The sequence below is a fragment of the Bubalus kerabau genome, chromosome 21 (assembly GCF_029407905.1).
Source record: "Bubalus kerabau isolate K-KA32 ecotype Philippines breed swamp buffalo chromosome 21, PCC_UOA_SB_1v2, whole genome shotgun sequence".
Classification (NCBI taxonomy): Eukaryota; Metazoa; Chordata; class Mammalia; order Artiodactyla; family Bovidae; genus Bubalus; species Bubalus kerabau.
Window position 1 is genome coordinate 48,470,673 of NC_073644.1, and position 144,179 is coordinate 48,614,851.

The 144,179-nt window shown below is 44.6% G+C and overlaps 2 protein-coding genes across 3 annotated transcripts; both read left to right on the top strand.

The window, feature by feature from the left end:
* The first annotated feature begins 8,509 nt into the window (after window positions 1–8,509).
* SLC14A2 (solute carrier family 14 member 2) lies at window positions 8,510–78,744 on the top strand. Of its 2 annotated transcripts, XM_055559029.1 has the most exons (21): window positions 8,510–8,689; window positions 23,189–23,369; window positions 24,331–24,520; window positions 30,664–30,792; window positions 35,463–35,655; window positions 39,654–39,801; window positions 41,060–41,194; window positions 42,941–42,990; window positions 43,511–43,674; window positions 52,518–52,521; window positions 60,657–60,704; window positions 60,983–61,067; window positions 63,084–63,166; window positions 64,218–64,377; window positions 65,047–65,236; window positions 65,551–65,679; window positions 66,540–66,732; window positions 69,529–69,676; window positions 70,303–70,437; window positions 71,478–71,527; window positions 78,425–78,744. In XM_055559029.1, the coding sequence occupies exons 1-21, from the start codon at window positions 8,510–8,512 to the stop codon at window positions 78,623–78,625; spliced, it is 2,796 nt and encodes a 931-aa protein (XP_055415004.1). In that variant the 3' UTR covers window positions 78,626–78,744. The 2 variants fall into 2 exon arrangements, with proteins under 2 accessions (XP_055415004.1, XP_055415005.1); XM_055559030.1 differs by lacking the exons at window positions 52,518–52,521; window positions 60,657–60,704 and having other exon boundaries at window positions 8,531–8,689; window positions 43,511–43,685; window positions 60,945–61,067.
* Window positions 78,745–120,978: 42,234 nt separating this feature from the next.
* SLC14A1 (solute carrier family 14 member 1 (Kidd blood group)) lies at window positions 120,979–141,528 on the top strand. The gene is made up of 9 exons (XM_055559301.1): window positions 120,979–121,125; window positions 124,280–124,433; window positions 125,015–125,204; window positions 126,392–126,520; window positions 129,762–129,954; window positions 131,932–132,079; window positions 132,284–132,418; window positions 139,322–139,371; window positions 141,003–141,528. Exons 1-9 carry the CDS (start codon window positions 120,979–120,981, stop codon window positions 141,174–141,176), a joined length of 1,320 nt encoding a protein of 439 aa, XP_055415276.1. The 3' UTR covers window positions 141,177–141,528.
* Window positions 141,529–144,179: the final 2,651 nt, after the last annotated feature.

Below are 144,179 nucleotides of genomic sequence, written 5' to 3' on the forward strand. Positions count from 1 at the left end.
TGAACCGCAGCACACCAGGCTTCCCTGTCCATCACCAACTCCCGGAGCCCACCCAAACCCTTGTCCATCGAGTCAGTGATGCCATCCAACCATCTCATCCTCTGTCGTCCCCTTCTCCTCCTGCCCCCAATCCCTCCCAGCATCAGAGTCTTTTCCAATGAGTCAACTCTTCGCATGAGGTGGACAAAGTACTGGAGTTGCAGCTTTAGCATCTTCCAAAGAACACCCAGGACTGATCTCCTTCAGAATGGACTGGTTGGATCTCCTTGCAGTCCAAGGGACTCTCAAGAGTCTTCTCCAACACCACAGCTCAAAAGCATCAATTCTTCGGTACTCAGCTTTCCTTATAGTCCAAATCTCACATCCATACATGACCACTGGAAAAACCATAGCCTTGATTAGACGGATATTTGTTGGCAAAGTAATGTCTCTGCTTTTGAATATTCTATCTAGTTTGGTCATAACTTTCCTTCCAAGGAGTAAATGTCTTTTAATTTCATGGCTGCAATCATCATCTGCAGTGATTTTGGAGCCCAGAAAAATAAAATCAGCCACTGTCTCCACTGTTTCGCCATCTATTTGCCATGAAGTGATGGGACCAGATGCCATGATCTTAGTTTTCTGAATGTTGAGCTTTAAGCCAACTTTTTCACTCTCCTTTTTCACTTTCATCAAGAGGCTCTTTAGTTCTTCTTCACTTTCTGCCATAAGGGTGGTGTCATCTGCATATCTGAGGTTATTGATATTTCTCCCGGCAATTTTGACTCCAGCTTGTGGTTCTTCCAGCCCAGCGTTTCTCATGATGTACTCTGCTGCTGCTGCTTAGTCGCTTCAGTCGTGTCCGACTCTGTGCGACCCCATAGACGGCAGCCCACGAGGCTCCCCCGACCCTGGGATTCTCCAGGCAAGAACACTGGAGTGGGTTGCCATTTCCTTCTCCAATGCATGAAAGTTAAATAAGCATAGGATATGCCTTTTGTTCCTAAGGTTCTAGAAATTATGGAAACTCTCCTTTTCCATAATTATATCAATTGCAAAGTTTTAGGAAAAATTAATCAAGTCAATAAATAAAGCCTACTAATCACTTTTCCTTCTCCAGAACTCTGCAACCTCAGTAACTCAGTTGGGTGAAAGATGATGTAAGATCATTTGATGTTCATCCCCCACGACAAGGTCACCAGCAGATTTAAACCCAACATGTCTCAGGCTCTTCGACTGTGCACTGATTCACACCAAAAACTCAAGAAGCCCCCACAGCCACAGGCTCTTCTAACTGCAGGAATGTGCCAGGGAGGGTGCAGCCTCTTCTCACTGGGCAGGGGCGTGTTCTTGCATTGCTACCAGAAACTGTCTTTTAGAGAAAAGAGCCAGAAGAATTTCAAACTCAGTACAAGAGAGTGGGCGCCATGTTTTCTATGTTGGGAAGGGAACTTGGGTCCAAATATATGGACTGAGGACTCTTCAGAGTCTAGCTTCTAACACCCAGCTTCGCCTTTCCTTGCGGGCTGCCCCCTGCTCCAGCAGGGCCCACAATTGGGATTTCCTGGCACAAATCAGGTGTGTATTTTTTTCAGGCATTTCCTTGGCTGGAGTGTTCACCTCCCTCTTGCCGGTTCAACCAAGTCCTGACATGAAGGCCTGAGCTGGTCTCCGCCAGCTGTGGGAGGTTGGGGGACTGCCCTGCATTCCGAAAGCAGCCCCTCTGCCCACACCACCCCCGACCCTGCCACTTGGCCCCCACAAGGACAGTCTGCTCCCTCTCTCCCTGTCTCTGCAGCTCCATGCTCTCTCTGGAAAGCCCAAGGGCACACAGTAGGTATTCAACAGGGAGCATCTTCACAAAGAGGAGTGACGGCCCAGTCTATCGGGGGAGCCCCCTTGCGGGAACATTTGGAGAGTCTGGCTCTGGGGAGAAATAGGAGGCCAAAGCAAACAACCCTTTGTGTCCACATTTCTGAGGGAGAGGAGGAGGTACAGGCAGCCAAGGAGAGCGTTCTCACGCCAAGCAGATAATTATGTGTTCTTGGAAGCAGGTTTAATGGACTGGCTCAGAGCAGAGCTGGGAATGGGCTCTGAGGCCTGCCGCCTTCAGACGGGACGTGGCTCGGGCAGCCATTTCCCCGTCCAGTTTTAACAAGTGGCCGACGCCTTATGGAAACTTTTGAAAGGCGCTCTGTTTCAGAGCAGCCAGCTTGCACTTCATCGGGTTGCTTTAGCCATCTTTCCCTTCAGCTTGGGAGCACAGGAAGAGAGGAAACTGAAAAATCACTGAGCGCCTACTATGTGCCAAGAACCAAGTCAGCAGTTTCACTGTCCTAAGAACCCTGTAAAGGGGGAGAAGCAGAGGCCCACAGAGCACCTCGTGGCAGAGAAGAGAATGAAACTGGGCATCTCAGCTTCCGCAGCCTGTGCTCTTTCCAAACACTGACCTTCTCTTTACAAGACCTTTTTTCTGCTGCATGTCTCGCCCCTACCCCAAAGCCAAAATTCCCCCATTTGTAGGATAAACATTCCCATGGCAAAGGAACGCTGTGTTCCCCAGAGGAGATGCAATCACGTTGTTCCTGCTGAGGTTATGTGGGCTTATGAAATAGGACACTGGGCTGAGGGCCTGGCCCCAGGCTGGAGGGTGGCCCCCCTTCTCTGCCTCCCCCAGCTGTACCCTGCAAGGCAGTTGGAGTAACAGACGAGCCCCGGGTGGGAAACTGGGTCTAATCTTGACTCTATAGCAAGCTGCTGGTTTCCCTGGGTCTCTGCTCCCTGCAGCCATCCCAAGGCAGCAAGCTTGCTTCAGAGAGTGCAGGGAGCTACATCCATGTGAGAAACAACTCTTGGTCTGCTATTCTGGGCCTTGACTTCTCCATCTGTCAATGGGAATATTAACTGCACTTGAGATACTCAAAAGAAGAGAAGATAGAGCCTTTTTGGAAAGACTCTGGAGAGTACTTCCATTGCGCAATCATCCATTCTTTCCATAATTATTAGACATATATTGAGGGTTTATTATGTGTCAGGGTTTCTGTTGGGCAATGCAAATACAGAAATCAACATGGTAACAGGTCCTGGTCTTAAAGGTCTCATGATGTATACACACATTCTTCATCAAAAATATGTACATGTTTGACATCCCATAGTTGGAAAATAATTCCTACTCCAGTCTACTTGAGTTGCATCACTATGACTTTTGTCATATGTCCTTGATTATAAAATATACATCTTTCTCATATTTTAGCATTTATTAAATCAGAGTGCATCTTGCAATTCTAATTGGCAGCATTTTCTTCTTTCATGGTAAGGCACAAAACAATAACACAATATTCAGTTGATAACATCTTCGATTCAGTGAAATATGTTTGGGAAAAAAAGTGATTTTCAACTAGATTTTTAATGTAATTCACAGACACTGAATTTAACACAAGTTCTTTCCAGAACATTTCTAGTTAATCCAGATATGTAGTGTCATGAAGATCCTGTGGCTAGATATCACCCCTCACTTATCTGATGACTTGGAAGGATTCATACCATGCTGTGTCACCTCTTGGCCACCAGAGGGAGAGAGTGCATTGGGAAGGGACAGATTCTCAGGCTTGCTGGCTTCCACTCTGCTAAACCTTTCCAGCGTGCCCTCTCCAGGGCCGTCTGAAACACTGAAATTCCACCTGCAGTCAGGAAGGAAAGGCCTCTTCCAGAGCCATGGAAGCACCAGAAAGAAGAGTTGATCATATATGAATGATATTTGCAGACCTATGCTAAACGCCAGCCATGGTTTAAATGAGCTATTTCTGGGAATGGGAACAGGCCCTAGACAGGGCAGAGTTTGGCAGTTCTGCCTTGAAGTACAGGTGGCCCCTCAAGTTCTCAAGACCTGAGACCCACAGTGATTTATAAAGTTATCCCACTCTAGCAGTTACCTGTAGCCTTCCATCCTTTCTTCCTCCTTTTCTTCCTTCCCTCTTTCTCCACTGAACTATTTATTGGACACCTACTACTTTATTTTTCTGGGCTCCAAAAGCACTGCAGATGGTGATTGCAGCCATGAAATTAAAAGACACTTACTCTTTGGAAGGAAAGTTATGACCAACCTAGACAGCATATTAAAAAGCAGAGACAATACTTTGCCAACAAAGGTCTGTGTAGTCAAGGCTATGGTTTTTCCAGTCGTCATGTATGGATGTGAGAGTTGGACTATAAGGAAAGCTGAGCGCTGAAGAATTGATGATTTTGAGCTGTGGTATTGGAGAAGACTCTTGAGAGTCCCTTGCCCTGCAAGGAGATCCAACCAGTCCATCCTAAAGGAGATCAGTCCTGGGTGTTCATTGTAAGGACTGATGTTGAAGCTGAAACTCCAATACTTTGGCCACCTGATGCGAAGAGCTGACTCATTTGAAAAGACCCTGATGCTGGGAAAGATTGAGGGCAGGAGGAGAAGGGGACGACAGAGGATGAGATGGTTGGATGGCATCACCGACTAGATTGACATGGGTTTGGGTGGACTCCGGGAGTTGGTGATGGACAGGGAGGCCTGGCATGCTGCAGTTCATGGTGTCCCAAAGAGTCGGACATGACTGAGCGACTGAACTGAACTGAACTACGTGCCAGGTTCTGTTCTAGGAGCTAGGAGATACAGCAGTATAAGGAAAAATACTGGTCTCATGAGAACATGTGACAGCAGACCATCAGAGAAGACTCGTCCAACAGGTGATAATTAAGACAAAGACTGAGGGAAGAGCAGGAGTTATCTAGGTAAAGGGCTAGGGAGAAGCCTTCAAGACAAATGGGCCAGCATTTGCAGAGACTGGACATCACCAGATGGTCAACACCAAAATCAGATTGATTATATTCTTTGCAGCCAAAGATGGAGAAGCTCTATACAGTCAGCAAAAACAAGACCAGGAGCTGACTGTGGCTCAGACCATGAACTCCTTATTGCTAAATTCAGACTTTAATTGAAGAAAGTAGGGAAAACCACTAGACCATTCAGGTATGACCTAAATCAAATCCCTTATGATTATACAGTGGAAGTGAGAAATAGATTTAAGGGCCTAGATCTGATAGATAGAGTGCCTGATGAACTATGGAATGAGGTTCGTGACATTATACAGGAGACAGGGATCAAGACCATCCCCATGGAAAAGAAATGCAAAAAAGCAAAATGGCTGTCTGGGGAGGCCTTACAAATAGCTGTGAAAAGAAGAGAAGCGAAAAGCAAAGGAGAAAAGGAAAGATATAAACATCTGAATGCAGAGTTCCGAAGAATAGCAAGAAGAGATAAGAAAGCCTTCAGCGATCAATGCAAAGAAATAGAGGAAAACAACAGAATGGGAAAGACTAGGGATCTCTTCAAGAAAATCAGAGATACCAAAGGAACATTTCATGCAAAGATGAGCTCGATAAAGGACAGAAATGGTATGGACCTAACAGAAGCAGAAGATATTAAGAAGAGATTGGCAAGAATACACAGAAGAACTGTACAAAAAAGATCTTCATGACCCAGATAATCACGATGGTGTGATCACTGACCTAGAGCCAGACATCCTGGAATGTGAAGTCAAGTGGGCCTTAGAAAGCATCACTACGAACAAAGCTAGTGCAGGTGATGGAATCCCAGTTGAGCTCTTTCAAATCCTGAAAGATGATGCTGTGAAAGTGCTGCACTCAATATGCCAGCACATTTGGAAAACTTGGCAGTGGCCACAGGACTGGAAAAGGTCAGTTTTCATTCCAATCCCAAAGAAAGGCAATGCCAAAGAATGCTCAAACTACCGCACAATTGCACTCATCTCACACGCTAGTCAAGTAATGCTCAAAATTCTCCAAGCCAGGCTTCAGCAATATGTGAACCATGAACTTCCTGATGTTCAAGCTGGTTTTAGAAAAGGCAGAGGAACCAGAGATCAAATTGCCAACATCCACTGGATCATGGAAAAAGCAAGAGAGTTCCAGAAAAACATCTATTTCTGCTTTATTGACTATGCCAAAGCCTTTGACTGTGTGGATCACAATAAACTGTGGAAAATTCTGAAAGAGGTGGGAATACCAGACCACCTGACCTGCCTCTTGAGAAATGTGTATGCAGGTCAGGAAGCAACAGTTAGAACTGGACATGGAACAACAGACTGATTCCAAATAGGAAAAGGAGGACGTCAAGGCTGTATATTGTCACCCTGTTTATTTAACTTCTATGCAGAGTACATCATGAGAAACACTGGACTGGAAGAAACACAAGCTGGAATCAAGATTGCCGGGAGAAATATCAATAACCTCAGATATGCAGATGACACCACCCTTATGGCAGAAAGTGAAGAGGAACTAAAAAGCTTCTTGATGAAAGTGAAAGTGGAGAGTGGCAAAGTTGGCTTATAGCTCAACATTCAGAAAACGAAGATCATGGCATCCGGTCCCATCATTTCATGGGAAATAGATGGGGAAACAGTGGAAACAGTGTCAGACTTTATTTTTCTGGGCTCCAAAATCACTACAGATGGTGACTGCAGCCATGAAATTAAAAGACGCTTACTCCTTGGAAGGAAAGTTATGACCAACCTAGATAGCATATTCAAAAGCAGAGACATTACTTTGCCAACAAAGGTTCGTCCAGTCAAGGCTATGGTTTTTCCTGTGGTCACGTATGGATGTGAGAGTTGGACTGTGAAGAAGGCTGAGCACTGAAGAATTGATGCTTTTGAACTGTGGTGTTGGAGAAGACTCTTGAGAGTCCCTTGGACTGCTAGGAGATCCAACCAGTCCATTGTGAAGGAGATCAGCCCTGGGATTTCTTTGGAAGGAATGATGCTAAAGCTGAAACTCCAGTACTTTGGCCACCTCATGGGAAGAGTTGACTCATTGGAAAGACTCTGATGCTGGGAGGGATTGGGGGCAGGAGGAGAAGGGGACGACAGAGGATGAGATGGCGGGATGGCATCACTGACTCGATGGACGTGAGTCTGAGTGAACTCCGGGAGTTGGTGATGGACAGGGAGGCCTGGCGTGCTGCAATTCATGGGGTCGCAAAGAGTCGGACACGACTGAGCAACTGATCTGATCTGATCTGAGGTAAAAAGTGCTAAATGTAGGCCAGTATGGGGCCCTGAAATGAGGAGCAGGAGAAGCACAGGACAGGCTAAAGCACAGTGGAGTCAGTGATGCAGAGCTTGAGCGCCATGCTAAAGATGTGGTGTAGCCATTGGAGGGATTTAAGCAGGAAACATGAGTGGACTTAAATGTTAATATGATGAATTCGACTGCTGTGGGGCACAGCTTGAAGGAGTAATCTGAGAAGTGGGAGTAAGCAATTGGCAGTTATTTGGACAAGTGGAAAGAGGTGATGGTAACCAAGTGGTGATACTGGACATCAAGGTATATTTTAGAGATAGTTTTGGATTGGAGAGTGGAGGAGAAGGGAGTGTGGAGTTTGACTCCTGAGTTGTCTAAAGAAGAAACTTGGAAGGGGGACGGGAATTTTCCTGGGATTGGCCCCTTGGAGAGAGGAAGACAGGACTCAGGAAGGAACATTATGAGTTGTCTCAGTGTATTAAGTCTAAGCTTCTGTGAAGTACAGAATTAAATCTGTGAATCCAGTTCTCAAAGCTAGGCTGCAAATGTTAGACTTAGGGGCCATAGGTATGTAGATGGGAGACAAAGCCATGGCAGCAGGGACCAATGAGGAAAACTTTAGATCATACTGAGATACAACTCCACGCAGACCCAAAACCACCTCCCAAAGAAACAGTAAATTCAAATAAGACATAACTGAGCTGGAGGAGACCAAAAAAGAACGGCAGAAACAAGAAGGAAAGAAGTATAACTACTATGACACAGCCAGACTAAAGTGGAAACTAAGACATTGTGAAGAGGTTGTTCTAAAACCAAGCCCTGACATAAGCCCTGGCCCAGTGATGAAAGGAAAAGGGTCTCACATGGAGGAATCAGTGCGCACAGCCTCCAATGGGTCACACAAGAGCCGCTTACTGCTCCTGGGGAGAGGAAGGAAATAGAAGCTGGAAAGGGCATTGAGGGCAGAGGGGAGAGAAGGGCACTGCAGGCCAACAGGCAGCAATATAGGCTGCATAGCAACTAAGAAAATGAACTTCTCCTAGAGCCCTCCTCAGCTGGAAACCCAGATCTACATGTAGGTATCAAGGGGAAAATGCATGTGTGTCTAATTACTGCAATAAAACAGTACCATTGGCAATATGAAAGACAGAGAAAAATATTTTAGTGACCAGAAAAAAAGAGATATATTCTTACTGAGTGATCAGGAAACTCTGCACAGCAGAAATGGACTTTCTTCTGGACTTGAAAGAATGGGTGGATTTTGAAAAATACAGGTCATGTTGGTGGAGGAATGGCTCCAGGCCCCTCTGGTAGCACAAGTGACTGGAACAGTAGGTCCCTTGTTTCAGAATAAACCTCAGGCTTCCTGCGGCCCCCATCTAGCATCAGCCAAGTCCCTGGGTCTCCATCCTGACTCACTTGTTCTTTCCCTTTCCTTTTACCAGTTGCATGACCGATGAGCAGCCAAAGCCTGAAAGAGATGTCTGATGCTCACACTCATAGCAGCCCTCTCCTGGCAGAGCCTCTTTCCAGCAGATACAAACTCTATGAGTTGGAGTTTCCCAGCCCAAGCTGTTCCCCCAACTCCCAGGATGCACACCCAGCCCTGCCTCTTTTAGAAATGCCTGAAGAAAAGGTGAGGAATGTCCTTCCCAGGATGTTTCCCAGGTGGGGGTGGGAGGAATGGTGGAGCATGTGTGATCTAATGCCTATAACTGTCACACTGGGGGAGATTCTGCCCACCCCCAATACAGCTCACATCCACAATCAATCCTTCCTGACCTTAGATGGAAAATATGACTCTGTGTGTGACATGATTTTAAGGACAAGTAGAGAATGCATACTCTATACACACTTACAAGTCTTCCAACCAGTCCCCCAAATCTTTCTCCTTGTATCTGCTCCATGAATTACCCTATTGTCTCCAAAAGGAAGGCCTCTTTCAAAGCAGGCCTTTAGTATTCCTTGGACCCAGCATCATCAAGGCAGCATAGCTACCAACTCAGTGGCCAAGGACCCAAGACTGTTAAGGTTATTAATGAGACGTAATTCAGATACCATAAAATTCACCTCTTTAAAGTATACAATACACTGGTTTTCACATATTTACAAGGTTGTGCACACATCACTATGATCTAATTCCAGAATATTTTTATCACCTCACAAAGAAAGTCCATACTTTCTTTTTAATAGTCAGCCCTCCTTTCATTTTCCCCACCTCCCAGCCCTGGCAAAACCACCAATCTACTTTCTGGATTTATAGATTTGCCCATTCTATATATTGAAATATAAATGGAATCATATAATATATGCCTTTTGTGATTGGTTCCTTTCATTTAGCATAATATTTTGGGTTCTTTCAGTAATCATTCCTTTTATGGCCAATAACATTTCATTGTATTTGCTGTTGTTATTTAGTCGTTAAGTCATGTCCAGCTCTTTGCAACCCCATGGACTGTAGCATGCCAGTTTCCTCTGTCCTTCACTAACTCCAGGAGTTTGCTCAAATTCATGAGCACTGACTCAATGATGCTATCTAACCATCTCATCTGCTACCACCCCTTTCTCCTTTTGCCTTCAATCTTTCCCAGAATCTGGGTCTTTTCCAAAGAGTCAGTTCTTCACATCAGATGAACTGACTCATCTCAAAGTACTGGAGCTTCAGATTCAACATCAGTCTTTCCCAGGAATATTCATGGTTGGTTTCCTTTGAGATTGACTGGTTTGATCTCCTTGCCATCCAAAGGACTCTCAAGAGTCTGCTCAACCACCACATTTCAAAAGCATCAATTCTTCAGCACTCAGTCTTCTTTGTGGTCCAGCTCTCACATCCTTACCTGACAACAGGAAAAACCATAGCTTTGACTGTGCACATCTTGGTCAGCAAAGTGATGTCTCTGCTTTTTAATATGCTATCTAGGTTTGTCATATCTTTCCTTCCAAGGAATAAGCTTCTCTTAATTTAATGGCTGCAGTCACCACCTACAGTGATTTTGGAGCCCAAGAAAATGAAATCGGTCACCATTTCCACTTTTTCACCTTTTGTTTGCCATGAAGTGATGGGACTAGATGCCATGATCTTAGTTTTTCTAATGTCATTTAAGTCCAGCTTTTTCACTCTCTTTTTTCACTGTCATCAAGAGGATCTTTACTTCTTCATTTTCTGCCATTAGAGTAGTATCATCTGCATATCTGAGGTTGTTGATAATTCTCCTGGCAATCTCAATTCCAGTTTGATTCATCCAGCCTAGCATTTTACATGATATTATCTGCATATAAGTTAAATAATCAGGGTGACAGCATACAGCCATGTCATACTCCTTCCCCAATTTTGAACCAGTCAGTTTTCCATGTCTGATTCTAACTGTTGCTTCTTGACACACATACAGGTTTCCCAGGAGAGAGGTAAGGTGGTCTCATACTCTCATCACTTAAAGAGTCTTCCACAGTTTGTTGTGATCCACACAGTCAAAGGCTTTTGTGTAGTCAACAAAGCACAAGTAGATGTTTTTCTGGAACTCCCTTGCTTTCTCCATGATCTACCGAATGTTGGCAATTTGATATCTGGTTCCTCTGCCTTTTCTAAATCCAGCTTATACATCTGGAAATTCTCAGTTCACATACTGCTGAAGCCTAGTTTGAAGGATTTTGAGCATAAGCATGCTAGCATGTGAAATGAGCACAACTGTGCAGCAGTTTGAACAGTCTTTGGCATCGCCCTTCTTTGGGATTGAAATGAAAACTGACCTTTTCCAGTCCTGTAGCCACCACTGAGTTTTCCAAATTTGCTGACATACTGAGTGCAGCACTTTCACAGCATCATCTTTTAGCATTTAAAAAGCTCAGATGGAATTCTGTCACCTCCACTAGCCTTGTTCTTAGTAATGCTTCTTAAGGCCCACTTAACTTCATACTCCAGGTTGTCTGGCTCTAGGTGAGTGACCACACCATCATGGTTATCCAGGTCATTAAGACCTTTTTTTTGTATAGCTCTTCTGTGTATTTCACTACCTGTTTTCAGTCTCTTCTGCTTCTGTCCTTACCAAATAGGTCCTTACCATTTTTGTCCTTTATGGTGCCCATCCTTCCATGAAATATTTCCTTGATATCTCCAATTTTCTTGAAGAAATCTCTAGTCTTTCCCATTCTATTGTTTTCCTCTTTTTTTTGCATTGTTCCTTTAAGAAGGCTTCCTTTTCTCTCCTTGCTCCTCTCTGGAATTCTGCTTTCAGTTGGATATATCTTTCCCTATCTCCCTTGCCTTTCACTTCTCTTCTTTCCTCAGCTATTTGTAAAGCCTCCTTGGATAATCACTTTATCACTTTGCCTTCTTGCATTTCTTTTTCTTTGGACGGTTTTGGTCACTGCCTCTTGTACAATATTATGAATCTCTGTCCATAGTTCTTCAGGCATTCTGTCTACTAAATCTAATCCCTTGAATCCATTTGTCATCTCCACCGATTTAAGTCATATCTGAATGGCCTAGTGGTTTTCCCTACTTCCTTCAATTTAAGCCTGAATTTTGCAAAAACGAGCTCATCATCTGAGCCACAGTCAACCACAGGTCTTGTTTTTGCTGACTCTATAGAGCTTCTCTGTCTTTGGCTGCAAAGGACATAATCAACCTGATTTTTGTATTGACCATCTGATGATTCCCATGTGTAAAGTCATCTCTTGGATAGTTGGAAAAGTGTATTTGCTATGGCCAGCATGTTCTCTTGACAAAGCTCTGTTAGCCTTTGCCCTGCTTCATTTTGTACGCTAATGCCAAACTTGCCTGTTTTTCTGGGTATCTCTTGACTTCCTACTTTTGCATTCCAACCCCTAGTGATGAAAAGGACACCTTTTTTTGGTTTAGTTCTAGAAGATATTGTAAGTCTTCATAGAACCAGTCAAATTCAGCTTCTTTGGCATCAGTGGTTGGGGCATAGACTTGGATTCCTGGGATGTTGAATGGTTTGCCTTGGAAATGGTCTGAGGTCATTCTTTCATTTTGAGGTTGCACCTATGTGGGGCTCTTTTGTTTATGATGAAGGCTACTCCATTTCTTCTAAGGGATTCTTGCCCACAGTAGTAGATATAGTGGGCATCTGAACTAAATTCACCCATTCCCATTCTTTAATTCACTGATTCCTAAGATGTCAATGTTCACTCTTGCCATCTTTTGCTTGACCATGTCCAGTGTATCCTGATTCATAGACCTAACGTTCTAGGTTTTTACAGCACCAGCCTTCACTGTCACCACCAGACACATCCACAACTAAGTGCTGTTTCTACTTTGGCCCAACCACTTTGTTCTTCTGGAGTTATTAGTAGTTGCCCTCCACTCCTCCCCAGTAGCATATTGGACACCTTCCAACTTGAGGGGCTCATCTTCTGGTGTCATATCTTTTTGCCTTTTCATACTGTTTATGGGGTTCTCAAGGCAAGAGTACCTAGAAGTGGTATTTCTGAGTCACATGGTAAGTCTACATTCAACATTTTAAGAAACTGATAAATTGTTTTCCAAAGTGGCTGCATTAGTATTTATTCTCACCAGCAATGTACACATTGTGCCATTCCACCTCCTCAACAAACTGTGTTGTCTTTTTTATTATAGCCTAGGTAAATGAGTCTAGGTGATGGAGAAGGCAATGGCACCCCACTCCAGTACTCTTGCCTGGAAAATCCCATGGATGGAAGAGCCTGGTAGGCTGCAGTCCATGGGGTTGCAAAGAGTTGGACACGACTGAGTGACTTCACTTTCACTTTTCACTTTCATGCATTGGAGAAGAAAATGGCAACCCACTCCTGTGTTCTTGCCTGGAGAATCCCAGGGACAGGGGAGCCTGGTGGGCTGCCGTCTATGGGGTTGCACAGAGTTGGATACAACTGAAGTGACTTAGCAGCAGCAGCAAGTAAATGTGAAAGGACAGTTCACTGTGATTTTGATTAGCATTTCCCAAATAGCAAATGGGGCTTCCCTGGTGGCTCAGTCGGTAAAGAATCTGCCTGCAATGCAGGAGACTGCTTGCAATGGAGGAGACATGAGTTCAATCACTGGGTCGAGAAGATCCCCTGGAGAAGAAAATGGCAACCCACTCCAGTATTCTTGCCTGGGAAATCCCATGGAGAAGCCTGGTGGGTTACTGTCCATGGGATCACCAAGAATAGGACTAAGCGACTAAACCACCACCAGTGGCAAATGATCTGGGGTCATCTTTTCATGTGCTTACTGGGCACTTGTATATCTTCTTTGGAAAAATGTTTTTTCAAGTGCTTTGCTCATTTTTAATATGTTATTTGTCCTTTTATGGTGGAGTTGTAGTCATTCTTTTTATATTCTGGATATTAGACCCTTTCCAGATATATAATTTATAAATTATTTCTCCCACTCTGTAGGTTCTCCTTTCACTGTCTTGATAATGTCCTTAGAAGCACAGGGTTTTTATTCTGATTAAGTCCAATTTATCTATTTTTTTCTTTGATTGCTTATACTTTGATGTCATATCCAAGAAACCATTTTCTTATCCAAGGTCAAAAGATGTACACCAATGTTTTAATCGAACGGTTTTATAATTTTGGCACTTATATATAAGTCTTTTATTCATTTTAAGTTACTTTCTGTATATGATTTTAAGTAGGGATACAATTTCAGTCTTTTAACTAGTGAGTATCCACTTGTCCCAGCACTATTGTTAAAAAGATTATCCTTCCTCCACTGAATTGTCTTGATAGTTCTATCAACAATCAATTGACCATAAATATATGGGTTTGTTTCTGGGCTCTAATTTCTATGGGTCCAATTTATATGTTTATTCTTAAGGCAATACCACACCACCTTGAGCGCTGGAGCTTTATAGTAAGTTTTGAAATCAGGAAATATGAGTTTTCCACCATCTTTTCAAGATTGTTTTATCTAATCTGAGATCCTTGAATTTCAGGATCCTAAAATTTATATTTTAGGATCCAAAATATTTATATTTATAAATATTTATATTTATATTTTAGGATCCTAAAATATAAATTTTAGGATCCAAACTTCAATCTCCACAAAAAAATAAATAAATAAATAAAAAGACAACTGACATTTTGATAGGGATTGTATCAAATCTATAGACCAATTTGGATAATATTGTATCTTAACAAAATTAAGTCATCCAGTCAGTGAGCATAAGCTATCTTTCTTCTTATTTAAGTCTTTAATTTCTTTCAGAGATGTTTTGTAATTTTGAGTGCACAGTTTTACACCTCTTTTGTTACATTCAATCCAAAATATTTTATTCTTTTTCATGCTACATAGATAGAATTGTCTTCTTAATTTTATTTTTGGATTGTTCATTGCCAATGTATAGAGATAAAATCTGTTTTTGTATGTATATTGATTATCTATCCTGCAAACTTGCTGAACTAATTCATTATCTCTAACAGTTTGTTGTTGTTGTTGTTTTTTATAGATTTCTTAAGGTTTTCTGTATAAAAGGATGTCTTCAAATAGAGATAGTTTAAATTTGTTCTTTCCAATTTGGTTCCCTTTTGTCTTTTTTTTTTTTCTTACCTAACTACTCTGGCTAAAATTTCTAATACAATGTGGAATAGCAGTGACAAGAACACACGTCTTTGTCTTATTACTGATCTTAGAGGGAAAGCATCCGGTTTCACTATTAAGTGTGATATTAGCTCTGAATTTTTTTTATTATTAGGTCAAGGAACTTCTTTTGTATTCCTAGTTAGTTGATTGCTTTTATCAGAAAGGTTGTTGAATTTTTCAAATAGTTTTTCTGTGTCTGTTGAAATAACCATGTGAATATTTTTCTTTATTAAACAATCTATTGATAGTTTTTACAGGTTGAAACAGTCTCAGATTCTTAGAATTCTCTTTGGTCATAATCTTTTTTATATCCTACTGGATTTGTTTTGCTAGTATTTGTTAAGGATTTTTGCATCTATATTAATAAAGCATATTGATCTATATCTTCTTTCTTGTCATGTCTTTGTCTGGCTTTCATATCAGGATAGTACTAGCCTCATAGATTATTTTAAGAGGCGTTTCCCTCTCTTCTGCTTTTTGGAAGGTATTAGAATTAATTCCTTAAACATTTGGTGCAATTCACAGATGAAGCTACCTGGACATGGGTTTTTCTTTGTGGGAAATTTTAGTTAGGTTTGACTTAGTTTTTAGCTGATTCAGTTGCTTTACATTTTTAGGGATCAATACAAGTTTTCTATTTCTTCCTATCTCAGTTTAGTAGTTTTTGTTTTTCTAAGAATTTATACAGCTCATCTAGGTTATCTAATTTGTTAGAATACCATTATTCATTTCTTTATAACCCACTTCTTTGTAATCCTTTTTATTTCTTTAAGGTTGGTAGTGATGTCTCCTCTTCCATTTCTGATTCTAGTAACTTCAATCTTCTCTTTTTTTTCTTTGTCAAACTAGTTAAAAGTTAAAAGGTCAACTTTGACCTTTCCAAGGAACTGACTTTTAGTTTTATTGATTTTTATATTGTTTTTCTATTCTCTATTTCATTTATTTTCATTATAATCTGTTACTTCCTTCCACTCACTTTGGGCTTAATTCACTGTTATTTTCTAATTTCTTAAAGTGAAAGGCTAGTTTGTTGAGATATTTCTTCTTTTAACATAGGTATTTACGTTTATAAATTTCACTCTATGCACTGATTTAGCTTCATCCCATAAGTTTTGGTGTGTTGTGGTTTTGTTTTCATTCATCTCAAAATATTTTCTAATTTCTCCTCTGATTTCCTCTTTGATCCATGGATTATTTAGGAGTGTGTTCTTTAATTTTCACATATTTTACAAATATCCATGTTTGATTTTCTTTTTTCTTTTCATTTTTAGTTTTAATCCTTTCCCAGTGGATCTTTTGGTTTTTTAACTATTTTTAATTTAAATTTGTTTATTTTTAATTGGAGGATAATTGCTTTACAATGTTGCATTGGTTTATGCAACATATCAATATGAATCAGCCATAGGTATGTGTGCGGCCCCTCCCTCTTGCACTTCCCTCCCACCTCCTGCCCCATCCTACCTCTCCAGGTTGTCACAGAGCACCAGATTTGAGCTTTCTGCATCATACAGCAAATTCCCACTGCCTATATGATTTTACATATGGTAGCAGATATGTTTCAATATTACTCTCTGTTTGTCCCACCCTCTCCTCTCACTGTGTCTGCAAGTCTGTTCTCTGCATCCCCTTGCTGCTCTGCAGATGGCTTCATCAGTACTATCTAATTTCACTCCACTATGGACATCACCAGATGGTCAACATCAAAATCAGATTGATTATATTCTTTGCAGCCACAGATGGAGAAGCTCTATACAGTCAGCAAAAACAAGACCAGGAGCTGACTGTGGTTCAGACCATGAACTCCTTATTGCTAAATTCAGACTTTAATTGAAGAAAGTAGGGAAAACCACTAGACCATTCAAGTATGACCTAAATCAAATCCCTTATGATTATACAGTGGAAGTGAGAAATAGATTTAAGGGCCTAGATCTGATCGAGTGCCTGATGAACTATGGAATGAGGTTCGTGACACTGTACAGGAGACAGGGATCAAGACCATTCCCATGGAAAAGAAATGCAAAAAAGCAAAATGGCTGTCTGGGGAGGCCTTACACATAGCTGTGAAAAGAAGACAAGCGAAAAGCAAAGGAGAAAAGGAAAGATATAAACATCTGAATGCAGAGTTCCAAAGAATAGCAAGAAGAGATAAGAAAGCCTTCTTCAGCGATCAATGCAAAGAAATAGAGGGAAACAACAGAATGGGAAAGACTAGGGATCTCTTCAAGAAAATCAGAAATACCAAAGGAACATTTCATGCAAAGATGAGCTTGATAAAGGACAGAAATGGTATGGACCTAACAGAAGCAGAAGATATTAAGAAGAGATTGGCAAGAATACACAGAAGAACTGTACAAAAAAGATCTTCATGACCCAGATAATCACAATGGTGTGATCACTGACCTAGGGCCAGACATCCTGGAATGTGAAGTCAAGTGGGCCTTAGAAAGCATCACTATGAACAAAGCTAGTGCAGGTGATGGAATTCCAGTGGAGCTATTCCAAATCCTGAAAGATGATGCTGTGAAAGTGCTGCACTCAATATGCCAGCACATTTGGAAAACTCAGCAGTGGCCACAGGACTGGAAAAGGTCAGTTTTCATTCCAATCCCAAAGAAAGGCAATGCCAAAGAATGCTCAAACTACCGCACAATTGCACTCATCTCACACGCTAGGAAAGTAATGCTCAAAATTCTCCAAGCCAGGCTTCAGCAATATGTGAACCATGAACTTCCTGATGTTCAAGCTGGTTTTAGAAAAGGCAGAGGAACCAGAGATCAAATTGCCAACATCCGCTGGATCATGGAAAAAGCAAGAGAGTTCCAGAAAAACATCTATTTCTGCTTTCTTGACTATGCCAAAGCCTTTGACTGTGTGGATCACAATAAACTGTGGAAAATTCTGAAAGAGGTGGGAATACCAGACCACCTGACCTGCCTCTTGAGAAATGTGTATGCAGGTCAGGAAGCAACAGTTAGAACTGGACATGGAACAACAGACTGGTTCCAAATAGGAAAAGGAGTTCGTCAAGGCTGTATATTGTCACCCTGTTTATTTAACTTCTATGCAGAGTACATCATGAGAAATGCTGGACTGGAGGAAAGACAAACTGGAATCAAGATTGCCGGGAGAAATATCAATAACCTCAGATATGCAGATGACACCACCCTTATGGCAGAAAGTGAAGAGGAACTAAAAAGCCTCTTGATGAAAGTGAGAGAGGAGAGTGAAAAAGTTGGCTTATAGCTCAACATTCAGAAAACGAAGATCATGGCATCCGCTCCCATCATTTCATGGGAAATAGATGGGGAAACAGTGGAAACAGTGTCAGACTTTATTTTTCTGGGCTCCAAAATCACTGCAGATGGTGACTGCAGCCATGAAATTAAAAGACGCTTACTCCTTGGAAGGAAAGTTATGACCAACCTAGATAGCATATTCAAAAGCAGAGACATTACTTTGCCAACAAAGGTTCATCTAGTCAAGGCTATGGTTTTTCCTGTGGTCATGTATGGATGTGAGAGTTGGACTGTGAAGAAGGCTGAGCGCCGAAGAATTGATGCTTTTGAACTGTGGTGTCGGAGAAGACTCTTGAGAGTCCCTTGGACAGCAAGGAGATCCAACCAGTCCATTCTGAAGGAGATCAGCCCTGGGATTTCTTTGGAAGGAATGATGCTAAAGCTGAAACTGCAGTACTTTGGCCACCTCATGCGAAGAGTTGACTCATTGGAAAAGACTCTCCTGCTGGGAGGGATTGGGGGCAGGAGGAGAAGGGGACGACAGAGGATGAGATGGCTGGATGGCATCACTGACTCAACGGACGTGAGTCTGAGTGAACTCCGGGAGTTGGTAATGGACAGGGAGGCCTGGCGTGCTGTGATTCATGGGGTCACAAAGAGTTGGACACGACTGAGCGACTGATCTGATCTGATCTGTGGCCAGAAAACATATTGTGTATGATTTCAATCCCTTTACTAATGTTTTTAACCATAAAAATGTTTTACTTATTTGATGGCCCAGCATGGTCTATGGGCTTCCCAAGTGTTGTTGTTCAGTTGCTCAGTCTTGTCCAACTCTTTGTGAACTCATGGACTGCAGTATACCAGGGTTCCCTGTCCTTCACCAATACCTGGAGCTTGCTCAAAGTCATGTCCATTGAGTCAGTGATGCCATCCAACCATCTCATCCTCTGTCATCCCCTTCTCCTCCTGCCTTTAATCTTTCCCAGCATCAGTGTCTTTTTCAGTAAGTCAGCTCTTCACATCAGGTGGCCAAAGTATTGGAGCTTCAGCATCAGACCCTCCTAGTGGCACAATGGTAAAGAACCCGCCTGCCAATGAAAAAGACGCGGGTTCAATCCCTGCATTCCCTGGAGAACGAAATGGCAACCATTCTTGCCTGGGAAATCCCATGAACCAAGGGGCCTGGTGGGCTACAGTCTCTGGGGTCGCAAAGAGTCAGTTACAACCAACCACACATGCACACAGCATCATCTATGTTGGAGAAGGTTCCATGTGCACTAGAAATGGTATATTCTGCTGCTGTTGGGTGAAGTGTTCTACCGATGTCTGTTTGGTCTAGTTTATTAGAGTTGTTCAAGTCTTCTATTTCCTTGATCTTCTATCCAGATAGTCTACCATTTTTTTCAAATGCAGTATGGAAGGCTTCAATTATTATTATTGAATCAATTTTTCCTCACGTCAATTCTAAAAACTACTGCTTCATAAATTCAGGGGCTTTGTTGTTAAGCATGTAGTGTTTATAATTACTATATTTTCTTGGTAGATTGATCATTTTATTATTAAACTTTTCTTTCTTACTCTCTAGTAACAATTTTTGTCTTAGCAAAAGGTCTATTTTGCTGATGTTAGTATAGTCACTCCAGCTTTTGTTTTGTTTTGGTTTTTTTTAGTAACTGTTTGCACAATATATCTTTTTCCATCCTTACAATCAATTTATATTTTTGAATATAAAGTATGTTTATTTTAGAGAAGATAGAGTTGTATAACTTTAAATTCTGTTCTGCAAATTTCTGTCTTTGAAGTGTGTAACCATTTACATTTAATGTAGTTACTGGTAAGTTAGGATTTATGCCTGCCATTTTGCTATTTACATTCTATACATGATATACCTTTTCTGCTTATGTATTATTTCACTACCGCCATCTTTTCTCTTAAACAGGTATTTTCTAGTGTATCCTTTTAATTCTTCTGTCCTTGTTATGTATATGTTTTAGTTTTTTCTCTGAGTAGTTGTCCTGGATATTACAATTAAATGTCTTAATACATAAAAATATAGTTTGGATTAAATTCAACTTAATTACAATATTATACAAAGCTATGTTACTATGTAACTCTATCCCTACCACCCTTGTGCTGTTATTGTCCTACAAATGACATCTTTATATAGTGTATGCCCATCAACAATGGAGCTGACTGTGGCTCAGAACAGGAGCTTTTGTTGAAAAAGTCAGACATATTGAAGAAAGTAGGAAAAACCACTAGGCTATTCATATATGACTTAAATCAGTGGAGGTGACAAATAGATTAGAGGAATTAGATTTGGTAGACAGAGTGCCTGAAGAACTATGGACAGAGGTTCGTAACATTGTATGGGAGGCAGTGACCAAAACCATCCAAAGAAAAAGGAATGCAAGAAGGCAAAGTGGTTAACCGAGGAGGCTTTACAAATAGGAAAGAATAGAAGTGCTGCTGCTGCTGCGAAGTCACTTTAGTCGTGTCCCACTCTGTGCGACCCCATAGACGGCAGCCCACCAGGCTCCCCTGCCCCTGGGATTCTCCAGGCAAGAACACTGGAGTGGGTTGCCATTTCCTTCTCCAATGAAGAGAAGTGCTAGTCAAGGGAGATAGGGAAAGATAGACCCAACTGAATGCAGAATTCCAGAGAATAGCAAGGCATATGCCCAAGCCTTTTAAAGCCCCCTTTAGACATCCTAGTTTTTCCTTTTGAGTTTTTGATTAGCTTCTTGTTTTCCTCAATTGTTATCCACCACCTCAGGCACATTTTTTTCCCAGTGTTCTCATTGCCTTAATGGAGGAGAGAATTTGAGGGGGCCTCAGTTCACCATTTCTACTGGCATCCTCAAGATATTTAAGTTTTGATGCAGGGACGAGGTTAGAGTAATCTGTAGAACATTAAAGTACAATAGAAACATAATGTGAGCCACACATATAGGTTTAAATTTATATTACTATATTTTAAAAGTAAAAAGAAGAGAAATAGATAAAATTATTTTATTTTTTATAAACGTATAGCTGATTTACAATGTGTTAGTTTTAGGTGTACAGCAAAGTGATTCAGTTACATATGTGTGTGTGTGTGTTCTTTTTCCGATTCTTTTCCCTGATAAGTTATTGCAATATTTTGTAAAATATTGAGTATGGTTCCCTGTGCTATATAATGGGTCCTTGTTGCTTATCTATTTTATATATGGTAGTGTGTATATACGGAGAAGGCAATGGCACCCCACTCCAGTACTCTTGCCTGGAAAATCCCATGGACAGAGGAGCCTAGTGGGCTGCAGTCCATAGGGTCGCGACTGAATGACTTCACTTTCACTTTTCACTTTCTTGCATCGGAGAAGGAAATGGCAACCCACTCCAGCGTTCTTGCCTAGAGAATCCCAGGGATGGCGGAGCCTGGTGGGCTGCCGTCTATGGGGTCGCACAGAGTCAGACACAACTGAAGTGACTTAGCAGTGTGTATATGTTAATCCCAAATTAATAATCCCTCCTCCTCTTTCCCCTTGGTAACCATGCTTGTTTTCTAGGTCTGTGTGCATGTTTCTATTTTGCATGTAAGTTTCTTTGTACCGTTTTTTTAGATTCCACATATAAGGGATATCATATGATATTTGTCTTTCTCTGACTGGCTTACTTCATTTAGGATGATAATCTCTGGGTCCAGATGTTGCTGAAAATGGCATGATTTCATTCTTTTTATGGCTGAGGAAGAGTCCATTGTATAAATATACCACATTTTCTTTATCAATCCATTTGTCCAACTGATGGACTCTTATGTTGTCCCCACAATCTGGCTATTGTAAATAGTGCTGCAGCGAACATTGGGAGGCGTGTATCTTTTCAAATTGTGCTTTTCCCCATATGTGTGCCTAGGAGTCGGAATGCTGGATCATATGGTAGCCCTGTCTTTCGTTTTTCTACATAGTGACTGTACCAATTTACATTCCCACCAAGAGTGTGGGAGGGTTCCTTTTTCTTTACACCTTCTCCAGCATTTATTGTTCATAGACTTTTTGATGATGGACATTCTGACTGGTGTGAGGTGATACCTCATTGTAGTCTTGATTTGCATTTCTCTGATAATTAGTGATGCTGAGCATCTTGTATGTGCCTTTTAGCCATCTGAATGCCTTCTGTGGAAAAATGTCTGTTTAGATCTTCTGCCCATTTTTTCATTGGATTGTTTGTTTTTGTGATGTTGAACTGTGGCTAATCTAAATTGAGATGTGCTCTAGAATATATTAGTCTCTAAAATATGCAAACAGCTCATACAGGTGAAATTATTTGAGTAATATGTTTTATTTAACTTAATATGTATGAATACATTATTATTTTAATATATAATCAATAGAAAGCATCATTGAGGTCTTTCATACATTCTTTTTCCATACTAAGGCTTCAAAACCTACTTAAGCACATCTCAGTTCAGATTAGCCACATTTTAAGTGCCAAGAGCCACATGTTCTACTGGCTACTGTATTGGAAGACATAGTTTTAGAGCAAGGAGTCCTGACCCAAGGGTTCATAAATGGATGGAACTTAGATGGAGAAAAGAATTTATCTTTATTTTCACTAACCTCCAATGAACTTTAGCATTTACTTCAATGATAAATATAAGCAATAAACAACAGCCACTTTAGTAGTACCTGGGATTTTTGTCATTGCCACAGACTGGGTTCTCCCAGGAAGCTGACCCCGAGATGGAGATGTGGATCTAAGATGTTTACTGGGGTCTGTCCCTGGGTCAATACCTGCAGAGAAGTGAGAGCAGCGGGACTGGGCGGAAGTTGGGCTGTGATGTAGTCACAGTAAAGTCGAGGGTGAGCCTACCGTGAGCTCTGGAGCTAGAATGGCCCTATACAGTTGTCCTGAGTTGACATCCCACATAGTCACTCATCTCTACCTTGGAATTATAATCAGTATTGGTATTGGATCTACTGCCCCATATGCACATCGGGTTTTTAAAATATTGTGATAACCGCCTTTCAATATAATTGGTTTTCATTGCAATCTCATTTTATGCATTTACAAACATTCTAGAAAGAAGTCCACAGGCTTGCCAAACTACCAAAAGGGATCCATGGACACACAAGGCCAAGAACCCTGCTATGAGGAATGTGTAGTGGTCCTGGGAGGAGCAGGCCTGCATGAAGCACTCTAGACAGTATTGCACAATAGACATTTATCTCATAGTCCCCTATCTCCAACAACAACAACAAAAATCTAACAATCTTCCCTAGCCCCAAATGCTCCTGCTCTCAAAAAGCTCTGTTATTTAATGTTTTATCATGGTTCTTCCTGAAAGGATCTCCGGTCATCCAATGAAGAAAGCCACATTGTGAAGATTGAAAAACCCAATGAAAAGGATACAAGAAGAGAAAGTGGGGCAGCCCCTCAGGACGCTGCAGGCCATGGGGGCATTGGTCTCTTCCAAGCAGTGGGCTACCTCACAGGCGAGATGAAGGAGTACAGGAGCTGGCTGAAAGGTAGGTAGATGTCCAGGGACGAAGCAGCCAGGCCAGGCTAAGGAGCTGGCGCCCCCCCAGGCTTGGCCTGGGGAAGCTGCTCCCTCACTTACCCATGGCAGGTGTTCCGGCCCCAAGCTGGCTCCGGTGAGCATAATGTATCCTCCCATCTGAATTTCCATGATTCCAGAATTCAGTGCATTTCCCTGATTTTAGCTCTTTGCCAGTGCTTCACTCCTACCTGGAATAGATATAGGGCAACCATAGTAGCAACATGTAAGCCATTTTCTAACAAACTAGTCATTCCTTCACTTATTCCACAGTCATTTTTTACGTGCCAAGAAAATACTGGCCTCACCCTCCCCAGTGTTCCAGGTTCTTTCCTTTTAACATCATTCATCTCCCAGTTTCCCTTAACTAATGTTGCAACAAATATCCCCCACCCCCCTCTCCCTCACCTGCCACCCACTTGTATAGGTTGTCCTGGAAACCAAACCAGAGAATGAGACAGAACGTATGTCAATCTTCAGTGTCAATGCATAACTCAATGCTAATTTCACAGCTGGGCTACAGTCGTTTCTTTCCCAGCTTTTTTTCCCCCCAGACCAGTTTCTTTCCTGCTCAGATACCAGCCCTCAACTGAGCCATAGAGTTCTACACAAAAAGAGTTTCCTGCCCTCCCCACCTCTTCCTTTGGACCAATAAATCTCCCTTGGAATGTTCCTTGGGCTTCCTTGCCAACCAAGCTGATGGCTGGAACAGCATTAAATTGGTCTCAGCATGGCGCTCAGTCTGTACAACAAAACTGACACCCACTGTGGACTGACTGCCAGGCCACTCAGAGGCTCAGGCTGGGCACCGGAGGAATGAGAGGCAATGTCCCCACTAGCGCTCCCTGTCTACTTTGGTTGCCGCGCCAACCAGCGGTCTGGCAGGGAAGCACAGGCTCAACCCTGCTGATGACTCTGCCTGTCTCTTTCAGATAAACCCCTGGCCTTCCAGTTCACAGACTGGGTTCTGAGGGGGGCCGCTCAGGTGATGTTTGCCAACAACCCTCTCAGCGGGTTCGTCATCTTCATAGGGCTCCTGATCCAGAATCCCTGGTGGACAATTACGGGAGGTCTGGGGACCGTGGTGTCAACTTTAACTGCCCTCATCTTGGGCCAGGACAGGTGAGTTCCTCTCTATGGGGGTCTTGGTTTCTCGGAGTAGAAAGGTGGAGAAGCAATTACTTGAGTGACCAGCCAACTGTATCCAGTACCAGCCAACCAGTTTCCTGAGAATCACCTTCGAACATGTCACTGGAGTTCTTCACACAGTGTGCTCACAGCAAGTGACAGCTCCAGGCTCCATCTGACTGTAGAGCCTTCTGGAAACATTGCCTCAAAGGCAGGCACAGCTGTTCTTCCTTCATGGAGCCTCCAATGCAGTTAGGAAGATACAACTAACAGACAAGAAATGTCTCTGAATGATACTAGGCAGTCTACATGCTGGAGCGTTCAGAGCAGGCAGACATCTCTATGTGTTGGGAAGGTTAGAGAGGGCAGCCTTGAACTAGTAGTGCTGATGTGGGAGAGTGGAAGGCCAGCGGGCAAGAGGGTAGTGCCAGGGTGGTTTGGAGAAGGGAACCAACAGAAGCGGGGAAGCACAGTGGCAGGCCGGGGGAGCAGCCAGCTCTGCACCAGGGGCCACAAATCCCAGTAACAATAAGTAGCATTTTACTGAACTGACCTTTGCCATAAGTTACGGTTCCCAAACTTTCCTGATGGCCAGAATCACCTGGGTGGTTGTTAAGAAATGTAGTTTCTCACTTCCTCCCCCCATTCTCCATCCTTCCCAGAGTTGTTCCCTTTCAGCAGATCTGGATATGGGGGTGGTGTTTTAAATAAGATTCTTCTGGGTGCTTCTGATGACCAGAGAGGTTTAGGAATGCCCATGTCCTCAATTTTTTTTTTAATTTTGGGTCACAAATCCATTCACATATCATAAATGGTCAGCAGCATTTAAAAAAATTTTTAATTAAAATATCAGGATAAAATAAAACAGATTAGAGTGATCCATATGTAGGAAAGGTAAAGTATTATTTTGTGAAATTTTTGTTTCAATCATGTTGTGTGTGTGTGTGTGTGAGAGAGAGAGAGACTGGGTCATACTATGAAATACATTCCTTCCTTACTGTGGAGTACTGTCAAAAAGATTGAAAAACACCTTCTTGCCTTGTTTCCTGTGGTTCTTCCTGCCACTTCACAAAGCAGACAGTGAAGGTAAAAGCGTTCACATTTTGCAAGTGAGAGAAAGGAGGCTGGGAGTTGCTCACGGATGGTGCCATGGCGAATGGGTGGCAGGGCTCAGATTTAGACACGTGGCTGCTCCCGCTGGCACATGGACAGAAGGGACAGCAGAGCCGGAGGCCCCTGGTGACCCCAGAGCCTGGGGAATGATCCAAGCTGCTTGTGTTGTAACCGGTGCCACACTCCTCCAGCCACCCGACATTCCAGCTCCACCAAGACACACGCCAGCTCTAGCTGGGAGGCCATTCCAGGTCAGATGGATGAGAGGCTGAATTCTTTGGGGTGTAGTTCTGGCCAGTGACAGGAGAAATGCACTCCAGCCAGAATCTGTGTCTTGGCTTCTAGCACTGGGCTCCCTATTCCTTGCTGCCACTTACCTAAAGCCTCACAGCAGCTGACACATAACCGGCCTCAAACAGGATCAGCTCTTGTCCTTTCTGCTCCATCGTTGTTCGCCAAAAATCCCCTGAGGTGAATTCCATCTAGCCAATCTACAGGTCATCTTCAAGAAGCCCAGGTTCCTTCCTGATCTGACAGTTTGATTCTCCCTCTTCCCTGCTGACCATAATCCACTGGAAAACTTGCCAAGTCATTCAAAGAGCAACTCTTTGAATGATTTTTTTGCTCCCAATTTTACAAGGGAAACACACACCTTGCCTGCCTAATCTTCCCAAATGTCCTGACTAAGAATCTTAGACAAGAGTGCATTAGGTAAAAACCCAATCCCTCAGCCTGATTCCAAAGCCTTCTCTGACAGGCCTCACCCAACCTACCGCACAACATCACACTCTTCCCAGCTGAGAGCTTTTGCTTCTGCCTATCTAATCCTGTTGTTGTCGTTCAGTCACTAAAGTCATTTCTGACTCTCTGTGACCCCATGGACTGCAGCACACCAGGAGCCTCTGTCCTTCACTGTCTCCCAGAGTTTGCTCAAATTCATGTCCACTGAGTTGGTGATGCTGTCTAACCATCTCATCCTCCATTGCCCCCTTCTCCTTTTGCCCTCAGTCTTTCCCAGCATCAAGGTCTTTTCCAGTGAGTCAGCACTTCGAATCAGATGGCCAAAGTATTGGATCTTCAGATTCAACACCAGTCCTTCCAATGAATATTCAGGGTTGATTTCCTTTAGGACTGAATGGTTTGATCTCTTTGCAGCCCAAGGGTCTTTGGTGCTTTGTCTTCTTTACATCTATACATGATGTACATGTACATCTCACATCTGTACATGACTACTGGAAAAACCACAGTTTTGACTGTATGGATCTTTGTTGCAAGCTGATTTCTCTGTTCTTTAATATGCTGCCTAGGTTTGTCATATCTTTCCTTGTAGCAAGCAAGCTTCTTTTCATTTCATGGCTGCAGTCATGAAAGTGATTGGAAAGGGCAGTCCACAGTGATTTTTGAGCCCAAGAAAATAAAATCTTACACTGCTTCTACTTTTTCCCCTTTTATTTGCTACAAAGTGATGGAACCAGATGCCATGATCTTAGTTTTTTGAATGCTGAGTTTTAAGCCAGCCTTTTCACTCTCCTCTTTCACCCTCATCAAGAGGCTCTTTAGTTCCTCTTCACTTTCTGCCATTCGAGTGATATCATCTGCATATCTGAGGTTGTTGATATTTCTACCAGCAGTCTTAATTCCAGCTTGTGATTCATCCAGCCCAGCATTTCATATGATGTACTCTGCATATAAGTTAAATAAGCAAGGTGGCAATATACATGCTTGTCATTCTCCTTTCCCAATTTTGAACCAGTCAGTTTTCCATATCCAGTTCTGTTTCTTCTTGACCCTCATACAGGTTTCTCAGGAGACAAGTAAGGTGGTCTAGTACTCCCATCTCTTTATGAATTCTTCATATTTTTTTGTGATCCATAGTCAAAGTCTTTAGCATAATCAATGAAGCAGAAGTAGATGTTTTTCTGGCACTCCCTTGCTTTCTTCATGACCCACCGAATGTTGGCAATTTGATCCCTGATTCCTCTGCCTTTTCTAAATCCAGCTTGTACATCTGGAAGTTCTCTGTCAACATACTGCTGAAGCCTAGCTTAGAGGATTTTGAGCATAATCACATAGCATGTGAAGTGAGCACAATAGCACAGCAGTGTGAACATTCTTTGGTGTTGCCCTTTGGGTTTGGAATGAAAACTGACCTCTTCCAGTCCTGTGGCCTCGGCTGAGTTTTCCAAATTTGCTGGCATATTTAGTGCAGCACTTTAATAGCATCATCTTTTAGTATTTCAAACAGCTCAGCTAGAATTCCATCACTTCCAGTAGCTTTGTTCTTAGTTCTTCCTAAGGCCCACTTGACTTCACACTCCAGAATGTTTGGCTCTAGGTGAGTGACCACACCGTCATGGTTATCCAGATCATTAACACCTTCCTTCTGTAGTTCTGCTGCATATTCTTGCCACCTGTTGTTAATCTCTTCTACTTCTGTTAGGTCCTCCTTTGTGGTGCCCTTCCTTATACGAAATATTTCCTTGATATCTCTGGTTCTCTTGAAGAAAGCTCCAGTCTTTCCCATTCTATTGTTTTCCTCTATTTCTTTGCATTGTTCATTTAAGAAGCCCTTCTTATCTCTCCTTGCTGTTCTCTGGAACTCTGCATTCAGTTTGGTATATCTTTCCCTATCTCCCTTGTCTTTTGCTTCTCTTCTTTTTTCAGCTATTTGTAAAGCCTCCTCAGACAACCACTTTGCCTTCTTGCATTTCTTTTTCTTTAGGAATGTTTTGGTTACTGCCTCCTGAATGATGTTACAAACCTCTGTTCATAGTTCTTCAGGCATTCCGTCTACCAAATCTAATGCCTAGAATCTATTTCATCACCTCCACTGTAAAATCTAATTCTACCTCCTGCAAATCCCTCCTCCTCCAGGGAGCCACCCCTGACTCTCCCAGTGCTCTTTGAACCCTCCTTTCTCTTTGAACAATCACAGAATATACCCCCATACCATATGGGATGGTACTCTGCTTTCTGAGTCTGCTCTCACTGGCTATGTTGAGAACAAGAATTCCATCTCAGATGTTCCATATTCTACCACAGTGTCTAGCAAAGACTCCAACTTCATTGCTGGAAGGTCAGTGACATGTTCTATATCATAGGCTCAAAGCTCTAAGCACCCTACATGACATCCATACACACATCATTCTAAGAAGCCCCAGCTTCACCACGGTCCCCAGAAAACCACTGATGTAGCTGCATATCCTAGTTATGACATCCACCACTCCCCTCCACAATGCCTACTGGCCTATCCCCACTCCCCGCTACACCCCTTCTCCCTGTCCACCACTCTTCCCTCTGTGCTTACTCCCCAATCCTTACTTCTCCTATCCCACCCCCACTAGTCCCAGAAGGCACTTTACGACTGCAGCCTCAAGTTCAGCAGCACTGATGCCACAGTGTCCTGGAGGAACGTGGTTCTGATGAAGGTCTTTGGGGGCATTGAGATTGAACCTAATTTTATATTTATGATGGTCAGGGTAGGGATGTAAGGTGATGGGTTTCCTTTTGACAATCAAACCAGAAGCCACCAAAGTTTTGGTACAGAAGGGTCCAGGGAGAGGACTTGCCATGGGGAAGGGCAACTGTGGAGGCAGCCCTTAAATGCCCCCCTAATTTTATCTCCCCTGAGTTCCTTTATTTGATTCCTGCTGTTCCTATACACCCTCCTGCCAATATGGGTCAATGGTCTCTGCTCAGTTTTCCCAAATCAGCTGTTATTAAAACTAAAAGAGGACTAAATTCTAACATGGAACAGAAATGAGAAAATATGGAGAAAATGCAAACACCCTTAAAGATAATGCTTATTTTTTCCCCAAAACATAGGTTTCTCAGGTAGTTATTCTAGTCCTGAGGAGATTCTGAACTCCAATGGTCTTTCCTCTTGCCCTGTTATTTCTCAGCCCCCTGTCTGCTCCCAGGAGCAGCTAAAGACCCAGCTGTGCTTAATCCCATACAAGTGTCCCCACACAAGTGCCCCATGTTCAGCTTCTCTTGCTGGAAACTAGATAGGCTTGCCCACCCTCTCCCCTGCCTCCCACTCTCCTAATCTAGCTGAGCTGATCTCCTGCTCACTCCATAACCGGAGGTCCCCTGTTCTAGACCTAAGCCGTGGCCTCCGCCAGGCAGGAGCCTCCTCTGGTCAGAGCACCCTTCCTCCACCACAGGACATGATGCTTCCAGATGCCTCTGCCTGTGAAACAGTCAGTACCTGGTAGGATTTAACGTGCACTCACAGCCATTCAGCAACTCCTTATACAGACACTGTTGACTGCTGTGGACACTCACGTCAGATGAACGTTGGCCCCATGAAGCTTTCAGTGGAGGGCAGTGGAGACCACAGCACACAAATCTCATTCTCTGTGGGGGCTTTGCAATGCTATTTGCCCAGTCTCATCCCTTGCCCAGCAGAGCAATGGGAAGGGTCAAGGGCAGAGTTCACTTGGATCCGGGAGAGTTTGGGTGCACACAGGCATCTCTGATGAAGCAGAAGGAGGCAAAGCTTGGATTCTACGGCACCTCTGGTCCTCCTGCCATGCCAGGTGTGGGGAGGAGCATGGGCCTCACAGCAGACACCCCTCGTCAACTCTGGGGACAACCTCCGACAGGAGAAAGCACTCAACATCAGAAAGTCACAGTGTCACACAGCACAGTCAGAACACATGCTCTCCTCCCTGCCTGCCTTCTTCTTCCTCCTGCCCTGTCTCTTTCACACATGCGTGTGCACACACACACACACATACACCTTCCTGGTGTCAGGTTTCTATTAGATTTCCCTCTATATCAAGGAGCCTAGATTGCCCTGACTTGCAAAGGAGATCTTATACACAAAGTACATCATTTAATTCCAGATCAATGCGAGTAATCACAATGTGTGTGTGTGTGTGTGTGTGATCTAGAAAGATACCAGCAGCAGGGTGACTACCCAATATTCATCAAGTGAGCTGATTTTTTTTCTGTGAGCACCAGGAATGGGCCCAGTGAGTGCCCCCAAATTTACACAGTAACTGTGTTTTCATCCCCAGGGCCGCCATCGCCTCGGGTCTGCACGGGTACAACGGGATGCTGGTGGGAATGCTGATAGCCGTGTTCTCTGAGAAGTTAGACTATTACTGGTGGCTTCTGCTTCCTGTGACCCTCACAGCCATGTCCTGGTGAGGCACCTCCTTCCTTCTGCTTACACACCTACAGGGACCCAAGGCGTTGTGTCTGACACTGGCAGGGGGCCCAGTGTCTTCAAACGCTGGCTTGTCTCCCAGGAGTCCGTGAGTTCAGTTGTAACACGAGGGGGTCATTTTGAGTTGGGAATAATAGGGACCTTTCAAAGGCCAAATGCCACTTTTTTTAATATTGGCTATTTCTTTATTATTTATGGCTGTGCTGGGTCTTTGTTGCACATGGGTTCTACAGGGATGGCAAGTGGGGGCCACTCTTCATTGCCATATGTGGGCTTCCATTGTGGTGGCTTTTCCTGTCGTAAAGTAGGCTCCAGAGTGCGTGGGCCTCAGCACTTGTAGCACAGGCTCAGTTGTCCCACAGCACGTGGAATCTTCCCAGACCCGGGACTGAACCCGTGTCCCCCGCCTGGGCAGGTGAATTCTTAACCACTGGACCACCAGGGAAGTCCACCACATAGGTTTTACTGTCCTGATTAACTCCTCTTTATGATAGGCTTACTAACGAGGGCTAACACTTACCAAGTATTTTCTAAGTGCCTGGCACAGTGCTACGCAAGGGAGGGCTATTACTGCCCCCAGTTTACAGAAGGGAAGGGGAGGCATGCAGAGGCTGCGTAACCTACCCCAGATGATAAACCCAGAGTCCGCACTATTCAATTCCAGGCTCCATGGGAATCATCTATCCAGCGGCCTAACCAAGACCCAAAAGCTGAAATTTCACTTCTAACAGAATCAGAGAGCTTGCTTGGGACAAAGTGTCTCTGTTTAAAGCATAGAATCTTTGAACAAGAAGCACCAGTTGAGGTCTTGCTGTGCCATCGCCTCATTTTTCAAAATAAAAAAGTCAAGATGAAGGGTGTTGGGAACAAATAGGCCTTTTACACACATGATGCCCAGTTCACTTGAACCTGCGGTGAGTCTGTAGCATCACACCCACTGCTGCTGGTCACACCCACTGCCGGTGGTCACACCCACTGCCGCTGGTCACACCCACTGCTGCTGGTCACACCCACTGCCACGCAGTGACTGAGAGCCTCAGGGGAGCCTGTGTCCCCTAGTCTCTGAGCTCTGCAACTCTCCGACATGCCGTCTGATTTTTAACATCTTTCTCTGGTTTCAAAGTCAGGAGTTACTAAAACCCGTTAGTTTAATTTAGTTTAAGTGCTGTTCCAGCGCTTTTTAGTAGTGTTTACAAATAAATTAAGACATTAAGCATTCTGGGCAATTTGCATTTCTTCTTAGGATTTCCTCCTTAATGTATCAAGACAAAATGCTAAGACAGTCATTTCTGTGGTGATTTCCTTAATGTCCCCCACTGCCGCAGAAGGAGGAGGGCCTGTCTTCATTTGCATCCATTTGGTTTATAGCTGCAGAGATTAAGCCCCAAGCCACGGTGCACTGGGTGCCAGTGTGTCTACAATGTCCTAGCCCTACCCTCACTTCCCAATTTAAAATGAAAAAAAAAAAAAAAAATGAGCACCTCTACCCTGGCACTTCACTAATCCATTCATGCAGTCCTAGAAGCCAGTCCACAGGGCAGAGACTAGCAGTGCCAGAGTTCCCCAGAAAACTACAATTTGCTGAGGGCCTTCATTGTCCGGGGACTGTTCTAGATGGTGGGGACAGCTGTGAGCAAGAGAAGGTCTCCATCCTCCGGGAGCTTACATTCTTCTTGGCAAAGAAAGAAAGAAATTCATAAATTGTTCATTAAAAAGATCCTTTCAAGATGTGGTAAGTGCTTTAAGGAAAGCAAAATCGGGCAATTGGGAAGGAGTGGTCCAAACTTCTATGGTCAGGGAAGGCCACTCTGCAGAGGGGATATTTAAACAGTCACCTAAACGAGAGTGTACCTGCCATTTGAAGTCGCAGGCAGAACCAGCAGCATGTGAAAAAATTCCAACTAAAAAAGCATGATGTGTTCAAGAAACAAGACCAGTGGGGCTGAAGCCCAGTGAATGAAGCAGGGGTGGCAGGAGGCGAGGGCAGAAGTAATGAGGGCCATGTCCCAGGAGCCACGTGACTCCAAGGAGCCTTTTTATTAATTGAAATATTGTTGCTGTACAATGTTATATAAGTTACAGGTGTGCAATATAGTGATTCACAATTTTTAAAGATTATATTCCATTTATAAATATTATAAGATATTGGTTATATTCCCTGTGTTGCAAATATATCCTTGTAGCTTACTTTGTACCTAATAGTTTCTACCTCTCCAGTAAGCCCTTCGATTTTTACTACAGCTGTGGTGAGAAGCAGTTAAAGGGCTTTAAGCAGACGAGTGAAAGGATGTGGATAAATTTAAACAAATCTCTCTCCTTGCAGTGTAGAGTGGATTTTAGCTGGAACAGGCATGGATGCTGGAAGCGTAGTTAGGAGTCTGCTGCAATAACCCACAGAGGACAGAAATGCCATGTCCATGAAGGCGACGAGAAGTGGCTAGGCTTAGGGTATATTTTAAGGACGGTGAAGGCAACAGGACATTCTGGGAGGCTGTGGAGTGCGATGAGGCAGGGAGGAAAGAAGACTCAGTGTGCTCCTATAATCTGCCTGAGAACCTGGGCTGATGGAAAAGGCAGGGGAAAAAAGCAAGTAGGTTGTGGGAGACAGGACACAAATCAAGAGTTCTGTTTGGACACATTAAACTTCAGTCTTCTGAGTAGAGATGCTGAGAAAGACATTGGATGTGCAAATCTGGAACTTAGTGATCTGGTCAAGATTAGAAAATAGTAGCATATAGAAGATACTTCATCCTGGAGACTAAGGACAGTCACGCAGAAAGAGAGGGTTCAAACAGAGAAGACCCAAGTCAGAGCTGCAGGATCCTCCAGCATTTAGATGTCTGGCAGAAGAGGGGAAGAACTGCCAAAGGGGACTTGAGGAGCGCCTGCAGAAGCAACTAAGGGCAGTGTCGTGGTAGCCCTGACAGAAGGCTTTCAATTCCTGATGGAAGGGTTCAGGATCCAACTGTCAAATGAAAGGGGCAGAGATTGACCATGGATTCAGCAAGAGAGATGGCATCTGTGAGCTGGACAAGAGCCATTTCCATGGTGTGGGCAGAACATATACCTGATAGGAGTGGGTTCAGTAAAGAAGGGAAAGAGAAAGTTTGGGGACAGCAAAGACAGACTAGTCTTGAGTATTGCTGTGCAGGAGGCAGAGAAATGGGGCAATAGCTGGAGCAGAAATCAGGTTAAAGGGGGAAGATCTTTATGTTAGAAGGTGCTAGAGCACTTTGGCCTTCCCAGGTGGCTCAGTGGTAAAAAAAAAAAAAATTCAGCTTCAATGCAGGAGCACAGGAAACCCGGGTTGGATCCCTGGGGAAGGAAGATCCCCTGGAGTAGGAAGTGGCAACCCATGCCAGTATTCTTGCCTGGAAAATCCCATGGACAGAGGACCCTGGGGCGGGCTACAGTCCATGGGGTCGCAAAGAGTTGGACACGACTGAGCGACTGAGCACACACGCACTAGAGCACGTTATGTATTTATGAGAGTGACCTGGAGAAAAAGGAGAGGTTGAAGCTGCAAAAGAGAAAGGACAAAATTGCAGGAACCAAGACTTTGAGACAGGCTGGATCCCAAGTGCAAGAAAAAGAATTAGCCTGATAAGAGAGCAGGAACACTCCATTGTATGAAAAGGCAGAGAGGCAGTTAGAATATGAATCTTATGGTCAGGAAGATGAGGCATTTCTCATCATGTCGTTTCTGTTTTTCTTAATGAAGTAAAGCAAGGTGGTTAGTGAAACTAAAGGGAGATAGAAAGCAAAGATTTGAGGAGAAAGGAGAAAATGTGAAATAGGTATCTCAGCAAATTGGAAAGTTAATTTTCTAGAGATCTATAGTAGGGATTAGGGCAGGCTTAAATGCCTGTTTGAGACTGAGCATCCTTAATTAAAAGTTAACCAATCAACCGTATCACATGAGTTCAAGTTTGGCCTGCAGCTGTGCACCTGTGCAGTTGTGGGAGGCATAGGGCATTGGATGCCAGGTGATGGTCCTTTCAGAAGAAACTGAGATGAGGCAAGGTAAATTTCCTAGTGCTACTCACTCAGCCTTTAAGTGTAGGAGTTAGGATTTGCATCTCACTCCCTCTTTCTCCAATATCCGTGCTCTCTACAAGGAAGATGAAAAGAAAACAGAGGACACAATCAACTGAAGGTTTCATTTTCACATGCTGGTTCCCAGAATAGTTCCAAGCACTTCAGCTGAATTTAAGCCTGCGAGTTTCCTATGTCCATAGCAGTCTCCCCCTAGAAGGTTATTTAAAGCATATATTCTAAATGTCATCACAGCCCAGGATACATCATGATGTACCTTGTAATGATCCAAAGGCAACACATGCCATTTTGTAAGGATTAGATTTTGTTTTCTTGGTTTAAGAAACGAAGAAATATGTAAATTAGTTTATAAAGTTTCCTACTGAAAACAAGTTATAAGACTTTTAAATTTTGTTTCCCAAAGATGTAGACTTATATTGAACACTGGCTTATATCCAGTCCCAGGTCAGTGGACCACTAGATTCTCAAGGGAGACAGGAATGACTGTCAAGGAAAGGGGAACAGTGAGTGGCCCAGTGACCAGAGCGGACTAGACAGTGTAGACTGAAGACTGATCACAGCAGTTAAATCTTTTCTCTCTTTCATCTCCAGCCCCGTCTTTTCTAGTGCTTTGAGTTCCATCTTCAGCAAGTGGGACCTCCCTGTCTTCACGTTGCCCTTCAACTTCGCCGTGACTCTGTACCTGGCAGCCACCGGCCACTACAACCTCTTCTTCCCCACGACGCTGGTGGAGCCTGTGTCTTCGGTGCCCAACATCACCTGGTCGGAGATTGAGATGCCCTTGGTGAGTCGCCAGCGGCAGGTGTGTGGGGGCCTGTTTCCACTGCAGCCATCTCAGTCACCACTTTGTGGATTACTCAGGCTTTCAGATTCTCTGCACCTCCAGTGAATGATGCATCTTAGCAGAGAGGAGCACAGGAAAGAGTCAATGCCACCTCCATATCTTCTTTCCATAAACCCCTACTGGAGACCTTACATGTGCCAGGCTTGTCATCAGACCCTGAGCATACACGGAAAATAGGACGACATCCCTGGCTTCAGGTCACCTACAATCTGCCCAGGGCAACAGATGATAAACAAGGGTACAGATAAGGGTTAGGCTGGCAATACAGAATGGTGGCTTTGAGGGGAAAATATTAAATAAGATGAATAGGTGGGTGAAGGGTCAAGGCACTGAAATAATATTTAAAATTAGGACTTTAAAGATATTAGCAATAGGAGAATTTCCTGGATGTTCAGGGATTAAGACTCCAAGCTTTCACTGCCAAGAGCCCAGGTTCGATCCCTGGTTAGTGAACTAAGATCCCACAAGCCATGAGGCATGCCCCCCCACCCCCGCCAAAAAAAAGATATTATCAATAGAAGATGGGGGTAAATTTTTGTGTATTTTCCATATCACTGGCTCTCAATCAGGAGTGACTTTTTTTTCCCTCTTAGGGACGGTGAATGTCTACAGAAATGTTTTAAAAGTCAAAACTAGGCGGAATATACCACTGGCCTCTAGTGAGTAGAGGCCAGGATGCTACTGGACCTCCTACAATGCATGGCCTTCTCCCCACAGCAAAGAACTAACCAGCCCAAAATGTCAATAATGTCAAAGCTGAGAAACCTTGCCTTATGTCCTGATATCCACAAATAGACAAATGCATTTATTCTACTGATCTCTAGAAATCAGAGATAAAGGGATATAATAAAAATCTCACACAAGATTAAATATATAGAACTGTAAAATTTTGACCTTGTTAATGCATATTAATAGACAGCCCCATGGACTGTAGCCCACCAGGCTCCACTGTTTATGGGGATTCTCTAGGTAAGAATACTGGAGTGGGTTGCCATGCCCTCCTCCTGGGGGATCTTCCCAACCCAGGGATCAAACCCAGGTCTCCCACATGGCAGGCAGATTCTTTACCATCTGAGCCACCAGGGAAGCCCTGTTAATGAATATAGGGATAGCTAACAGCTTACCCTGAAGCAAATTTATTATGTACCAGACACTGTTCGAAGCCCTTAGCTTACTAACTCATTTAAACCTCACCATAACCCAATGCTAACTACCATCATCCTCTTCTGCAGATGGGAAAACTAAGGCACAGGGAGGGTTAGTTGCCCAAGATCAAGCTGTAGCTGGTGCTTCAAATATTGTTCACAAAATCTGATATCTGAGCCCTCCCCACCCAGCCTGGCCCTGCATCTCGATGTGCTTAGTGTGGGGCTCGGTGTCGCCCTGGTGCCAGGCGGACACCAGGTGGCATGCACAACGCAGGCCCTGCAGGCTCGGCCACACCCTGAGCCTGAAACTGTCGGGAAAGGAAGGCCTCCCCCGACCCTCATGGCAGACGCTGCTGCCAACAATGCCAAACTTTTTTTTAAAGTTTTTGTCTTGTTAGAAGTTTTATCTGGGGCTGGGGCTGGGGCTGGAATGGGATCAGAGGCAGGGTTGGGGCCTAAATCCAAGGCAATGGAAAAGACAGAGCCCTGTGTTTAAGTGAAAGCCCGCTTTCTCAAATGGAAAACTACTGGGGTTGGAGCAGGAACGAAACGAACTGAAGGATCAGCCATCTGCTGACTGGACACACTGCCTCAGGGCACAATCTGCTGTCCCTGAGCCCTGCGGGTGAAGCTGGTCTGAGTGACAGCCACAGGGTATGCGGCACTGCAGGAGAAAAAGGCCCACTGAGCCCGCGACCCGCCCTGCATGGTGAGGCTGTACCATCCAGTGCTGAGAGACCAGAGTAGAGACAGCCACGTAGAAGAGATGCTTCTTGTTCATCTTCAAACAGTAAAAAGTACTAGGAGCCAAACCCAGGTTCCCTGAGGCCCAAGCTCACCCTCTGAGCTCCCCCGCACCGCCTCTCTGACCACTGACTCCTTTCCCTCTACACCATCCAGATCTGAGTTTTGACCAATCAGTGCCATTTCTCTCTTTCTCTTTAAAACAATGATGGGAGTGATTTCTGTTTTGTTTAGCTGGCTTGTTATTGTTACACAAGGATTATCCAGAGTACAGAGAAGGCCGGTCCTTAGGAAATTTCCACCGCACACCTGACTGCCCTTTGCACCAGGGTGTTGGCTGTAGTTTAGAGAGCAGCATGGAGGGGTCGGGGCCCCGGTTCACCAGGCTGAAGTTTGGATCCCAGCAGAGCTTCATTCTAAACTCAGACTTTACTCCAAGGCAGCTTGCCCCCTCATTTTTCTCATTCTTGCCTCCTTGGACTTTAAACCTGGCTTCCCAGATGGAGCAGAGGTCCCTGGATTGGAATAAAGGATTTTCAGGGTTCCTTTAAATCAGACAGGGCCCGCACCCTGTGATTCCTTGCACAAGTCTATAGGCTCTGGACCAAACAATGGCTGGTGTTTAAAAGGCCACACATTCAGAGGCAAGAATAGACATAGTTTAAAAACTGTCTGGGACACCTCAAATTCTCTAAAGAAATCAGACTGACTCTAGAATTAAATCGTTAAAAAGAACAAAATTTCATCAAGGGGAGAAATGCAATGAACTCCCTACATCTACAGTAGACGATGACGAATCCGTTGGTCCCCAAATTCTGTTGTAGATTAGCAGTACCTGGTGCTCTGGCCATGCCTCCTCACACCACTTAGGATGTCTGGGGAGGTGCTAGGCATTAATATTTTTTTAAAAAGATCTTTAAGTGATTTCAATGTTCACAAAATTTGGAAACCACTGAACTAATCCACACTATTTATTAAGCACCTTTTATAGCCTCAGCTAAAGGAGTCCTGTCCTCAAAGAGGTCACATGAGCTGGTAATGGAGGAAGGAGTTGGCAGAATTTTGAAGCTGGAAGATTGCTGGGCAGCCTCCTCGTGTTACAGAGATGGTCACACACAAACTTCTGCAGAAACCCCTAAAAGCTGGGGCTCATGACTCTGGGCCAGTGTTCTCCCTGCCCTGTCAATCTCCCTCTTTTCCTTTGTCCCCTCAAAGAACTTTTTGCCAAAATGTGGATGATTTGGATATTTAAAAAAAAAAAGCTATCTTGACATCACTGACAAATCAATCATCTCCAGTTCCAACATCTCCCAGTGACTCTCAAGCCCAGGGATCCGGTGCTTCGTGCTGTTCTCCAGATATTTCTCATGCTACCTGTCTGCTGAGTGCTCCTGGAGAGCAGGGGAAGTGCTCCTCTTCCTTCCTGGGCTCCCCCATCCCCGGGGTAGCACTGAATGTGAGCAACCAAGAGACTAGGGGTCAGGCTCAGAGGCTATAGCCTGGGATCGGCCACCATGAGCTGGGTGATCTTTGGTCAAATCATTCCTCAAAATGGCCTAGACAGAAACCAACACAATTTTCTGTAAAGCCATTACCCTTCCATTAAAAAAATGTATAAAAATTTTTTTAATGGCCTAGAATATTTCCAGAATTCCTGGAATATTTCTAGGATTTCAGAAGGTCTAGAGGAAGCCCCCTTTTGCCCTGAAACCTCCCAGTGGCAGTCCAGGGAGGCACCCTCTAGACCCCCAAAGCAAAAGCCACATGTCCCTCAGAACCACCTGGCTCCAGCCTCTGTGCTGGGGACCTGCCCAGTTTTGCATGAGGGATGCTCAGATGCCTGCCAAGTGGTGGAGTGAGGAGCGATTTGTTCCAGCTCATGCCTTCCCTTCCACATTCTCCCACACGCTCGCGGGCACAGCAGTCCTCCCATTCCACACCATGACCACCCCCCGCCCCCGGGGAAAGGCTCAGTCCTCACCCTGAGGCTTGGTCCTTGTATTATCAGCCCACACTCCACTGACCTGGATTTTGTTGACTTTGCAGCTGCTACAAGCCATCCCTGTCGGGGTCGGGCAGGTGTACGGATGTGACAACCCCTGGACAGGTGGCGTGTTCCTGGTGGCCCTGTTCATCTGCTCGCCACTCATTTGCTTGCATGCAGCCATTGGCTCAATCGTGGGGCTGCTGGCAGGTAGGCCAGGACCCCCCCGGCTCAGCAGGGGTCATTTTCCTGAGGTCATTTCTCCCAGCACACAGTAAAGAGTCTAGGCTTACTATCTTCCCTGAAGTTTTTAAACACTGTCAGGGCTTGAGACTTATTTTTTCCTTTCTTGAGTCTCCAAAAGATAGCAGGTTGTATAAAGTGAAGTTGCTCAATCGTGTCCGACTCTTTGTGACCCCATGGATGGTAGCCTACCAGGCTCCTCCGTCCATAGAATTTTCCAGGCAAGAGTACTGGAGTGGGTTGCCATTTCCTTCTCCAGGGGGTCTTCCCAACCCAGGGATTGAACCTGGGTCTTCCCCATTGCAGGCAGACACTTTACCATCTGAGCAGGTTGTATGGGGAGATGCAAACGGGCTGAGACCTATTGGCCTGTAGCCCCTGGGAGCTGAGGGGTGGGAGGCAGAGGGGAATCTGGTGTGGGTGGGGAACACTAGCAGACCCAGTGGGGTATAAACGACCTAGCACTTTGAAATTTTGACTAAGCTAACAGGAAAAATTTTCCCAATAATTGGATTGTCATTTGACAAATGTGATTTAATTTCTACGTATGTGTCTATACACACATTCATATATGGAAACAAAGAGAGTAGAGTCAGAAATGGACCTTGGGTGCTTTGGGAATAGGAGCCTGTTGACTTATCCCAATATTTTTCAAAAATTTCTTGGAAGCACAACTTTAAAAAAATGTTATTTGGAAATAATTTCAAACTTATGAAAACTTACAAAATTAAAAATAGTCTGAGAGACACCCACAAATTCTTCACCCAGATTCACCTGCTGTTCACATCCAACCCCTTCTGCCATCTCATTTCTCCATCTGCATGAATCTATATGTGTCTAGACATAATTTTTCTCAACCAGTTGAAATTTTTCTTGCTAAAAATGCAGCTGCTCTGGCCAAAGGAGTGGGGAGGGCCTGCAGCCCCACATCCTTGGCCCACCCTCACCCTCACCCTCACCCTCACCCTCAGAGGTATGACCAGAAGTAGTCATACCTCTGAGTGAAATATTTGAAAAACCGTGGAAACCACTGCTCTTCCCCCACTGTTGCTTTCCTAAGACCAGATGCCCTTTGTAGAGGCTCCTCTGATGAGCAGGTATTGCGGGAGGGAGGTGGGGGGGTGGTCAGCGACGGGAGGAAGGGCACCTGGGGACTGGCACCAGCCGAGGTGTCCTTTGTGCTGTGACCTCGAATCAGCCAGAAATGCAATACCTTGTCCAACAGCCCTGACTGTGGCCACGCCCTTCAAGACCATCTACCTGGGCCTCTGGAGCTACAACTCTGTCCTCTCCTGCATCGCCATCGGGGGCATGTTTTACGCCCTCACCTGGCAGACACACCTGCTGGCCCTCGTCTGCGGTAGGTTTCGGGGAAGCTGGCAGCCAAGCCACTCTGCTGTTCCTTGCCCTTCCCCACTCCCCCGGTTGTGTGATACCCATGGTGGACCCTCATCAGTACTGAGAAATAATGATGGAAGGACTGCGGCTGGGGTCTTACCACTAAGGGATTTAATGGTGGTACCCTAAGAGCTGGGGGATCTGAGGTTCTTCCTCTGTCAGATGGCATCACCACCACTATTCCTCATGAACCACTAAAGTTCATGAGGAAATCACACATGCATTTCCTCATGTGCTAGTGGCAACCTTCCTGGCCTCAACAACTGTTCTCACTCAACCGCTATCGACTGGGCACCACTAAGTGCTAGGCCCTCGGCTAGACCTGGAAGCACAGACCACATCCTCATGAAGCCATGGTCTAGCAGAGGAGATGTAATTGCCCAATATTCAGGGCAATTGTCTGTGATATCTAAAAAGACCATTGGAAAGAGCCAGTGAGATGACGTGCCTGGGAGGGCTGAGGTCCCAGAAAATAGTCACATAGTGCTAAAGGAGCCTGATTTCCATTGAGTAAACAAAGAACACGCTGTGTGAAGAGAAATGGACCACAGGCATGATACTGCACCCCAGCGCGCCGCGCTCTGTGCTGGGCAAACAGCACTCATTTCATCCTGCCAAGGCCACTGCCAGGCATGGATTTTAGCCCCATTTTACAGGTGAGGAAATGAGACCCAGAGGGGTTGACAAACTTGTCCAAACACAACTATTGATGGCAGAAGCGAGATTCAAACTCCAGTCCCATCAGCCTCCCCGTCCTGGAGTTGCTTATATCCTCTGGAACCAACAGGACACTAATACGCAAAACCAGAGACAAGTGAAGGGCATAAAATCATCCAGAAGGGCTTTTTTGTTTGTTTTCCCCCAGTTAAGTGTGGGAATTGTAAATGCCTTCTGTGTCTCTTGTACCCACCTCAGCATCCAGCTGGGGTCTGGACTTGGAGCCAGTGGGCTCAGCAAATATTCACCAAGTCAAAACTGCCAGGTATTTTGAGGATGAGACTGTAACTGTCTATGATCCTCAGAGAGATGGCCGATTCCTGTGGCTGGAACCACCTGGGAAGCCTTTGGGAGGAGGCTGGAGCTTATCTCAACCCTTTCAGGGTGGGATTTGGATAAGCAAAGACAGGGAGGGGACCGGGGTTCTGGACAGGGAAACAGAGCAAACAGAGGCAGAAGGAGCTTGTCCAGACACACCAGGGCTGTGAATGAGTTCCCCTCACTGTCCTGGGGGTCCTCATCTGTGGGTGAAGCCAGGTGCCTGGCTCAGGGATCCAACATGGTCCAGCTGTGAGGGAACTTGGTGAGGGTTCCATAGCATCACAGCGGCTCAGAATCTTGGACAAGAAGGACTTTATTCAGAGTTCATATAGTCTGACAACTCATCTGTCCAGACAGACAACCACCCAGCCATCCATTCTGTGCTAGAGCATCACCAAGGGCAGTGTGGAGTAGTAAATGATGCTTATTGACCCCTGGCTCTATGCAGGGCTACCATGGAAGTGGGGAGGGGATAAAGGGATATGCAAGCTTTCATCTCCAACCTCAGAGAGCACACAGCCCAGTGAGAGATGGGTCACAAGCAAACACACCAGATTTCAGGGTGTGGGGCCAACACGGTGGCACTGGGGCAAGGATGGAGCCTGCTCTTAGGGAAGGCTGGAGATGGGCCCTGGGAAGCTGACTCCTGATGGTCCTTGTGTCTCCACAGCCCTGTTCTGTGCATACATGGGAGCAGCCCTCACCAACATAATGTCAGTGGTAAGTCTGGGGTCTCCTGACACCACCCTAAAGTGCCCCAACCCAACCAGGGCTTCAGGACATTTGGAGTCTTGTGAGTGGGTTCTGGTCACTAGCACTCCACACAACAGCCTGGTCAAGGTTTATTCAAGGTTTTCCCAGAGAAGGACTGGCCATGGCGTATTTTATGTGCCTCTGAGGGGTGTGTTTGTGTGGATGTGTGTGTGAAAGAGAAAGCGTTGTAACTAGCAGTGGAGAATATGGGTGGACAGATGGAGGTACTCATGTTTAGCCGGAAATGAGAGATTGTCTCTAGGGGATTTTCAGCTCCATCATTAGAAGAGTCTGATTGTCCCCAAAGGGACCAACACTTCAGATTCAAACCAACCATTCTGACACCATCAATCCAGAAGCCAAGGGGAGGGTCACTAGGAAGGAAGTCGCTAGGGGAGGGTCGCCACTCTCAGCCCCTACCGCATCCTTCTCCTGCAAGGTCCCAGGAGCCCAGGAACATTTCAGATCCCAGTGTTTTTGCTTTCAGGTTGGTGTGCCACCAGGCACCTGGCCCTTCTGCCTCTCCACACTCACCTTCCTGCTCCTGACGACCAACAGCCCCACCATCTACAAGCTCCCACTCAGCAGAGTCACCTACCCAGAGGCCAACCGCATCTTCTACCTGACAGTGAAAAGCGGGGAAGAAGAGAAGTCCTCCAGTGGTGACTAGCCAAGTTATAGGCAGAAATGCTCTTTGCCTGGACCGGGGTCTGCTCCCTGTAATCTCAGCTCTGGGTCAATCAGCTGCAACACTCACTTTCTTTGCCTCTCCTCACGCCTGTGTGGAACAAAACACACCTATACCTCCCTCTCCCTGACATTGATTTTCTCTCTCTGCCCAAATCGCCTTAACTCTCCGCTGTACACTGTTAGAAGAAATTGGTGATGAGTTCCTGGTATTAGTAGGAAAGCATGTATTTTCAATGTCAGTGACTTAAAACAAAACCATTCTTTGTATTTAGTCTTTTGTAAAGGTGATTCAGAGATGATCTTCTTAGCAGGTTTAACTAAATAATAAAAGCTACGAAATTAAACGTGCTGAGAGGTTCCTGAGTGGGTGAAAATTCAGGGAATGCAGATGCCAGAGTGTGCAGAGCTAATGACTGGTGGGCACATACAGCTTTACATAAAAGAGAAATTTCAGATAGAGAAACACAGTTTGAAAGTCAAAATGGGGACAGTTAGGGCATTGAAAGTGTCTAAATAGGGACTCAGACATTCAGGGGTCAGAGTAAAGGGCAAGAGGATATTCTGTAGCAGGAAGTAATCAGTTAAGTTAGGCTCCTACATGACTCATGATGAAAGATTGGCATGTCTCACTGCAGGTCAAGCTAGCGACTTTGAGCAGGGAATTCAGTTGAGGAAATCACCTGAGCTCAGTATGTGAGAGGTTGGGGAGATCTATTTCATTTCCCAGTTTGCCTGTGGGTGTTGGAAGCATTATGAGATTTATGATACTTAAATGGTTAACCTTGAGTAGAAGAACAAACAATTATCAGTGAATTTTATAATTTGTCTTCCCAATTATAGGCATTAACTTACTTTCAATCTTTATTTAGATACAGACCAGGGGTTGTCAACCTTGTCCTGGAAAGTGTCAAATTTCAGCTCTGGAGGCTACACAATCTCTTACAAATACTCAAGCCTGTCATCATAGAGCAAAGTAGCCTTAGACAACATGTGAATGAAAGAGGGTGGCTGTGTTCCAATAAGACTTTATTAAGCGAGAAGCTAGATTTGGTCCACAAGCTGTAGTTGGCTAGGTCCTGCTATAGACGATCAATACAATAACGCTCAGGGTCTGGAGATCCATATGTGACTTAGGAGCTGGTGGGAAGTGGGCAGACTCAAAGGACACCACCAGGTTCTTTACATCAGACAAAGCCGCAAGGCATTTACATGCTGGGCGATAGGGTGAAGAGTCTTAGGAAATCGAGGGCACCCGAGAAAGGGAGATCAGGGTGGCAGGAAGCAGGAAGATCTGCCCAGTGATGAGCACCAGGGGGCGCAGTCTTACACCAGCCCCTCCGTCCACACACGTGTCTAGGAACCACCCCTCAGGCTCACCCTCTCGGCTCCTCGCTGCTTTGCCTCTGCCAGTTCACCACCACGGGAGGAAGAAGAAAACTGGAGCCCTTCGGTGCAGGGTTTCTAGGCAAGAGGAGCAGGGAGGCGCTGGAACCTCAGGGCTGGAGGGAGCGCGCAGGCCAGGTTGTGCCACCATACTGGGACCCATGACCTCCATCTGGAGGAAGAGGACTTTTTGTTTCCTGACAGGCAAGGAGACCCCTCCCCCCAAGTATCCTATCAGGAGATAGAACCGGAAACCCTATTCGTTCATTATGGGCAAATTGTCGTCGGAAATCCCCTGTTCTCTCCATTAAGCCCCAAGAATCTCCATCCAAAGCACTGGATCTGATGGGAACAGTCCTTTAGCCACGCTTTTTATTGGATTCTCAGGAGAGGAAGACTGTCTGGATATGAAAAATGCTTTCAGCTCAGTTGGACAAGATTCTCTCTCCCCTTCCTTCTCTTCCTACACCACTTCTTGGTTTGTCATTTACAAGGTAACACGTGGGTCACAGTTATCCGGGTTGTTTTTCCCTCCCAAGTTCCTGCTTTAATTCCCCCACAAGAATGAAAAGTTAACTGTGTTGCAAGCTGCCAAACTTGTTTGGAGAAAAATGGATAAAAGCTAAGTTATTCTGAAAATGGAAAAAGTCTGTCCAACAAATCTGGAAAAGCCACACGGCCCCAGAAACTCTATAATGCAGTGTGATCAAGATGGCCAGGTATTTATGCACAAGTAAATGTTTTTACACGTGTTTTTACACATTATCTGCTAGTATGATGTAAGAAAAAAATGGACAAAGTGTATTATTAATCAGTGAATTACCTTGCTTCTGCCAGTTGTACAGGAACTATAAAATATATATTTTTTAAACCCTTTGAGGCTAAGATGCTGAAAGTTGATGATATTTTCCAAATGTGGTCAAACAATCTCCTCTTGAAAGCAAAACAAGTATCAGTCTTAAGCCAGGCTGGTGGACAGAAGCGGCATCTCTCTCTCGGGCATGGCTGAGGGTAGGCAGAAGTGAAAACCCTCTAAGAAAACTCTGCCCAGCGCAGGCCACTGTGCACAGGCCATGGACAGATGTCCAGATGTCCTCTTAAGTAGTCCAAACAGCCCCCAGCACCTGAGAGCTAACTCCCTGGTGTTATCTTGTCCCCCCTTAACTAGAGCTTCCCCCTCTCCTGGCCCTGAATGAACATGTCGAGAGCCCTAACCTTGCAGATTCTCCCCACCAGCGTGGGGCACTCAAAAGCAGGCCTCCAGGAGGGAAGAAGGGCTTCTGGGAACATGTCATAGCTGTTTTCCTACTATCATCTCAAACTACCAGCAGCAGCTCTTGGATGTACAAATGAGATAGTGAATGGTGAAGTCGCTCAGTCGTGTCCGACTCTTTGCAACCCCATGGACTATAGCCTACCAGGCTCCTCTGTCCATGGGATTTTCCAGGCAATAGTCCTGGAATGGATTGCCATTTCCTTCTCCGGGGGATCTTCCCAACCCAGGGATCAAACCCGGGTGTCCCACATTGTAGACAGACGCTTTACCGTCTGAGCCACCAGGGAAGTAAAAATGATAGTTGAATATAAATGTTTATGGTTGAACAGAAACAAACTACTACTCTCTGAAATTCAAGAAAGTAAGAATGTATGTGTGGAGTGGATCATGGAAAAAGCAAGAGAGCTCCAGAAAAACATCTGTTTCTGCTTTCTTGACTATGCCAAAGCCTTTGACTGTGTGGATCACAATAAACTGTGGAACATTCTGAAAGAGATGGGAATACCAGACCACCTGACCTGCCTCTTGAGAAATTTGTATGCAGGTCAGGAAGCAACAGTTAGAACTGGACATGGAACAACAGACTGGTTCCAAATAGGAAAAGGAGGACGTCAAGGCTGTATATTGTCACCCTGTTTATTTAACTTATATGCAGAGTACATCATGAGAAACGCTGGGCTGGAAGAAACACAAGCTAGAATCAAGATTGCCGGGAGAAATATCAATAACCTCAGATATGCAGATGACACCACCCTTATGGCAGAAAGTGAAGAGGAACTCAAAAGCCTCTTGATGAAGGTGAAAGTGGAGAGTGGCAAAGTTGGCTTATAGCTCAACATTCAGAAAACAAAGGTCGTGGCATCCGGTCCCACAACTTCATGGGAAATAGATGGGGAAACAGTGGAAACAGTGTCAGACTTTATTTTTCTGGGCTCCAAAATCACTGCAGATGGTGACTACAGCCATGAAATTAAAAGACGCTTACTCCTTGGAAGGAAAGTTATGACCAACCTAGATAGCATATTCAAAAGCAGAGTCATTATTTTGCCAACAAAGGTTCGTCTAGTCAAGGCTATGGTTTTTCCTGTGGTCGTGTATGGATGTGAGAGTTGGACTGTGAAGAAGGCTGAGCGCCGAAGAATTGATGATTTTGAACTGTGGTGTTGGAGAAGACTCTTGAGAGTCCCTTGGACTGCAAGGAGATCCAACCAGTCCGTTCTGAAGGAGATCAGCCCTGAGATTTCTTTGGAAGGAATGATGCTGAAGCTGGAACTCCAGTACTTTGGCCACCTCATGGGAAGAGTTGACTCATTGGAAAGGTCTCTGATGCTGGGAGGGATTGGGGGCAAGAGGAGAAAGGGACAACAGAGGATGAGATGGCTGGATGGCATCACCGACTCAATGGACGTGAGTCTGAGTGAACTCTGGGAGTTGCTGATGGACAGGGAGGCCTGGTGTGCTGCGATTCATGGGGCCACAAAGAGTCGGACACGACTGAGCGACTGATCTGATCTGATCTGATCTGATGTGTGGAGTTGGGGAGGGCAGTCTTTAGCAGAAGTGCTGTCTTAAACTCTTTTTTCCCTAACAAACCCCTTTCTCCCTCTCTCCACTGTCTCCTCCCTCTGACCTGGCCATCTCTCCCACCCATTTTCATCTTCTGTCCTACAATACTGACAAATTCTACTATCATTGTAAAACAGTGTTGTTCTGCTGCATTTTTAAATGGTCAGTTTTAATTATCTCTCCAGTATCTTCTATGATAACTGACATAATCAAAATCTCTACTTCAAACAGGGAGCTTGCTAGGAAATAATCCATTTTCTTTAGTTTTAAAATTTTATTGCCAGAATATTATTCATAATGTTCTTGTGGTAATTTGTATCTCTCCGGTTATCTGCGGCTTTGTCTCCTTTTTCATTTCTAATCTTATGTAATTTTCTCTTTCCCTTAGGCTTGTGAGGGGTTCATTCATTTTATTGATTTTTTTTCAAAGAAGCAGTTTAGAATTTATTTGTCCTTTTCTACTCATTTCGATTTGTTTCTTTTTCCTGTTTTCTTGTGGTTTATTTAAATGTTCTCTTCTCCTAGTGTTTTTAAAATTAATATAAAATTCCCTTATTTTAGATCTTTGCCATTTAACAACAAAGACATTTAAGTCTATTAATTTCCCTCAGTCACAGCTTTAGCTGTGAACTATAGGTTTTGGAATAAAATGTTCTGTTTTCATTGGTCTTAAAAGTTTGTTATTTTACTTTTTATTTCTCTTTGAGGCAACAATTTTTGAAGAATGTATTTCTTGATTTCCAGCACTTTAAACTTTTTGATGTTTTTCATTTTCAGCTTTCCATATCTACTTTTATAGGATTATGAGCAAAGAATATGGCTGGTACAATCTTTATTTTTAAATGTTACGCATTTTTCTTTGTAGCCAAGTATATGATTGATTTTGAACATACAAAATGCAGATTTTTTTATCTGAAGGAAATGTATATTAAGTTGGTTTATTAACTGCATCATTCAACTCGTCTATGCACTTATTTACTTTTAGTTTATAAATCTTAATTCTGAAAAGGGTTTATTAAAATTCAACTATAATTGTATAGTTTTATTAAACTTTTTTTGTATTTCTGAAATATTTGTCTCATATATTTAGCAGCTACATTGTTTGGTACCTATGGACTATGATTAACATCGATTCTTCTTAAATTTTATCTTTTACTACTACAGACTGCCCATTTTTATGCTCATTAATGCCTTTAACCAAATTCTGATTCAGCTGACATTGACATTGCTGAATCCACTTTCTTTCTGGTATTTCCTTATCCTTTTATTTTAAACTTTATCATTTCCTTTTAACTGTATCACTTTGTTTTAACTGTATTTCTGACCTCATTCACTCATTCATCCAGAAGACACTGTATGAGGAACTATTTTAATATGTCACTCAGGCCCCCTTGATAACAAACCAGGAAGAATCAGACCATTTCCTGCCTTCAAGGAATTCACATTATGGGGATTTGCCTGGCCATGTGAGTAATCTTACTTAAGAGGATGTCACCACAGACTGCCTGAGCCACATAAGGTCACAGCACCAGTTTCATGATTTTGAGTGGTGAATGAAATATCTTGTTGGGTTAATCTTCTGTTTAGGAAAAGTATTAAGCATGATGTTAAGGGTTTCAGGAAAATGTCTATGCCTCTTCTCCTCTTGTTCTTTATCTTGTTATTACCTGCCTGCCCAAACACTCCCAGCTGTCCCTTCAGTTCAAGTCTTTGAACCTGTTAAAATGTAAACAGTCTTGGGAAGGTAACATAGTAAGCATGATCAATCACTTGCATCTTAGGTTGAAGGAGTCATTTCTGAGAATTGGTTGGATGAAAAAGGAGAGGAGAGTACAAAGAAAAAAAATGGTAGCACATTTTGAGAGTGTCTTTGGCAGGGGAGGGCATGCTGAGATGGGGCCAGGCTGGAGGAATGAGATATGGAGGGCCTCTGTTCCATCATCAGTGATGACGAACTGTTGTATTCAGCTTAGAGAAGAGAAGAAATGCCTGGGGCCATGACTGTGGAAGAAGTTGTCATTTTACTCAACAGAACTTCAGAGCATAGAATAAGAACCACTAGATGGGAGTGATAAGCAAACAGACATTGAACCAATGGAAAGGGATGCTTTTTCACAATGGAAGTTGCCTGAGAAATGGTTGTCCATTTCTGGGTGAAACTCCGGGTTCAGGAGAGGGGCAGGAGACCTAGTAGAGATGCTTGTTTTTAGTAGGGGTAGATCAGATGACCGTGGCAGCCTCTCTTCCAATTTCAAGTTTCAGTGATACTATGGCCCTGGGTTCCTACAGAGAAATAAGGAGGAGGTATCATTAAGGTGGTAAAAAGTATGAACATGAAGACAAATATATCAAAAATATACCGTTGCTGCATTTATAGGTTTTCCTAGAGCTTAACGGGTTAGCCATTTGCTCAGTCTATCAAAATGCTCAACATGGCTACTTGTGTGGATGCAACCTGAGGGAGCAGCATCATTTAACTGTGCCTTTTCCTTGACTTTCTCACCTTCATCACTTTCCTCTCTCCAGGGATTCCTCTTCCAGTCAACCCTATAAGATCTGCCCATCAAGAAACTCAATCTTCTTACATCTGTGACTACATCAAATCTGTGTGTTCCGGTTTGTTCGTACTTCCTGTACGAGTCTTGAGCTTTGTCTCCTTGGGTCATAAATGTTGTAAGGGCCTGGGGACAACTATTAATATAATCTAAAACCAGCTAAGAGTTGGCAGTTTCAGTGTGGTTTATTGATTTCCACTCAATAAACCACAGTCTCATCTGGCAACTTTAAAAGGCATTCACTTTTTAATATGAGATTTTTCAACTTACTTGGCTTTTCTTGCCTCTTGTGATTCAAAGAAAATAGAAGAATCCATAGGAAACACTTCTATTCCTAGTGGAATTAGAATTCCAAGGCCCCAAGGAGGGAGGTGGGGGACATTGCTAGAAAAGTCCTCTTATTATCTGTGAACTGGTAACTAGGAGCCACCAGCCCCTCCTCCACAGGCTGCTGAAACTGAATGAATCAAGGAAGTAACTCTCCAGGGAGCTTCTAGCTCAGCTTTCATTCATTCCACAGGAACTCTAGCCTTTTCCCTGGAGGAATCTGACCTCCCCAAGTCTGGCTGCTAGAGGTCAGTGCAGGCTCCTGCCCCTACAAAGTTGGAAATGCAGAGTTGAAGCCATGAGCATTATGAAGCAGATAGTTCTGAAGTAAATTCTGATTGACCAAGCCCACCAGGAGATAATAACCGGTACCCATAAATTATCTTGGGGATCCCCCAGTATCAAGCTGTGGCCTTTGGTGAGACCCTTTGGCAGCAAGCATCCACCCCAGTCTTCTGCTTTCCAGGAGCACTCGATTGCCCCTCCCTAACCTGGTGTGTGTGACAGACACCACTCACCTGAGGACACAGCTCCATTTGGCTCCTGACATGTGGGTGAATTTCCTGGATGGCTCCTCCCTCCTGAGTACTCATTTCTTGTCTTTTCTAATTGGTCACATGTTGTTCCTGGGTAGCATCTCCCTGTTACTTTCAGATGCATATGGGGCTGAAGTGAAGAATGCACCACTGGAAGTTCAGGAGTCTTCAGGAGAGGCCAGAGCAAGAGAGGGCACGAGCTGGGCCTCCTGAGCTGAGAGACCAGCAGGCTGGGGGACAAGGAGCGTGTCATCAGCAGATGGCCACAGGCCCTGAGCTTCAGCACCAGAGGAAGGCCCCCGTGTGGGAGCTGAGCTCCAGTCAGCTCCCCACCCCTCCCTGGAACGCGGGGCTCTCCCCCCTCCCACTCGTCTCTTTGCTTTCCTTCCTCAGAAGGGCCCCCTCACCCTGTGATCAGGACCCCTCTCCAGCAGTTCCAAAACACCTGGCCTGCTGGAAAGGGGGCCTTTGACGTCAGCGGGGAGTTTGTCTACTCAGGTGTAGCTAATATCCTCGGTGTGAGTTCTGTTTCTGAACTTGGGCAGCCACCTCACACCCTGTCACTTGAGGGGGGTGGGGGTGATACGCAGTTGCTGCTTGACCCTTCAGACTCACAAAGCCAAACAGAACATGTTTGGATTGGGCCTCCTCCCCAGACTCCAGCCCACCAGACCCCCCCAACCACCACCACGGCTGTCTGGGACCCGAGAGGGCGGCTTCCCTCATATATAGAGCTCAGAGTCCTTTCTGGAGACAGGGGTTAGGTCGTGCCCTCCTTACTCTGAGGGCCCACCAGGACCCGGTCAGCAGAGTCAGAAGGAGGAAAGGTCTAGAAATTTCCACAAAACCAGAAAGAAGGCATCTAGTGTTAATTAGGCTGTGCAGAAATATCCATCTAGAAACAGATGGCAATAACATTCCTCGGCCTGTGCCCTGCCTGTGTGGGGGATTAAGGGAGTTCATCGAGGTGGGAAGGCAAATTGGCCCCTGAGGAGACAACACTTAGGTAATTGCCTTAAAGGCATATACTGGAGCAAGAATTCTAAGGAAAGGGGTGATTGAAGGCGATGCCTGAGGAAGGACAGAGAAACTACCTCCAGGCAGTCCAGGCTCTGCCCCTTTAAAGGAAACCTGCCTGATGGGGGCACCATGGTGGCCAAGGCCAGTCTTCCCCAGGGAGTTTAGGAAAGTCAAAGAGTGAGCGCGCTGCAGGAAGAGCGCTCCTTTTCTATCCCTCTTCTGCCATATGGTGCCCTTCCTCGAGTGGAAGCCAAGCACCAGGCATAAGGTGAGGAAACACGAGGGGAATTTACAGAAAGTCAGCCAGAGGATGAGCTGGCGGGCTGTGGGAACTGAAGAGGTTCAGTTTTAGGGAGAAGTCCAGCGCCTGAGTTGAGGACCAGAGACACCACCCAATTGGAAAGAAGTTTCTTCCCAAATCCCAGTGGTCTGGATTCCTCCAGACCTGTGCAAGAAATCCAAAGGAACTCAGGTAAGAGGTCTGGGGGAGAGAAATGAATCAGGTAGACCCTCTAGCTGGGCTTCCCAGGTGGCTCAGTGGTATAGAATCCACCTGCCAATGCAGGAGACTCTGGTTCTATCCCTGGGTTGGGAAGATCCCCTACAGAAGGAAATGGCAACCCACTCTAGTATTCTTGCCTGGGAAATCCCATGGACAGAGGATTCTGGTGGGCTACAGTCCACGGAGTCACAAAGAGTCAGGCACGACTGAGCAACGGAACAACAACAGACCCCCTAGCCAATAGGGCCATCTCTCTGACTTTTCAAAGAAACAGAAAAAAGAAAGGTCAGTCTCTTTCTGTTCCTTTTCCTGCTGAGCTGCAGAAAGACAGTCCTGGGAATGGGGGCCCTTATTAAGAACTCCAGAGAGAGTTCAGATCCTGGAAGCTTCAAGCTGGAAGAGCTCTTAAATAATTCTATTAATAGTTCAAACCCCATGAGGAACCCCATGGCTTATCCAGGAAACTGTCCAGGTGATAAATGAGCCTGGTCAAAAGCCCAGGTGTCCTAACTCACGACACTGAGCTCTTCTTGCACATCTGGTGATGGATCTAAGTTAACCCATCAGCCTCAAATCCCCTTACCACCTACCTGTTCGCTGGATGAGCCTTCATATTTATCATCCTTTCCGCAACTCTGCAACACACAGCTCTGACATCAGTGTGATTCCCAGGGCAGCCCCGCGTTGAGCTGACTGTGAGATGCTAATGAGGTAGATTTGAAAACCTTGTTCCCAAGAGTCCTCACCTGCTGCTTCCAGGGTGGAGGTACCTGGTCCAGAGGCACCTTAGCCTCTCACCTCAGGTCCTATACTCCTTCCACAGACATGCCAATAGAACTAGAGCATCTCAGTATCCACAGACATCTTCATACAGCCCATCTCCTCAGTGGCCCTCTCTTTCATGGCCATCTGAGATTACTTTAGACATGTTCTGTGTAGCTACAGAGTGATGTTTCTGGAAGATAGGTAGCCATTCCATAAGGGACAATGTCTCAGGACACTGAAATTGTCTGACCAGAGAATGAACAATCTGGTATGGCATGTGATCTCCTCAAAACTAGCGATGAAGGATAGGAGCCTCAGTGAACTTGCTGAGATTAGGCAATCCTGGGACTTGGAGAGCCCGTGGACAGTCCTCTGCCTGCTTTCATGTACCCTTTCTCTCAGGCTTGTACAGCATCCACACTCTCCTTTAAAAGGGGAGGGGAAAATAAGTTTACTCTCAAGTGCCAACTGTATCTAACTGGTATTGGTTGTCTGGAGATTTGTATTAGAAGGATTCTGAGGCTGTGTTGAAACTTACTGGGAAAGAGGTCTATGATCAGTTAGCTGTGTTTGCCACAGACAACGCAGGGAAGAAGCGGCAGAGAAGGGAAACATTGCCATAAGAGAAAAAGCAGGTACACAACAGCCCAGAATTTCCTTGGCCTGTCACTGGATAACACAAATGTAATGGCACAGGTGGATTCTTTCTGTTTGTTTTTGGTAACTTTTGTTACTCCTTTTAGGATATGAAATACTTCATAATTTTTTAAAATAAAAAGATCACAAGTCCATTGATAACATTTGCAAAGGCTCCAACAGTCTGTAAAACATCTATATTGCAGGAGTAAAGAATCAAAACCAGGAGGTTAAAACATAGCTCTGTAACTAATCAGCTATTTGGCCTCAGGAAAGCTGCTTTTCTCTGGGCCTCAGTTTTGTTTTGTTTTGTTTGCTAATATCTAGATCCAAATTCTGGAGAAGGAAATGGCAACCCGCTCCAGTGTTCTTGCCTGGAGAATCCCATGGACAGAGGAGCCTGATGGGCCACAGTCCATGGGGTTGCAGAGTCAGACAGGACTAAGTGACTAACACACACACAGACCCAAATTCACTTGGTTATTAAAGACTGATAGTTCCAAGTAGTTTCATTGGATTGTAAAATTTTCATGTACATTGTAACTACCAGTATAAAACTCCCCCGTGGCCCTAACTTCAAAAGATGGATCTAGAGTACCTTGTGCAAAGAAACAGAATGATCCATGTAGCCATATAAATCAAGGATGGCTTCACGGAGGAAGTGGAACATAAACCAGATGATGAAGGCTGAATAGAAACTAGGCAAGAAGAGGCAGAGAGGGCCAGAGGCAAGGCCAGAATGCCAAGGCAGGGTGTATGTTGGGCAGCAAAGGATGAGTGGGACGATGAAATAAGCAATATTATAGAACAACTGGAAAGCTTGGCTGAGCAGTTTAGGCATTAATATACCCTTGGCAATAGGGAGCCATTGGGATTGTTGAGCGAGAGAGTGTCACGTAATGATATGCCTAATAACTGAAGCACAGAATGGATTGAAAGGAGGGAAATTAACAACACAGACACACAATTCTGAGGTGTGGCCTGGGTGTGAATAGGGGAAGGAGAATGAAATCTCACTCAGAGGAAGGTCAGTCAGATGTTACCCCAGTTACAGAAGGGGTGCTCTGACCTTCACACTCTCCTCAACCTCATTCATGAGGTTGTTATAAGGTTAAATGAGGTTGAAAGAGACACCAACTCATTTATGCTAGTTAATGTCTTCATGGAGTGAGACAGAGACTCCAGAGTTCCCCGGTTCCTCTAAGCCTTCCTCTCCACCTCTATGAGGAGGTGGCTACTAGAGGAAGGACTGGATCAGAGGGCTGGACTGGATACGCTGAAAAGCCTTTTCCAGTTAACGTTCAATGACTTTGATAGTTAAGAGAATGATCTTTGAAAATGTCAACTAAACACAACTTCACAGAAAAAGATAACACCTCATTTACCACCCACAGATGTCTGCATCACACATATATACACGGCAGCCTCGAAAATTACACATCACAGCACAAAGCTCAACTTCTGCATGGGGAAACGTGTGCCCAAATCATGGCCGAAGTGTTATCCTGTAGGACTGGATGTAGGAAAAAATCAAATTATATACAATTGTCACTTCAAAAAATATCCTTCTGGTGTAGTAGCTAGGAAATTGCCTCATGATGTTGTGGGAGTCTCTGCCACAGTAAGCTGGAGAAATAAGAGACCTAGGGATCTGTGGAGAGATGACGAAAGGGTCTCGACAGTAGGTTCCAGATCCTCTATATGTTGGGCATTGCTAGTGATAGATGGTCGGAGAAGGCAGTGGCAGCCCACTCCAGTACTCTTGCCTGGAAAATCCCATGGATGGAGGAGCCTGGAAGGCTGCAGTCCATGGGGTCATGAAGAGTCGGACACGACTGAGCGACTTCCTTTTCACTTTTCACTTTCATGCATTGGAGAAGGAAATGGCAATCCACTCCAGAGTTCTTGCCTGGAGAATCCCAGGGACGGCGGAGCCTGGTGGGCTGCCGTCTATGGGGTCGCACAGAATCGGACACGACTGGAGCAACTTAGCAGCAGCAGCAGCAGTGATAGATGGACAGCATTGGCTCACCTCCAGGAGGCAGGAAAACCTGCTCAAAACCTGAGAAAGACAGCTTGGAGAAAGTGTGCAGGTAGAGACTTGTTTGAGTAAAGGTTGATTATTAGTAAAATAGACTAGATCATTCTTCCCCTTCTGAAAGATGTCATATACAATTTGGGTTTGGTTTTTTTCCCCCTCAAAGGAACTTTAGTAAGCTTCAAGATTCAAAATTGTATCTGACAGGTGGGGTCTTCTGTAAAATGACTTTTACCCCTGATATTTGAACAGATGGCATTTTCTGTGTGTTAGCAATCAGTAGACGCATAGATACTATGGATACTACTCTCCAGGAAAAAAAAAAAGTGCTTTTAAGCAAATCATTGTGGCTCATGACTGTTCTTTCCTTCCCTGAATCAATGAGAGGATAGCATCGCTAGACTCTTGCCTCTTAAGACACAAGATGCTGGCAATCCTTGAGGGCAGGGACTGTGCCCCTGAATGAATTGGACAACCCCAGTATGATGCTACCTGCGCTGGGGCACTTAAAAGTCTGGTTAGAGAAGGAGCTAACGGCAGTCCCTATGCCAGGTGGGCACGCCGAAGAGTTACTCAGCTGCTAAGGTTTGCCTGCAGATTCTTGAGGACAGAGCTTCCCAGAACACGTGTAGTTGGGCCAAGAGAGCAAAGTCCTTGGTCCTCGAAGAAAACAGAGGGGGCCTGGCATGACCCGAGTCCCCAGGACCAGGCCGTAAGCATCACCATCTGTCTGCTGCACTGTGCCACACAGTACTATTTTTTGTGTGCCATGATGTTAGGGGGAAAGCTGAAATAAACCCCCAAAGTGAGTCACTGTTAAAAAATTTTGTTCTTGGGCTTTAGAACACCCAGTCCCCCACCTTCCAAGCAGCTTGGCGGTTTTCAGCCACAGGGTATAACCTCTTGCTAACCAAAACTAATCATATGGAGCAAGATTTCTGTCTCCAGTGGCCTGTTTCATGCTCTCTCATTAGCTGTGTTCTTCCATCCACTCATGAAGGATTTCTGGTCCTCTGATTGGTTGATCACAAGAGGCCCATCACTTTATCACATCTATAAACTTCTCTCCAGGCAGTGCTGGAAACAGTCAGCTCTTGCCCATCAGTTTCCGAATCTCTACACACCTCAGCCATCACCATCGTGAAGCTGTGGAAGGCTCTCAATTTCAATATTTACCAAGCACTTAACATCTACAGTGAGATATATTATTTCTTTCATAGTTCATACCCTGAAATGGTGGTTCATACCCAGCCAATGGTGGTTCATTATACCAGTCAGAAATTAAAATGTCTAGGGTAATTATCCCTAATTAACATAGTCAACAATACTTCTGAGTGCCTACAATATGCCAGGATCATACTGGGTGCTGGAGATGCCAAGAAAAAACACTGTAAGGGGAAAAAATGGGCTGTCAAGGATCCTATGAGGGTGACAGACAGGAACACGAGGTAGGAGTGGGTGCTGGAATGTGTAAGCTGCCAGGCCTGGCCTGACATGAGGACCCACTCTGCCCAGAGCACAAGCTGTTCCAGGGACATGGCCTCCCCGAGGAGCCAGCTCCCTGACGTCAGCATTGCAAAGTTATTCTCCCCAGCATTTTGCGAGCATTAGTCTCATCATTCGGAGGAGGCAATGGCACCCCACTCCAGTACTCTTGCCTGGAAAATCCCATGGATGGAGGAGCCTGGAAGGCTGCAGTCGGTGGGGTTGCTGAGGGTCGGACATGACTGAGCGACTTCACTTTCACTTTTCACTTTCATGCATTGGAAAAGGAAATGGCAACCCACTCCAGTGTTCTTGCCTGGAGAATCCCAGGGACGGGGGAGCCTGGTGGGCTGCCGTCTATGGGGTTGCACAGGGTCCGACATGACTGAAGCGACTTAGCTGCAGCAGCAGCAGCAGCAGCAGTCTCATCATTGTAACAACGTGAGAATGAAATAGCAGGTACCCTCCAAAATACCTGGGTTTGCAAGGCCAGTCCTATAGGGTCTGTAGATCTCCTTCTGAGTACCACCATGCTTGCAATGGGGGAAACTGTCAATGAAATTTGATGACTTGCAAAATGCAGTGCAGAAATGAGTGATGCTGGTTCCTGGCCAGCATTATCATTGTTTTCTTTTTTCCCCACCACACCAATGGAACATTTCTTTCTAGAGCATTTGATAGATGTGTTCATGATATCCTTGAAATTGCCTTTATCTGTTATGAACGTCCTGAGAATCTGTCCCAAAGGTAGTGGTAAATTTCTATCACCTCAGCTTTAAGTATTTTCACAGCCTTGGGAAATTTGTTATTTTATCTCCAGTCTTCCTTGTGGCACTTGTTCCCACCTGCCATCCTCATCTCTTGGCCAGCACATCTGGAAGAGTGGTCACCCTCCCTGGGTGGTCAGTCTGTGGCCTGAACTCTCGTCCTGCCCACAGGAGACCAGAAGCAACACTGTATCAGACCACATTTGGGGCCACCTCCCCGATCGCCCAAATAAGAAAAAAACGTGGGTTCAAGGAAAAGAAAGATACTCTCTGTTTTTGTTTTTGTGGCTGGGACATCAGTTCTAGGAATGCATGGTAATATGGACCCTGACCTACTTCCCTGGATTCTGAGCAGGCAGCACAGTCTATTGGTAAGAACTGAAAGCAAAGGGCCAGGGCAGGAAAGGGGAGACAGTTTTTCTATAGATCAGCAAACTGGGAGCCAGGAGACCTGAGAGCAACTCCCGGCTGTGCCATAATTAATAACTACATGATCTGGGAGGGGTGGGGGGCAGTAATGCAATTTCTCTGGACTTGGGAAGTAGACTGTGATTTTGAAGATCCATTCAATTCTGAGTCTCTGATGCTAAATAAGGTCAATATATTTCTCTATGCAGAGGGTGACTGGGGTGGCTGACACGGCATATGAGGGATGAAAAGCACTGGGTGGGCAGAGGTGCCCTTCCAGCCTGGCAGATGTGCCCTGCGGACTGGCTATGGAAGAATGCCCTGCTTTGTCAGATGATGCAGTGATACCCTCTGGGTCCCCATCCCCCTGCACAGCACCTGCAGAGGTGCCTTATTCACTTGTGTCTGACGTACCAGAGCTTCTCCAGCCTTTGGAGTTAAGGCTCCATGGTGACCCACAGGCAGGATGCTGAGTGAAATAGATTTTTCCCATCCCGAGCCTAGAGGAGAGGGTCATGTTTGAAGTTTCATGTTTCAATGTTTGAAGTTTCATGTTTGAACTTTCAGTCTGAAACTATAAACAAACCCGTTTCCTTGCTCATACATGTGCCCCATACTCTGGTTGCTGATGCTATATTCTCAGCTTTGCTAAAGCTGTTTCTACATGAGCAATGTGATCTAGACCAGTTTTCTCAAACTTTAATTTGCACACAAGTCAGTTGGAGATCTTGTTTAAAAAAACAAACTTATTCCAGTTCATTGGGTCTGAGATGGGACCTGAGAGTCTGCATTTCTAACAAGCACCCTTGGATGTCTGTGAAGCCAGTCCACAAACCTGACACTGAGCAGCAAAGATGCAGAGAAAGGAACTGAGGGCTGAGGGCCATGTGACTCACTGTGGAGTGCTTCAGAAATCACAGAGCCTAAGTTTTCCATCTTTCAGAGATAACAATGCCCCAAAAGTATCCAAATGTAAAGACAGTGCAAGAGCTCTCCACTATTCCGGGTAGCCATTTGATCATCTAACTCCAGAGTTCACTGGAACCAGAAGCAGAAAGTGTCAAAACTGCATACCTTGGGGACCACCAAGTTCCCAAATTAATCAGCATGGGGCACGCTTCATAAGAAGCCATCAGGTGATCTGATGCTGTCGATTCTCAGGCCCCACTTTGAGAAACACTGCCTAGGTGATAAGCTACTCTGTTTTCACCGTGGGTTTCTAGTAGCTGATCATAGCCTCAGGACCCTTACCTCCCACAGAGCAAACCAATGTGCCCAGAAAGCACCCAGGGAATCTTGTTGGACTGTGGATTCTGATTCCATCCGTCTGGGTGGAAGCTCAGGTTCTGCATTTCTAACAAGCTCCCAGAGAAGGCTGATGGCGCTGGTCTGGGGACCACACTTTGAGTAGCAGGGCTCTAGATGAGAAGTTCTCAGCTCCAACTCCACATTAGGGTCATCTCTTAAACATGATTGACATTAAAATTCTGACTTTTAAAATTGGTCTGGGATGGGAGTCAGACATTTTTTAAGCACTCAGGTGGCTCTTATGTGCAGGGAGCATTGAGGACCCTTCTCCACACACACACTCTCTCTCTGCAGCAGATGGAGACCAGGGCACTGGCCGAAGGACGGGAATGGGCAGTGGGCTAAGGTCCATCATTCACACTAGTCCGAAGCCCAGTGAAGGAGGCTTAGAGCAGTGCCTTGCTGGGGGAACAAGGCAGGCTGGCCCGTCCATATCTTGACACCGATAGGTATCTCTGATGTGGTTTCTGTGAGGAAAGGAAGTGGAAGTTTTAGCAGGAAGAATGGGAAAGAGGGCTTTTTCCGTAGACACCAACGTAGTCACTACTGCAGCTCGGACTGCACTGCTCCTCCAGCTCTGCATGAATTTCCCAGCGCTCTCTGCCTCTGGGGGTGGACCAGGGTGGGACACTGACCTGTCTCGTTTTGCCCCTGGCCAGGCAACACTGAGGCAGAGCCACTCTCGACGAGCCCCAAGGCAGATGAGGGCTCGGAGGCCGTGCTCCCCAAGCCCAGGAACGTGTTCCATATCGAGTGGTCATCCATCCACAGGAGGAGCAAAGGTGTGTGCCTCCCCTCATGGCTCCCAGGGGGTCTTAGGCCTTTTCACCTCTAAAATGGGGACCCTGGCAGCACCTCTATCACAGGCAGTGGGGAAATCTGTGAGGGTGAGGGTCATTCTCGTCATCCCCCAACCTCTGACTTCAGCCATGGGTCTCAGAGTCTCAGCCAGGGATGGGGAGACTGGAACTGAGACAGGCTTTGTCAGTCTTGGCCAGGAGGGTTGCAAACTTGGAACCACCCACATCCCATGCCCAGAAACGCTACTCTAGTTCATCTGGGAGGCAGCCTAGGTGGCAGAAGAGGCTTGAACAGCTCTCTGTAAGGCAGCTGCCTGGTGGCCTGGTGGTTAGGATTTGGTGCTTCCACTGCAGTGGCCTGGGTTCAGCCCGTGGTTGGAGAACTGCTCTGCAGGCCACCAGCAGGTGTAGCCAAAATACAAAAAAAAAAAAAAAAAAAAAAATTAAAAATAAAACATCACATTTAAAATGATCCCCAAAAAACTGCAAATCACAACTATGATGTGGTCATGATGGTCACGCTGCTAGAGATAAAATGTTCTCTCCTACAGCTATGAGGAGAGGGTCTCCCAAAGGCCAAGAGAAGGTCCAGAGTGCAGCCAAATAGTCAGGAAAGCCAGAAACCTGGATGCTGGGCGGGGGTGGGGGGGTGGTGGTGGGCAGGTTGGGGCAAACAGGGAGGAGGCAAGGGAGGGTTGGAGGGTCTCCAATCAGATGCAAGGTGGGAGCAGTCTCATGAAGGCCTAATTGTGCCCCCCAGAGAGGACCCCTTTGGGCCAGAAGTTTGACAGAGCCCCCAGGGCATTCCCAAGGAAGAGAGCATAGTTTGCTTCCCAAAGTTAATACTCTCCCTACAAACATCTTCTTAGGATGGTATTGGAGGGCTGGGGTAAAGGAGGGCCTGGCAGAGAGCCCTGCACTAAGGAGACTGGGAGAAGTTAGTAGGAGCTGCTGGAGAGCTGGCGTTTCAGACAGAAGCAGAGAATCTCTCAGGATATCACACACACTGGCCACAGAGGCTAGAGTATCCTCTTTGCTTCCTTCTCTTCCTTTCAAACTTCCTTAATTTGTTTCCCCCACGTAGTGTAACTTCCCAACCATCACACTGGTATTTGCAGTTCCTGCTCCTTCAAACGAGGGGTCACAGGGCCATTGGTGCATCTCTTCTAGTGTCTAAGTGCCCTGAAATCTCATAAATGCGGACTGAATGGCCAATTGTCTAAAGATTCTCGGCATCTAGAGCTCAGACTGCTATTCTCACACTTGACCACAAGAGGACATCAGAGCATCAACAGCAAAACTTCCAAAGGCCTTTCATGATACCTAAACACTTCTGAAATTCCTCATCTTTACAAATAGATTCTCTCATAATAATGAAAATACAATGAATTTTCTAGAATAACAAGGACATGCCAAAATCTGTTTTGAGTTAACAACATGGGTATCCCTTGTGTTAATCCAACCAGCCACTGCTGCTTAAATATCTAAAATTCCAAGACATAATCCTAAAAAGACCAAAACAGCTTAGGTCATCCAGGTGGGAAGAGTTGTAGTAAAATTTGAACACAGACCTTGGATGGTTCGGGCAGCTTAATGCTTTATGAGCAACAGCACCTTATAAATACCAGTCTTTGTGTCATGTAGGGAAAGAACCCTGGGTTCAGGGCTCATGAGTAGCTCTATTTGCTCATCTACAAAACACAGGAGTTGAGTAAAATCAGAGCCTCTTTACTAAAAGTCAGCCTAGCCTCTGAATCCCCTAAATTCCTGTAAAATGTCCTGTTTACATCAAGATGTGCATTTTTTTCCCCAAAGAGCTTGCCCATGGGTGTTTGCAGTAGCAGAAGAGGGGGCCTTCCTGTGCAAGGAGACAAGCCCAGGGCATCCTCAGTGGGCCAGGAAGTGCCGAGCATTCCAACTCAAGCCTGGCAGGAAACTTGCTGCAAAGATGCCAGGGTAGAGGTCCTAACTGATGGTGCTCTCTCCTTCCGACTCCAGTGTTTGGTAAAGGTGAGCAGCAGGAGAGGCACCCCAAAGACCCTTCTCCCCGCCTATACCGGAAGCCCACGGTCGAGCTGCTGGTGAGTAAAGAGTGGCCTGAAATCAGGGGTGGCGGCCGCATCCCAGAGCCTGCCAGAGCCTGCCACAGAGAAGAAAAACCAGGTTCGGAAAAGACATCCTCTGAATTAGGCAAACTTTTCTTGAATTCATATTTCTAGAAACATAATTATGTGGGATAAAGATGTCTATTTTTCAGTTTACTTTATAAAATCTGCTGCTTCTTTTATTTGATTATGTTGTGTTTGTCCTTCTGGATCCAGCATTCAAGTATTTAGGAAATAAGTTGGTGCTAATTTTCAAAACAGAATCTCTACTCGTTTAATTTTATGGATAGTAAAATTTTAAAGACTAGACATATTGGAGTTTGGGGAGGTGCTGTCTTCAGCAAAGAGTGTGGTATACTAGAAGTAATATTTAAAAAAAAAAAAGAATCTAAAAATTTGTAGGTAAATCTAAATTATATCATTTGACCTTGACCTTTATAAGTGAGAACCTAACCTCTCCATCCACGCCTGAGACCTCATCCACAGAATGAGGCTAAAGCTAGTGTCTTGTTACACTACAGTCATGGGGGATTGGTTCCAAGATCCCTGAAGGGTACCAAAATCTGTGGATGTTCAAGTCCTTTACATAAAATGGCGTAGTATTAATATTTGCATATAACCTATGCACATCCTCTGATACATTTTAATTCATCTCTAGATTACTTATAATGCTTAATATTAATACAATGAAAATGCTGTGTAAATAGCTGTAAATACAATGTAAATGATATGTATTAATAAAAAGTTGCCAGTGTGCAGCAAATTCAAGTTTTCCTTTTTGGAACTTTCTAGAAATTTTTTCAAATATTTTTAATCCACAGTTAATTGAATCTGTAAATGATATAGAGACAAGTAACATGTGAAACGAAACAAAAGATATTCTAGTCTACAGTATCAAAGATGCTTAAATAGCAATTTCACTAAATATCAAATGAAAATCTTAGCTTGCCGCCTGGCAAGCACGTCACTCCTCAGTGTGAGAAGCTCAGAATGTGGGGCTTCTTGCCCGTCTCTTGTCCCTGGACAGGCTCTGGAAACCATGGAGGACAGCTCCGAGATAAAGGTGGAAACGGGCATCTCCAAGACTTCCTGGATTCGGAGCTCCCTGGCCACCATCGGGAAGAGGGTCCACAAAGCCCTGGGGTACATCACCGGAGAGATGAAGGAGTGTGGAGAGGGTCTTAAAGGTAAACGCTCCACGAGAGCAGCCCCTGCTCCCACCCCTGAAAAGGTCCCCTCTGGCTGTCCTCTAGGAAACATGCTGCTTGGGTCTCTGTAGATGAGATGGAGTCCTGTTTCCATGGATAGGAGTTTCCCTGTTACAACAGGCATATGGACTCTCAGAATGTCAATGCCAATACCCATAGATGTGCACACTCTCACCTCTGAACATAACAGTCACACTCTTGCCAATACCCCCTCAGAATGTCACTTTTTAGTACTGGGATTCTAGAGCCAGCTTTCTAGGAAAATGCCCACCTAGAAATGGCTTATGGGAGAGCTGTGTCTACTGTTCTGACAGGTTCCCATTAGCAGTCTCCCAGAGCTCAGGCCAGGGGGTTGGCGCCTGGATCCGTCCTCCTGAAAATTCAGGCCATTCTCTTGAGGGCACAGGTTGTGCAGGGTACCCACTGCTTGAACAACAACCTACAGACCAGAGCCAGCTCGCAATGGGGTGAAGGGTTTTCTGAGCAGTCAGACACCCTCTTGGGTTCTTTCCTTTCCCCGCTCTGTGGCAAGTGACAGCAGGGGGCGGAACCCACCTTGGATGCCAGCTTCCCTCACCCTCTCACCTGCTGGGGCCTCGCCTGGCACAACTGAACCTTGACTGACTCCCTGACCCATTGCATTTTCAGACAAATCCCCGGTGTTCCAGTTCCTCGACTGGGTGCTCCGGGGCACGTCCCAGGTGATGTTTGTGAACAACCCTCTCAGTGGCATCCTCATCGTCCTCGGCCTCTTCATCCAGAATCCCTGGTGGGCCATCTCAGGCTGCCTGGGCACCGTAGTGTCCACCCTGACAGCCCTCATCCTGAGTCAGGACAAGTGAGTCTCGGGAAACCTAGGGTCCCGGCCTGAGACAAGAGGCAGCTCCCTGAGGGGACCCTTCCCCAGCTTCCCATCCTCACTGCTTGGCTCACGGCTCAGAAACGCCTCAAACAAGGTCACTCATAACTAAAACAAGCATCCCCTGGTTACAAAACTGCACGTTCCCCAGGGGACGGTGAAGGGTTGATGATCAGAAAGTGTGTGTGGTGAGGCTCCAGCTGAGAAAAGCCTGGCTCAGAAGGACAATCAGGGGGGCTGTGCCCTGCTTTAGGCCGCAGGGGACCCCCCCTTCAGTAGCCCTCCCCCACCAGGTCCGCCATCGCAGCTGGACTTCACGGCTATAACGGGGTGCTGGTGGGGCTGCTGATGGCCGTGTTCTCAGACAAAGGCGACTATTTCTGGTGGCTTCTACTCCCAGTCATCGTGATGTCCATGTCTTGGTAAGTTTGCTTCTGAGGCTGTGGGTGCAGATAAAGGGCTTCCCACCTTTTTACCTAACTCTGTGAGCGTCTCAACAGGAGTTCAAAGCAGCATTTCCTTAGAAATATCGTCACATCAGAAATATCGTCTGAAAGTAATTATTGACATTGTACAGTGATAGCGCCACAGTGCTAGGTGTTCTACACACAGTATTTCATTACCTACATTCCTTTACTCTTCTTTTTTGAGATCTAAAAGAGCCCCTGGCCCTACCCCACCAAACAGGGAAGGGAACTGAGGTCCACAGAGGGTTTAGAGCCAGGGGGTCCTGTCACTCTCCGGAAAACTTCCCATCCCTCCTCCCCAGCGCTGCCCTGTCCTCAGACCCCATGCCCCGACCAGGACAACCTCCCAGGGTGGGCTGCAGGCCCAGGCACTGCCCAGAGCCCTCAGAGGGCCAGAGTCCAGCTCCTCCCTCCCCTGCAGAAACCAAAGGGCACTCCTGCCAATATCGCCCTCAGCTCCTCCGCAAACATTTGTTGAATGAATGAATGGGTTTCCTCTTCTCTGGTCTGTCCTCTCTGCTCATGCTTGCAGAGGGAGCCCTAAGGCCCTTCAAGGAAGTTCTGTGACTCCCTTGCCTTAGGACTTTCCCCAAAAGACCTGCTTCTGAAGCTGAGTCTGGGCACCCGCCCTGTTGCGGTGTGGGGCCGAGGAAGGAGGCCCAGGAAGGGGGCTGCCCAGAGCCAGTCAGGCTGGGAGAGGGAGCCAACCAGATGTTTTTCCCCCAAGAAGGCTCAGGGAGCCCCCTTGTCCCACTCAGTCTAGCGCCAGGGCCAGAGGGCATCATGAACAGCATCTCCTGTGCTTCTGCCATCAGCCCCATCCTCTCCAGTGCCCTGGGCACCATCTTCAGCAAGTGGGACCTCCCGGTCTTCACACTGCCCTTCAACATCGCCGTGACCCTGTACCTGGCAGCCACGGGCCACTACAACCTCTTCTTCCCCACGACGCTGTTGCAGCCGGTCTCCTCCGTGCCCAACATCACCTGGTCAGAGATCCAAGTGCCCTTGGTAGGTGGAAGGTGGAAGGGCAGCACGCCTGCCAACACTCAGTGTTAAAGTGGCATTTTGTTATTTTGCATGTCAGAAACATCCAGTTATAGTAATACCTATTACCAATTATTCAGTGCAAGGCACTCTACCTACAACATCACATTAGCCAGCAGCTTTTTCTTTTCTCTTTTTAAGAGCTAAAAGGGCCATTTCTGGCCCCACCCTGTCCTGTCGTAGCCAGAGAGAAAGACCAAGGCCAGGTTAAGAGACTGCCTGAGGTCATGCAGCTCATGAGTGAGGGGTAAAGTCAAAAGAAGCCTCCTGATTTCTAGATTTGGGTTCTTTTATCTTTTTTTGTTGTTTTGTTTTTGAGCCTTCCTGATCCCTTACTCCAGTTCAATCCAAGCTACGTCATGTTGGCTGGAGAAGTCTCTGCTCCAGGCTGGGGAGCGGGTTCCCCTCGCTCTCTGGGGTATTTTAAAGCATGGATGTTCCTCCACTAAGAAACATCTAACAGAGTTTTTTAAGCTTTTGGTACACATTCTGTATATAATGCTGGCCTCTGGAAGTCTGCCAAGATAGATTAAAAAAAAACCTACGCTAAAAGCTTTAAGTCAGCCTGGAGAAACGTGCCCATCAGCCTTCTTTCTTAAACTGGGCATGTTTTCTCTGAGGTCCTCTACTCTGTTACACTAAATGACTCTGCGGACTAGCACTCGCTCTGAAATTTGTTATTAGCAGTCTATCATCTAACCACAAAGCCACCTGGGCTTGTTGAAGGGACTTTGTGTCAGAAATAATGGTGCCAAGTTTCTCTGACAGTTCATGGAGACAGCAGGATGGCATGGAAGAGAGAGCCCTGCATTTGCCCAAGATGTATTATCTAGGAAGAGACAAGTTGACTTTAGCCCCATGCTTGTTGATGTTCATGTATGTGTGTGTGTGTGTGTGTGTGTGTGTGTACCTTCGTGAGCCAAAGGTGAGAAACAGGCCATGTTGGCAGTTCAGACCCTCACGCTTCCCTTTCACAATATTCACCCAATCAGTATCTTTCCAAGTCAAAACAGCTCTAACTGGCATGGCTAAGGGGGGATGATGGTAGAAAGGGCAAGTTTGAGATACTTTGCATTCTTCAAACCACAGTTTCCATAGAAAAAATAACTAGGAATTTTGTAAGAAAAAAAAATATTAAATGGAAAATACTGTACAAATACTTTGGAACCCCCAAAGTTCCAAGAAAGACAAATTCAATGTTTGGTAATTATTCTTTGAGAAATACTCTTCTGGCTAATTTTGAATGTATTAGGATGATGATGATGAGAATGTCTTGTCATTTTGACCATCATAATTAGAGCCTTGAGTTTGGTGAAACAGCGGTAGATGTTAGAGAGAGGGTCTAGGCCTCCCAAGGATTTTGAGGCTCTGCAAGCTCCCCTGCTCTTTGGTGATGGGAGAGCCTGCTGGAGGCTGCAGCTGGCTGGGGACCAGACAGCCCAGCTACTGCCTCTGTCCAGAACTCTGCCTGTCCCACTGTCCCCCACATAGCAATGTCTGAGTCCTGTCTTGTTCTATGTCCTAGGTTAAGGGGGGACTGAACCCAGAGGGTTGCCCACTAGACCACAGCAATCCTGTCTGGATGTGGGGTGAGGGCCCTACAGCCACAAGACCTCCCTCCTCAGCACCCCAGGAGGAGGCTTCAGAGGACGTGGGAAGACCTGCTTCACTATGAACTATAAACAAAGGCAGGATGAACCCAGTGCCCCCCAGCAGGCCCAGAGCCCCTCCCGCGTTTTCCTAGCTCAAGTCCCAACCTTCGAAACACAGACCCAATCTCAGCCACTGGGGAAGGCTATGTGCCCAGAATCTTTTCCCAAACTTCAGGGCACGTGTGCAAGTGCCCACAAGGCACTGGACTCTGGACTTCCTTTCTCATTTATAGACGCTCACTACCTGAGACACACAGAGGCTTGACACGTCAGGGCACTCCCCCATCAGCCACCACGTGATGGCTTTACCACTAAAACCTGCACAAGCCAGGGCACCACCTGCCCAGGGGCTCCTCTGTGGATACAATCTAGCTGCTCATCGAGACGACTGCACCAATATGACCATGGCCCAGACATGCTGCTCTTGAAAACACAAAGAACCATCTTCCCATCTAATATTTGGCCTTCTAGGCATGTTTTTAGCTTAAAAAAAACAAAAAACAAAAAACAAGAGTTACAAGAGTTTTTCAATCCCAACTCTGATTAGCCATCTAGTAATTTTCTAATGATCAACACCCTGATTTTTTTCCAAACCCAAGTCCAGTTGCTCATCACTCAAAAGACAATTCTCAAGAGACAAGCATTGGTAGGAAAGGAAAATTTGCTTTATTTCGCAGGCCCTTTGAAGGAGAGTTTTAGGGTTGAAGGGCTTCCCAGGTAGTACAGCAGTAAAGAATCTACCTGCCAGTGAAGGAGACCCAAGAGACACAGGTTTGATCCTTAGGTTTGGGAAGATCCCCTGGTGTAAGAAATGGCAGCTCACTCCAGTATGCTTGCCTGGAAAATTCCATGGACAGAGGAGCCTGGGAGTTTAGTGCCTTACACTCATGTTTCTAAATAAAGGAAACAACATTTTTTAACCCTTTACTGTTCTCAGAACTCAAGATTAAAATAATAAATCTTGTATTCCTTGTAGAGTGAAATTATTTGAAAATATCTTGGAAAACTGTTGCAAAGTGTTAGTATGGAGGGTTTGGCACAAAATATTTTCCTGTTCAAGTTGTCTCTTTTGCCTCCGTAACTGCATGTGATCCTGTTGGACCTGAAGCTTTTGAGAGCCATCCCTGTTGGAATCGGCCAAGTGTACGGCTGCGATAACCCCTGGACTGGAGGCATTTTCCTCATAGCTTTGTTCATATCATCGCCTCTTATTTGCTTGCATGCTGCGATTGGATCCACCATTGGGATGTTAGCAGGTTAGTGTCATTATTAATTAACTTAGTTAATGGGCCTTATGAATGGGTCCCTTATTAATGGACTGCAAGAATGTTGTGCCCGGGGCCAGCTCCAAAGAAAATGCCGACGTGTCTTCTTGCTCTACCTGCTTATTCCTGTAAACTCTTCCTCCTTCCACATCACCTGGTCTTAGTATTTTGGGTGCTGTGCCCTCCTGCTCCACTGAGCAAACCCCATCCCTGAGAAAAGCTCTGGTCACTTACACCTCTGGATAAACTAAAAGCTTGGGAGGATCTTGTTCCAGGCATGTTTATATTGTAAGCCTTATCTCTAATCATGATAAGAAGCTTGTTCTCCACGAGAGAACATTCAGATTGATACCTTAACCCTCCTTCTTCTGGCACTGCTCAATCAAACTTCAGATCATTACTCAAGAGTCTAATACCCATACCAGCTGGACCACTGATATGCATGTGATTCTAAAACCATTTGTCTCCTTTAGATTTTTTCCCACTGAATAGCCAGGAGTCCTTTTCATAAATACTTTGTGGGTACTGATAACTGTCTGAGTTGAGGACAGTGGGGGACTTCAGGGCTAGTGGGCCCACTCGACCCCACACAGCACTCAGCCTGTCTTCTCCCCCAGCTCTCACTCTCGCGACGCCCTTTGACTCCATCTACTTCGGACTGTGTGGCTTCAACAGCTCACTGGCCTGCATCGCCATAGGAGGCATGTTCTACGTCATCACCTGGCAGACGCACCTCCTCGCCATTGCCTGTGGTGGGTACCGCCAGCAGAGTTCCCTATCCACCTCAAATGACACCAGCGTCTATGCCCACAGGGAAACCACCCTGCAAAACTTTTGCTGAGCCTCCAAAGATAAATGGGAGGATTTGTTTTCTTTATAAAGGGATTTTTATTTTAAACTATTTTGAATAGTCCTTTAGTGATTAGTACTTTAAAAACTATTTTCACTGAATGCAAATGTTCAGCCACACGAAGACAGAGTTTTTGATGGAGGTTGTTCATTTGTTGTCTGTGATTCCTGCTTTCCAGGCTGGTGATTGAAGCAACTCTTGTGTAAATTAATCTTTATATGGAGATTTGGGTGATTTACATCAGATACAGCAGTTAACCTTAAACACCTGAACATTGACCATAGGACCTTCAAATAGTCCTTGTAGGTGTGTGGTCGGGCTGTTCAGTGACTCTCTAATAAAGGTTTGCTGTTGTTAATATCCTAGGAACCATTGGGATGTTTTTAGTGGAGAAATTGAGGGTACAGAAGCAAATCCCAATTACGGTGGCCCATTTTCACAGACCCTGACCTCCCACCAGCTCTTGGGTCTCCCCAGTGGCTAGCCTGGCGATGCCCTCAACATGCAAAGCCCAGCAAGCATATTTGGTCTTCCTCAAGCCTACAGAATGCTGTTCCTCCCTGGAAACCCATATTATGTTAATAACTTGTGATGAAATATCCCAGCAGGGAGTTCTGGGATTCACACGCCTTGGCTGTATAGTAAAACGCTCATTTATGGTTTATGCTGCTAAATGTTCCTTTGCTAGAATGCAAGGTGGTAGGACCCAGGAGAACTGTAACAGCTAAATTCTGGTCCTTTTTAACAAAGTTCATCTGCTGTCTTCGTTATGCCGGCATTTGCGTGGAATTTAACACTTTTCAAAGCTGCCAAGCAATGGAAATGTAACTCAATTTTTTTTTTAACCCAAGAGATAGCATTTGTGGCATAAAATGTATGGGGAGAGAATGTATAAACTTGAGGCACTGCTGGTTTCCTGACGATTTCTTTGTTCTCTTGCAGCACTGTTTACAGCCTACCTGGGTACCGCCCTGGCTAACATGTTGTCTGTGGTGAGTCAACAGGGCTAAGGACATGCCTCACACCCTCCCCCATGTTCTCTCGGCTCCCTAAGCCCCTCTTCCAAGAACCCCTCCCCAATCCATCTCTCTTGTCTCAAATCATTTGCATCCTCCACTGTGGGTTGCTAGGATGATTAAGCACCTCACCCAGATACTGCAATCCCTGCAAGACTACATGTGAAATATTGAAAAGGTAGATTCTTTATCCACTGAGCCATCAGGGAAGCTCTTCATTTCTTTAAATACATGATCTTAAGGAGCAGTGACACCACAAGGAACTGACCCAGACTTGCCCGTGAGTGTCCAGGAGTCTCTGGCGGACGTGTGGGTCGGTGGTGGCCCGCTGCAGGGTTGGGGGCACTGAGTGCAGCAGTGCGTGCATGGGACCTTTTGAAGGAGGCCACCATTGTCTTCATTACCTCCACCATAGTTTGGTCTCAGGTCAAACAACTGGAAGGGAACACAGCCCTGCCCATCAACAGAAAAGTGGATTAAAGATTTACTGAACATGGCCCCTCCCATTAGAACAAGACCCAGTTTCCCCACAGTCAGTCTGTCCCATAAGAGGCTTCTATAAACCTCTTCTGGGCTTCCTTAGTGGCTCAGAGGGTAAAGCGTCTGCCTACAATGCAGAAGACTTGGGTTCAATCCCTGGGTCAGGAAGATCCCCTGGAGAAGGAAATGGCAACCCCACTCCAGTAATCTTGCTTGGAAAATCCCATGGTCTGAGAAGCCTGGTAGGCTACAGTCCATGGGGTCGCAAAGAGTCGGACATGACTGAGTGACTTCACTTCACTTCATAAGCCTCTTATCATTCTCCATCAGAGGGCAGACAATAGTAAACAAAATCACAGAAAACTAACCAATCTAATCACAGTGGACCACAGCCTTGTCTAACTCAATGAAACTATGAGCCATGTAAGGCCACCCAAGAAAGACGGGTCATGGTGGAAAGATCTGACAAAATGTGGTCCACTGGAAAAGGGAAACGCAAACCACTTCAGTATTCTGGGCTTGAGAACCCCATGAACAGTATAAAAAGGCAAAAAGATAGGAATACTGAAAGATGAACTCCCCAGGTTGGTAGGTGCCCAATATGCTACTGGAGATCAGTGGAGAAATAAGTCCAGAAAGAATGAAGAGATGGAGACAAAGCAAAAACAACACCCAGTTGTGGATGTGACTGGTGATGGAAGTAAAGTCCAATGCTGTAAAGAGCAATATTTCATAAGAACCTGGAATGTTAGGTCCATGAATCAAGGCAAATTGGAAGTGGTCAAACAGGAGATGGCAAGAGTGAACATAGACGTTTTAGGAATCAGTGAACTAAAATGGACTGGAATGGGCGAATTTAACTCAGATAACCATTATATCTACTACTGTGGGCAAAAATCCCTTAGAAAAAATGGAGTAGCCATCATAGTCAACAAGAGAGTCCGAAATGCAGTTCTTGGGTGAAATCTCAACAACAGAATGATCTCTGTTCATTTCCATTCAACTGAATAGTTTGAAGGCAAACCATTCAATTTCACAGTAATCCAAGCCTATACCATAACCAGTAATGCTGAAGAAGCTGAAGTTGGATGGTTCTATAAAGACCTACAAGACCTTCGAGAACTAATACCCAAAAAATGTCCTTTTCTTTATAGTGGACTGGAATGTAAAAGTAGGAAGTCAAGAGATACCTGGAGTAACAGGCAAATTTGGCCTTGGAGTACAGAATGAAGCAGATCAAAGGCTAACAGAGTTTTGCCAAGAGAACGCATTGGCCATAGCAAGCACCCTCTTCAACAACACAAGAGAAGACTCTACACATGGACATCACCAGATGGTCAATACTGAAATCAGATTGATTATATTCTTGGCAGCCAAAGTTCGAGAAATGCTATACAGTCAGCAAAAACAAGACCAGGAGCTGACTGTGGCTCAGATCATGAACTCTTTATTGCCAAATTCAGACTGAAATTGAAGAAAATAGGGAAAACCACTAGACCATTCAGGTATGACCTAAATCAAATCCCTTACAATTATACAGTGGAAGTGACAAATATATTCTAGGGAGTAGATCTGATAGAGTGCCTGAAGAACTATGGATGGAAGTTCATGACATTGTACAGGAGGCAGTGATCAAGACCATCACCAAGAAAAAGAAATGCAAAAAGGCAAAATGGTTGTCTGATGAGGCCTTACAAATAGCTGAAAAAGAAAGATGCAAAAGGCAAAGGAGAAAAAGAAAGATATACCCATTTGAATGTAGAGTTCCAAAGAATAGCAAGAAGAGATGAGAAAGCCTTCCTCAGTGATCAATGCAAAGAAATAAAGGAAAACAATAGAATGGGAAAGACTAGAGATGTCTTCAAGAAAATTAGATACCAAGGGAACATGTCATGCAAAGATGGGCACAATAAAGGACAGAAATGGTATGGACCTAACAGAAGCAGAAGATATCAAGAAGAGGTGGCAAGAATACACAGAAGAACTGTTCAAAAAAGATCTTCAGGACCCAGATAACCGCGATGGTGTGACCACTCACCTAGAGCCAGACATGCTGGAATGAGAAGTCAAGTGGGTCTTAGGAAGCATCACTATGAACAAAGCTAGTGGAGATGATGGAATTCCAGTTGAGCTATTTCAAATCCTAAAAGATAATGCTGTGAAAGTGCTGCACTCAGTATTCTAGCAAATTTGGAAAACTCAGCAGTGGCCACTGGACTGGAAAAGGTCAGTTTTCATTCCAATCCCAAAGAAAGGCAATGCCAAAGAATGTTCAAACTACCACACAATTGCACTCATCTCACACAGTAGCAGAGTAATGCTCAAAATTCTCCAAGCCAGAATTCAACAATACGTGAACCATGAACTTCTAGATGTTCAAGCTGAATTTAGAAAAGGCAGAGGAACAAGATATCAACTTGCCAACATCCTTTGGATCATCAATAAAGCAAAAGAGTTCCAGAAAAACATCTATTTCTGCTTTATTGACTATGCCAAAGCCTTTGACTGTGTGGATCACAACAAACTGTGCAAAATTCTTAAAGAAATGAGAATACCAGGCCACCTGACCTGCCTCTTGAGAAATCTGTATGCAGGTCAAGAAGTAACAGTTAGAACTGGACATGGAACAACAGACTGGTTCCAAATCAGGAAAGGAGTACGTCAAAGCTGTATATTGTCACCCTGCTTATTTAACTTACATGCAGAGTACATCATGAGAAATGCTGGGCTGGATGAAGCACAAGCTGGAATCAAGATTTCCAGGAGAATATCAATAACCTCAGATATGCAGACGACACCACCCTTATGGCAGAAAGTGAAGAATTAAAGAGCCTCTTGATGAAAGTGAATGAGGAGAGTGAAAAAGTTGGCTTAAAAATCAACATTCAAAAAACAAAGATCATGGCATCTGGTCCCATCACTTCATGGCAAATAGATAGGGAAACAGTGGAAACAGTGACAGACTTTATTGTTTGGGGCTCCAAAATCACTGCAGATGGTGACTGCAGCCAAGAAATTAAAGATCCTTGCTCCTTGGAATGAAAGCTATGACCAACCTAGACAGCTTATTAAAAAGTAGAGACATTACTTTGCTGACAAAGGTCCATCTAGTCAAAGCTATGGTTTTTCCAGTAGTCAAGTATGGGTGTGAGAGTTGGACTATAAAGAAAGCTGATCACCAAAGAATTGATGCTTTTGAACTGTGGTGTTGGAGAAGACTCTTGAGAGTCCCTTGGATTTCAAGGAGATCCAACCAGTCAGTCCATTCTAAAGGAAATCAGTCCTGAATATTCATTGGAAGGACTGAGGCTGAAGCTGAAACTCCAATACTTTGGTCACCTGATGTGAAGAACTGGCTCATTGGAAAAGACCCTGATGCTGGGAAAAATTGAAGGTGGGAGGAGAAGGGTACGACAGATGATGAGATGGTTGGATAGCATCATCGACTCTGTCGACATGAGTTTGAGTAAGCTCCAGGAGTTGGAATAACAGGGAAGCCTGGTATGCTGCAGTCCATGGGGTCGCAAAGAGTCAGACACAACTGAGCAACTGAACTCAACTGAACTGTCTCAAAACACAGTTTCCTCAGCATCTACTAGACAGAAGGAGCCAGGCCTCAAAAGTAGAAATGTCCACGTTAGTCCATCAGATCCTGTGGTCAGGGGGCAGGTGGAAGGACAGTGTGAAGAGCATGATCTTATAAATCAGACTCATATTTTGTAAGTTTCTTGTAAGTCAAGCTCCTCCACAACTAATTTTAAAACATGATTATTTAATTTTTCCCCTATGTTTCTGGATCAACACCCAGTTAACTTGTGGGCCAGTGTACATCTTTGTTCATCCCACAGCAACTGCTGGGTCTGGTGTCATGAGGCAAGGTTTCTGGGATGACAGGGAGCCAAGTCCAAGAGAAGCCAGAGCTGGTGGCTGAGCACTTGCGCGGCAGTCTGAGAACCTTTGTTTGTCTCAGCACCAATGTAGACCTGTGAAGTCCAGGGGAGCCATATGGCCAGCCCCAGCCCCATATACACATTGGGGCCCAGGCCCCATTGCAGAGCACATGGGGCTCAGCCTACAGTTGATGCCTCCCCCTCCATAAGCATTGAAGGCTCATCACAGGCAACCAGATGGAAATTTCACTAACACCTGTTTAAATCTCTCCTCCACCCTCAGTGACATTGGGTGGTTTGGACATAGCATAGGAAGGAAATTTTTAAGCAATAGAACTGAACCTCCCTGATACCATCCTGTGTGCCCTGCTGGATTAAGTCCCTTCTCTGGGCCCCATCACATTTTGTATGCATATCTGCTATGACACTTGACATATGACATATGACATTTGACATATGACAAAGTGCATACAAACGACACTGTGACAAGTCTGGTACACACCAGTCCTCTTCCACCTTCAGCCCTTGTGCCCCTTCAGAACAGGGGCCTGATTGTATTCCTATCTTTATCTCTAGTGCCTGTTACAGTGCTCAGCTCATAGTAGGTGCTCAAGAAATGTGGAATGAATGAAACTCTCAGGTAGTGAGCCCCCACCTTGGGGTACATTAGAGCTGGGGCTAACTAGCCAATCACCAGAAACAGGATGAAGCCTGATGTCTGAGGCTCCTGTCTGCTCCAGGCTTTTTCATCTCTTCTTGCCCCCATCCTTTCACCTAATTGTCCATCCAACAGCTATGTGTCCTTCCTCAGACCAGGAAATGATGCAAACAGGAGGCTTTGGCTCCTGATTGCTTGGGGTCAATGGCCCCTTCCTCTATGTGCAGAGAAGTTACAGGTTACACCACTCAATCTAGACATTTTTCAAAACAAAATCATGTTTACTTTCTGTGTGCATACTATGTTTAAGATACTGTGGCTGTCCACTCTCAGGGATACAAATAAATGCAGGCTATTAATTCACTCTGAAGGAATTCCCAGTCTCCTTGAGGAGCAGGGTATAAAAGTGTTGAATGGCATTTATGAGACTGTTCACACCTCCACAGAAGAGAGCACTGAAGAGCTGCACAATTTTGCTTTCTAATCAGCCTCAGCATGTGCAGCCCCATAACTTCACAGGGCTGCCCTCTGCTGGACGACAGTGACCACAAATGAAGACCATTTATTGAGCACTTAGTATGCACGAGGCACCAACTCTTTGAGTAGATAGCTTTATGCCTATTTTCTTCTTGAGGAAATAGTTTTCAGAAAGAGGAAATGGCTCCCACAAAGGTGACTGGAACTGAGATTTGGATCTGGGTCTGTGGAACTCCCAGCCACATCCTTCCCACTGTAGGACTTGAAACACCCCACACAGCCTTAGCAGGGCTTTGGAAAGATTCACAGAGTGGAAATCATGAGTCGTGGGTGTTCCTTAAGGCTTCATTGCTCCTTAAGTCCCACCCAGCAGGGCCATCTTTGAGCATGCGCACATACCTGGCCTCATTCCTCCAATGGCATTTCCTGAGGTTTGTACTGCTTATGATAAAAGGGTGTGTGGAGGAGAAGGGGCATTGGTTTGATTTGCTTCATAGTTGGATTTTCAGGCTCTTTGCTAAAAAGCTATTGAGGTTATCCCAAATGAAGAATGAGGAGGGGTATTTAAAAGGCTCAGGGCAATTTAAGGAATAAAAACCAGAGGAACATCAGGAGAGAGGCTGTTGGGGATGGGAGCACCCTTGAGGAGAGGCTCAGTTCCTCTTGGTCTTAGCTCCCTGGGACCCAGATGTGACATCTCTGCCTCTCTCCATACGTCTGCTCTGTTCCTCTGTCTCTCTGGAATGGGTTTCTTCTGCTGCACACAGGCCCCCAAATATCCACCCAGCACTGGCTGGCTCTCGAGTTTTTCCTGATCGAGAGCCTTTGAACACAGTCTCTGTGTCTCTTAGTTCAGACTCTCAAGAGGGAGATTCTATTCCCAGTTTGTCTGCCTAAGGGAAGCTGTATTTGAGCTACGTGTTTATCTCTAGCCCAAGCAGATAGGAACAAAGAGAAAAAGGTTTTGAACAACAACAAAATAAAAATGGCTGCCAAAGCTGTTCCTTCAACAGGGGCTTGGAGAGGTGAGGAGAAGGTGAGGAATGGCCACAAGTCCTATAGTGAGGAGGCAGAGCCTGGCCAGACACCCAAGAAGAAATGTGTCTTCTACATAGAGGCATGTTATAAGAGGGTTCTGGTAGGGTTCTGCATTTTGAAGAATATGTGCTTGTCAATGCAGACTGACACACACCTCCCCCCCCCCAGCACAATTTGATTTATATTGATCATGAATTAATTACTATTGCAATCAGTGCCCACAAAGCCTCCCCTTCTCCACCCAGGACGGTAGCTGGTTGAGAAAGGCTGATGAAACGAGCACGGGCATCTGACGTAACCAAGACTCCTCTTGTGTTCCCCTCCCCCCAGTGTGGACTACCACCCTGCACCTGGCCCTTCTGCTTCTCTGCCCTCACCTTCCTGCTCCTGACGACCAACAACCCCGCCATCTACAAGCTCCCACTCAGTAGAGTCACCTACCCAGAGGCCAACCGCATCTACCACCTGTCCCAGGAGAAAAACAGAAGAGCATCGACCATCACAAAGTACCAGGCCTATGATGTCTCCTAAGTTGCCCTTTCCAATACATGTCCCTGTAAATTCAGCCTTTGGCAGGGTGTCCAGGTTCCCAAGCTGAAAGCCACTTAAGCTCTCCTGTCTGTTCTATGATTCTGCCCCCAAGCAAGCCTACACCCTAGTTATTCCCAAGAACAGGGAAATATGCGTGCAGTCACTATTCAGGAAGCTCTCGGTTCCAAGATGCACAATATTTGTCAATAATATGGTTACTTTCAACTCTGTACCTATAGTTCACTCTGTAAGAGCTCCCTTTGAGGAGAAGCTTCCCTCTTCTGCAAAATAAACCACATCCTTAAGGACAACTCACCAGGAAGGGGACAGAGATGGGTGACATTGTCATCGTCATTTAGTGCAGTGATGTACAGTATCAGGAAATCAGCCAACAAGGCCACGGGCGGATCTGCCTCCAGCTCTGCCATGAGTGAACTCCAACCACTCAGGTGGGTCCATCCCCCTTCTCAGCTCCAATTTCTTACTGGTTTCATGACAGAGAGGGGCCCTGCAGTCCCTTCCACCTCAGAAGTATTGATTCTTCTCTTTCCTTTAAACTGACAAATCAACATAACCAATAAATAATGACTTTCAGTTCAGTTCAGTTCAGTCGCTCAGTCGTGTCCGACTCTTTGCGACCCCATGAATCGCAGCACGCCAGGCCTCCCTGTCCATCACCAGGCCTCCCTGTTCATCACCAACTCCCGGAGTTCACCCAGGCTCACGTTCATCGAGTCAGTGATGCCATCCAGCTATCTCATCCTCTGGCATCCCCTTCTCCTCCTGCCCCCAATCCCTCCCAGCATCAGAGTCTTTTCCAATGAGTCAACTCTTCACATGAGGTGGCCAAAGTACTGGAGTTTCAGCTTTAGCATCATTCCTTCCAAAGAAATCCCAGGTCTGATCTCCTTCAGAATGGACTGGTTGGATCTCCTTGTAGTCCAAGGGACTCTCAAGAGTCTTCTCCAACACCACAGTTCAAAAGCATCAATTCTTTGGCGCTCAGCTTTCTTCATAATGATTTTAAGTTAAGTAAAAGATGAAAGGGCTACCAGGAGAAGCAGGACAATTTTAATGTTGTGTGGAGATTTATTCTCAAGTCATGCGATATTCTGGAGGAGGAAATGGCAACCCACTCCAGTATTCTTGCCTGTAAAATGTCATGGACAGAGAAGCCTGGCGGGCTACAGTCCATGGGGTCACAAAGAGTCGGACACAACTGAGCGACTGAGCACAGATGAACACATGTGATGTTCTCTGACTTGGGGTTATAACCTAAGTTCACTGGAAATGACAACATGCCATCCTTTACATCACAAATGTTACTAGTAATGTCATCAAATGAAACGTGATCTTTCTCAACGTTTAAATCATATTTTTAAACAAATGTGTTTCCTTTTATAATGTTCATAAGCATACTCATTAAATAATTAAGCTTGCAATTTGGTGTGGGTTTTCTTAAAAATGGGGCTCACCTACATTGTCCACACAGTGCTCATTTGAGAGGTTTTTTATGATCAAACGTATATTTGAAAAGCATATATCTTGAGGATGAACAAATAAGATACACTCTTACCTTTTTCCACAGGATCACTTGCCACACATTCTGTCTTAACAATGAGAAAGAAACAGCTATGTATTCATTGTAATGACTGTATGATATAAAGTGCAAAACAATAAAAGTCCTCCTCTCTAGAAAGGACTTCCCTGGTGGCTCAGTCGGTAAAGCGTCTGTCTACAATGCAGGAGACCTGGGTTCCATCCCTGGGTTGGGAAGATTCCCTGGAGAAGGAAATGGCGACCCACTCCAGTACTCTTGCCTAGAAAATCCCATGGACGGAGGAGCCTGGTGTCCATGGGGTCGCAAAGAGTCAGATAGGTTGAAAGTTATCAGAAGATTTGATTTGCTTATAAAGGGAAGTATACAGAAATGACCATAGTCATTGTTTTCTATTTGAGTTGAAATGCTGGTTATTACAACTCATCCCATTTTTTAGGGTATAGTCATGCACCCTAAAATGACTAATCCAGAACAGCTTGAACAACGCTTTGTTATTCAGTTGCTCTGGTTGTAACATTGAGCTCCTAAAACACAGGACCCCTCTGTGGAAAGGCATGTGGCTCAGCCTTCCCACCCGTCCCCTCCAAGAACAGGGATGGACTTACAGTGCCTATGCCCTCCATCCTTCCTGGATAGCATGATGGGGTGATCTAAGGCAGAAGATGAAGAAAGGAAGCAAGGTGCAGGGGACAAACTCTTTATAAATCTAATATTTAGCAAAAGCTGGTGTCTGCGTTTATTTTTCTACATTTATCTTTCCTGTGTCAGCCCTAGGATCCCAGTCCTTTTCCACCAGCCCAAGAATCCTGGGCTGCCTACCTCTCTTCCCGATTATACCCAACCAATTATAGCTTCTCCAGGAAAATTGTGCACCTCTGGAAACAAATGCCCACATAGGAAATGGGAGCAAGTCACACTCCAGAGGCTACCTCTGAGTTTGTGATCACACCTGGAGGCCAAGAAGGTCTCAGGCTCTATTTTCATGACCAGGGAGTTATGACTCTCTGAGGGTCCAGCATCCGGGAATTTCACCAGAAGGCTGTTTATGTTCGCAGCTCTCTCAGCTGCCCAGAACCTCCAAGTGATGACATAGCACTATTAAAATAGCACTTTTCGTGCATTTTCCACTAAAGTGTTATAATCTGGTTTTATTAAGAGCAGAAAACCCTCTACATGCATGCCATTCTGATTACTGACCACTAACAAATCCGTTCAGCTGTTCTAAATATTTCAATATCCTCCACTGTAAAGCAAGTTGAGTTGGCCCAAGGTACCAAGCAAGGTAGAAGTAGATGGGATTTAAAAAAAGAATTGAGTTATGAAATGTACAACATCTAGAGGCTACCCAAGTAGTTCTTCTACTTGTTTTTGTTTAGTCACTAAGGCGTATCCAATTCTTTGAGACCCTATGGACTGCAACCTGCCAGGGTCCTCTGTCCATGGGATTTCCCAGGCAAGAATACTGGTGTGGGTCACCATTTCCTTCTCCAGGGGATCTGCCTGTCCCAGGGATCAAATCCACATCTCTTGCACTGGCAGGGGGATTCTTTACTGCTGAGCTACTAGGGAAGCCCATGCAACACAGCCCTTCACTTCTGTGTCAACAATGGAGAGAGGAACCAGCTCCAAGCAGCTGCTGAGCTCTGGTTATACATATCCCTCTGTGAACACATCCTTCCAGGGTCTCACTTAGTGGCATTGCCTAGATAGCTGGAAATCGGCCAGGATGGGAGTATTTACACTCCAGAAATCAATAGGCCACAAATCTGAGTTTTCCCAGATGGCCAGCTGACCAGTACTCCACTGACAAGTCAGTTTGGTGAGAAAAGAGAAATACTGTAGACTTCCTAACCAGAGACTCCTAACCAAGACTAGGTCCAAAATATTCAACCCAGCGAAGTTGCCTGGATACTACTCTTCACACAGGAGGCATTAAAGAGAATAACAAAAGTGTCCTCAGGCATAAGATTCACCCACAGACGCCTGCACTGAAAACAATCTGAGTGGAAGCATCCAAACAAGGGAGAAAAATGAAACCAGGAAATGCTGCAAAAGACAAGAAATGTGACATGACCAAATGTGTTTATCCATCATCAGGACCAAAGGGGAAAAGTGGAAGACATAGACCTAGAAGTGGAATATTAAATGATGGCAGGGGGTGGGATAGAGAGAGAGGCATGAGCACCTATTATAGTACTTAGCTTGTGCAAAAATTGGTAAGTTTACAAAGTCCACAAGGAGGAATAAACATGGGTGATAAGGGCAACCACCATGAGAACAAAATCAGAATTGCAAATTTTGAACCAGAAGAAAATTATCTTTACAATGGAAAGCAGAAAAGGAGGAAAATATTATAGAAAGTCTCCTTTTCCAAAAAAAAAAAAATAGTAAGCACAAAAAAATAAACGGAAGGACAGAAGGTAGAAATTAGATATAATATGACAGTACCTAATTGACCAAAAAAAAAGTTAACTATTAGATTCACCACGGAATACAGAGACTGTTAGGCTGCACTTTTTTTGAGACTTAACAATTTGCTATTTACAGTAAACACATTTAAAACAGAAAGGCATAAATGTTTGAATGTGAGAGGATGGAATAAGATAAACAAATCCAGATCTAAAAAAGAAAAAGCTAGGATATCAATCATAACACCTTGAAAAGTGAAATTTAAGGCAAAAAAAAAAAGTATAAAGAATGATGTAAAAAGAAGAATAGGGCAAAAGTACACAGTCATCATCAACTGTTGTGTGCTAAGCAATCAGCCTCAAAATACACCAAGCAACAACTGACTGAACTGAAGGGGGAAACAAACAAATTAATGATTGTCACTAAATTAATAATTGTATCAAAGCCTCAGAAACTGATATATCAAGAGAACAAAAAAAAAAAATGAGCAGAGATATCAAGGCTATGAACAATTGAATTAATAAGTATGAGCTCTTAAATACACGTAGGATTCCAAACCCTCCCACTCAACACCTCCCCCAAAGTGTGTTCTCAAATAGAGACCGGGTTCTTCTCAAGCACTCATGGAGCAAACTCTGGGTCCTCATTGTTGGTGGGAAATTGCTCACTGCTGCCACGTGGGGCGCAAAGGTCCTCAGAACTCACTCACGTTGAGTATTAAGACCCCTCGTGACCAAGAAGTTCGACTCCAGAGTATAAATGGTTCCCAGAAGGGCTGTTCACCACAGCCTTGGTTGCACTGGAGAGAGCTGGAGAGAAAGCAGAGGCCAAGGAGGCTGCTACACACCTGGGAGCCAGCACAGCAGGCTGAAGGCCAGGACCGCACATATAGCCATGGATAGATCCTAAAAACCTAGTGATAGCACAAATAGGAAAAGGACATGTAAAATCAATACCCATTTCATACATTAAAAATGCACGCACACAAACCAGCAGCACATATTTTTCAAGGATGCAAGCAAACAAACAAAAAATGGCACTTGGAGTACGAGAGGGAAAAGAGAGTGGAGTATAATAATGAAAAGACATACATACAGACCCTCATACATTCAAGAGAAGGGCCCTGCACAGACCAAGAAGATAATATGCAGGGACTAAGCCACATGATTAGCTCAATTCTCAGTCAGAAAAATTATAAAATGGGCAGGGCATAGTGTGTGCTCTGCTCAGCCCTGTCAGAGCTCAGAGTGACCCCAGAATTGGGGCAGGATCAACCCATAAAGCCTGAGAGCATTCCGTCTGCCTCCACTAGCATTTGGAAGCATTCTGGTCACACTCAAAAGTGAGATAGACGATAATACACAGAGAGATAGAAGATGGACAGAGAGATAGAGACAGAGTTGAGGATTTTGAACCCGGCTTGCGAGTTAGTTGAACCTATTTTAACTCCCAGAAGAACAACAATAATGAACATAGGTTTTATTTCTGCCTTTAAGATGTTTTTAGAATCTCTGGTGAAATGCAGAAATGCAAGGAAATTTTTGTTACTGTTGAGATTGCAGAAAGTTGGGAAAGAACATTTCCAAAAATGAACGATGTAGGAATTGAGGATATGAACTGAGTCCAGAAAGACCATGAGCCTACAAGAAACATAATAAATCCACGTAGCCTCCTACAGTCATCAAACCTTGTTGGTGAGCCAGGAGGTTGGTATGAAAAGGTCTCAGCTTTGAATTCAGATGAGCCTGGGTTTGAGCCCCTCTCTATTACCTACTGGCTGGGGGGTTGTCTTGGAGCCTGCGGTCCATCATCTACAAAATGAGGACTGTACCCACCTAAGAGCAGTGTTCATGTGAAGGCTGCTTAAGAAGCCCTGGAAACAGATCAGTCCATGCAGGGGCCGTGGGCACTGGAGAGATGGAGAAGCCACAGTCCCAGGCATAGTCACAGTGACTGGGAACATCCAGCAGAGCCTGGGCGTCGTCTCAGGGGTCTTCTTTAAAATGTGGCGACTTGGGCCAGTGGGGCCAGCTCAGAACCCTTCCATGGCTTTAAGATGCTGAGGAAAGGATGGGCTGGGCACCCACGGGGGTACACTAAAGGTGCCCCCTCCCTTCCCCATTTGAACTACCCCATCCTTCCTCTTCCTGCCTCACCAGAGAAGACCGTCACCTGTTTTAGGATAATTTCTTCAAAAGTTTAAACGATGGCTTCTTTAAAGTCAATACCGTGGAGCTCAGGGCACAACTGTACTCTGCTTCAATTAAAGGTATTTTTCCTCTCCAATTAGATTATAAGTCCTGTGAGGATCATGGTTGTAACACACACTCACATACACACATATAAACACACATAGATGTATACACATATGCTAAACACAGAAGTATGTACATATTCACATGTACATACAGATATGCAATACATGCACACACATGCACTTGTACATTCCTACACACACATGAGAGTAATCTGCAGGTACACACACGGTTGTTATTGTTTCTGTCTCTATTATTCACAGAACTACCCCACAGGTGGGCACACAGCAGCCCTGGAAAATAACTGACCCCTCTTTGTCCACTCTCTCTCTCTACAGAGCCCATGCACTCATTCTGGGGGAACTTAAAACCTGTTACACATCCACAGGCATATACATATAATACACACACAGGTGCTCAGGGTAGGGTGGGCAGCTCACAGAATCCTGCCTCCAAAACTTCCTGCCTGTAGCCTCCCCCAACAGACATTCCCTGAAGAGTGATTAAGGAAAGAACTCGTCAGAACAGACGCACCACCTCACCCTAAGCATGCAATCATTTTATGGATAATAGTGTCAAGCCTCTACAATTGTCCTTGGCTGCCATTCTTTCCCTACAGAGCCGCCGCAGTGCAGACACAAATCACGTAACGGTCTCAAGTAAGGCAAGTAGATGGGAGACCAGTGACTCTCAAACTCAAGCACGCATCAGAACCACTGAGAAAGCATGTCCAACATGCCCAGAGTTTCTGATTCAATAGATCTGGTGAAGGGCCTGTGAGTTTGCATGTCTAACAAGTGCCCAGATGATGTTGATGCTGTTGGTCCAGGGACCACACTTTGAGAACCACTGGTGTAGACTTAGGATGCTCTCTGCAACCATCCCTTCCCCTTTGTTTGGATACTGCAATACATCCTCATTTGCAAACCCTTGTGCCTTAAAGAGTCATCTACGGTGCTTATCAAAACCCAGATCCCTGGGCCTCAACTCCAGGATTTTGTTTTAGTAGATCAGGGTAGAGCCAAGAATCTGAGCTTCTAACAAACTCTTGGATTATATGGATGCTGCTGGATCAAGATCCAGACTTTGAAATCACCGCTAGCAGTGTTTAATCCGGGATGCCCAGCCCCTCCCCCACACCAATTAAGTCAGCAGTGGGTCTGGGAACACGTATTTCTCAAAGCTCCTGGTGTGGTTCCAATGGGCAGCGCAAGTTGAAGACAGCTGGGTATCCATTTCCTGGGCTCTATTCTTCTGACTCCCAGTAGAGTCACTCTACCACACTACGAGGCCCTGCCACCCTCAGTCCCCCAGTGGATTCTGATGAGGGGCAGTGGGCCTGATTCGGCTACAATGAAAATCCCGTGGCGCCTGGAGGCAGGAGGGGCATGTACAGGAGGCACAGAGGATCCTTGAAAAGGTTTGCCTCATTCTCAGGGTTGTTGCGCCCCAGCCTGTGCCCCCAAGGAGACTAGATAAAGAAAAATGAAACCACTTAACAGGAAATAGCTGGCAGACAAGCAAGGTTTTGCACTGGCCCCAGAAGCCTGCCGAGTGGGCGGCCTTGGCCCTGGGGAGGAGGCGTGAGGCAGCGGATGGTGGCCAGCACCTCCGCCCCCGCTGCCCTGGGCCCAGAGCCCGTCTCCCCGGCTCCGTGGGCACAGGCAGCGCTGGTCCAGCCGAGAAGAGTGACGAGAGGTGAGGAGCTGCAGGGGAGCCGCACCAGCAGGTACAGGATGAGGTCGAAGGCTGTCGGGTGCGGGGTGGCCAGGGCGTGGAGGGCTGGGAGGGCAATGGTGGTTGCAGCTGCTGCCGCAGGCGGACAGACAAATGGGCAAGAAGGGAAGCTCCATCAAGATCCGCGTGCAGGAAGTCCTGACCGGGTAGACGCCTGCGATAAGCAATAAAGAAGATGGAGAAAGCCCAACACAGAGAAATGCAGGGAGCATGTGCAGAGAAGCCAGATGGTCCTCTAACTCAGTTAAGTTCAGTCGCTCAGTCGGGTCTGACTCTGCGACCCCATGGACTGCAGCAAGTCAGGCCTCCCTGTCCATCACCAACTCCTGGACTTTACCCAAACTCACGTCCATTGAGTCGGTGAGAGCAAACAGCAGGTGGGTTTTGGTGCTGAGGTGAGGTTCCACCCTTCATGGCAGAGCCAGGAATGGGATGGGGACGGGGTGGTTCTCACTCCTGTCCCCACTACTTGCTGGCCCACCAGAATGCTAGAGAGAGACTGTCCCTTGTGGTGTGGCCTCGGCAGACGTGATAAGGAGAGTCATGGGGGCAGGAAGAGAGCAAATCAGACAACAGAGCAGTTTTTTCTTCCAGTTTAACAAGATACAGGTGACCCACCACTCTGTGTAAGTTTAAGGGGTGCATCGTAATGACCTGGCATGCACACTTCATGAAATGATGATCATAAGTTTAGTGAACATCCATCATCTCATATAAATACAACATTAAAGAAATAGAAAAAATAAAATGTTTTCCTCATGATGAGAACTTGGAGAATTGGCTCCCTTAACTTTCATATATAATGTAGAGCAGTGTTAATTATATTTATTGTGTTGTACATCACATCCCTAGTACTTATTTATCTTATAATTGGGAGTTTGTATCTTTTAACCACCTTCATCCAGCCACCCACCTGCTCCCCATCTCTGGCAACCACAAATCTGGTGTCTTTCTATGAGTGTTTGTTTGTTCTTGAAATATAAGTGCCCTATAACACTATTAGTTCCTGGTACACAGCACAGTGATTTGATGTTTCCATATATTTCAAAATGATTGCAAGTCTAGTTACCAGGGCAGCAGAGCACTTAAAAACCCCAGTGGCCACAGGCCACAGTCCAGAGCAGCTCCATCAGAACCTCTAAGTTGGGCCAAGGAAGGAGCAGTTTTCATAGTGTTTCACAGAGTTGGACATGACTGAAGTGACCTAGCATCATGTGGGAGGAACCAAGGCAGCATTATTTTGTCAAGGGACAGTTGTCCTGGCTCTGGGGTCCAATTCTTAACCTCTGAACCTAAACATATTTTAGCTGTGCTCCTGGCTCCACCAAAGACCTGTTCAGCTCATCTGATGGTTCTTTTGTTTTTAAACTCCCCAAGAGACATGGGTGCTCAACCAGTCTGTGGCTACCCTGGCACAGGGTAGGCAGAGAGCAGAGAAAGCAGGGGGAAAGATTGATGTGAGGACCAGGAAGGCAGGACAGAGAGCCTGGGGCGGGGGTCAGAGTATCCACCACCATTCCTGAGCCTAAGCATCCCATTCCCCTGGAATTCCAGCTTGGCTCCTTGGCCTTGGTCCCAGGTTCTCAACAGAAACAGGCTCCAAGGCCCCTTTGGATAGGGACCGGGATTCATATGCCCCAGAGCACCCCACCCTCTTCTCTAGGAGCAGTGAGAGAGGGTTAAACTCAAGTAAACTCAGACACAGTTCTACTCAAGTAAATCCTCTAAGCCATGTTGAGAAAAATAGGGCATTGCCTCCTTTATTTTCTTCTTCTCCCAGTTCTCTCCTACACAGACCATCTTATCCCCTGACAGGCAAGTTATTTGCAAGTATAGTCTGTGTCGTTTCCCGGGCTGAGACTGGACTCCTGGGCATGGGCCCTATGCAGTCATGTGGGCTACCACCTTGGTTTAATGCTATTCTATCATCATCTCAAAAGTCTTAATTTTTGGCTAAGTAGACCCACATTTACATTTTGCCCTGGACCTTTGAATTACGTAGCCGGTTCTGCACCGGGCTCTTGCCAGAGGCTGAGCTCTTTCCCATGGCAACACCTTCAAAGCTCCCCTCTGCTTTCCAAACTCCTTCCTCATTGGTGACAGCCTGAGACAGCAACATGATTTTCCAACATCCACCAAGGGACCACACAGAGAAAAAGGCAAGTACCCAGGGAAGAGGGATATGCAGAGAAAGGTGGCACCTGCCACTCTGAAGGCCAGGAAACCTGGGAAATGTCCATGGCTCTCCCAACTAGAGTCAAGGCAAGACTCAGGAGATCCCACTCATGGTCAACAAGCAAAATCCTTCACAGTAGAAAGGAGAAAAGAGCAGCCAACCTTCCGCCTCCCAGTCTCATCCCCCTGGTATAGAGACGTTTAGCAGGACTTCACCCGAACACGGGTGTGTATGAGCAGAGAGCACCTTCATGACTTGGCTTCCTGTGCGTCTATCACACCGTGACTTGTTCACTAAAGTGTCTTCTCCACATGCTAAAAGCTCTCTGAGGGCCAGATCATGCATCTCTCAGCCCCCCCCCCCCCCAACTCCAGGTCCTGGCAGCGCTAAGTGTTTGGTAAATAACTTACCAACAAACCAATCCCTACTTTAGCAAATAATTCCAGAAGGTGCGTCCTTAAACAAGGCAGTGTTGGCTCAAAAGCAGATCCTGGGGCCCCACCTTCAGAGACTGGGACTCAACAGGTGAAGAGGACCAGGAAACTGCATTTCTACAAGCATCACCCAGTGACTTGAGAAGGCCGATCCTCCAGAGTATAGGAAGGACTGAGGGAGGGGCACAGGAGGGGGGCTCTGGGTGGGGTGAGAGCCGGGTTCACATGGAGGCCCAGGACAAAGCTACAGCAGAGCGAACACGTGGTGGCCTGAGCCACTGCAATTTACAGGTTCCCGTGTGCTGCTGATGCTGCTGGTCTTTAGGCCAGACTTGAACGGAGACAGGTTGTAGTCCCCAGACCCGCCACACCAGAATCACCTAGGAGCATGTTAGGAATATAAATTCCCAGGCGCTGCCCCAGACCTATTGAGTCAGAGACTCTGGGGGTGGGAACCAGTGATCCAGGTGATGTTGGTGCAGGTGGAGTTTGAGAACGAGAAAGCTGAGCACGGAATTGTCTCTTCAATCACAGAAGTACTAATGTTAAGTCCTATTAGGTGCCTAAATCTGTGCTAAAAAATGTGATAGCAACAAAGACCCTGTAACCTCTCTTGGCTTCAAGAAGCTTAGAATTTATAGCTGCTGTGTACCGGCGGTGCAGAAGTGGGTGTAATAATGGCAGAGCTTGTGAAAAATGTTGTTTCGTGCTTTTCTACCAGTACCACCCAAGGAGTGTGATTCAGAAGAGCTGGACTATTAGGATCTTCAGCTTTTTCTGACCCTTATTCCATGATTCAGCACCACACTTTGACAGGGATTTTCAAGGCGAGAGACGACTAAGACCAGAAAATTCACTGGAAAGTAGCCCAGCACCAAAGAGTGTGATGTTGGCCCTTGTGTGCTCTGTGTGGCTTGAAAGGGAAGAGGTTTCCAAAGGCCTTGCAAGCCAAGCAAAATACGTCAGATTCGATGCAAGGTCAGGGAGTAGGATCAGGTGAGACAGACGTGGCCATAAAGCACTTTAAGTAAAATCTCAGTTAAATCTCATAGTTCTTGTAGGGTTGATCATCTTATTCCCATTTTAAAGATCAAATACCCAAGAATCTAGTAAGTTAAAAGTTGTATATACAAATACCCAGTTCATAAATCTCTTAGCCAGAATTCATACCCAAAGGTTCATGGTTGCCCTTGGAGTCTCTTGAGCAAGGATGGAACTTGAGGACAGCGTGAGAATGTTTGTTAAGTCAGGCATGATCGACTGGAGACCGATAAAAGTAACCAGCCTAGACTAGGGACTCTGGCCAAGGAAATTAAACAAAGAAGGCTTTGAACTATTGAACAACAGTAAGTGACATGGAGATCTGCGGGGGGACAGTCATGACAACTGAAGGAAACCGCACTGGTGTAACCAAAGCATTGGACATGGAGTCCAAAGACCTCAGCCCAGGTCCCATTTCTTTCTGTGACCTGGAACAAGGCATTTCCTGTCCTTGAACCTGTTTTCTCACCGATAAAATAGAGATGATAATCCCCACCCTGCCTTCCTTGGACAATCACACATATTAAAAGTTCCAGAAAGAGTAAAGTAAGATACTGTTAATACTCTCAACTAAGCTACCGTGAATGTCATTGGGCACATTATTAGACAGTTCAAACAGAATGTTTTCCCCGTCTTTTCTCCAGGAACGTTTTTTTTTTTAAGTTTTTATTTTATATTGGAATATAGTTGGCTTACAATATTGGGTTAGTTTCAGGTGTACAGCAAAATGATTCAGTTATACATACATCTATTCATTTTCAAATTCTTTTCCCATTTATGTTATTATACGATATTGAGTAGACTTCCCTGTGCTATATAGTAGGTCCTCGTTCATTATCTCCTGTATATATGGGAAGCCCATTGTATATATATAGGGCTTCCCAGGTAACTGAGTGGTAAAGAATCTGCCTGCCAATACAAGAGATGCAGGTTTGATCCCTAGGTTGGGAGATCCTAGAGAAGGGAATGGTATAGTAGTGTATATATGTCAATCCCAGACTCCTGATTTATCTGTCTCCCCCATGCTTCCCCTTTGGTAAGCATAAATTTCTTTGCTAAGTCTGTGAGTCTATTCTAGTTTTGTAAATAAGTTCATTTGTATCATTTAGATTCTGCATATAAGTGATATCATATGATATTTGTCCTTCTCTGACTTACTTCACTTAATATGATAATCTCCAAGCCCATCAGTGTTGCTGCAAATGACTTATTTCATTCTTCTTATAGCTGAGTAATATTCTTGTGCATGTATCTATCACATTTTCTTTATCCATTGATCTGTTGATGGACATGTAGGTTGATTTCATATCTTGGCTATTGTAAACAGAGCTGCAGTGAACATTGGGGTGAATGTATCCCTTCGAACCATGATTTTCCCCAGATATACACCCAGGAGTGGGATTGCTGAATCATATGGTAGTTCTATGTTTAGTTTTTTAAGGAACCTCCATACCATTCTCCATAGTGGCTATACCAATTTACATTCCCACCAATAGTGTAGGAGGGTTCCTTTTTCTTCATATCCTCTCCAGCATATATTGTTTGTAGACTGTTTGATGAAGGCCATTCTGACTGGTGTGAGGTGATACCTCATTGTAGTTTTGATTTGCATTTCTCTAATGATGCCCTGCGGAGAAGGCGATGGCACCCCACTCCAGTACTCTTGCCTGGAAAATCCCATGGACGGAGCAGCCTGATAGGCTGCAGTCCATGGGGTCGCTAAGAGTCAGATACGACTGAGCGACTTCACTTTCACTTTTCACTTTCATGCATTGGAGGAGGAAATGGCAACCCACTCCAGTGTTCTTGCCTGGAGAATCCCAGGGACAGGGGAGCCTGATGAGCTGCCATCTATGGGGTGGCACAGAGTCAGACACAACTGAAGCGACTTAGCAACAGCAGCAGCAGCAATGATCCCCTGGAGAAGGGAATGACTACCCCACTCTAGTGTTCTTGCCTGGAGAATTCCATGGACAGACGAGCCTGGCGGGCTACAGTGCATGGGGTCGCAAAGAATCAGACATGATTGAGCAACTAACACTTTTTTACTTTTCAATAATTAGTGATGTTGAGCACTTTTTCATGTGACTCTTGGCCATATGTACATCTTCATTGAATAAATGTCTAGTTAGGCCTTCTGCCCATTTTTGGATTGGGTTGTTTGTTTCTATATTGAGCCATCAGTTGTTAGCCAAATTTTGGAGATTAATCCCCTGTCAGTCACATAGTTTACAAATATTTTCTCCCATTCTGTGGGTTGTCTTTCCGTCTCATTTATGGTTTCCTCTGCTGTGCAAAAGTTTTTGGGTTTAATTAGATACCATTTTTTTATTTTTATTTCCATTACTCTAGGAGATGCATTGAAAAAGATACTGATGCAATTTATATGAAAGAGTGTTCCACCTATGTTTCTTTAAGAGTTTTATAGTATTCAGTCTTACATATAGGTTTTTAATCCACTTTGAGTTTATTTTTGTCTGTGGTTTTAAAGAATGTTATGATTTCATTCTTTTACATGTAGCTGTCCAGTTTTCCCAGCACCACTGATTGAAGAGACTGTCTTTTCTCTACCGTGTATTCTTGTCTTCTTTATCATAGATTAATTGATCATAGGTGTGTGGGTTTATTTCTGGGTTTTCTTTCCTGTTCCATTGACCTATATTTCTCTTTTTGTGCCAGTACCATAATGTTTTGATGACTGTAGCTTTGTAGTACACTCTGAAGCCAGGGAGCCTGATTCCTCCAGCTCTGTTTTTCTTTCTCAAGATTACTTTGGCTATTTGGGGTTTTTTCTGTTTCCATACAAATTGTAAAATTTTTTATTCTAATCCTGTAAAAAATGCCAGTAGTAATTTGATAGGGATTGCAATGAATCTGTAGACTGCTTTGGGTGATATAGTCATTTTAACAGTATTGATTCTTCCAGTCCAAGGACATGTATATCTTTCCATCTGTCTGTGTCGTCTTCAGTTTTTTTCATCAGCATCTTATAGTTTTCAGAGTGTGGGTCTTTTGCTTCCTTAGGTAGGTTTATTCCTAGGTGTTTTATTCATTTTGATGCAGTAGTAAATGGAATTAGTTTCTTCAATTTCCCTTTCTGATCTTTCATTGTTAATGTGTAGAAATGCAAGAGATTTCTGTGTACTAATTTTGTATCCTGCAACCTTACCAAATTCATTGACAAGCTCTAGTAGTTTTCTAGTAGCATCTTTAGGATTTTCTGTGTGTAGTATGTCATCTGCAAACAATGACAGTTTTACTTCTTTTTCAACTTGGATTCCTTTCATTTCTCTGATTGCCATGGCTAGGACTTCCAAAACCATGTTGAATAAAAGTGGTGAGAGTGGACATCCTTCTCTTATTCCTCATCTAAAAGGAAATGTGTTTAGTATTTCACAGTTGAGTATGATGTTAGCTGTAGCTTTGTATACATGGCCTTTATTATGTTGAAATAGTCTCCCTCTATACCCTCTTTCTGGAGAATTTGTGTCATAAATGGGTATTGAATTTTGTCAAAAGTTTTTTCTCCATCTATTGAAATCGTTACATGGTTTTTATTCTTCATTTTGTTAATGTGGTATATCACATTGATTGATTTGCGGATATTGAAGTATCCTTGCAACCTTGGGATAAATCCCACTTGATAATGGTGTACAACCCTCTTAATGTATTGTTTGACTCAGTTTGCTAGTATCTTGTTGAGAATTTTTGCATCTATGTTCATCAGTAATATTGGCCTGTAAATTTCTTTTTTTGTGATATCTTTTTTCTAGTTTTGATGTGTGGGTGATGGTGGCCTCATAGCGTGAGTTTGGGAATGTTCCTTTCTCTGCAATTTTTTGAAAGCATTTCAGAAGAATAAGTATTAACTCTCCTCTAAATGTTTGATAGGATTCACCTGTGAAGCCATCTGGTCCTGGACTTTTGTTTGTCAGAAGTTTCTTTATCATCATTTCAGTTTCAGTATTTGTGATAGGTCTGTTTATATTTTCTATATCTTTCTGGTTCAGTCTTGTACCTTCTAAGAATTTGTCCATTTCTTCCAGGTTGTCCATTTTATTGGCATATAATTGCTTGTGGTAATCCTTTGTATTTCTGTGGTGTCGATTATAACATCTCCTTTTTCATTTTTAATTCTATTAATGTGAGCCCTCTCCCTTTTTTTCTTGATGAGTTTGGCTAAAGTTTTACCCACTTTGTTTATCTTTACAAAGAGTGTGTGTGCATGCTCACTCAGTCGTGTCTGACTCTTTGTGGACTTTTAGCCCACCAGACTCCTCTGTCCATGGGATTCTCCAGGCAAGAATACTAAAGTGGGCTGCCATTTCCTCCTCCGGGGAATCTTCTTGACCCAAGGATAAAACCTGTGTCTCTTGCATCTCCTGCATTGGCAGGCGGATTCTTTAGTCCAGAGCCACCTGGGAAGCCCCATCTGTTCAAAGAACCGGTTTTTATTTTCATTTATCTTTTCAATTTTTTTCATCTCTATTTCGTTTATTTCTGTCTCACCTTTATTACTTTCCTTCTACTAACTTTGGGTTTTGTTCTTTCTCTAGCTGCTTTAGCTGTAAGTTCAGATTGTTTATTTGAGATTTTTCTTGTTTCTTGATGTAAGATTGCATTGCTATAAACTTCCTTCTTAGAACTGCTTTTGCTGCGTCTCATAGGTTTTGGATCATCATGCTTTTGTTTTCTTTTGTCTCTAGTTTCGTTTGGTTTTTTATTTGCTCTTTGATTTCTTCAGTGACCCATTGGTTTTTCAGTAGCATATTGTTTAGCTTCCGTGTGTCTGTGTTTTTTACAGTTTTTTCTTATAGTTGATTTCTAATCTTATAGCATTATAGTTGGAAAGGATGCTTGATATGATTTCAGTGTTCTTAAAGTTGCTGAGGCTCACTTTGTGGCCCAGTATGTGATCAATCCTGGAGAGGATTTCATCTGCATTTGAAAAAAATGTTTATTCTGCTGCTTTGGGATGGGATTCTGTATAAATATCAGTTAGGTCCATTGATCTCAATGTGTCATGTAAGGCCTGTGTTTCCTAACTGATTTTCTGTCCCTGTTTGACCTGTCCATTGAGGAAAGTGGGGTGTTAAATTCCCCCACTATTATTATATTACAGTCAATTTCTCCTTTTATGACTGTTACTATTTGCCTGTGTTGGGTGCATATATATTTACTATTCTATATCTTACTCTTAGATTGATCCCTTGATCATTATGTAGTGTCCTTCTTTGTCTCTTGTAACAATCTTTATTTTAAAGTTAATTTCGTATGATATGAGTATTTTTACTCCAGTTTTTTTGATTTCTATTTGCATGGAATAAGTTTTTTCTATCCCCTCACTTCCAGTCTGTATGTGTCACTAGATCTGAAGTAGATCTCTTACAGACAACATATATACATGTCTTATTTTTTTATCCATTCAATCAGTCTATGTCTTTTGGTTGAAGCATTTACTTTGTTTATGTTTAAAGTAATTATTGACACGTATGTTCTTATTGCCATTTTGCTCATTGTTTTGGATTTGTTTTTGCTGTTTTGTTTTGTTTTGGATTTCTTTTTGCTCCTAGTCTTCTTTTGTTTTCTTCTCTTGTGATTTGATGACTAACTTTAGTGTTGTGTTTGGATTCCTTTTTCTTTGTGTGTATATGGGTATTTATTGTATATTTTTCATTTTTGGTTACCATGAGGTTTTGATACAGCAGTCTGTATGTAAACAAGATTGTTTGGAGTTGCTGTTCTTTTCATTTCAAATACATTTGCAGTATCCTGCATTGTACTCTCCTCTTCTCATGATTGCTGATTTCATATTTGTGTAGATGAAGCCCTACCTTTATTGTATGTTTGCCTTTATTGGTGGACTTTTTCATTCATAATTTTCATGTTTCTGGTTGTGGCCTTTTCCTTTCTGCCTAGAGAAGTTCCTTTAGCACTTGTTGCAAAGCTGGTCTGCTGGTGCTGAATTCTCTCAGCTTTTGCTTGTCTATAAAGCTTTTGATTTCTACATCAAATCTGAATGAGAGACTTGGTAGGTAGCATGTTCTTGGTTGTAGGTTCTTCTCTTTCACCACTTTAAATGTATAGTGCCCCTCACTTCTGCCTGCCGAGTTTCTGCTAAAAAATCAACTGATAACTTTATGGGAGTTCCCTTGTATGTTATTTATTAATATTCCCTTGTTAAAAATATTTTCTCTGTACCTTTAATTTTTGTCAGTTTGATTATTATGTATCCCAGAACGTTCCTCCTTGAGTTTATCCTGCCTGGGTTTCTCTTTGCTTCCTGGACCTGGGTAACTGTTTTCTTTCCCATGTTAGGGAAGTTTTCAGCTATTGCCTTTTCAAATATTCCCTGAGGTCCTCTCTCTCTCTTTTCTCCTTCTGAGACCTCTGTAATGCAAATGTTGCTCATTTAATAACCAACAGAGGTCTCTTAGACTATCATTTCTTTTCATTCTTTATTCTGTTCCACGGCAGTGACTTCCACCATTCTATCTTTCAGCTCACTTATTCATTCTTCTGCCTCATTTATTCTGCCATTGATTCCTTCTAGTGCATTTTTATGCATTGGAAAAGGAAATGGCAACCCACTCCAGTGTTCCTGCCTGGAGAATCCCAGGGACCGGGGAGCCTGGTGGGCTGCCGTCTCTGGGGTTGCACAGAGTCGGACACAAGTGAAGTGACTTAGCAGCAGCAGCAGCAGTGCATTTTTGCATTTCACTTATTGCATTGCTTGTCTCTGATTGTTTTTCTAGCTCTAGCTTCTAGCTCTAGTTAAACATTTTGATCTGTGCCTCCATTCTTTTTCTGAAATCTTGGATCATCCTTACTATCATTTCTCTGAATTCTTTTTCAGGTCAATTGCATATCTCCACTTCACTTAATTGTTTTTCTGGGGTTTTATCTTGTTCCTTCTAGAACAGATTCCTCTGCCATCTCCCTTTATCTAGCTTTCTGTAATTGCAGTTTCTGTTCTAGGGGCTACAATTGTAATTCTTTTTCTTCTGCTGTCTGATCCTTGGTGGATGAGTCTGGTCTATGAGCGTTTTCCAGGCTTCCTGGTTGGAGGGACTGGTCCTTCACACTGGTGGATGGAGCTGGGTCCTATCCCTCCGGTGGGCAGGGTCATGTCAAGAGATGTGTTTAGTGGACAGCTGTGGGGTCAGGGATACTGACTGATGGGACAGCCTTGTTGGCTGTTTGGCCTAAGGCATCCCACACTGGAGCATATAGGCTGTTGGATGGGGCCAGGTCTTGGCGAGAAAATGGCAGCCTCCAGGAGGGCCCATGCCAGTGAGTACTTCCTAGAACTACTGCCAACAGTGTCTTTGCCCCCAGAGTGAGCCGCAGCCACCCCCGCCTCCACAGAAGACCCTCCAGTACCAGCAGGTAGGTCTGGCCCAGGCTTCTACAAGGTCACTGATTCTTCCCTTGATTCCTGGTATGCACAAGACCTTATGCATACTCTCTAAGAGTGGGATTTCTGTTCCCCCAATCCTATGAAATTCCTAGGATCAAACCCCACTGGCCTTCAAAGCCAAATGCTGCAAGGCCTTCTCTTCTCAATGCCAGACCCCCAAGTTGGGGAACCTGATGTGGGGCTCAGAACTTTCACTCCTGTGGGAGAACCTCTGTGATATAATTATTTTTCCTGTTTGTGCGTCACCCACCCAGGATTTGATTTTATTACAAATGCACCCCACCTACCATCTCATTGTGGCCTCCTCTTTGTCTTTGGACATAGCATATGGTTTTTGGTAGATTCCAGTGGGTTTCTTTGTTTTGTTTGTCAGTGGTTCTTAAGCAGTTGTGATTTTGGTGTTTTCATGAGAGGTGAGCTCACTTCCTTCTACTCTACCATCTTGTCTCCACTACCCTTAGGAATGTGTGTTTTTTAAACTTTATGTCCTTGTTATCATTTTAGCTCGAGCAGGCAATAGGTCTTGTTAAAGGTGGTCAAGATAGACTAAACACTTAATTGTTAAATAAATATTTGTTTTCATACATAATTCTCAAGAACTTTCCACTGCCTCTATGGAAGAAAAATCTTGTAAATTTATTATAACACTTTTATTAAGATACAATTTACATACCATCCAATTCACCCACTGAAGCATATAATATTCACAGAATTGTATAAAAGGCATCACCATCATCAATTTTGGAACGTTTTCATCACCTGCGAAAGAAACTCTGTACTCATTGGCAGTCATTCCCCACTTTCCCCCAGCCTCTCCAAAGCCCTGCTGCTGCTGCTGCTGCTGTTAAGTCGCTTCAGTCATGTCCGACTCTGTGTGACCCCATAGACGGCAGCCCATCAGGCTCCCCCATCCCTGGGAGTCTCCAGGCAAGAACACTGGAGTGGGTTGCCATTTCCTTCTCCAATGCATGAAAGTGAAAAGTGAAAGTGAAGTCGCTCAGTTGTGTCTGACTCTTAGCGACCCCATGGACTGCAGCCCATCAGGCTCCTCTGCCCATGAGATTTTCCAAAGCCCTAGGTCAACATTAATCAGCTCTCTGTCCCTATAGATTTGCATATTCTGGACATTTCACATGTATGAAAACGTGACTTTTACTTGGCAAAAATAAGGCTTTCCAGATCATCACACTCCAGCAGGAATTAGTATTTCCTCTCTTTTATGGCTGAATAGATTCCATTGTGTTCTTATACCACTTTTTGTTTATCCATTCATCAGTTAATGAGTATTTGTGTTGTTTCTACTTTTGGCTGTTATGAATTATGCCACTATAAATGTTCATGTACAAATTTTTGTGTGATTTAATTTCATTTCAGTGCATACATGGGAGGGGAATTACTTAGGTGTATGGTAACTATTTGTTTAACCTTTTGAGGGGCTGTCAGACTGTTTTCTGAAATGGCTGCACCATTTTACATTTTTACCAGCAGGGATGTATTAGAGTTCCAATTTCCCCCACTTCTCCACAGTTATATTATCTGTCTTTAATTATAGCTCTCCTAGTGGGTGTGAAGTGATATCCCATTGTGGTCTTGATTTGCATTTTCTTGATGATTAATGACGTTGAGCATTTTTTCATGTCCTTAGTGGACACTTGTGTTATCTCCTTTGGAGATACATCTATTTAAATCTTTTGCCCATTTTTAAAATTAGGTTGTCTTTTTATTACTGAGTTGTAAGAGTTCCTTACAGATTCTGAATACAAGTGCCTTATGAGACATATAACTTGCAAATATGTTTTACCATTCTATGAGCTGGTCTTTCACTTTCTTGATGGTGTCCTTTGAAATCCAAAAGCTTTTAATTGTCATGAGGTCCAATTTATTTTTTCTTTTGTTGCTTATGCTTTTGGTGTCATATCTAAGAAATCATTGCCTAAGCCAAGGTCATGAAAACACTTCTTTTAAGAGTTTAACAGTTTTAACTCTTATATTTAGGTCTCTTATCTATTTTGAGTTAATTTTTATATGTGGTGTGAGGTAAAATTCTCAGTCTTTTACATATGAATATTTAGTTAGCATCATTTATATAAGACTACTCTTTCCCACTTATTGGAGTTTTTTTTAGAACCCAGAAAAATCTTTAATTTACATTCTTATTATTCTAGGGTAGTATTTCCGAAGCTGGTCTATTGAGAACTTTAATAAACATGTTACAAAAAAAAAAAAAAAAACAGGAAAAAAGTCACATGACCCAACAAGTTCTAGGTATAGTAAGCTGAATAAAATTAAGCATCTTCCCTACTGTAGTCTCAAAGACTTTAGTACCAGCATATCTGATGGATCTCTTACTTTATCAGTGAAGGCTTTTTATGTGGGCACATATCAACTTCTCTAGAACCATGCTTCCAAGAAACTCAAGTTTGGGATCCACTCTTTTAACAGACTTACTCATTTGAATGCTCTTAAAATGTTCTAACTTTCCTCTTTGAGAATTAAGCCACCAGTATGGCTGGAGGTTGTTTGTTTTGTTGTTTGTTTTTCATCTTTAGGGCTTCCCTGGTAGCTCAGCTGGTAAAGAATCCACCTGCAATGCAGGAGACCCCAGCTCAATTCCTGGGTCAGGAAGATCCCCTGGAGAAAGGATAGGCTATCCACTCCAGTATTCTTGGGCTTCCCTAGTGGCTCCATTGGTAAAGAATCCACCTGCAATGCAGGAGATCCCGATTCAATTCCTGGGTCAGGAAGATCCCCTGGAGAAGGGAATGGCTACCCATTCCAGTATTCTGGTCTGGAGAATTCCATGGACTTTATAGTCCATGGGGTTGCAAAGAGTCAGACACGACTGAGCAACTTTCACTTCATGTTTTCATCTTTAACCAGATGAGAGCAGAAATAAGTCAGTAATCTGTGAGTTCCCCTGGATCACTTTGCTAACTGGTTTAGGATGCACAGTTTTGGTTTCTAATGAAGCATCATTTTTTAAGGTAAATATTAAATAGCACTTCTTTTTTTTTTTTTTTTTTTTTTTTTAAGTGTGATCCAAGAACCACCTGCATCAGAAAAACCTGGTTTTTAAGGGCAGATTGCTGGGGCCCTTTCAGACCTAATAATCAGAAACCCTCAAGCTGAACTCAGATGCTGCGCTGACAGGCTCTCTGTTGATTCCTGTTCACAACAAAGCTTAAGAACTGCGGCTCATCCTTGGATTAAGGGAGAAAGCAAAATAGTGTGGGGAGGGGCAAGGGAGGACAGACCCTGATAGGTAAGTGGGACCAGAATGACTCCGCCCTTCCTGTACTTCTTTCTTTCCCGTCCCAATTTCCACTGTCCACTTCGTGCCCTTTTTCATGTGTATGTGAGTGCATCCTGTGTACGTACGTGATCACTGAACTCAGGCACACTAAGCACTCCTTGGTCCGTGATACCTTTGTGTTGCCATCAGAGGGCGCCAGAGTACCTCCGAAAGCCACGCGAGTCCTCTCCCCTCAGTCTTCTTTTCCACTACAGACTCTCAACACACAGGGTATAATCTCCCAATCTCAGGCCTGTGCCCCAACTCACCGATTCCCAAAAGGACGTCAGATCACATGAGAGCGCACAGCTGTTTTTTAAAAACCTCTTATGAGTTGTGAAGCCCTGGGGAACTTGTCTAATCCTCTGAGCACAAATTTCTCATCTTAACAAGGAAAAATATGAACCTGTTAATGTAGTTCTTTTAACAGTTAAATGAGATAGTAAAGGTAATGCTCCTGGCTATTGTTTTTATACCATAGGCAGTGATTTGCATTGCTTGAAATCCTGAAACCTTGAATTGCAAAAAAAAAAAAAAAAAAAAAAACCAGTTCTAAAAATTGTATTATCAACAAGTTATAAGCAAATCTAAGTTTCTTCCTGGCTGTCTTGCATGCCTATATTCAGAAGCCTCTCTGTCTCCTTGATAATTTTGGTCTGGACCTTATCATTTTGCATAAAGCACAGTTCATGACACCAACGGTGAGCAGAAGAATGCAGGTTAGCAAAGGGGAGCCTCCATTCCCACCAACGGGCTCGGCTCCAGGCTCCACACTCTCTCTGTGTCCTTCCCCAGGCCTTGTTAGGTAGTAAAATATAAGTGGCATCTAAGTGTTGTTCCCTAATTAATTGTGCTATAATTATCATTGTGATAATTCACTCTGCGAAGGCAGTTATTGCAGTAGGTACTTTAGTGAGGGAGGTGGTGATGGAAGGAAAGAAGAAAGTGAAGTCACTCAGTCATGTCCGCCTCTTTGCGACCCCATGAACCTCCATCCATGGAATTTTCCAGGCAAGAGTACTGGAGTGGGTTGCCATTTCCATCTCCAGGGGATCTTCCCGACCCAGGGATCGAACCCAGGTCTCCTGCATTGCAGGCAGATGCTTAGTGGGGAAGGAAGTAGTGGAAATGGAGGTTATGGTAAAGGTGGTGGAGGTGGAGGAGGTAGAGGTGATGGTGAGGTTGGTGGTTGTAGAGCTGCTGAGGCTGGTGATAGAGAGAGTAATGGTGGAGAAGCTGCGGTGGGCTCTCCTACTTAGCAGCCTTCAGAGATCCTACGACCTGAAGGATAAATCCCAACTCCTGAGCTCAACAAAGTGCTTCATGATCGAACTGCTGCTTACTTCTTTAGCCTCGCTTCCCGCTAATCACACACACACTAACACACTAAGCTCTTCCACATTAGAATATTTTCTGAGCCTCAGACCCAGTTTTGCGCCTTAATTTTACTGTCTTTGTGCATACTATTCTTGCCATCTCTTTCTTCCCACCAGATACACCCCTCTTCAGTCTTCAATATCCAGTTCAAATGTCACTGGCATTTTTTTTACGAGGAGTTTCCTGACCCTCGAGGCAAAGTTAGTTTCCATTCTTGACACTCTCATGGTAGTTTGTGCACACCTAGGCTCTAACATTTTTGATCTCGCTGGTAACAAGCTGATGGGGTCTCCTTGCCTACCAGAGGTAGCCTTAAAGTGACCTCTTCAAGGTCCTCTTTAGACTCTGGTCCAAGACCTCTGACCCTCAGGCTGAGCCAGCAGTCACTCCATAACAGTCCTCAGTGCCTACTATGAATTCAAATGATCGGGATCAGAAAACCTGTAGCCAAAGAGTGAACACTTCATAAGTAAGTTTCTAGTAAATGAACACACTTCATGTAACTGATACCTGGTCAAGAAACAATACCACTCTAGCATCCAGAAGCCCTCCGACAGTTGTATTTTCAAAATGTTATTAACTACTGAAACGTGCGACTTTTTTAAGTGAGCTGTCAAATTCAAATGTGCAAGTAGTCACTAGCTTTTCAAAGACATTTTAGAAATTACAGAAGTGACTTCACTCAGAGGATGTGGAGACACCATGTTCCTTTCTAGAACAACACCCCAGCCCTCAGCTAACCCGGGCCACACAGTGGGTACTCCCAACCCTGGGAGCTGAGCCAGAATCAGGCGAGGCAGGTACACTATCTAATTAGTGAAACCATTTGAAAAGCAAGGTCCTATTGACGATCAGGACTTTCCAGGCAGAGGTTAATGGAAGTGAGATGGAGAACAACTGCGGAGTGCTGTCTGTCTGCCAGGGTCTCCATGCTACTGGGGCAATGCCGCTGGGAGCGCCGTTCCCATCTTACAGATGAGAAGACGGAGGAGAGCGCCCAGAACTTGCCCCACATCTTCATATTATCATGCTCAGAAGCCCAGAATCAGAAACCCCATCCCTCGGACTCTCAAGGGCATCTTTCTAGGGGGAAATAACATAACAAAGGCTCTGGAGTGGAAATGAGAACCACTGGTCCTGGGACACTTCTACCCTGGGGGCTGACACACCTGTCCAACATCCCGCTGAGGAGGAATGTCAGTCGGTGATGGAGGAGGCGTAGCAGCCCACGACAGAGGGAGGGTCCTGAAAACGAGCAGAGGGGCTTCCATGCAGGACTTCTCCCGCTCAGCCCAAGCAGCTACTCTGCCACTCCTGCCCATTCCGTGTGTAATGGTTAAGAGTTCATGGTGGGGACACTGGGACATGTGTGAGAGACAGAGGTATCTTGATAAGTATTTTCCTTCTGCATTGCTGCAGACGCCTCCATGTTTTATGTGGCTATGTTTGGTAGTCCCTGCTGCCCTGGTATTTTCCATCAGAGGAAATGTACTGGCTCTGTTATGGACATATCACCTTGGCCGCCAGCATCACACAGGTGTTTGCGACAGCACCCTGACCTCCTGACCTGCCGTGCTTACAGAGAAAGCACCAGCCTAGCAGCCCACACAAGGCGGTGTGACAACAAGCCTGTGTCACCGCTGTGTGTGTGCACAGATTCCAGCACATTCCTCCCGTATCTCAAGAGGCCCCTGTATCCCAAGCAGGAGAGCCAGGTGATGCATCACCCCACCCCCTCTGGTGGACCTTCAAGGCCCTTCCGTGGGGCCTGCCCTCCTGCCCAGGGGCCCGCCTTCCTGGTTGGTAGCTGCATGGTCAATGGCATCACATGCCTTCAAGCGGATGGCTGGGCTGGTGCCTCAGGCCACTCTCGCCGGCCTGGACCGTTCACCTCGCCAGCCCCCTGTTTCTTCAGCTTTTCGGGGAATATGATGCCACCGAAAGGGATAAAGGAACACCTTTCCTCCACCCCACAAAAATATAAGGCCCAAAGGACAGAAATAAAGGCTCACAGAATGAAGCAGGGGGTCCCAGTGGAGGAAAGTGCTGAATAGGCTTCTGATAAATGGCTCTGCTCCTTTCTCATCTGCCTTCAGCCTTCTAACAGCACCTACTGCTGCTCTAACTGCTCCCCTAGTGTCCCAAAGACACGCCCACCCCCCCATATTCCTGTCTCTTCAGATTAAACAGCCCCCCCACCCCAAAATTAAATGTCTCCAGATCTGGATTCTTGTGCAGACCAGAGTCCCCCATCTCCAAATGCATCCTGAGGATTTCCAGCTGCCTGTCCAGACATCTCAAACTCAATGTCATAGGCTTTCAATTGCTTTTACTTTACACTGTCATTAAACTTTTATTAAAGTGCGATGATAGACATTAAAGGGTACATATTGTAAATATACGATATGTACTTTTCACAAACTAACACACCCAGGTAGCCAGCAGATTGAGCATTTCAGAAGTCCCCCTGATCCCCCCTCCTGTGGTGACTGGTACCCTGACTTCTCTCAGTTTTAGCCTATTTTGAACTTCGCATAAATGGGATCACACAGTCTGTACTGTCCTGTGCCTGGCTGCTTTTTGCTCAACATTACGAGATGTATTCATAGCTCTGCGTGAAGTTGTAGGTCATTCCCTCACTTTCTCTGCAAAGGAATCATTATCCACTCTACCGGCGATGGGCAATTGACTTGTTGCCCATTTTTCGGCTGTTAGGAGTAGAGTTGCGTTGAACTCTGTGGCACTGGTCCCTCAGTGCGGCCGTGTGTGCGCGTTTCTTTTGTGCACATTCCTAAGAAGGGATTTTTGGACACACACTTTCAGTAGGCAGTTATCCACTCCTGTAGATGCTGCCAGGAAGTATCCGTGTGCGCCACCCACCCGCATCATGAGTTCTGGCTCCTCCACTCTCTAATGCTTAATGCCACTTTTGATTCATCCATCCTTCACCCCAAGCCTATCTCTTCTTCTTCCCCAATTATCTCACATTTGTGGCCTTTCTCCTTTGATGCTGTTCTGCGGCAGGCACCATGAACTTGTGCAGAGCCTTCCCAGGACCTGTACCTGCACAGTCTCCCTACAAGTCCGTCTCATCATCGCACCTTGTGGTCCACAAAAGTACAGTCGCTCCTGATCTCCAATTACTTTGGAGCTTACCTGTTTATTTATCTGGTTATTGACACCCTGCAGACCTCGCCAATGACCAAGCAAACCTCATCTTTCCCTTAGGCCACAGTGCTTCCTCCCTCGCGTCATCCTCCAATGCCTCCATCCTTAGCTTGTTTGGCAGGAAATCTGTCTTCTCTGTTAGCATTTCTACAACAAACCCCCAAGCTGGAGAGTTACTGCTGGCAGAGACTTAGAGAGACTGTCCCAACGCCCTGTTTCCAAAGAATCCCCAAGAAACTTAAGAAAAAAAACTTAAGGCAAAAGTCCTAGCGACTTGTCACAACTTTCTTAAAGTGACAAGTATCACTTCTTATTTGCTGGTAACTTTTATTTGATCTGAAAGCCAGCAGAGCTTTGGAAATTAACTGGGTGGGGAAGAGAGGGAATAACAAATAGAAATTGCAAGTTGGCTTTGATTTTAAAACTGCTTCTCAGTGAAAGAAATGTTCTCATCAGCTACTGTTCTCAAACATCTGCCATGTTTAAAGAGGTTTTGACCGGTAGAAAGTTTCATTACAGAGAAGCATAGAAATGCATGCATGGGAAATAGAAAGCAGGCAAATTTGGCTTGCTGCTGCTAAGTCGCATCTCCTCCCAAATTTTAAGAAAGCAAATAAAACTGAGTGTTTAACGTTTGCTTACAGTTTGCTACATTTATTACTTGAGTGTTTACTTTACACAAGGGACCCCAATACACTCTAATACTGCCCATATTTAAAGCTTTGAGCACAATTTTGCTGTTTTATATGGTTAATAGTTTCATACTTCTATCTTTTCTTTCATAATGTAGTATTTTCTTACCTATGCTTTCTTTGATGCTGGGTCCTTCGGTAGGGACCCATTGCCAAGTATTGTATCACAAAGAAGCAAATGTCAGAGTGCCTGTCTTTCTCTGTGGACCCGAGTGGGGTGGACTCATGGCCTGTGATTCACAGCACACACCCTCCAGTGCAATCATGAGGCTATTCACAGCCCACAAGCAGACTGAGCCTGTGTTGACTGACACTCAGGTGTCTTCCTAAAAGGCCATTTCCTCTTTTCCAGCCTTCACTAATGCCACTCAAACTTGTGAAGGGCCTCACGAGGCCCATATCTTCAGTAAAACTCCCTCTGCCTACTCCAGACACCACTGGTATTACCCAAATTCTTTTAGCCCTAAATTGTGTCCACTCAGTTTAGCACTTAATTGCACAGCATCTCACATCATGTTAGTGTTACTCACTCAGTCGTGTCCAACTCTTTGCAACTCCATAGACTGTTAGGCCCTCCAGGCACTTCTGTCCATGGAATTCTCCAGGCAAGAATACTGGAGTGGGTTGCCATGCCCTTCTCCAGGGGATCCTCCCGACCCAGGGATCAAACCCAGGTCTCCTGCATTGCAGGCAAATTCTTTACCATTTGAGCTACCCAGAAAACACACATCATGTTAGAGGGCCTTAAAACCTGCCAGTTCTTGGTTAAACTTGACAGGTATTCTGACCCTCCCTGGAAGATCGCATGATAGGCTCCCCCGTAGGCCAATGATATTACAAATCTTTTCTTGCTAAGGAAAATGCCATTCTACCCATGGCATGACCAGTGATCAGACACAGCCTTGACCCTGGCACTAATGTTCCCTTGTGTCTTATTGCTGCACCAGGATGTGAGAACCACACTTCACACCATGCCCGAGAGTCCTAGGGACTCTTTGATCAGTAGTATGATGGGAATGTAGCTCGCACGGCAGAGCCCCTGACATCTGGGCACATGCAGGCAGCCCTTGCTCATGGGCTCCTGCCACAAACCCATCAATCTAAGGCACCCGCACCCAGCACTCCAGCTTGGTTGGAGGGGGGAGGCTCAGAGCATGGCCTATAGCCTGAGAGAAGATGCTGAGTCCAGGACAGCTGGAAGGAAGTGAATTGGCCAAGACATCATGAATTTACAGCCTATGACCTGGGGTGCAGAGGGAGGAGGAGCCAGCCGTACCCCACATCCAGCCTTTGGAGAGCCCAGCCTTCCTGGGTTTGGATTGAACCAGGTTTTGGCAGCTGGAGTTGGGACTGTCTTATCTAGTCCATACTGATCTCCACCAAGGAGGCCCTGAAGACACAGCTTCCTGCCTGTTTACCCACAGTCAGGATGACTCAGGTGCTCCAAGAGCTGGCCAGCCTACACAGCTGGAGTAGGAGCTCGTCCTCTCCCATTTCAGGAAAGTCTTAGAGGAAAAGCAAAGTCACAGAGGTTGACCTTCAAGCTGGAGTGCTGGGCGCGGGTGCCTTAGATTGATGGGTTTGTGACAGGAGCCCATGAGCAAGGGCCGCCTGCATGTGTCCAGATGTCAGGGGCTCTGCCACGTGAGCTACGTGTCCCAGCCACAGTGCTGCACCCAGCTCTGAGGACGTAACTGGGGCAGGTCTACCCCGACTCCTTTGCCACGCCAAAGACACACACACCCATCTCAGTACAGCACTGTGCAAGAGCTCGCCTTGGCCCTGGAAGGCCCCAGAGTCCCAGATCGTTCACCGACTCATTCGTCTACACACTCAACAAATGGCTTGTGAGGATCTCTGTGAGCCAGACTCCAAGCCCAGAACTGGAACCACAGAGTGAACAAGACCAGCTCAACTCTGCCCAGGAAGATTGCAGTCCAGTGGGCAAACTCAATGAAGCAAATACTCACAAAACCATGTAATTTCAGTCAACACTGTAAGAGAAGAGAGAAACCTTCTGGGAGATGCATCCAGTGGTTCTAGCCTTGGCCTGAAAGGCACCTTCCCTCAGACCGTGAGTCTTCACGGGGTGACAAGTGTGGTGTGAAAGGGGTATTTAACATGCCTACTGTTGGAACGTAAGAAAATATGATTCCACAGAGGGCTTTTGCCTTTGGGCCAAAGGAGCTGTAAACCCGAGTGGGATGAGGGAAATCACTGCAGGGGCCCTAGTGTAAAAGGCCAAGAAATCCAAGATGGAGGGTGGAGAAATGGTGGCCACCAAGGAAAATGCTAGGGCAGATCCCTGAGACCCGGGGGCATTATAGTCCTTTCCCCAGAGTGTCATAGCTGATACCCACAGGTGTATCAGTCCTGTGAGTGGGCAGGGGGCAGAGGTCCCTGGCTGGACATAGGAGCCAGTGGAGGCCAGTCCCTATGCATGTAGGCGTCACCCTTGCATGACCTGTAATAATCTGTCATGGTGACTGGGGGGGTGAGGCACTCACCGAGCCCATGTGAAGCAACCAGCCCCAGCAGAGGGTGGGACCTGATGGAGTGGCTTGATGGAGTCTAATGGGATGAATAGGCTTCGCCTAGAGCCCTGCCTTCTACCGGCGTGGCCCAGCGTGTGACAGCGTGCTCCCCGCCACCAGCTGGAATGCAACCATGACTCATCTGGGCTCACCATGGCATCTCCAACGAGACCTTGGACTCTGTAAACTGTCTCTACTCCGGAAGCTTGAGTCCCCCCATTTTCACTCAGTTCCAAGGACAGGGAGGCTTGAGAGTGGAGCTTCCCAAACTTTATAGTGCATGCAGATCCTTGGGAATCTGGTTAAAATGCAGACTCCGATTCTGAAGTTCGGAGTGAGGCTGAGATTCCTTGATTCTTAACAAGTTCCCAAGGAATCACACTTTGAAGACTTGAGAACCTTAACCAGAGTGAATAAAAGTGAGCCTTCCCCTCTCCTTCATGAGAGAGTATAGTCAGATCAACCGTCTATTACTCACTCTGAGAACTTGAATACTGATGGCACCATTGGCAGAAATAAGAAAATCAGAGATAGGACCTATTTTAGAGGGAAATAATAAAGGTTACCTTTGGTTGAATGCCTATTGTGTGTCATGATCTTGTTTAATCTATTTGTTTGGCAATGTAGGTATTAGTAATCTCCATTAATTTCATAATGGAATTAAGGCTTGGAAAGGTGAAGTAATTTTCCCCCGGGTGTTATAGCTGGCTGCAATTTGGACCTGGTCTGTCAAACTCCAAAACCCATATAATGCTACAATGACATGTTTCCTTGTTTTGGTGGGTAAGGAATTAGGATTGGATTCAATTCAGTGGTTCCCAACCTTGCCTTCATGTTAGAATCATCAGGAGGACTTTTAAAACTCCCCCACCCCACACCAATGAGATCAGACTCTCTAGCCACTATCACCACTTTATAGAAGCCCCTCGGGTAACTCCAATGTGCAGACAAGACTGAGAATCACTGAGCTAGTCCAATTCCTCTTTGAGTAAGTGAGGCAGCTGAAAAGGGATGGATGAAGTGCCAATCTTGTCAGAAGTAGCACCTCTCAGTTCCTGCTCTAGGACTCTTTCTAATAAGCCAGCTAAACAAAAATTCCATAGTGGGATGGAGTAGGGCAGGAGTAGAAGCAGGATGGAGGTTCTTGGCAAGAAAAAAGACATAGAAGAGCGAAAGTTTCAGTGAACAGGGGACATTTCACATTTGAGAGCTGAGGAAAAGATTCAGAAAGCTAGAAAAGCTCACACACACACACACACACACACACAATCCTTGAAATTAGAACATCTAATTCATCTATGAGTCCTCCCGTACTTAGCATACATTGGGCAATTGGATGGATGAGTGAATGGATGCAACAAGAAGGACAAGGGGGGTCCAATGGACAAGAAAGTCTAGAAGTCCAGTGGAGTAGAGAAATGGGAGTCCCACTGGAATTGAGGAAAGGGAGAGCTTCTCTGGTGGCTCAGTCAGTAAAGAAACTGCCCGCAGTGCGGAAGACCTGGGTTCGATCCCTTGGTCGGGAAGATCCCTTGGAGGAGGGCATGGCAACCCACTCCAGTATTCTTGCCTGGAGAATCCCTTGGACAGAGAAGCCTGGCAGCTACAGTCCATGGGGTCGCAAAGAGTTGGACACGACTGAGTGACTAAGCACATAATGATGGGAGAAAGGACTTCAGCTGGGATGAACTACCAACCTCAGGGTAAATGGTCACCATCAGGAAACCTTGTTTGGGGATTTTATTTTTATAACTGGGATTATTTTTTAATGATAGGATGAAATACATCAAGTGGAAAAATAAATGGAGTCATGTGTTTGAAGCAAAAGGGGCTTGAGGATTTTTTAGGAACTTCAGTGCTTCATCTCTTGCCATAATCAAGACAAAAGGCTGAGGCTGCCCACGAGCTCCACAAATAAGAAATCTCAGATTCTACACTGAGCAAAGCTCTGGGTCCTCCACCAGACCCCAGGGCTGCCTTTGGGTAACTTTTTCTCCCTTCAAGATAGTAACAGATATTGATTTTTAATTTATTTATTTGGCTGTGCCAGGTCTTAATCTTGGCATGTGGGATCTAGTTCCCTGACCAGGGACTGAACCCGGGGCCCCTACATTGGGAGAGTGGAGTCTTAGCTACTGGATCACCAAGGATGTCCCATCTAATGGATATCAATTTAAAACTAGTTTCTCCTTGTAAGTTATGGGGCATGAGAAACTATTGAGAAATTGGTTGTCAGGTTTAGTAGACTCAGCAGTAGACTCTGAGATTCTGTAAACCCCAGATTCTGCAAAACCATGAGCCATGAGGAGCCAAAACTCAGAAGGATGTTGGGTATTAAGAGTTGGGGGGATATTGTTTTGCTCATCACTTACCAGTATGTTTGATTAAATTTCTTACTGGATTTTTCCCCCTCATCATCAACCTCATATGTGAATTCAATCATGAGCCCACGGACCTAGTCTTCAAAAATGGCATCCCTTGAGCTGTGTCCTAGGCACTCTTCTGTAAAGAAGGACTATTTCTAATCCATGCACTCTCCACTGGCCCACCTTGTGACCTCAGCTGACAGCTGGGTATAGCTGGCCAGTACATTTGGGGACCAGGGAGCTTAATCCACCTACTCAGGCCTCTCTTAAACCTACTTATAAATTCTGTGACTTCACTCACATCAGCACATCCCAACCACCTAGGCCATATGACATAATTAAATATTAATAGCACTCTAGTCACATATGTCCCTTGATCCAGGTGTTGGGAGAAAATAAGCAACAACTTGAGCTGAAAGGGAAAAGGACTGTTGACAAGGGAAGTGGATAAAACAGTGGAAAATCTGTTCTTCTCTGTCTGTACCATACTTCTTCCCTCATCAATATTCCTCCCAAACTCAGAGCTGCCCCTTACTTGGGAGAAGCTACCACCATCTCCCAGAAGCTGAGCTCTACCCTGGTTTCTTCCATTTAGAATCAAAGTGAAACAAACAAAGTAATTTCTCCAACTAAGTATAATAACAAGGAATTCCCTGGCAGTCCAGTTGTTAGGGGGGCTTCCCAGGTGGTGCTAGTGGTAAAGAAACTGCTCGCCAATGCAGGTAGAACAGATGTGGGTTTGAACCTTGGGTTGGGAAGATCACCGGGAGGAGGGCACAGTAGCCCACTCCACTGTTCTTGTCTGGAGAATCCCCTGGACGGAGGAGCCTGGCGGACTGTGGTCCATAGGGTCGCAAAGAGTCAGCCACGACTGAAGTGACTTAGCACTCACGTATGCCAGTGGTTAGGACTCCATGCTTTCACTGCTGAGGGCACAGTTGCAATCCTGGTCAGGGAACCAAGAAAAGGAAAACAACAGTGTTGAAAATTGCCATATTTTATTTTAAAAACAAGGATGTGTGATTAATTGTGAATCCTTCTAGTTCTATCACTACTTTTGCATCATAATGTTAAATACTCAAATAATTTTTTAATTCAAATAGCTTTCTGCAGAGGATAATGGTGCTATAAACCTAGACAGCATATTAAAAAGCAGAGACATTACTCTGCCGACAAAGATTCATATAGTCAGAGCTATGGTTTTTCCAGTTATCATGCATGGATGTGAGAGTTGGACTATAAAGAAAGCTGAGCGCAGAAGAATTGATGCTTTTGAACTGTGGTGTTGGAGAAGACTCTTGAGAGTCCCTTGGACTGCAAGGAGATCCAACTAGTCCATCCTAAAGGAAATCAGTCCTGAATATTCATTGGAAGGACTGATGCTGAAGCTGAAACTCCAATACTTTGGCCACCTGATGCAAAGAATTGGCTCATTTGAAAAGACCCTGATGCTGGGAAAGATTGAAGGCAGGAGAAGGGAACTACAGAGGGTGAAATGGTTGGATGGCATCACAGACTCAATGGACATGAGTTTGAGCAAGCTCCGGGATTTGGTGATGGACAGGGAAGCCTGGCACAAAGAGTCAGACATGACTGAGTGACTGAACTGAACTGACTGAAGGCTTAGTTGATTTTTTTAAGTTCTAATAAGAGATGTGGATCAAAAAATACATAAGTATTTCTCCACCGGGTTTAATTTTGGTTTTGAATAAAACATGAACTCAAGTTTTTTCTTTAACAACAGGACAATCTCAGAGGTGCATGAAAATTCTCCCCATGTCTGTCATACTATCCCAGCACAACTGCATTTCCTATGCCAACATTATTATAGGATTACTCAGGCTCTGATACAAATCTGTGGCCAGTGGAATATGACTTATGCTATGAAAGCTCAATTTACCAGTTCAAGAGATTGAGGATGCAGTGTGGTCCAACTTTAAGCCAACTAATCAGACAGGTGGTTGAATCGTGTGCCCTCAAGGTCCCTCTGCCTTTGGCCCCCACCCCAGCCTTGACAGGTGCCAACAGCAGGAATAGAAGAGACAAGAAGAATGGGAGGAGGGATGAGGGCTAAGAGACTCAGAATCCTTCTCTAAATCTTGGCAGCCAGTGGGTGAGAGGTAGTGGATAATAATAGGAAGCGTTTCTGATCTTTAAATCAGGCTGAGTAGCAACACCATATAGCCAGCAGACACTAAGCCTCCAGTTAGGGCAACTGTGAGGAGCCTGAGCCAGCTGCCACCTCCTCGGCTTCGGAGAGCAGCCTTACTTTGGCGTATCTACCCAGTCGTTGCAACTTCTGGACTACACAAATGCCAGCTCTCTCCTCAAGGCTCCCTAGGGAGCAGCGCCCATCCCCGTGCCTGGCTGGAAGTGGACCTCAGTCCATCCTACCCACCCCCAGTGGCTGATGTCTTTGCCAAGAGCCCACTGGCTCAGAGAGCCTCATTGGCAAAGCTGGGGGCCAGGCCATCTCCCTTCTCTTCTTGGCCAATATCTTTAATAGTCAGGAGGCAATCTGATGATTATAAATCACTCTCAAGAGACGGTCAGGGAGACAGGGCCATGCCAGTCCCCAACCCTCATTTTCCCCAACACTCCAGTCCCTTCTTTCTACCTGGTCTAAAGAGATTGAAAATACTGTCCTCCTACCCTTTTCCCTACTATCCCTCTTTGGGAAAGTATTATTTTTTTTAATTATGAAGAAAAAAAAGCACCAGCAGGGTCACTGCTCACCAGTAAGGCCGCTACATGCAACGGCACCCCAGCATTCCTTTCATCAGAACATTTTACTGCCGTCTATAGGAGTTTTGTTGCAGAAAATACATAAAGGTCTTGAATGCTAATGGTGCCCCTTTTGACTCGGTGCATCTGCGCAGTGCACAACCTTTGGTGCTGGCTGAGAATACCAGAGGAGCTACATGATGCTCCTGACACTAGCCTGAGTTTAAGAGCTGGAAAGAAAGTGACGCGTGGACAGAAGGGATCTGATAAAAGTCATAGGTAGATCCCCGTGAGGTTTTCTCGTGCTTCTGCTGCGTGCAGGACAAACAACCAGATATTCAGTGGAGCTGAATAATTGCACAACAGCATTGTTTAAGAGCAAAAAGGTAGGCTCCTCGGTGCCTCCTGCCATCACCCATCCCCAAGCTTCCCTGTCCAGGACAGGCAGTGCAGCGGGTAGAAATTGTGCATTTTACGCCACTTGGCTCCATGTTTCAGGAATTCTTACCACAAAGGGTCCCCTTGAATGGCGTTCTGGGTCAGTGGGGGGTCTGGCTCTTGTCTGGAGCCTATTTGTCTGACTGTTTACCAAACCAAACACTGTGGGCCCAGAATACAGTGCAGAGGGACTTTCTGTGCTCAGTTTGTGGTCTTTGCTTCTCTGTGCGGCGGTTGGGGGGGGGGAGGGGGGAGGGGGGGGAAGGGGGAGGGGGGGAGGGGGGAGGAGGGGTGGGGGAGGGGGGAGGGGGGAGGAGGGGTGGGGGAGGGGGGCGGTGCTGGTCGGCAGGATAGGAAGAGAAATCTGTCTACTTTTTCTTTAGCACTTTCTCTCCCATCTAGAAAGGCCCTGCTCTGGATTCAGAAGAGCCCTCTGCCAGTTCCTCTCCTGCAAAATTCCTGTGTAGACCCTGCCCCGAGATACCTGTGGTGCAAATGATCTGTAATGTCAAATTTCTTGTCGATAAATCAACATCCAGCAGCAACCAAAATGACGTAGTGCTGGGATAATTTCTGGGTCAAAAAAATACATTTTTTAAAATACCTAAAAATGCAAGACATGCTAGGAAAATATTTAAATTGTGTCATTATCCATAGTTTTTGTTCTTCCTTCTTCCCCATTTCCTCATCTAGCTCTTATTTCCTCTCACGTCTATTTTTATAAACTTCCTCAAAAGCTTTCTGGAAAGAAAGAGATCTGATATCAATAAAAAAAAAAAAGAATTACTAGTATTCTCCAGCCCAGGTGGGACTGCACACCAGAGAATATATTTTTAAAATAAAAGACAATAGCAGATCTGTCACAGGGCTGGGCGGGGAGCGGTGACCACTGTGAGAGGAACATGGACATACCTGTGTTCAGCTCCCAGGAGCGCGGTGCGGACGGGCAGAGGGAAGAGAGCTGGGCGTGGACACTTGCACAAGGTGGGCGGGGAGAGAGGGAGCCTCCAGGGGCAGAAACTCGGTGGAGAAAGTCAAAGAGGATTGAGGCAGACAGAGGGTTACAGGACCAGGAGAGGAGGGGCTCGGCGAGGAGAGGCCTAGGTGGGACTTGGGAAGGGAACAACATCGGTGCCCGAACACTCAATAAATGATAACAGGAGGGGCTGAGAAGAAGTCATGAAATTGTGAAATCAGGGCTGTTTGAAAGTACCTGGGGCCTCCCAGGTGGCTCAGTGGTAAAGAATCCACCTGCCAATGCAGGAGATGCGGGTTCGATCCCTGGGTTCTGGAGCTTCTGGAGAAGAAAATGGCAACCCGCTCCAGTATTGTCTAGAAAATTCCATGGACAAAGGAGCCTGATAGGCAACAGTCCATGGGGTCGTAAGGAGTCAGACAGGACTGAGCAACTGAGCGCACGTGCAGAAGCACCGAGGAACCTCTGTATGCACTTGTTATTGGGCGCCCGGTTATCCTTCTAACATCCAGTGCAGGATTCTCTCCAAAGCCACAGCCACCCGGCAAGACCCTGGCATCTTGGGGGTCTTGCAGTGAGAGAATGTGGCTGCCGCCTGCCCACCTCATGGTTCTTGCTGAACAGTTGTCTCCGCGCTCATAACTACACCCCTTCGGATGTCAGAGCCAAGAAGCCTTTTCTCCTGGTTCAGGCTGGGATCAGGGACCCTTTCAGGAATCCTCAAGGATAAACCAACCCAGACTGAGAACGGCAGATATTGGAATGGTGCCACTTCCATGTGTCAGGTACAGAGATTTACAAACGCTGTTGCAAAATTTCATCACAACGTCACAAAGGAGTCAACTTATTCAATTTTACAGTGAGAAATCTGACGGCCAGAGATGGTGACGTACCTCAGGGCACACGGGGACAAAGCCAGGATTCAAACTCAGGTCTGCCTGACTGGGAATCCCATGTGCTTTGTTCTACCTAGTCAGACCATACAACACGGCTGTGTTTTGTAACCAGCATTTAAGGTGTGCCTTTGCAAGGACCAGGGGAGAGGGCAGGGAGGAAAGGTGGGGAGGAGTTGGTTCCACAAGAAGACTTCAGACTCAGTGAACACCCTCCACCCCTGACCAGCCCACTCAGGCCACTGAGGCAGCAGGCGGCCTAGGTGCCAAATGGAGCTGGCTTCAGGCTGAGGTCTAGAGATACATGTTGATGCTTGAGTTCATTAAGGTAATTAGTGAATTGAAGAAAAGCAACTAATGGGCAGAAGCTGGAAATACTGGATGATGCTAGGGTTCAAAGCACGAACCTTGATGTTAAACCGGACAAGTGATTTAAATTCTGTGAGCCTGTTTGTGTTAGCTATTCTGTCACGTCCGACCCTTTGTGATGCCACAGACTGTGGCCCACCAGGCTCCTCTGTCCGTGGAATTCTCCAGGCAAGAATACTGGAGTGGGTAAGCCATTCCCTTCTCCAGGGGACCTTCCCAACCCAGGGTTGGAACCCAGGTCTCTTGCATTGCAGGCAGATTCTGTTTGCTCCTCTGCAAACTGGGAATAATGGCATTAACCTCATAGGACTTTTGTGATGGTTAAATGACTAACGCGGATCCATTGCTCAGCGCAGTGCCCAGCACACAGAGTGAATGCCCAGCCATTTGTCCAATTCCAATGCGTATTGTAACTATCACTGTTACTGTTATTATCACCGTCAGGGATGGTAGTCCTTTTGCATAAAGAGTTCACAGATACACTAGTGTGATTCCTTTCGCTCCTCTGCCAGGCTCTCAGTCTATCCTCTTATGATTCATTTTTCCCCTTCAGCGTAACCCGAGGAATCTTTACCAGGAAGAAAATGTTGGCAGGAGATTTGCCTGAACCTCAAAATTCTGGCCATGAACTTGGGTTTGTAGTTTTTCTCCCAGGCCCCAGATACATACATTGAGCCTCCGGGGACACTAGGAGGGAGGGAATCCCCGGGAAAGCAAGGAGCGCTGTGGTTTGGCTGGTGTCCAGCGGGTGGAGCCAGAGAGTTACTGGCGGCCTCCCTGACAAGGGCTATCAGCTCGTCCAGGCAGGCAGGAGGCCCCACGGACACCTGCACAGCTTTCTGTGGGGTTTTCATTTTTCAAAATTGTGTGCATGACTGAGCGACTTCACTTTCTCTTTTCACTTTCATGCACTGGAGAAGGAAATGGCAACCCACTCCAGTGTTCTTGCCTGGAGAATCCCAGGGACGGGGGAGCCTGGTGGGCTTCCATCTATGGGGTCACACAGAGTCAGACACGATTGAAGCGACTTAGCAGCAGCAGCAGAAGCATTCTACAGTTCACCTCACTTCTGTTCGTGATCTCAAAACAGGCCACAAAATTGAAATTTAAGGGAAAAAATGAAGAAGAAAGGGATTTTTCGCTTGAATTTTAGATATATCTGCTATAGAATATTTGCCTCCTGACTTTTAAAGGCAGCAGAGTTTGTCCTGGGATTCTCACCTGGAAAGAGGGGCATTCCAGGCCAACATTTATATTTTTGTTTCCCTCCTCACTGGGGAAAAGGGCAGGTTGGTTTCCAGAAAACACTTTGTGGACCCAGGTTCTCCCCACACTCACCCCACACCCCAAGGAACTTTCCTGGATTCCTACACCTGAGCAGAAACCACGTCAAGTCTAAGAGAACTTTCCACCTGGGAGCTACCACTTAAACTCCAAAGTCTGCAGCACAGCAACCTGTCTCTATGTTTTCAGTTGAAGTGACACTCTATTGATCCTTTTCAGTTACACGTCTTCCCCAGAACAACCCAGGGTGAGGGTAGGCTCCAGAGGAAACTGCAAGGGGAAGATAACCATGAGCCCAAGCAGGATTGCTGCTGGACAAAGACCTGGGAAGCCCCAGAAATGATGGCAAAGTTGCTGGCACCAAGTCAAGAACAGAGACAGACAGACAGAAGGTACAGGACAGGGGGCCCGCTCCTCGGCAGTGCTTTGGCCCTGTGCCTGGAGTGGGAGGAGACAGCCAGATGCACAGATATGCAGAGTGGGTCCTGAGTATAAAAGCTCTGGGTCCCTCCCCCAGCACCCTCCTTCTAAGCACCTCCCTTTTAATAGAGCCCAGCAGGGCTTTATCAGCCAGTGCCTTCTGCCCCGGAAGCCAGCTGCTGTGTGAGTACCCCTGTGTCTGTTCATTTTCAACTGTTCATAGTGGGAGGGCTGTCTCCTTAGACCTCTCTAATTTTTCTCTTTTTAATGGAGATATATGTTTCAGATGATTGGAACTGAGTAAAAGCACAAAATTAGAATTCTGGTAGACTAGCAAACCATTTACCCAAATCACAGGCTTCTTCCTGGATGCTTGAAACAGCTGTCTTGGTTCATAGTTTCTGCAGCAGGGTGGATCGGCACCAGAGCTCCGCGTGCAAGAGGGTTTCAGCGAGGAGTCCACTTGAGGTGCCAAAGGACTCTGAGCTCACCGACGCTGCATAGGAGTTTGAGGCTGTGTTCTTGAAATAAGTAAAATTGGAGATCTATCAATACGACTGAAAAAAAAAAAAAGTGGGTATTGGGAATGGCCCTTTCCAAGTACAGTTTTCCAGATCACCCTGCATGTACCATCATGCTGGAGGGAGGACACTGGAACATGCTTTGGGAGAACGAGTCCCACTGCAAGCACAAATTTGGCAATTTCTTTTCAACTACACTTTCTGTTGTGGAATTCAGACCTCAAGGCTTCAAAGGGAGTGTGTTCCAAGGAGAGAGTGTTTTAAGCAGGAGACAGGATACCTGACAGCATTTCTGTTTCTCATCACAGGTTTAGAGAAGGCTGAGCACTTCCCACAGCTTAGATTCAAAAACTGCCTAACATAACGAGTTCTGTAAGTATCACATAAATGTCAATGCTGAAGTCTCCTAATTATGATAGAGCATGAATGTTTATATGCTTTCTTCCATATCTATGTCCAAAACTTTGCATTATTTTTAAAACTGATACTTGAGGCATAGAAGTTAAAGACTTTCCGAGCTCTCTAATTATACAAATTTCTAATATATGCTGACAATAGAATGAGTTGTATTTCCTATAAGAAGTGTTGTTAAACTGAAATCTTGATATTTCAGAATGATGAGTCCTGCTTTGTGGCGCTAAGTGATCTGGGCTATCAAAAGTGCTTTCTGACTTTTATTGTAAGCTCACTGGGTGTAGCTTCTAGAATATTCTCGGAATATTAACCTCAACACACACAGGCCTTGTTGTGGATACGTCTGTGATACAAGGGAGTGAGGCTTACTTGGGGGCATGGTGAGATGTTTGTTTGTCAGAAGAGTCACTGCTTCTGGCAAGGACACGGGGTGAAACAACCTTTGCTGTTGTTCAACACCCCCCTCCCCAGGGTTACATCAGGGAGGCCATGAAGACAGACTGTGTCCACTATGTTACTGAGCCCTAACACCCCCTTGGGGACATCAGTGTGTATGGTTCCAGCCTGGAAGACAAAGAGCCACCAGGGCTTACCTGTTCCGTATGGCTGTTCTGCTGAGTGAACATGGATGGTCCAAATTTTGGAGTCCAGTTTTTTCCTCTATAAAATGAAGGCTTGAATTATATGCTCTCCCAACTTCTTCTGTCTCTTGGCTCTTAGAAAATATCGATGTTGAGCTCAAGGATGTCATTTTCCCAGACATGAGTGATTTTGGTGGTGGGGAAACATGACAGGGGAATGTGACAGTCCTGCCTGTCTCTTTTCTTTTTCTTTCCTTCTTTCTTTCTTTTTGTTTTTTAAACTAAATATGAGAGCCCTATTATTGGGTTTCTTAACGTTACTCTTTGTCAAACAAAAATATGCATAATGCAAGCCACCTGTTTGGTGTTAGCCAGATCGTTTAACCATGGATAAATGTACATACACACATACACAACTTTTTCCGCAGACCTGTCAGTAAAGTTTTCCACAATTATGGATTTTTCTGAAACACTCTAGCAGAGTGTTAAGTTTTCAGATTTCAAACCAAGCCAGTGGAAGAAAGTAATTAAAGAGGAAGAAAAAAATAAATACCAAACATACGACTTTTCTGGAACTTCTAAAGGAAGAATGCTATCCTTGGATATAATAGAAGTTTTTTTTCTATTTTTTTTTAAGGGAAACAAAAAGTTGCCACACCTGTTGAATATAACTATGAATTGTTTATTATTAAAAGGTGATGTCCGATTTTTACCAATTCTTATTCAGATAGAAGGAAAATAATGCCATTTAGCAGTCTCTTAGACTGGGCTTTTGCTATGCAAGTGTGGCTAGCTAGCATCTTATTACAGAAAATAGAACCCATACCAGGGCTTCTTCTCACATTTGTAAAGATCAAGGCTGAAGGAAATTGTGGCTCCATCCCCGAGATGGAGCCCTAAGAGTTCACCTGAAGTGTTTCAGAGCCCAAAGCCCACCACTCCCTCTGGAACAGGCTTCAGACCTGTCAGCTTCCTGCCAGTGGAGAAACACAGGAGCACAAGATCCGTACGTGGGTCGCTGTGCAGGATGGCTTGCCAGTTTTTTCTTCTGTTTTAAGCGAAGTAAAATGAACATTTGGTGTCTGCAGTCAGCTCATCATCTCTGCTGATGGAGCTCTAGCTGATGAAGAAGTCTGCCTTCTTTGTTGAGGTCTCCTCTCCCCAGGAACCCCCTAGGAGAGCTCTACCCTGCATTTCACATCACAGGCAGGGCACGATTTCTGCTGATTCACGTATTTTTGCCCTTTGTCGTGTATGGAAAGAAAGGAAGGATGAGTGGACGGTCTTTGATTGGCGCTGCTGGTGACGCCTATCCTGGTCCTCTTTGGAGGGGCCCTTTTGGAAAAAAATCTGGTGAGGCAGCGCACAGAGTCTTCCCCTGGATAAACTTGGCCCTGGTCCAGGGGCCAGAAGAACAGGTATGCTACCTTTGTACAGCTTCTGTCTCTGTGACTCTGCTGTGTCTTTTCTGAACCGAGCCTGGGAAGTGGGGTCCTCATGCTCTGCTGAGCGGTGCAGCTTAGGCTGAGCCTGATGCACAGGGGTCTTGGTCCAGAAACTCACACGACACTCGTCTTGGTTTAGATGTTGGACCTTTGTGCTGCAGAGTTTTGACAACCATGGAAAAGCTAGGAAAAAAGCATTCTGGGGATTTTTATTTATCTTGCTTCTATTTTATAGAGTTCATTCCTTATATTTTCTTGTGCTGTCTTTTCAGGTGAAATTTAATGACCTACTTAGATTTGAGAAGTTTGAACTTAGTTCCTGCTTCATCACCTTGTATTGCCTACCCAATTAGGATATGTAGACTTTTAAAGTTCCCTAAAGAAATACAAAGAGTGTAGCATGATTAAAACCTCGGGTGAACCACAACTGTTAAGTTACTGGTTTCTCACGACCAGTTCTCATGCCTGAGTTCTGGAACGAGTAATCAGGGTTCCCAGAGCTCTATAGTGTTCAGTTCAGAATAAATGATTCCCTGGGGAATCAACTCATGAGAAGATCTATCCCTCTATTACACGGTAGCCCTACCACCCACCCCCATATATGGATACTAGAAAGACAAAGCATAGCAAGTCTTCTGTATGCTGGGCTGAAGATTCAGATCAATGGTTCAATCTTTATCCAACTTTGGGTGGCTGGGCAGGGAACTCTGGCCCGTCATGTTTTCAATCATGTCTGGCCAGTTAGAATATCAGGTTTCATATCTGTATCTCCAAAATCTCTGAGGTGATGATGTATTGAAAACCCTCTAAAATAAATAAATAAATGCTGGGAATTTTGAGAACACGAATTTGTCCACCCTGGGATAACCCCTGTACCTAGTTGCTTCTGTACTTAATGGAAAACGCCCACTTTAATCTTTTCATTCAGTGCTGCCTCTTTAAAGCTGGATCTATCTACCCAGTTGCAGAAACTCAAGGCAGTTTCTTGTCAATGTCTGGACTAGAGCCTGATGCCTCTCATAGGATGTGTGACTTTGAGAACGGGGTCATAATAGCTAAGGAAAGGGCTTACCAAGCAATATCTTCAGTTACGATGTTTAAAGAGAGATAAATGAAAATAAATGATAGCTATCAGTTAGATTATGAAATAAAACCCAAATTTTTCATAATTTCTTAATAATTCAAAAGGTTTTCGTTGTTTAACTTCGGGCCAGCTGAGCTCCACATAGATTTAGATTTGGTTCCTGTCCTCCAGCAGTTTTTAGTTTAAGAATCTCTTAATGCAAAGCTTCATTGGAAGTCTCACAAATGCTGGTTTCTATCACTATTTTGCCAAACCAAAATGACCTTGGTCTAGAATGCATTGCATAAACAGCCTCTACTTTGTGGAATTGCTGGCCATCGTTTAAAAGCAGAATGGTTATTTGGCAGTGAATTAATACAATTGAAGTACAATCGACTCAATAAAAAATGAGTTACATGGATTTTTGTACTGGTATTAATAGAAGCCAAAACTGAAATCAGAATTGCAAAAAATAAAAACTTTAAAAGTCATAACTTTTATTACCTGTTAATTGGGCTTTAATAGCTTTTTGTTGGATATGGTAAATGGAAGAACAGTGAGGCCAAAAATAGGCATAAGAAACCCTTATTCACAGCCTGGTTGCAGGGAGAAGACGAGTTGGTTTAACCGCATGGGTTTTGGGTATTTCCTTGGTCATGTCTTACGTGCCTGTGGCTTCAGCATTCCACACTTGTGCCTCCTGGGGTCTGATGGTTTTGGTGTTCCCCTACTGCACACTGGCCTGGCTGTGCTCTTTGCTTTTCTTGCAAACTCGAAGTGGTTTTGCCATGGTCTTTCTCCCTTTGCCTACCTCTGGGATGACATCATTGGTACTCTTTTATATCTACAATCAGCACCATGAAACCTTCACTTTTGTCTACAGGGTACAATATTCTGATGATGCTGATGCTTTGTTATTGCACACTCAACATGAGGAGTGAAGAGTCTTGTAGTGAGCACAAGCTATGGTCATACTGCTAGTATTCCCCTGAGGCATGCTTACTATAAGTATGCCCTGTACACTCTCACAGTGTACAGCTCTTAAGCTGTAATTCTTTGGTTTTCAACAGCTAGCCCACTTCCACTTTTTCCATTTTCTATATCTTTGTGGAAGATTATTTTGCCAGTCTTTTTTTTTTCTAGTTTAGATTTAGTAAATTATATTTTTAAATGATATAGCCCAAATTCTCAATATTTTAGTGAACATACTAAATATATAATGTATATACTATGTATATAAATGTATAGTCCCAAATTTATGTCGATTTGCACATTTCATTTATTTAATGATTTTGCTCATTTAAACACTTAAATAAACACTTAAGTGTTATTTAAACACTTACATAACAATTTCAAAAATAAAGAATATATGAAGCAGCTACCTGATGTGAGGACGTAGTCAGGATGTACTCTCTGATTTGGAGAGTGAATATTTCTGTGGCGGGGCAGGGCGCAGTTCTTAGGCTATGTCAACACACACAAACTGTCTTGTAAACATTTCTTCTCTTTCAAACTTTTAAAACAAAGCCTGTTTTTGTAAAATAAAAATTGAATCTAAAATGGCTGCTTGTCTTAGAAAGCAGCTGGTTGGTCTGCATTAGCGAGCATCATTTTGTAACCTGACATCTGGCTCCTTTCATTGGAGCAAAAAGGTTAAGTACTTGATTGTAGCTATTTCTGTATCATTTTCTGACTCATTATGTTGAAATTAACTATTTTTAATTTTTTTCCCACTAGACTGAGCTCTTTGAGTGTAGGATATAGGTGCTCAATAAATATTCATTGAGCTAGAAACTGAACCTTATGAAATTAAAGACCAGAACCTTCTCATGGTGACATTAAAAACAGTGATGACAAAAGTAGTCTGGGGCTTGGGTTTTGATAATAATCTTCCTGACAATATTTCAAGAGGAAAATGGTGCTTTCTTAGTTCCATGGGATTGTCATGGTCCAGATGAAGTGCCTTCAAACTCATCCTGTGTGGCTACTGTGGTCAGACCCCACACTGGCCAGTCCAAAGGGTTCTACATTAAGATTGTTCATGAGCTCTGTTCTTTCCTCAAGAAGCCAGAAGAGACATCCATGGATGAAAACCCCACTGCAGTTAAATTGGACCAGGGTGGAAATCAGGCTCCACAAGGTCGAGGCAGAAGACGCCTCCCCAAGGCACTTGGCTATATCACTGGTGACATGAAAGAGTTTGCCAACTGGCTTAAAGGTATCTACGCCACCTTGGAGAAGTGGCGTTGGGGGAGATGGTTTGCTGGTTCTTCTACTAAAATCTTTAGTTATACTCCCCTATCTTCTATTGCTTTTCTTTCCATTTTTTTTTAAACTTTTTACCTTCTAACCTGAGAACTTCTTCCATTCTTTTTCTTTTTAATGGAGACAGTGGTCCTGTTCATGTCCGAGGAAGACACCTAGTTCCACCTTGTAATTTTGGTGCTTAAAAACTGAAATTTTACTCTTGGTGATTCATTCCTTTGGCTTAAGGGTGTAAACCTCTAAGCATACTAAATAAGTCCATTCAATGCTTTCTGGAACTGGGGTTCTAGTATGGACATTGTGGACTGAGCAGAAAGAGGATCTGGGTGTCAGTAAAGCAGATCTGGATGCTTCCAAGGATCTGGGGGTCACTAAAGGGGAAAGGGTTCAGAGAAAAAGTTTCAAGGAATATCCGAAGTTAGCCTCACCTTGTTCAGAGGGGATTTTGCTCAGGGTAGGCTTGGGAAGGAGACTTGGGAAGGAGCCCCATTTGCCCCACCAGTTCCTTAGCTCTGCCCATCTCATCTCTTCCAGACAAACCTCAGGCTCTCCAGTTCGTCGACTGGGTTCTTCGGGGGATATCCCAAGTTGTGTTTGTCAGCAACCCCATCAGTGGAATCCTGATTCTGGTGGGACTCCTGGTCCAGAATCCCTGGTGTGCGCTCAATGGCTGTGTGGGAACAGTGGTCTCCACCCTGACAGCCCTGTTACTCAGCCAGGACAGGTAGGCATGTCCCTCCAAGCCTCTGCTTCTTGCTTGAGAACACAGGAGCCAACCAGTGACTCTGGGCAATAGTGATAAAGCCCCACCCTCCCTGGAGAATCAACCTTTATTCCACAGAATGCTTTATATTTGCCTTTAGTCAGCAATCAGGAAATCATTTATAGCCTCTTATTCATAGTACCCGAAGAAGCAGCCAGATCCTTTTGGCAATACATGCGACCAGAATTAAGTTATAAGTAATTCTTATAAATAATAACTAAGGTATAAGACCGTACAGTCCAAAGGGAGTCTACTTTAATGATTGATCAATTATTTATCATCAGCATTTTATTTATTTGGACAAAAAAATGCATATGAATTCAGGAAAAGTTTTAGTGGCTTAATAATTCCACTAATCCCATTATATCTTAGTTCCATGCTTAGTTTATCAAATTCACTCTTCCTGGACAGTGAAAAGGTTAGTTCAGCTTCCAGAGAGATAAATTTTAGTCCCCAGTTATGAAAAGGTACCATTTTAGCCAGGAGTAGAAACTTAATCCATAGGACAACATTTGGAAGTGAGGTTAAATGCTGGGAAGAAAGGGACCCAAGAAAAAAATTAGGTGCTAAAGATGCATATAGTTGAATGGAATAATTTGCCAAGTAAAAGGGATTGTTTTTCTTTGTAATAATTTGGAAATGTATATCTGGAAACAACAAAGTGGAAGAAGATGAAAATATATTCTAAGTTGGAAGACTTGTGTTGATAAAATCAAAGACACTGTGGAGCTGAATTTACATTTCAAGAATCTTACACCTCTCAGCAAGGAAATCAGGCTTAGGGAAGAGTTTCAAATAAAAGTTCTATTCAAGTCAGAGACCCTAATGATTCAAAAGAAATAATAAATTTTGGAAGGAAAGGCTAGAAGGAAACAGACTACGTTGGCTTGCTGATTTCCTTTTCTCTACCCCTTAGCCATGTTGCCTCTGTAGGGGGTTGTTCTATATGCGCATTTGTATTTTATACATGTATATTTTACTGTTTCATGCTTTGATTAGCATTTGGTTTCTAGAGACTTTGCAATAAAACCCTAAATATAATCTCTTTTTCAAATGTAAATATTACCTGGAAGTTAGAAGTGATATTCACGGGCATGTTCAGCCAACATCCACCCGGGAGGTGTCCAAGCTGTTCCTCTCGCCCACAGGTCCGCCATTACAGCGGGACTCCAGGGCTACAACGCTACCCTGGTGGGAATCCTCATGGCCATCTATTCGGACAAGGGAAACTATTTCTGGTGGCTGTTATTCCCTGTATCTGCTATGTCCATGACGTGGTAAGTTGTACCTGGTTTTCAAAATGTCTTTTTGAAAAAAAAAATTGTATAAGGGGCAGGAGGGGGTGGGGGGAGTTATTACCTAGTGAGCACAGGGTCTGTTTTGTAAGATGAGAAATAGCCCGTGAACGGATGACGGTTGTATAACAGTGTGAACATACTTTGTACCACTAAACTGACCGTCTTAAAATGGTTTAAGTGGTAAATTTTATGTTATATATATGGCAATTTCTAGAAAATTATCTTTTTTATTTAGATTCAGGATATGTCTATTGGAAACAAGAAGCGTTCAAACATACTGATGCACGTGACTTCCCCTCACACCTCATCGCCCCCCCTCCTACAGCAACGTTCTGATGTAATTGGTTTGGGGAGTGTCCAGGACACTGGGGTCTTGAAGGCTCTTGGAGGATTCTAAAGTACAACCAAAGTTGAGAACCACTCCCCACCATCAGGAGTCCTCAAACATGCACACTATCAAGACCACCTACAGGGCCAGTTAAAACATGGACTACTGCTCCCTCCCTGAGGCTTCCCGATTCAGTCCATCTGGGATGGGGCCTGAGAATCTGCATCTCAACAAGTTCCCAGGTGGTGCTGATGTGGCTGATCCAGGGACCACACTCTGAGAACCACTGTCCCTATGTAACCCCCCTTACCCACCTGCCCCTGTCCTCCTCAAAGCGATTCTTTACTAAATTCCATTCCCTCCTAAGTCTTTCAAACTAGTTTCTATATTGACACTGTCTTAAATCATTTTTTAAGCAAACATTTCCTTCTTACTATGATAGATTCAAAATATAAAATGCCCGCTCCACACACATGAGATGTGTGGCTACACAGACACAGCCAACCACGGACAGTGTGCCCACCCTGGCTGCAGCCACAGGTGCGTGCAGGAGAACCTGCCGGCACAGCCAACCTCCTCAGGAGAAACTTCCCACCTGTTCTGAAGATGAGGTTCAAGGACCAGAGGTATCACTGCACAGGGTCACCCACACCCTCCCCCGAGTTCAGGAAAACTGGGGGGGGCGGTTCTAACTTCAAAGCCATGGCTCCTTGATTGGGTCCACAAGTGAGGGAACGAAAAGGGCCCAGAGACCATCTAATCTGATATCCCAGTTTACAGGCAAGGAAACTGAGGGTACCTCCTTGCCCAAGGTCACACAGTTCAACTGCTCAAGGACTTAAACCTCTGCCCTCCTGAGTTTACAGTCTTTTTCCTCCAGTACTAAGTTGAAGACTGAGGCTGCCTCTGGTGGGGAGGGAAGGGCACGTGATCAAGTAGTTTATACAGGGGCTTTTAACTGCTTGAACAATATTCTTTTCATCTGTCTTAAATACTTAAAAATATTTTTTCTTTTTTATTTTTTTAATATAAATTTACTTATTTTAATTGGAGGATAATTACTTTACAATATTGTATTGGTTTTGCCATACATCAACATGAATCCACCACGGGTGTACACGTGTTCCCCATCCTGAACCCCCCTCCCACCTCCCTCCCCATACCATCCCTCTGGGTCGTCCCAGTGCACCAGCCCCAAGCATCCTGTATCCTGCATCGAATTTGGACTGGCGATTAGTTTCTTATATGATATTATACATGTTTCAATGCCATTCTCCCAAATCATCCCACCCTCGCCCTCTCCCACAGAGTCCAAAAGATTGTTCTATACATCTGTGTCTCTTTTGCTGTCTCACATACAGGGTTATCGCTACCATCTTTCTAAATTCCATATATATATGTTAGTATACTGTATTGGTGTTTTTCTCTCTGGCTTACTTCACTCTGTATAATAGGCTCCAGTTTCATCCACCTCATTAGAACTGATTCAAATGTATTTTTTTAATGGCTGAGTAATACTCCGTTGTGTATATGTACCACAGCTTTCTTATCCATTCATCTGCTGATGGACATCTAGATTGCTTCCATGTCCTGGCTATTATAAACAGTGCTGCGATGAACATTGGGATACATGTGTCTCTTTCAATTCTGGTTTCCTCGTGTGTATGCCCAGTAGTGGGATTGCTGGGTCATAAGGCAGTTCTATTTCCAGTTTTTTAAGGAATCTCCACATTGTTCTCCATAGTGGCTGTACTAGTTTGCATTCCCACCAACAGTGTAAGAGGGTCCCCTTTTCTCCACATCCTCTCCAGCATTTACTGCTTGTAGACTTTTGGATCGCAACCATTCTGACTGGTGTAAAATGGTACCTCATTGTGGTTTTGATTCACATTTCTCTGATAATGAGTGATGTTGAGCATCTTTTCATGTGTTTGTTAGCCATCGGTATGTCTTCTTTGGAGAAATGTCTGTTTAGTTCTTTAAAATGGATTAAAGATCTAAACGTAAGACCAGAAACTATAAAACTCCTAGAGGAGAACATAGGCAAAACACTCTCTGACATAAATCACAGCAGGTTCCTCTATGACCCACCTCCCAGAATATTGGAAATAAAAGCAAAAATAAACAAATGGGACCTAATTAAAATTAAAAGCTTCTGCACAACAAAGGAAACTATAAGCAAGGTGAAAAGACAGCCTTCAGAATGGGAGAAAATAATAGCAAATGAAGCAACAGACAAACAACTAATCTCAAAAATATACAAGCAACTCCTGCAGCTCAATTCCAGAAAAATAAACAACCCAATCAAAAATATTTTTAAACCTAGATTTATCACTCATTGTGAGCAACCCCAGAGCATAATTTTCCACAAGCCAAATAAGCTGAGAGTTGACTTTTTACTTTGCTGCTAAGTCGCTTCAGTCGTGTCCGACTCTGTGTGACCCCAGAGACGGCAGCCCACCAGGCTCCCCCGTGCCTGGGATTCTCCAGGCAAGAACACTGCAGTGGGTTGCCATTTCCTTCTCCAATGCATGAAAGTGAAAAGTGAAAGTGAAGTCTCTCAGTCGTGTCCGACTCTTAGCGACCCCATGGACTGCAGCCTACCAGGCTCCTCCGTCCATGGGATTTTCCAAGCAAGAGTACTGGAGTGGGGTGCCATTGCCTTCTCCAACTTTTTACTTTACATAAGAATTATTTTATAACAGGATTTATTCCAGGTGTGTTTGGGTTTGAGTATTTTTTTTTTTTTCCTGTCAAAAGTTTGCCAACACAACACTTTAAGGACATATTTCCTGATAAAAAAAAAAAGGCCCTCTATAGCATAGATATTCAGTTTATCAGTGTGGCTTGTCACATGCATATTCTTCCATTCTATTCTGTTGTTGTTTTTAGTCCGGTTTTCTCAAGTGCATTGAACTCTGTGTTGAGCAAATGGGACCTGCCTGTCTTCACTCTGCCCTTCAATATGGCATTGTCAATGTACCTTTCTGCCACGGGACATTACAATCCATTTTTCCCAAGCACCTTGATCACACCTGTCACCTCAGTTCCCAATGTCACCTGGCCTGACCTCAGTGCCCTGCAGGTAAGATACGCTATCTTCTTATATCCCGTTCCCACCTCCCCTGGGCTCTGGAAGACACTTCCTGGTTAATTGTTGGTGGACATCAGACCTTACGGAGACTCAGCTCTGAAGTAGCCTTGCCACTTTATCTTGCCATCTAAGAGCTTATTCGTTGTACTCCAAATCTTTGGGTTCTAAGGGATTTTTTTTAAAGGACTATGCGGTCAAAACTAACTTTTCCTACTCTTTTCCTAACACCTGCAGTGCTAACTCCAAAGTATAGCTCCACTGGAATCCTGACACTTTGTTCCAAACTTTGCCCTTATTTTGGAGGGACGGGATATCTGACGGGGGCCAGCCCTTGAGGCAGGGGCCGGCAGCCTGGGGTTCTGTCCTCCCTGACCTACCTTCCCCAATCAAAAGAACTGGTTGCTCACTGTTAGATCCCATCACAGAACCTCTCTATTTTGCTTTTTCTTATGGTGGATCTCCTAAAATATGTACAGTAATTCAGATTTCTTGAGCTTTAGGGACATCAGAGTCATTGTTTTTTAAATATTAACACAAGTTCCATCTCACACTCCCTAAATCATAATCATTGGGGTGGAGTCTTGGAATCTGTTTTAACAAGTTCCGCAAACAGTGATGTGGGCCAGAGTTTGAGAACCATTCTCCTAGGATGTATGCTGTGCATCTCACTATAAATATGTATAGGATAGCACTATTTTTTAAAAGCCTGCTTGACCCAAATCAAATTCCAGCTCTTTGTATTGGTGTTTATTTAATAAAGTTGTCTAAGTTTTCTCAAGTATTAAAAAAATAAAGAAAACACTTGAAATCAGAAGAAGACCAACCTTACATTTTTTAGTGTCAAGAGACTGCCTTTCCTGCTCTCAGGTTATTAAACCCATCTGCTGTCCTCTTTGCTGGGCAGTCAAAGCGTGAGGAGTTCAAATAGCCTTTTCTTTAGCTTTTGTACAGAAAATGAATGTAAGTATTTGGAAATAACTCAGAAGGAAAATTTAAAAATTTATCAGGATTACCCGTGAAAAAAATAGCATTAGTTGAGCTATCCAAAACTGCCCAATACAGAAGCTATTAACCCTACATAGCTATTTTAATTTAAACCATTTGTTAGCTTGAATCAAACCTTGTGCCTTCTACCTAAGAACTCCCATTCTGTGAACACATTATCTGAGTTCAGAACTCAGCCAGAAAGCTATAATTAGGATATTTAAATATATTTTTGTGTTCTAAGGACTAACAGCTGTTGATAACTGGAACAAGCTATCTTGGTTTAAATTAATACATGCTCTTTGAAAAAAAAGATAAAAAAATAAATTAAAAGAATTTTAATTAATTTGTAAGATAAAATTATAAATAAATAAATTTTAAAAAATAAAAAATTTAATTTAATTAATGAATGTTCTCACTAGCAACAGAAATGTAAATATGGTCCTGATTCATGAACCTGCCAGCAATTGCTTCTGAGCTGTTCATAAGATAATCTGACTTTGGGTCTCTGACCATAGCACTAACAGCTGAATTGCAAGGGAGTAATAATACTTCTATCGACCATAGAGATGCATCGATGTATTGGCCTGAGAACTGATGGAGAGTTGAGAATAGAAGTGTAAGAGGTGGTCCCTACCATCCTCACTGGGAGGTGTGGCTGATCCTCACAGTGGGGAGCCAGGGACCCCACATCGGGAGCTTATCAGCGACCAAAACTAGGTGTCAGTGCAGGCCACAGAGCCAGCGAGCAAAGGGATCTGGAGAAGGAGGGCCCAGCGTGCAGCAGGGAGGGCTGGTGGATCTCTGGGGATAAAGCGACTGAGATTTTTCTGTAGAGCAAGAGAGAATTGTAAATGTTAGTAACTCTGATCTTGAAAGAGAAGATATGCTAAATCTAAAATGACATTGCACTGTGTTTGTGGGTGTCCTATGGGTTTCTGTCCAGTCGTTTTAATGCCCGTGTTTTCTAAATCGTTTCCTCAGTTGCTGAAGTCCCTGCCTGTGGGTGTGGGTCAGATATATGGCTGCGATAATCCATGGACAGGGGGCATCTTCCTAGGCGCCATCCTCCTCTCCTCCCCACTCATGTGCCTGCATGCTGCGATCGGGTCCTTGCTGGGGATAATAGCAGGTGAGTGTCAGACTTGCTCCCAGATACTGAGCACTGCCTCTGCCCCGTTGCTGTCTCAGGTATCTTCTACATTCCAGACCTTTCTTGAAGGTCTGCTTCCAAGGGACCAATGGGAGTTCTCAGATGCCTTCCCCACCCCCAGGCTCCTTCCAGAACATCCTGCCTTTAGTCCAAAGCTCTGACCCCTCCTGTCTTCCCTAATAGGACTCAGTCTTTCAGCTCCATTTGAGGACATCTACGCTGGACTCTGGGGCTTCAACAGCTCTCTAGCTTGCATTGCAATTGGAGGAACGTTCATGGCACTCACCTGGCAAACCCACCTCCTGGCTCTTGCCTGTGGTGAGTATTCCCTGAACGTGGGGAAAGTTGCTCGTGACTGCGGTATCAAAATCCAGGACAAACAATAAGAAAGGACCGTGTGAGAAACTACAGCTGGAGTTCTAGTTTGAGCCCCTGATACCTGCTAAGTGTGTCACCAGGGCAATGGGCCTCCCCTCTCAGGGAGGACCCAGGTCTGCTCTGCCTACCTCATTGCTCATGTTGAAGACTGGAGAGCTTGCTGGGTCATATTAACCATTTTACAGTATGTATTTGGTGGGGGATACAAACAACTTGTCTATGTTCTTCATACTAATTGTTTGACCCAAGAAACGGAAAGGAAACAAGCTAAATACAGCCAGTTCTCCCGGCAAGTCTGGTGGTATTAATGGGTCCTTAGAGAATCACATTAATACGGCTGCTCTCAAACGGGAGCAAACATCAGAATCTCTTGGAAGCCTTGTTAAAACCCAGATTTCTGGGGCCCAGCCCCAGTCCCGAACTCATTGTCTGTTAGAGCTGGCCGGGGAGGCAGGGGAGGAGCTTGCATTTTTAACAAGGTGCCAGGCGGTGCTGATGCTATTCCTCTGGGGACCACATTTTGAGACCTGTAATATTAATCCTTTCTGAGCTCAAGGCCAGACTCAGGCTGTCAGAGCTAGAAGGGGTTCTGGAGAGTTCCATGACATCCTTCTCGTTTTACTGTTGGAGTTCTAAGAGCAGAGAAAGTGATGCACTGAAAGGCATCCATTGGGGGTAGATGTAAACCCAGAGTCCATACTTGCTAACAACTTCCAGAGTTACTCCCACTACGCTACTCTCCCTTCCTTCAGTACCATTCAAGCCCTTAGGTAAAAACAGACCTCAAGTGCTTCAGATTTGAAAAGCTAATGCATTTCCCAGGCCATTGCAAGGGGTGGCTTATTCACCCATAGCTTCCAGCATCCCTAACTCAACACAAGTTAAAAGTATGTAAGATAATATGCTAGAATGAAAGGAATGATCCTTCCTGGGGGACAAAGGGGTGGAAGAATATTGGAACAAGCAAGAGTTTCTGTAATCTTATGGAAATATTTGCCAAGATTGAGTTTATCACCAAACTAATCAATCATTAGTTGGATGATTTATCACCATTAATCCAATAATGGCTGGATTTATCACCATTAATCAATCCAGCCATTATTAATGTGGTGGGCCACATGTCAGGCAGGATTTAGAGTGAGTTCTTGCATTGGGCAGGATGTGGGATAGGACCAAGGATTTCTAAGGCTTTATTCAAGTTTGATTATCTGATGCTGTAGCAAGATTAACAGAACTCAGATGCTCTGGAGTTGCCATTCACATGTTATTATGTCAATTTCTTTATAGTTACATAACTGTTTCACCTACTAGCCTGTCAAAACCTTTTGCTCACTTACTTATTTACAAGCTTAGGGCAAAGGAGAAAAGTAGAGACAGATTATGTGGCCTCCTGAGCTCACGTGGAATAAACCCTTTTATTCTGAGACGGGTCTGAGGTTTCAAACCTTTATCTCAGGTGCAAACCAGTATTATTTCTCTATTGGTAGCAGTAGAAAATATGTACTAAACATTCGTAGTACAATCCAGACAGTACTAAGAAGAGCTAGGGGTTCAGAAGCTTTAGATCCTAGGTAGCTCCTGTGTACAGAGAGCAGAAGCCAGGCAAGTAAGAGAGAGAAGCCCGTGGGGACCACATGATGCAGAACCAAGAGACTCACAGGCCAGGAGTCCCTGGGGGAACAATACAATTCAGAATCATCCAAAAGCACCTCCTCGAAAGGGTGGCTTTTCTGTAAGTCCTAAAAAGTAAGAGGAGGAATTCCAGTTGTTGCAAAGCATGGTCTGGGCCAGTGTATGGACAGCCTGAGCACATCCTTAAAGATCAAGCAAAAACTGTCTTGGTCACAGAAGTTGCTGATAAGGTCTATGAAGGTCTTTTCACAGATCATGGAAAAGGAGAAGACAAAGATGTTTACAAATGTGTTTCCCCAAAGCTGAGATATTTTCATTATTTTCTCTCTGTAATTTTATAGTAGTACAGGACTGTTGTACAAAACAAACAAAAATTCAATCAATACAGAAGAGTATAAAGCAGGTGAAAACACTTCATCCTACTCCTTAGATAGAAATTTCCTGCCTCCTTCTTATAAGGACCTCATGATTACATTGGATCTACTTGGCTAAGGATAGTCCCCTATCTCAAAATCTTTAACTTAATCATAGCCGCAAAGTCCCTTTTGCCATGTAAGGTAACATATCACAAGTTCTGGGGATCAGGACATAGACATCTTTGAGGGCCTTTATTTTATCTATTATACCTACCTTCCTTTGAATAGATCCAGATTTTCTTTTTTAGTACAGTGGTTAAGTCAGTATAGAATTAGTTAAGAGCCCAGACACTGGTGCCAAAATCCTAGCTACCCTTATTTTCAGTAGATGCCAAAGGCACCCCACAGAGGCCATATGAATTTGCCGTGCCACTGACAGTGTGTGGGAGTGCTGTTCCATCCACACTAGGTACAGTCATCAGTCTTTTTTATCTTTGGACGTAAACTTTTGAGACAGACCTCCAGTCCCTCTTGTAAAGCAGATCTCACAGTAAAATACACAGCAAGTTTCTGCCTGCCCATATCACCAAACAAAAGACCAAGCTTGTCAGCCAAGGTAAATAAATAAAGACATTTATTATAGAGCTCCTCTTTTATTAACTCCTGTGGCTTTATCAGGAAGCAGACATGGGAGTCTCTGATACAAGCCTGGTATATCTGCCTTCCCTGTGCCCCTAAGCCATAAATTGCACAGCCAGATCAGATCAGATCAGATCAGTCACTCAGTCGTGTCCAACTCTTTGCGACCCCATGAATCGCAGCACGCCAGGCCTCCCTGTCCATCATCAACTCCCGGAGTTCGCTCAGACTCACGTCCATCGAGTCAGTGATGCCATCCAGCCATCTCATCCTCTGTCATCCCCTTGTCCTCCTGCCCCCAATCCCTCCCAGCATCAGAGTCTTTTCCAATGAGTCAACTCTTCGCATGAGGTGGCCAAAATATTGGAGTTGCAGCTTTAGCATCATTCCTTCCAAAGAAATCCCAGGGCTGATCTCCTTCAGAATGGACTGGTTGGATCTCCTTGCAGTCCAAGGGACTCTCAAGAGTCTTCTCCAACACCACAGTTCAAAAGCATCAATTCTTCAGCGCTCAGCCTTCTTCACAGTCCAACTCTCACATCCATACATGACCACAGGAAAAACCATAGCCTTGACTAGATGAACCTTTGTTGGCAAAGTGATGTCTCTGCTTTTGAATATGCTATTTCTAGGTTGGTCATAACTTTCCTTCCAAGGAGTAAGCGTCTTTTAATTTCATGGCTGCAGTCACCATCTGCAGTGATTTTGGAGCCCCAAAAAATAAAGTCTGACACTGTTTCCCCATCTATTTCCCATGAAGTGGTGGGACTGGATGCCATGATCTTTGTTTTCTGAATGTTGAGCTTTAAGCCAACTTTTTCACTCTCCACTTTCACTTTCATCAAGAGGTTTTTGAGTTCCTCTTCACTTTCTGCCATAAGGGTGGTGTCATCTGCATATCTGAGGTTATTGATATTTCTCCCGGCAATCTTGATTCCAGTTTGTGTTTCTTCCAATCCAATGTTTCTCATGATGTACTCTGCATATAAGTTAAATAAACAGGGTGACAATATACAGCCTTGACGAACTTGTTTTCCTATTTAGAACATCTGTTGTTCCATGTCCAGTTCTAACTGTTGCTTCCTGACCTGCATACAAATTTCTCAAGAGGCAGATCAGGTGGTCTGGTATTCCCACCTCTTTCAAAATTTTCCACAGTTCATTGTGATCCACCCAGTCAAAGGCTTTGGCATAGTCAAGAAAGCAGAAATAGATGTTTTTCTGGAATTCTCTTGCTTTTTCTATGATCCAACAGATGTTGGCAATTTGATCTCTGGTTCCTCTGCCTTTTCTAAAACCAGTTTGAACATCTGGAAGTTCACGGTTCACATATTGCTGAAGCCTGGCTTGGAGAATTTTGAGCATTACTTGACTAGCGTGTGAGATGAGTGCAATTGTGTGGTAGTTTGAACATTCTTTGGCATTGCCTTTCTTTGGAATTGGAATGAAAACTGACCTTTTCCAGTCCTGTGGCCACTGCTGAGTTTTCCAAATGTGCTGGCATATTGAGTGCAGCACTTTCACAGCATCACCTTTCAGGATTTGAAATAGCTCAACTGGAATTCCATCACCTCCACTAGCTTTGTTCATAGTGATGCTTTCTAAGGCCCACTGGACTTCACATTCCAGGATGTCTGGCTCTAGGTGAGTGATCGCACCATAGTGATTATCTGGGTCGTGAAGATCTTTTTTGTACAGTTCTTCTATGTATTCTTGCTATCTCTTCTTAATATCTTCTGCTTCTGTTAGGTCCATACCATTTCTGTCCTTTATCGAGCTCATCTTTGCATGAAATGTTCCTTTGGTATCTCTGATTTTCTTGAAGAGATCCCTAGTCTTTCCCATTCTGTTGTATTCCTCTATTTCTTTGCATTGATCGCTGAAGAAGGCTTTCTTATCTCTTCTTGCTATTCTTTGGAACTCTGCATTCAGATGTTTATATCTTTCCTTTTCTCCTTTGCTTTTTGCTTCTCTTCTTTTCACAGCTATTTGTAAGGCCTCCCCAGACAGCCATTTTGCTTTTTTGCATTTCTTTTCTATGGGAATTGTCTTGATCCCTGTCTCCTGTACAATGTCACGAACCTCATTCCATAGTTCATCAGGCACTCTATCTATCAGATCTAGGCCCTTAAATCTATTTCTCACTTCCACTGTATAATCATAAGGGATTTGATTTAGGTCACAGAGAACTCCTCAATTTTGTTATTTTATCACTGCAAACTGTAAACACATTTTGGATCTCTTCTTACAGGTTGTGTTATCATAGTAGGACTTTCATATGGAGGTCTGTGGGGAAGGATGTTGTCTGTGAAGAACTGGGATTCAGTCTTCCCTTCCACTGAGGGAAGCGGAGGGCCTTTTCTCTCCCTCAGCTACTCAGCACACTGTTAGGGGCATCACCTCCAAACCATGATGTCCAGAACTTCACCTCTACTGTAAGGCTTTTCCAGCCCAACTCAGCTCATCTTAATGATGGGCAAAAACTATTAGCTTTTCTGATACTCTTACTATAGAAAGAAAAGCAACATGGACTTGAAAGAGCTTAAGCACCAACAGGGTGCTAATAGGTATGAAGCTACTCTACTCCTAGGAGAGAAATGCAGGAAGGACTCATGTGCTCAGGGGTGTGTCATAAAAGAGCCGGTGCTCAGGAAAGCAGGAACAGGGTGTCTCCACACTTAGCCAATTGCTAGTGAATATTTCTTGAATGAATGAATGAACTAAATGGGGAGGGTGGGATGAAATTATCCAAGCCAAGCAGAGAAAAATCTTCCAACCCTTCTGCTCAGAGCAGTACCTCCTTTTCTATGATGACAGAGATGAGTTTATAGCTGCTGCTTGTGAAAATACATAATTTGAGAGTCATTACTCCCTGTAAAGAACCTCTTCCAGCTGCCTTTTTACAGACAATGAAACTAGATTCCTAGTTCAGTGACTTGTTGTCCAACAAACAAAATGGCAGAGCTGCAATTTGAAGCCCAGACCATTTCCAAAGATGAGCCTTTCCTGTTAGCATGAGACACTTCATATGTGAAAGAACTAGGTATAATATTGAACAAAAAAACATCAGGATAAAAAGATAAAATATCAATAAAAGGATGGAAATCTATAGTAAAGTAAAAGATCATAGAGTCTCTACCACCACCCCACCCAACTCCCCAAAGTAGCAGATGTGTTTCTTGATGGACATGAAGACCATATGGTGAGTGTTGGTGGCCCAGTTGGCCATGTGGCCATTATAAGAAGGTCATTCTTCAGGTGGTCTCTGTGAACCCTAAGGGCTTCCCTGAGTCTCCTTGGGCCCAAGAATTGAGAGTTAGTTAGCTGAGCTCTTTGTTTCTGTTATTTTACATTGAAGGCCATACATATACTCAAATTCAGTCAGTTCAGTTGCTCAGTCGTGTCCGACTCTTTGCGACCCCATGAATTGCAGCACGCCAGGCCTCCCTATCCATCACGAACTCCCAGAGTTCACTCAGACTCACATCCATTGAGTCGGTGATGCCATCCAGCCATCTCATCCTCTGTATTCAAATTACCTACTCTCAAAAATTCATGCTCAAAGTAAATAAAAACACAGGATGTTAACTCATTGACATGTGTGCCGACCTTAACGGTTTTAGGGAAAATGTCCATACAAAGAGGAATCCAGGTCTGTGGTCAGTTTCTGCTGATTTCTGAGTTAGTCTCCTTCTATATACATACACCATGTTTTTTTTTAAGCTGTGATTTCTAACCATTGATCTGAGAATCTCAGATGCCATGAGATTGTTTGTTACTTCAAGGAACATTCATAAGTTTCATTTTAATTATGCTTGGGTAAAATAATGGGGAAATGTATTTACTATGGAAGGCCTTTTCCTTAAGTATTATATTAGCAATAACAGCAAAAAAAGTAAATAGTACCACAGAAAAGCTACCTTTCTTGAGTACTTACTGTGTGCTAAGCCTAAGCATTACCCTCTTTCACACTCACATCAACTCTTGAGAGCAAGGTTTCCATTACCCCCTCGTACAGGTGAGGAAATGGGGGCTTTGAGTGGAGGCTCCAAGTTCCTAAGGGGTGGAGCCTGGATGCAAACCCAGTGCTGCTGACTCTAAGCTCAGACTTGTCACCAGGGTGCTGGGCTCACTGGTGAAATGCACAAGTTTACATTCCAGGGATTTATATTGAAAGGAGTCCAAGCGCTCTTTCTTTCCCTTTTTTTTCTCCTAGCCCTGTTCACTGCCTACCTGGGAGCCAGCATGTCACACGTGATGGCTGTGGTAAGTTTGCTCTAATCTCACTTTCTCATCAGCATAATTGGTCAGTTTTCAATGATACAGAAACCCTCCTGAAGTCCACCTCAATGGCGTCCCAGGGCAGGATGCTTGACAGATAATCACTGTAGTCCATCTTCTGGACCCACCTGTCCTCATTTACCCTCCAGCATCACAGTAAACCTTAGCCCAAACTATAATCGCCAGGCTTGCTAAAAATATCAGATAGTTTGTCTTAAAGAAGTGAAACTTAGCATGTATATTATCAAGTCCATACTCTAACTCTGAGTGTCAAAAAGTTGACTTTAGAATATCTTTTACTTAAACAGAAAGCTGGGACTATGTAGAGGTTGAGAAATCAGAAAAGGAAAGAAAAGGATAATTGGCTAAAGATCCAGATTTCTTTTTAATTAAGCCAAGACTTTTTCATACCCTTAGTCTTAAAAAAAAAATCCCCAGTCGGTCATCAGTAAGACTTTTTCAGACCCCTGTCCTAAATTATTTAATAAGCAAAATCATCACCTAGTAAGTGCCTCTGGCCACTTCTCCTTCCTTTTCAGTACTGTTCAGCCCTTTGACTTTCTCCTTCCCCTCCCCTGAGGAGCCCAGTACCTCCGGCTGCTCTGGGGCCCCCCACCTCTCAGTTCTCTTCCTCACCCACCAGTGCAGGTGATGCCAGGCCAGTTCCTGGTAACTTCCCATCCATACAGACGTGGTCATGGCTTCCAGTGGGGCAGGACCGCATCTAGTCCTCTTCACAGCAACACAGAGAGCTGACCTGGGAGGGTCCTTCTGAAGACACAGTTATCTTTATGGTGGAATGTCAAAGCCCTGTTACAGGCATGATGGGATGCCTTAGAGCTTGGGGGGCCCTTCACACCCCAACAAAAGTTCACAGACCTTGACCTGTGAGCCAGAACTGGGCAGGCTACAGAACGGAGTCAGCTAGGGAAATTGTGAAAAATCCCGATCCTCGACATTTCTGGTAGAGTAGATCTTATATGATGCTTGGTTTTCTGTGTTTTTTTAAAACTCTTCCAGATGATTCTGACATGCGGTCAAGTTTGGGTACCATCACACCCGGGTTGGTAGGGGGGGAGTCTATAGGGCCAAACCTAATCAAGTACATGGTGTATGCTCAGAATTGCTTGAGTTGTCATGGACGCACAGAAGGAGGAGCTACCCTCAAGGAGTTTAGAGTCTGTTTGAGAGATGAAACAAAAAGAAGTAAAGCAAATAGAGTCCAAGACCTGGTCTGGGCAGAGGCCAAGGGGAGAGAGAGCTGAAGTCATCAAAGACAGCCTCATGGACGTGATGAGTGGTCGGGAGCTGTTGGTGGTTGCTAAGTATCATCTCTAGGGGCTAAGTGTCATCTTTGCACATTCGCTGTAGGAAGTCTGACTGTGTAAGAGGGAGGGCAGGGCATGCATCATCCCTAAGGAGTGCATGCTGACATTTCAGGAGCTGAATGTCCTGAGATCTTAGACTCAGTCTCAACTGGGACAAGCGGAGTCCAGAGTCGTGCTTCCAGAGAGTTATCTCCTGAGCTGAATGACAGTGGTGTGAAGCCTGTGCTTTGTGCAAGTTAGCTTTCCAACAGGATCTTAAAGAAGCGTGTGGCTTGTCTCTTTCTGCAGGTTGGATTGCCATCTGGTACCTGGCCCTTCTGTTTAGCCACACTACTGTTCCTCCTGCTGACCACAAAAAACCCCAACATCTACAAGATGCCCATCAGTAAAGTCACTTATCCTGAGGAAAACCGCATCTTCTACCTACAATCCAGGAAAAGGACGGTTCAAGGGCCTTTGTGAATGCAACCCCCATCCACAGCCATGGTCACAAGTCATTTCTGACGAGCTGCCCCATTGACTTCCAGAGCTTCAAAACTGCTGTTTTTACTAGTAACAAATTTCATACTAAACCATTAGTGATATGTTCTTATGCTCACTTTGTATCTCCTTCAGACTCCGGAACATCCCTGAACAAGTGACAAGACACACCAAGGTGATCCTCTGGCTGTGGAATTTTAAACCCTAGTGGGGCATTGGCACTAAGACTGTACTATACTTATAGAGTCAGAATGTTCCAACAGAAAGAGGAAGGAAGACCAAAGCTAATTATTGATATTTATTGATATTCTTGGTGTTTGATTGTACATGAGGCTAACAGTATTAATTAAAAATTAATCTCTATAAAACCAATCTCTTATAATCTCTATAAGCCTTAAGTGAATGGAATTCACAGTCACAAAATCAAAGTCAGCCTACAATTCGCAGACAAGCCATTGGGCATATTTAAAATCAATGCAAGTTACTCATTACAGCTGTGGCCAACATCACAGGGCCCATCACTGAGCTCCCTCCCCAGCTCCTCAACAGAACAGACTTCACGCTGTCCCCCGTGTGTGGCATTCTCTTACAGGAGACGGTGGGTTTGTTTCAGGCTGGCCAGAGCTGCAGGAGGGAGAATGGGATCCCATCCATCAAAATTATCCTGTATTGTCACTTTTCTTGGTTATCGCAAAGGATTTTTTTAGGTAGCTTATTATCTTTTTATTGTGAGAATGGATTTGTTTTCAGTGAGGTAACCTAAGAGAAGTTCCTGGCTTTATCAGTTCCTAGATATTAAAGAAAAGTTAAATTTTTCTAAAATATTCAGCATAGCTATTTTCATTTTATTCCCTAAATTAATTCTGTAAAGGCCACAAAAACAGGGGATCAAATATCAAATCATCAACATCCAAGGGCCCTTTAAAGCCACATTTTCAATTCATCTAGGGATGTCATGACTGAAAGTTAGTGTCAGATTGCCTCTGAGTGCTTAGAAGTTGCTTAATTCTTACTTTTAAAAAAATTCACTATTTTCTAAACACTTACAATATTCTCACTCAAAAACCAATGGTATTTGAACCACCAAAAAGAAATATGGATAAAGAAGCCTCCGGTTGTGCTTTGCTTGTGTAAGCTCTCAGTCCTGTAAAGATTCTATAACCTAACATGCTGAATACAGCAGTGGGAAGCTTCAGAATTTTAGAGGATTGGAAAGTGAAACTGGAATCTTAAAGGTTTTTTCTTCTTTGAGTTTGAAGTAGTCAGTGCAAACTATAGGAACAGAAGGGAAGTAAACCCACAATTATTTTAGGGAAAAGTTCACTTTTTCATTTTCTCAGGAAAACACTGTTTCAATTTAAAAACCCTGTGACCTTTTGAAACCATGACTTTGCAACTGTCATAGAGTCATGTACATTTCTGTGAAAAAAAACTAAATTTTCAGTGTTTGAAAAATCTCTTTTGTTAGGGAATTTGAGAAATAGGAGTTCGAAGGGGACGGACAAAAAAAGCAAGCAGACCAAAGATCACCAGCCCTGGAGACCCTGGGCATGGCTAAGCGAACCAGAGCCTCTTTGTGTCTCCAAGCCCATCTTCACACTGAAGCCCTCGCAGGCTGACTTTCTTCCCATGCCCACACACAGACTTGCAAACAGGAACAGTTTCAAACCTTGTAAGTTGTCTAAATAGTATTCATTTTCTCAAGCTATTTTTGTTACTAAGTATTATCCTAACAATTTTAGCAAATATTTTATTGATTTTCTTAGGGGGCATTTGTATTCTTTTCTATTGCCTGTATAATAAATTTCTATGAAGAATATGAATAAATTATACTCACAGCTCAGTTTTGTGTAACTTTTGTTTCAGTCATATGTCTTTTATAGCTATTGTACATATTAAAAATCACATGCATAGGTGTGTATGTATTAAAACTAGAATCCTTCTCCCTTTCTTTATACTTCATAATAGCACCAGATGCATAGTTGAGAAAACCATGTTCAATTTCTGATTTATGAGCTCTTCTCCCTCAATATCCCCTCAACTACCCACTGGTCTCCTCACTCAAGAATTAGAATGCATTCCTGAGAGAAGTCACAGATGTTCAGGGCATGCTCTTAACACTTTGAGAAGAAGATCCTGGGAGCCAGACAGGCCCTGGGCACCCATCAGGACTGACAATGGGCCATGACCTGCCTCAGGGGTCAGTGTTCCAGGATAAACTACTGTTCAGAATGTATTATCCTCTGAGGATAAATGCCAGTGCTTGTCTCTGCCTCCTTTCACCCAAGCTTAGCATGTATGAAAGAAAACAAGGTAAAAATGGAAATTTAGTCCAACCAGTTTCAAACGTTGCCCAAACAGGAAACAAAAGGAGGCTACAGTGGCCTGGTCCCTTGAAGTGCCCTCTGTCAAAACAAAACTACTCCCACATTTGGTTTCAAGATAGTAAATCTACAAGAGTGACCTGCCCCCTTTGGTATGAGGTAGAAAACAAAGAGATCACCTCCCAGGTGGTTCAGTGGTGAAGAATCTCCCTGCCAATGCAGGAGATGCAGGAGACAAGGGTTCAGTCCCTGGGTGGGAAGATCCCCTGAAGGAGGAAATGGCAACCCACTCCAGTACTATTACCTGGAAAATCCCACGGACAGAGGAGCCTGGTGGGCTACAGACCATGGGGTTGCAAAGAGTCAGACATCACTGAGCAACTGAGCACATGGCACAGAAAACAGACAGAAGGTTTAGACGCTCTTTTGCTAAAGACTCCAGACACCATATTCCTTTAGGAGTTACAGGTCCCAATCTTCTTGTTACCCAGACCCCTGATAACTGTGGAATACACTGAGATGGAAGGTTAAGTTCCAGGAGATCAGGAATTTCCAAGGGGGGGGCGAAGCTTGCAAGAATATTTTTGAGGTTGCTAAGTATTAATATTCTCTGGAGAAGGAAATGGCAGTCCACTCCTGTATTCTTGCCTGGAGAATCCCC

What these genes read in the sequence shown, in the direction of transcription:
- SLC14A2 (XM_055559029.1), top strand. Translation starts at nt 8,510, where the DNA reads ATGAGCAGCCAAAGCCTGAAAGAGATGTCTGATGCTCACACTCATAGC. An exon ending in TAGAAATGCCTGAAGAAAAG is followed by an intron (nt 8,690 to 23,188) that starts GTGAGGAATGTC and finishes TCTTCCTGAAAG; the next exon opens with GATCTCCGGTCATCCAATGA. An exon ending in CTCATCCTGAGTCAGGACAA is followed by an intron (nt 65,237 to 65,550) that starts GTGAGTCTCGGG and finishes CTCCCCCACCAG; the next exon opens with GTCCGCCATCGCAGCTGGAC.
- SLC14A1 (XM_055559301.1), top strand. Translation starts at nt 120,979, where the DNA reads ATGAGTGGACGGTCTTTGATTGGCGCTGCTGGTGACGCCTATCCTGGT. An exon ending in CTTGCTGGGGATAATAGCAG is followed by an intron (nt 132,080 to 132,283) that starts GTGAGTGTCAGA and finishes CTTCCCTAATAG; the next exon opens with GACTCAGTCTTTCAGCTCCA. An exon ending in CCTCCTGGCTCTTGCCTGTG is followed by an intron (nt 132,419 to 139,321) that starts GTGAGTATTCCC and finishes TTTTTCTCCTAG; the next exon opens with CCCTGTTCACTGCCTACCTG.